This window comes from Festucalex cinctus, unplaced genomic scaffold (assembly GCF_051991245.1).
Source record: "Festucalex cinctus isolate MCC-2025b unplaced genomic scaffold, RoL_Fcin_1.0 HiC_scaffold_22, whole genome shotgun sequence".
Classification (NCBI taxonomy): Eukaryota; Metazoa; Chordata; class Actinopteri; order Syngnathiformes; family Syngnathidae; genus Festucalex; species Festucalex cinctus.
In genome coordinates, this window is record NW_027520269.1 from 1,014,812 (window position 1) to 1,158,990 (window position 144,179).

The window sequence follows — 144,179 nt, forward strand, 5'->3', positions numbered from 1 at the left end:
GCTTTAAATGCGTTTTTAGCGCATGATTGTACATTTGAGCTGAATGTGTCAAAATCTTAAAAATTAACAGGTGCCCAAGCAATTTCATGCTAGAATCATCATCCGGATGCCAAAATAAACTAAATACAGCAAAAGATTTGAGTGCACAACGTTTGGTTTAGGTTTGACAGCCATAATCACCTTTTTATTGCTTTAAATGCGTTTGTAGCGCATGATTGTACATTTGAGCTGAATGTGTCAAAATCTTAAAAATTAACAGGTGCCCAAGCAATTTCATGCTAGAATCATCATCCGGATGCCAAAATAAACTAAATACAGCAAAAGATTTGAGTGCACAACGTTTAGTTTAGATTTGACAGCCTTAATCAGCAATTGTGTACATTTGAGCTGAATGTGTCAAAATCTTAAAAATTAACAGGTGCCCAAGCAATTTCATGCTAGAATCAGCATCCGGATCCCAAATTAAACTAAATACAGCAAAAGATTTGAGTGCACAACGTTTGGTTTAGGTTTGACAGCCATAATCACCTTTTTATTGCTTTAAATGCGTTTTTAGCGCATGATTGTACATTTGAGCTGAATGTGTCAAAATCTTAAAAATTAACAGGTGCCCAAGCAATTTCATGCTAGAATCATCATCCGGATGCCAAAATAAACTAAATACAGCAAAAGATTTGTGCACAACGTTTGGTTTAGATTTGACAGCCATAATCAGCAATTGTGTACATTTGAGCTGAATGTGTCCAAATCTTAAAAATTAACAGGTGCCCAAGCAATTTCATGCTAGAATCATCATCCTGATGCCAATATAAACTAAATATAGCAAAAGATTTGAGTGCACAACGTTTGGTTTAGGTTTGACAGCCATAATCACCTTTTTATTGCTTTAAATGCGTTTGTAGCGCATGATTGTACATTTGAGCTGAATGTGTCAAAATCTTAAAAATTAACAGGTGCCCAAGCAATTTCATGCTAGAATCATCATCCGGATGCCAAAATAAACTAAATACAGCAAAAGATTTGAGTGCACAACGTTTGGTTTAGGTTTGACAGCCATAATCACCTTTTTATTGCTTTAAATGCGTTTGTAGCGCATGATTGTACATTTGAGCTGAATGTGTCAAAATCTTAAAAATTAACAGGTGCCCAAGCAATTTCATGCTAGAATCATCATCCGGATGCCAAAATAAACTAAATACAGCAAAAGATTTGAGTGCACAACGTTTGGTTTAGATTTGACAGCCATAATCAGCAATTGTGTACATTTGAGCTGACTGTGTCAAAATCTTAAAAATTAACAGGTGCCCAAGCAATTTCATGCTAGAATCATCATCCGGATGCCAAAATAAACTAAATACAGCAAAAGATTTGAGTGCACAACGTTTGGTTTAGGTTTGACAGCCATAATCACCTTTTTATTGCTTTAAATGCGTTTTTAGCGCATGATTGTACATTTGAGCTGAATGTGTCAAAATCTGAAAAATTAACAGGTGCCCAAGCAATTTCATGCTAGAATCATCATCCGGATGCCAAAATAAACTAAATACAGCAAAAGATTTGAGTGCACAACGTTTGGTTTAGATTTGACAGCCATAATCAGCAATTGTGTACATTTGAGCTGAATGTGTCAAAATCTTAAAATTTAACAGGTGCCCAAGCAATTTCATGCTAGAATCAGCATCCGGATCCCAAATTAAACTAAATACAGCAAAAGATTTGAGTGCACAACGTTTGGTTTAGGTTTGACAGCCATAATCACCTTTTTATTGCTTTAAATGCGTTTGTAGCGCATGATTGTACATTTGAGCTGAATGTGTCAAAATCTTAAAAATTAACAGGTGCCCAAGCAATTTCATGCTAGAATCATCATCCGGATGCCAAAATAAACTAAATACAGCAAAAGATTTGAGTGCACAAAGTTTGGTTTAGATTTGACAGCCATAATCAGCAATTGTGTACATTTGAGCTGAATGTGTCAAAATCTTAAAAATTAACAGGTGCCCAAGCAATTTCATGCTAGAATCATCATCCGGATGCCAAACTAAACTAAATACAGCAAAAGATTTGAGTGCACAACGTTTGGTTTAGGTTTGACAGCCATAATCACCTTTTTATTGCTTTAAATGCGTTTTTAGCGCATGATTGTACATTTGAGCTGAATGTGTCAAAATCTTAAAAATTAACAGGTGCCCAAGCAATTTCATGCTAGAATCATCATCCGGATTCCAAAATAAACTAAATACAGCAAAAGATTTGAGTGCACAACGTTTGGTTTAGGTTTGACAGCCATAATCACCTTTTTATTGCTTTAAATGCGTTTTTAGCGCATGATTGTACATTTGAGCTGAATGTGTCAAAATCTTAAAAATTAACAGGTGCCCAAGCAATTTCATGCTAGAATCATCATCCGGATGCCAAAATAAACTAAATACAGCAAAAGATTTGAGTGCACAACGTTTGGTTTAGGTTTGACAGCCATAATCACCTTTTTATTGCTTTAAATGCGTTTGTAGCGCATGATTGTACATTTGAGCTGAATGTGTCAAAATCTTAAAAATTAACAGGTGCCCAAGCAATTTCATGCTAGAATCATCATCCGGATGCCAAAATAAACTAAATACAGCAAAAGATTTGAGTGCACAACGTTTGGTTTAGATTTGACAGCCATAATCAGCAATTGTGTACATTTGAGCTGACTGTGTCAAAATCTTAAAAATTAACAGGTGCCCAAGCAATTTCATGCTAGAATCATCATCCGGATGCCAAAATAAACTAAATACAGCAAAAGATTTGAGTGCACAACGTTTGGTTTAGGTTTGACAGCCATAATCACCTTTTTATTGCTTTAAATGCGTTTTTAGCGCATGATTGTACATTTGAGCTGAATGTGTCAAAATCTGAAAAATTAACAGGTGCCCAAGCAATTTCATGCTAGAATCATCATCCGGATGCCAAAATAAACTAAATACAGCAAAAGATTTGAGTGCACAACGTTTGGTTTAGATTTGACAGCCATAATCAGCAATTGTGTACATTTGAGCTGAATGTGTCAAAATCTTAAAATTTAACAGGTGCCCAAGCAATTTCATGCTAGAATCAGCATCCGGATCCCAAATTAAACTAAATACAGCAAAAGATTTGAGTGCACAACGTTTGGTTTAGGTTTGACAGCCATAATCACCTTTTTATTGCTTTAAATGCGTTTGTAGCGCATGATTGTACATTTGAGCTGAATGTGTCAAAATCTTAAAAATTAACAGGTGCCCAAGCAATTTCATGCTAGAATCATCATCCGGATGCCAAAATAAACTAAATACAGCAAAAGATTTGAGTGCACAAAGTTTGGTTTAGATTTGACAGCCATAATCAGCAATTGTGTACATTTGAGCTGAATGTGTCAAAATCTTAAAAATTAACAGGTGCCCAAGCAATTTCATGCTAGAATCATCATCCGGATGCCAAACTAAACTAAATACAGCAAAAGATTTGAGTGCACAACGTTTGGTTTAGGTTTGACAGCCATAATCACCTTTTTATTGCTTTAAATGCGTTTTTAGCGCATGATTGTACATTTGAGCTGAATGTGTCAAAATCTTAAAAATTAACAGGTGCCCAAGCAATTTCATGCTAGAATCATCATCCGGATTCCAAAATAAACTAAATACAGCAAAAGATTTGAGTGCACAACGTTTGGTTTAGGTTTGACAGCCATAATCACCTTTTTATTGCTTTAAATGCGTTTTTAGCGCATGATTGTACATTTGAGCTGAATGTGTCAAAATCTTAAAAATTAACAGGTGCCCAAGCAATTTCATGCTAGAATCATCATCCGGATGCCAAAATAAACTAAATACAGCAAAAGATTTGAGTGCACAACGTTTGGTTTAGATTTGACAGCCATAATCAGCAATTGTGTACATTTGAGCTGAATGTGTCAAAATCTTAAAATTTAACAGGTGCCCAAGCAATTTCATGCTAGAATCAGCATCCGGATCCCAAATTAAACTAAATACAGCAAAAGATTTGAGTGCACAACGTTTGGTTTAGGTTTGACAGCCATAATCACCTTTTTATTGCTTTAAATGCGTTTTTAGCGCATGATTGTACATTTGAGCTGAATGTGTCAAAATCTTAAAAATTAACAGGTGCCCAAGCAATTTCATGCTAGAATCATCATCCGGATGCCAAAATAAACTAAATACAGCAAAAGATTTGAGTGCACAACGTTTGGTTTAGGTTTGACAGCCATAATCACCTTTTTATTGCTTTAAATGCGTTTTTAGCGCATGATTGTACATTTGAGCTGAATGTGTCAAAATCTTAAAAATTAACAGGTGCCCAAGCAATTTCATGCTAGAATCATCATCCGGATGCCAAAATAAACTAAATACAGCAAAAGATTTGAGTGCACAACGTTTAGTTTAGATTTGACAGCCTTAATCAGCAATTGTGTACATTTGAGCTGAATGTGTCAAAATCTTAAAAATTAACAGGTGCCCAAGCAATTTCATGCTAGAATCAGCATCCGGATCCCAAATTAAACTAAATACAGCAAAAGATTTGAGTGCACAACGTTTGGTTTAGGTTTGACAGCCATAATCACCTTTTTATTGCTTTAAATGCGTTTTTAGCGCATGATTGTACATTTGAGCTGAATGTGTCAAAATCTTAAAAATTAACAGGTGCCCAAGCAATTTCATGCTAGAATCATCATCCGGATGCCAAAATAAACTAAATACAGCAAAAGATTTGTGCACAACGTTTGGTTTAGATTTGACAGCCATAATCAGCAATTGTGTACATTTGAGCTGAATGTGTCCAAATCTTAAAAATTAACAGGTGGTCAAGCAATTTCATGCTAGAATCATCATCCGGATGCCAAAATAAACTAAATACAGCAAAAGATTTGAGTGCACAAAGTTTGGTTTAGATTTGACAGCCATAATCAGCAATTGTGTACATTTGAGCTGAATGTGTCAAAATCTTAAAAATTAACAGGTGCCCAAGCAATTTCATGCTAGAATCATCATCCGGATGCCAAAATAAACTAAATACAGCAAAAGATTTGAGTGCACAACGTTTGGTTTAGGTTTGACAGCCATAATCACCTTTTTATTGCTTTAAATGCGTTTTTAGCGCATGATTGTACATTTGAGCTGAATGTGTCAAAATCTTAAAAATTAACAGGTGCCCAAGCAATTTCATGCTAGAATCATCATCCGGATGCCAAAATAAACCAAATACAGCAAAAGATTTGAGTGCACAACGTTTGGTTTAGATTTGACAGCCATAATCAGCAATTGTGTACATTTGAGCTGAATGTGTCAAAATCTTAAAAATTAACAGGTGCCCAAGCAATTTCATGCTAGAATCATCATCCGGATGCCAAAATAAACTAAATACAGCAAAAGATTTGAGTGCACAACGTTTGGTTTAGGTTTGACAGCCATAATCACCTTTTTATTGCTTTAAATGCGTTTGTAGCGCATGATTGTACATTTGAGCTGAATGTGTCAAAATCTTAAAAATTAACAGGTGCCCAAGCAATTTCATGCTAGAATCATCATCCGGATGCCAAAATAAACTAAATACAGCAAAAGATTTGAGTGCACAAAGTTTGGTTTAGATTTGACAGCCATAATCAGCAATTGTGTACATTTGAGCTGAATGTGTCAAAATCTTAAAAATTAACAGGTGCCCAAGCAATTTCATGCTAGAATCATCATCCGGATGCCAAAATAAACTAAATACAGCAAAAGATTTGAGTGCACAACGTTTGGTTTAGGTTTGACAGCCATAATCACCTTTTTATTGCTTTAAATGCGTTTTTAGCGCATGATTGTACATTTGAGCTGAATGTGTCAAAATCTTAAAAATTAACAGGTGCCCAAGCAATTTCATGCTAGAATCATCATCCGGATTCCAAAATAAACTAAATACAGCAAAAGATTTGAGTGCACAACGTTTGGTTTAGGTTTGACAGCCATAATCACCTTTTTATTGCTTTAAATGCGTTTTTAGCGCATGATTGTACATTTGAGCTGAATGTGTCAAAATCTTAAAAATTAACAGGTGCCCAAGCAATTTCATGCTAGAATCATCATCCGGATGCCAAAATAAACTAAATACAGCAAAAGATTTGAGTGCACAACGTTTGGTTTAGATTTAACAGCCATAATCAGCAATTGTGTACATTTGAGCTGAATGTGTCAAAATCTTAAAAATTAACAGGTGCCCAAGCAATTTCATGCTAGAATCATCATCCGGATGCCAAAATAAACTAAATACAGCAAAAGATTTGAGTGCACAATGTTTGCTTTAGGTTTGACAGCCATAATCACCTTTTTATTGCTTTAAATGCGTTTTTAGCGCATGATTGTACATTTGAGCTGAATGTGTCAAAATCTTAAAAATTAACAGGTGCCCAAGCAATTTCATGCTAGAATCATCATCCGGATGCCAAAATAAACTAAATACAGCAAAAGATTTGAGTGCACAACGTTTAGTTTAGATTTGACAGCCTTAATCAGCAATTGTGTACATTTGAGCTGAATGTGTCAAAATCTTAAAAATTAACAGGTGCCCAAGCAATTTCATGCTAGAATCAGCATCCGGATCCCAAATTAAACTAAATACAGCAAAAGATTTGAGTGCACAACGTTTGGTTTAGGTTTGACAGCCATAATCACCTTTTTATTGCTTTAAATGCGTTTTTAGCGCATGATTGTACATTTGAGCTGAATGTGTCAAAATCTTAAAAATTAACAGGTGCCCAAGCAATTTCATGCTAGAATCATCATCCGGATGCCAAAATAAACTAAATACAGCAAAAGATTTGTGCACAACGTTTGGTTTAGATTTGACAGCCATAATCAGCAATTGTGTACATTTGAGCTGAATGTGTCCAAATCTTAAAAATTAACAGGTGCCCAAGCAATTTCATGCTAGAATCATCATCCTGATGCCAAAATAAACTAAATATAGCAAAAGATTTGAGTGCACAACGTTTGGTTTAGGTTTGACAGCCATAATCACCTTTTTATTGCTTTAAATGCGTTTGTAGCGCATGATTGTACATTTGAGCTGAATGTGTCAAAATCTTAAAAATTAACAGGTGCCCAAGCAATTTCATGCTAGAATCATCATCCGGATGCCAAAATAAACTAAATATAGCAAAAGATTTGAGTGCACAACGTTTGGTTTAGGTTTGACAGCCATAATCACCTTTTTATTGCTTTAAATGCGTTTGTTGCGCATGATTGTACATTTGAGCTGATTGTGTCAAAATCTTAAAAATGAACAGGTGCCCATGCAATTTCATGCTAGAATCATTATCCGGATGCCAAAATAAACTAAATACAGCAAAAGATTTGAGTGCACAACGTTTGGTTTAGATTTGACAGCCATAATCAGCAATTGTGTACATTTGAGCTGAATGTGTCAAAATCTTAAAAATTAACAGGTGCCCAAGCAATTTCATGCTAGAATCATCATCCGGATGCCAAAATAAACCAAATACAGCAAAAGATTTGAGTGCACAACGTTTGGTTTAGATTTGACAGCCATAATCAGCAATTGTGTACATTTGAGCTGAATGTGTCAAAATCTTAAAAATTAACAGGTGCCCAAGCAATTTCATGCTAGAATCATCATCCGGATGCCAAAATAAACTAAATACAGCAAAAGATTTGAGTGCACAACGTTTGGTTTAGGTTTGACAGCCATAATCACCTTTTTATTGCTTTAAATGCGTTTGTAGCGCATGATTGTACATTTGAGCTGAATGTGTCAAAATCTTAAAAATTAACAGGTGCCCAAGCAATTTCATGCTAGAATCATCATCCGGATGCCAAAATAAACTAAATACAGCAAAAGATTTGAGTGCACAACGTTTGGTTTAGATTTGACAGCCATAATCAGCAATTGTGTACATTTGAGCTGACTGTGTCAAAATCTTAAAAATTAACAGGTGCCCAAGCAATTTCATGCTAGAATCATCATCCGGATGCCAAAATAAACTAAATACAGCAAAAGATTTGAGTGCACAACGTTTGGTTTAGGTTTGACAGCCATAATCACCTTTTTATTGCTTTAAATGCGTTTTTAGCGCATGATTGTACATTTGAGCTGAATGTGTCAAAATCTGAAAAATTAACAGGTGCCCAAGCAATTTCATGCTAGAATCATCATCCGGATGCCAAAATAAACTAAATACAGCAAAAGATTTGAGTGCACAACGTTTGGTTTAGATTTGACAGCCATAATCAGCAATTGTGTACATTTGAGCTGAATGTGTCAAAATCTTAAAATTTAACAGGTGCCCAAGCAATTTCATGCTAGAATCAGCATCCGGATCCCAAATTAAACTAAATACAGCAAAAGATTTGAGTGCACAACGTTTGGTTTAGGTTTGACAGCCATAATCACCTTTTTATTGCTTTAAATGCGTTTGTAGCGCATGATTGTACATTTGAGCTGAATGTGTCAAAATCTTAAAAATTAACAGGTGCCCAAGCAATTTCATGCTAGAATCATCATCCGGATGCCAAAATAAACTAAATACAGCAAAAGATTTGAGTGCACAAAGTTTGGTTTAGATTTGACAGCCATAATCAGCAATTGTGTACATTTGAGCTGAATGTGTCAAAATCTTAAAAATTAACAGGTGCCCAAGCAATTTCATGCTAGAATCATCATCCGGATGCCAAAATAAACTAAATACAGCAAAAGATTTGAGTGCACAACGTTTGGTTTAGGTTTGACAGCCATAATCACCTTTTTATTGCTTTAAATGCGTTTTTAGCGCATGATTGTACATTTGAGCTGAATGTGTCAAAATCTTAAAAATTAACAGGTGCCCAAGCAATTTCATGCTAGAATCATCATCCGGATTCCAAAATAAACTAAATACAGCAAAAGATTTGAGTGCACAACGTTTGGTTTAGGTTTGACAGCCATAATCACCTTTTTATTGCTTTAAATGCGTTTTTAGCGCATGATTGTACATTTGAGCTGAATGTGTCAAAATCTTAAAAATTAACAGGTGCCCAAGCAATTTCATGCTAGAATCATCATCCGGATGCCAAAATAAACCAAATACAGCAAAAGATTTGAGTGCACAACGTTTGGTTTAGATTTGACAGCCATAATCAGCAATTGTGTACATTTGAGCTGAATGTGTCAAAATCTTAAAAATTAACAGGTGCCCAAGCAATTTCATGCTAGAATCATCATCCGGATGCCAAAATAAACTAAATACAGCAAAAGATTTGAGTGCACAACGTTTGGTTTAGGTTTGACAGCCATAATCACCTTTTTATTGCTTTAAATGCGTTTGTAGCGCATGATTGTACATTTGAGCTGAATGTGTCAAAATCTTAAAAATTAACAGGTGCCCAAGCAATTTCATGCTAGAATCATCATCCGGATGCCAAAATAAACTAAATACAGCAAAAGATTTGAGTGAACAACGTTTGGTTTAGATTTGACAGCCATAATCAGCAATTGTGTACATTTGAGCTGAATGTGTCAAAATCTTAAAAATTAACAGGTGCACAAGCAATTTCATGCTAGAATCATCATCCGGATGCCAAAATAAACTAAATACAGCAAAAGATTTGAGTGCACAACGTTTGGTTTAGGTTTGACAGCCATAATCACCTTTTTATTGCTTTAAATGCGTTTTTAGCGCATGATTGTACATTTGAGCTGAATGTGTCAAAATCTTAAAAATTAACAGGTGCCCAAGCAATTTCATGCTAGAATCATCATCCGGATTCCAAAATAAACTAAATACAGCAAAAGATTTGAGTGCACAACGTTTGGTTTAGGTTTGACAGCCATAATCACCTTTTTATTGCTTTAAATGCGTTTTTAGCGCATGATTGTACATTTGAGCTGAACGTGTCAAAATCTTAAAAATTAAAAGGTGCCCAAGCAATTTCATGCTAGAATCATCATCCGGATGCCAAAATAAACCAAATACAGCAAAAGATTTGAGTGCACAACGTTTGGTTTAGATTTGACAGCCATAATCAGCAATTGTGTACATTTGAGCTGAATGTGTCAAAATCTTAAAAATTAACAGGTGCCCAAGCAATTTCATGCTAGAATCATCATCCGGATTCCAAAATAAACTAAATACAGCAAAAGATTTGAGTGCACAACGTTTGGTTTAGGTTTGACAGCCATAATCACCGTTTTATTGCTTTAAATGCGTTTTTAGCGCATGATTGTACATTTGAGCTGAATGTGTCAAAATCTTAAAAATTAACAGGTGCCCAAGCAATTTCATGCTAGAATCATCATCCGGATGCCAAAATAAACCAAATACAGCAAAAGATTTGAGTGCACAACGTTTGGTTTAGATTTGACAGCCATAATCAACAATTGTGTACATTTGAGCTGAATGTGTCAAAATCTTAAAAATTAACAGGTGCCCAAGCAATTTCATGCTAGAATCATCATCCGGATGCCAAAATAAACTAAATACAGCAAAAGATTTGAGTGCACAACGTTTGGTTTAGGTTTGACAGCCATAATCACCTTTTTATTGCTTTAAATGCGTTTGTAGCGCATGATTGTACATTTGAGCTGAATGTGTCAAAATCTTAAAAATTAACAGGTGCCCAAGCAATTTCATGCTAGAATCATCATCCGGATGCCAAAATAAACTAAATACAGCAAAAGATTTGAGTGCACAACGTTTGGTTTAGATTTAACAGCCATAATCAGCAATTGTGTACATTTGAGCTGAATGTGTCAAAATCTTAAAAATTAACAGGTGCCCAAGCAATTTCATGCTAGAATCATCATCCGGATGCCAAAATAAACTAAATACAGCAAAAGATTTGAGTGAACAACGTTTGGTTTAGATTTGACAGCCATAATCAGCAATTGTGTACATTTGAGCTGAATGTGTCAAAATCTTAAAAATTAACAGGTGCACAAGCAATTTCATGCTAGAATCATCATCCGGATGCCAAAATAAACTAAATACAGCAAAAGATTTGAGTGCACAACGTTTGGTTTAGGTTTGACAGCCATAATCACCTTTTTATTGCTTTAAATGCGTTTTTAGCGCATGATTGTACATTTGAGCTGAATGTGTCAAAATCTTAAAAATTAACAGGTGCCCAAGCAATTTCATGCTAGAATCATCATCCGGATGCCAAAATAAACTAAATACAGCAAAAGATTTGAGTGCACAACGTTTGGTTTAGATTTAACAGCCATAATCAGCAATTGTGTACATTTGAGCTGAATGTGTCAAAATCTTAAAAATTAACAGGTGCCCAAGCAATTTCATGCTAGAATCATCATCCGGATGCCAAAATAAACTAAATACAGCAAAAGATTTGAGTGCACAATGTTTGCTTTAGGTTTGACAGCCATAATCACCTTTTTATTGCTTTAAATGCGTTTTTAGCGCATGATTGTACATTTGAGCTGAATGTGTCAAAATCTTAAAAATTAACAGGTGCCCAAGCAATTTCATGCTAGAATCATCATCCGGATGCCAAAATAAACTAAATACAGCAAAAGATTTGAGTGCACAACGTTTAGTTTAGATTTGACAGCCTTAATCAGCAATTGTGTACATTTGAGCTGAATGTGTCAAAATCTTAAAAATTAACAGGTGCCCAAGCAATTTCATGCTAGAATCAGCATCCGGATCCCAAATTAAACTAAATACAGCAAAAGATTTGAGTGCACAACGTTTGGTTTAGGTTTGACAGCCATAATCACCTTTTTATTGCTTTAAATGCGTTTTTAGCGCATGATTGTACATTTGAGCTGAATGTGTCAAAATCTTAAAAATTAACAGGTGCCCAAGCAATTTCATGCTAGAATCATCATCCGGATGCCAAAATAAACTAAATACAGCAAAAGATTTGTGCACAACGTTTGGTTTAGATTTGACAGCCATAATCAGCAATTGTGTACATTTGAGCTGAATGTGTCCAAATCTTAAAAATTAACAGGTGCCCAAGCAATTTCATGCTAGAATCATCATCCTGATGCCAAAATAAACTAAATATAGCAAAAGATTTGAGTGCACAACGTTTGGTTTAGGTTTGACAGCCATAATCACCTTTTTATTGCTTTAAATGCGTTTGTAGCGCATGATTGTACATTTGAGCTGAATGTGTCAAAATCTTAAAAATTAACAGGTGCCCAAGCAATTTCATGCTAGAATCATCATCCGGATGCCAAAATAAACTAAATATAGCAAAAGATTTGAGTGCACAACGTTTGGTTTAGGTTTGACAGCCATAATCACCTTTTTATTGCTTTAAATGCGTTTGTTGCGCATGATTGTACATTTGAGCTGAATGTGTCAAAATCTTAAAAATTAACAGGTGCCCAAGCAATTTCATGCTAGAATCATCATCCGGATGCCAAAATAAACCAAATACAGCAAAAGATTTGAGTGCACAACGTTTGGTTTAGATTTGACAGCCATAATCAGCAATTGTGTACATTTGAGCTGAATGTGTCAAAATCTTAAAAATTAACAGGTGCCCAAGCAATTTCATGCTAGAATCATCATCCGGATGCCAAAATAAACTAAATACAGCAAAAGATTTGAGTGCACAACGTTTGGTTTAGGTTTGACAGCCATAATCACCTTTTTATTGCTTTAAATGCGTTTGTAGCGCATGATTGTACATTTGAGCTGAATGTGTCAAAATCTTAAAAATTAACAGGTGCCCAAGCAATTTCATGCTAGAATCATCATCCGGATGCCAAAATAAACTAAATACAGCAAAAGATTTGAGTGCACAACGTTTGGTTTAGATTTGACAGCCATAATCAGCAATTGTGTACATTTGAGCTGACTGTGTCAAAATCTTAAAAATTAACAGGTGCCCAAGCAATTTCATGCTAGAATCATCATCCGGATGCCAAAATAAACTAAATACAGCAAAAGATTTGAGTGCACAACGTTTGGTTTAGGTTTGACAGCCATAATCACCTTTTTATTGCTTTAAATGCGTTTTTAGCGCATGATTGTACATTTGAGCTGAATGTGTCAAAATCTGAAAAATTAACAGGTGCCCAAGCAATTTCATGCTAGAATCATCATCCGGATGCCAAAATAAACTAAATACAGCAAAAGATTTGAGTGCACAACGTTTGGTTTAGATTTGACAGCCATAATCAGCAATTGTGTACATTTGAGCTGAATGTGTCAAAATCTTAAAATTTAACAGGTGCCCAAGCAATTTCATGCTAGAATCAGCATCCGGATCCCAAATTAAACTAAATACAGCAAAAGATTTGAGTGCACAACGTTTGGTTTAGGTTTGACAGCCATAATCACCTTTTTATTGCTTTAAATGCGTTTGTAGCGCATGATTGTACATTTGAGCTGAATGTGTCAAAATCTTAAAAATTAACAGGTGCCCAAGCAATTTCATGCTAGAATCATCATCCGGATGCCAAAATAAACTAAATACAGCAAAAGATTTGAGTGCACAAAGTTTGGTTTAGATTTGACAGCCATAATCAGCAATTGTGTACATTTGAGCTGAATGTGTCAAAATCTTAAAAATTAACAGGTGCCCAAGCAATTTCATGCTAGAATCATCATCCGGATGCCAAAATAAACTAAATACAGCAAAAGATTTGAGTGCACAACGTTTGGTTTAGGTTTGACAGCCATAATCACCTTTTTATTGCTTTAAATGCGTTTTTAGCGCATGATTGTACATTTGAGCTGAATGTGTCAAAATCTTAAAAATTAACAGGTGCCCAAGCAATTTCATGCTAGAATCATCATCCGGATTCCAAAATAAACTAAATACAGCAAAAGATTTGAGTGCACAACGTTTGGTTTAGGTTTGACAGCCATAATCACCTTTTTATTGCTTTAAATGCGTTTTTAGCGCATGATTGTACATTTGAGCTGAATGTGTCAAAATCTTAAAAATTAACAGGTGCCCAAGCAATTTCATGCTAGAATCATCATCCGGATGCCAAAATAAACTAAATACAGCAAAAGATTTGAGTGCACAACGTTTGGTTTAGATTTAACAGCCATAATCAGCAATTGTGTACATTTGAGCTGAATGTGTCAAAATCTTAAAAATTAACAGGTGCCCAAGCAATTTCATGCTAGAATCATCATCCGGATGCCAAAATAAACTAAATACAGCAAAAGATTTGAGTGAACAACGTTTGGTTTAGATTTGACAGCCATAATCAGCAATTGTGTACATTTGAGCTGAATGTGTCAAAATCTTAAAAATTAACAGGTGCACAAGCAATTTCATGCTAGAATCATCATCCGGATGCCAAAATAAACTAAATACAGCAAAAGATTTGAGTGCACAACGTTTGGTTTAGGTTTGACAGCCATAATCACCTTTTTATTGCTTTAAATGCGTTTGTAGCGCATGATTGTACATTTGAGCTGAATGTGTCAAAATCTTAAAAATTAACAGGTGCCCAAGCAATTTCATGCTAGAATCATCATCCGGATGCCAAAATAAACTAAATACAGCAAAAGATTTGAGTGCACAACGTTTGGTTTAGATTTGACAGCCATAATCAGCAATTGTGTACATTTGAGCTGAATGTGTCAAAATCTTAAAAATTAACAGGTGCCCAAGCAATTTCATGCTAGAATCATCATCCGGATGCCAAAATAAACTAAATACAGCAAAAGATTTGAGTGCACAACGTTTGGTTTAGGTTTGACAGCCATAATCACCTTTTTATTGCTTTAAATGCGTTTGTAGCGCATGATTGTACATTTGAGCTGAATGTGTCAAAATCTTAAAAATTAACAGGTGCCCAAGCAATTTCATGCTAGAATCATCATCCGGATGCCAAAATAAACTAAATACAGCAAAAGATTTGAGTGCACAACGTTTGGTTTAGATTTGACAGCCATAATCAGCAATTGTGTACATTTGAGCTGACTGTGTCAAAATCTTAAAAATTAACAGGTGCCCAAGCAATTTCATGCTAGAATCATCATCCGGATGCCAAAATAAACTAAATACAGCAAAAGATTTGAGTGCACAACGTTTGGTTTAGGTTTGACAGCCATAATCACCTTTTTATTGCTTTAAATGCGTTTTTAGCGCATGATTGTACATTTGAGCTGAATGTGTCAAAATCTGAAAAATTAACAGGTGCCCAAGCAATTTCATGCTAGAATCATCATCCGGATGCCAAAATAAACTAAATACAGCAAAAGATTTGAGTGCACAACGTTTGGTTTAGATTTGACAGCCATAATCAGCAATTGTGTACATTTGAGCTGAATGTGTCAAAATCTTAAAATTTAACAGGTGCCCAAGCAATTTCATGCTAGAATCAGCATCCGGATCCCAAATTAAACTAAATACAGCAAAAGATTTGAGTGCACAACGTTTGGTTTAGGTTTGACAGCCATAATCACCTTTTTATTGCTTTAAATGCGTTTGTAGCGCATGATTGTACATTTGAGCTGAATGTGTCAAAATCTTAAAAATTAACAGGTGCCCAAGCAATTTCATGCTAGAATCATCATCCGGATGCCAAAATAAACTAAATACAGCAAAAGATTTGAGTGCACAAAGTTTGGTTTAGATTTGACAGCCATAATCAGCAATTGTGTACATTTGAGCTGAATGTGTCAAAATCTTAAAAATTAACAGGTGCCCAAGCAATTTCATGCTAGAATCATCATCCGGATGCCAAAATAAACTAAATACAGCAAAAGATTTGAGTGCACAACGTTTGGTTTAGGTTTGACAGCCATAATCACCTTTTTATTGCTTTAAATGCGTTTTTAGCGCATGATTGTACATTTGAGCTGAATGTGTCAAAATCTTAAAAATTAACAGGTGCCCAAGCAATTTCATGCTAGAATCATCATCCGGATTCCAAAATAAACTAAATACAGCAAAAGATTTGAGTGCACAACGTTTGGTTTAGGTTTGACAGCCATAATCACCTTTTTATTGCTTTAAATGCGTTTTTAGCGCATGATTGTACATTTGAGCTGAATGTGTCAAAATCTTAAAAATTAACAGGTGCCCAAGCAATTTCATGCTAGAATCATCATCCGGATGCCAAAATAAACTAAATACAGCAAAAGATTTGAGTGCACAACGTTTGGTTTAGATTTAACAGCCATAATCAGCAATTGTGTACATTTGAGCTGAATGTGTCAAAATCTTAAAAATTAACAGGTGCCCAAGCAATTTCATGCTAGAATCATCATCCGGATGCCAAAATAAACTAAATACAGCAAAAGATTTGAGTGAACAACGTTTGGTTTAGATTTGACAGCCATAATCAGCAATTGTGTACATTTGAGCTGAATGTGTCAAAATCTTAAAAATTAACAGGTGCACAAGCAATTTCATGCTAGAATCATCATCCGGATGCCAAAATAAACTAAATACAGCAAAAGATTTGAGTGCACAACGTTTGGTTTAGATTTGACAGCCATAATCAGCAATTGTGTACATTTGAGCTGAATGTGTCAAAATCTTAAAAATTAACAGGTGCCCAAGCAATTTCATGCTAGAATCATCATCCGGATGCCAAAATAAACTAAATACAGCAAAAGATTTGAGTGCACAACGTTTGGTTTAGGTTTGACAGCCATAATCACCTTTTTATTGCTTTAAATGCGTTTGTAGCGCATGATTGTACATTTGAGCTGAATGTGTCAAAATCTTAAAAATTAACAGGTGCCCAAGCAATTTCATGCTAGAATCATCATCCGGATGCCAAAATAAACTAAATACAGCAAAAGATTTGAGTGCACAACGTTTGGTTTAGATTTGACAGCCATAATCAGCAATTGTGTACATTTGAGCTGACTGTGTCAAAATCTTAAAAATTAACAGGTGCCCAAGCAATTTCATGCTAGAATCATCATCCGGATGCCAAAATAAACTAAATACAGCAAAAGATTTGAGTGCACAACGTTTGGTTTAGGTTTGACAGCCATAATCACCTTTTTATTGCTTTAAATGCGTTTTTAGCGCATGATTGTACATTTGAGCTGAATGTGTCAAAATCTGAAAAATTAACAGGTGCCCAAGCAATTTCATGCTAGAATCATCATCCGGATGCCAAAATAAACTAAATACAGCAAAAGATTTGAGTGCACAACGTTTGGTTTAGATTTGACAGCCATAATCAGCAATTGTGTACATTTGAGCTGAATGTGTCAAAATCTTAAAATTTAACAGGTGCCCAAGCAATTTCATGCTAGAATCAGCATCCGGATCCCAAATTAAACTAAATACAGCAAAAGATTTGAGTGCACAACGTTTGGTTTAGGTTTGACAGCCATAATCACCTTTTTATTGCTTTAAATGCGTTTGTAGCGCATGATTGTACATTTGAGCTGAATGTGTCAAAATCTTAAAAATTAACAGGTGCCCAAGCAATTTCATGCTAGAATCATCATCCGGATGCCAAAATAAACTAAATACAGCAAAAGATTTGAGTGCACAAAGTTTGGTTTAGATTTGACAGCCATAATCAGCAATTGTGTACATTTGAGCTGAATGTGTCAAAATCTTAAAAATTAACAGGTGCCCAAGCAATTTCATGCTAGAATCATCATCCGGATGCCAAAATAAACTAAATACAGCAAAAGATTTGAGTGCACAACGTTTGGTTTAGGTTTGACAGCCATAATCACCTTTTTATTGCTTTAAATGCGTTTTTAGCGCATGATTGTACATTTGAGCTGAATGTGTCAAAATCTTAAAAATTAACAGGTGCCCAAGCAATTTCATGCTAGAATCATCATCCGGATTCCAAAATAAACTAAATACAGCAAAAGATTTGAGTGCACAACGTTTGGTTTAGGTTTGACAGCCATAATCACCTTTTTATTGCTTTAAATGCGTTTTTAGCGCATGATTGTACATTTGAGCTGAATGTGTCAAAATCTTAAAAATTAACAGGTGCCCAAGCAATTTCATGCTAGAATCATCATCCGGATGCCAAAATAAACTAAATACAGCAAAAGATTTGAGTGCACAACGTTTGGTTTAGATTTAACAGCCATAATCAGCAATTGTGTACATTTGAGCTGAATGTGTCAAAATCTTAAAAATTAACAGGTGCCCAAGCAATTTCATGCTAGAATCATCATCCGGATGCCAAAATAAACTAAATACAGCAAAAGATTTGAGTGAACAACGTTTGGTTTAGATTTGACAGCCATAATCAGCAATTGTGTACATTTGAGCTGAATGTGTCAAAATCTTAAAAATTAACAGGTGCACAAGCAATTTCATGCTAGAATCATCATCCGGATGCCAAAATAAACTAAATACAGCAAAAGATTTGAGTGCACAACGTTTGGTTTAGGTTTGACAGCCATAATCACCTTTTTATTGCTTTAAATGCGTTTGTAGCGCATGATTGTACATTTGAGCTGAATGTGTCAAAATCTTAAAAATTAACAGGTGCCCAAGCAATTTCATGCTAGAATCATCATCCGGATGCCAAAATAAACTAAATACAGCAAAAGATTTGAGTGCACAAAGTTTGGTTTAGATTTGACAGCCATAATCAGCAATTGTGTACATTTGAGCTGAATGTGTCAAAATCTTAAAAATTAACAGGTGCCCAAGCAATTTCATGCTAGAATCATCATCCGGATGCCAAAATAAACTAAATACAGCAAAAGATTTGAGTGCACAATGTTTGCTTTAGGTTTGACAGCCATAATCACCTTTTTATTGCTTTAAATGCGTTTTTAGCGCATGATTGTACATTTGAGCTGAATGTGTCAAAATCTTAAAAATTAACAGGTGCCCAAGCAATTTCATGCTAGAATCATCATCCGGATGCCAAAATAAACTAAATACAGCAAAAGATTTGAGTGCACAACGTTTAGTTTAGATTTGACAGCCTTAATCAGCAATTGTGTACATTTGAGCTGAATGTGTCAAAATCTTAAAAATTAACAGGTGCCCAAGCAATTTCATGCTAGAATCAGCATCCGGATCCCAAATTAAACTAAATACAGCAAAAGATTTGAGTGCACAACGTTTGGTTTAGGTTTGACAGCCATAATCACCTTTTTATTGCTTTAAATGCGTTTTTAGCGCATGATTGTACATTTGAGCTGAATGTGTCAAAATCTTAAAAATTAACAGGTGCCCAAGCAATTTCATGCTAGAATCATCATCCGGATGCCAAAATAAACTAAATACAGCAAAAGATTTGTGCACAACGTTTGGTTTAGATTTGACAGCCATAATCAGCAATTGTGTACATTTGAGCTGAATGTGTCCAAATCTTAAAAATTAACAGGTGCCCAAGCAATTTCATGCTAGAATCATCATCCTGATGCCAAAATAAACTAAATATAGCAAAAGATTTGAGTGCACAACGTTTGGTTTAGGTTTGACAGCCATAATCACCTTTTTATTGCTTTAAATGCGTTTGTAGCGCATGATTGTACATTTGAGCTGAATGTGTCAAAATCTTAAAAATTAACAGGTGCCCAAGCAATTTCATGCTAGAATCATCATCCGGATGCCAAAATAAACTAAATATAGCAAAAGATTTGAGTGCACAACGTTTGGTTTAGGTTTGACAGCCATAATCACCTTTTTATTGCTTTAAATGCGTTTGTTGCGCATGATTGTACATTTGAGCTGAATGTGTCAAAATCTTAAAAATGAACAGGTGCCCATGCAATTTCATGCTAGAATCATTATCCGGATGCCAAAATAAACTAAATACAGCAAAAGATTTGAGTGCACAACGTTTGGTTTAGATTTGACAGCCATAATCAGCAATTGTGTACATTTGAGCTGAATGTGTCAAAATCTTAAAAATTAACAGGTGCCCAAGCAATTTCATGCTAGAATCATCATCCGGATGCCAAAATAAACCAAATACAGCAAAAGATTTGAGTGCACAACGTTTGGTTTAGATTTGACAGCCATAATCAGCAATTGTGTACATTTGAGCTGAATGTGTCAAAATCTTAAAAATTAACAGGTGCCCAAGCAATTTCATGCTAGAATCATCATCCGGATGCCAAAATAAACTAAATACAGCAAAAGATTTGAGTGCACAACGTTTGGTTTAGGTTTGACAGCCATAATCACCTTTTTATTGCTTTAAATGCGTTTGTAGCGCATGATTGTACATTTGAGCTGAATGTGTCAAAATCTTAAAAATTAACAGGTGCCCAAGCAATTTCATGCTAGAATCATCATCCGGATGCCAAAATAAACTAAATACAGCAAAAGATTTGAGTGCACAACGTTTGGTTTAGATTTGACAGCCATAATAAGCAATTGTGTACATTTGAGCTGACTGTGTCAAAATCTTAAAAATTAACAGGTGCCCAAGCAATTTCATGCTAGAATCATCATCCGGATGCCAAAATAAACTAAATACAGCAAAAGATTTGAGTGCACAACGTTTGGTTTAGGTTTGACAGCCATAATCACCTTTTTATTGCTTTAAATGCGTTTTTAGCGCATGATTGTACATTTGAGCTGAATGTGTCAAAATCTGAAAAATTAACAGGTGCCCAAGCAATTTCATGCTAGAATCATCATCCGGATGCCAAAATAAACTAAATACAGCAAAAGATTTGAGTGCACAACGTTTGGTTTAGATTTGACAGCCATAATCAGCAATTGTGTACATTTGAGCTGAATGTGTCAAAATCTTAAAATTTAACAGGTGCCCAAGCAATTTCATGCTAGAATCAGCATCCGGATCCCAAATTAAACTAAATACAGCAAAAGATTTGAGTGCACAACGTTTGGTTTAGGTTTGACAGCCATAATCACCTTTTTATTGCTTTAAATGCGTTTGTAGCGCATGATTGTACATTTGAGCTGAATGTGTCAAAATCTTAAAAATTAACAGGTGCCCAAGCAATTTCATGCTAGAATCATCATCCGGATGCCAAAATAAACTAAATACAGCAAAAGATTTGAGTGCACAAAGTTTGGTTTAGATTTGACAGCCATAATCAGCAATTGTGTACATTTGAGCTGAATGTGTCAAAATCTTAAAAATTAACAGGTGCCCAAGCAATTTCATGCTAGAATCATCATCCGGATGCCAAAATAAACTAAATACAGCAAAAGATTTGAGTGCACAACGTTTGGTTTAGGTTTGACAGCCATAATCACCTTTTTATTGCTTTAAATGCGTTTTTAGCGCATGATTGTACATTTGAGCTGAATGTGTCAAAATCTTAAAAATTAACAGGTGCCCAAGCAATTTCATGCTAGAATCATCATCCGGATTCCAAAATAAACTAAATACAGCAAAAGATTTGAGTGCACAACGTTTGGTTTAGGTTTGACAGCCATAATCACCTTTTTATTGCTTTAAATGCGTTTTTAGCGCATGATTGTACATTTGAGCTGAATGTGTCAAAATCTTAAAAATTAACAGGTGCCCAAGCAATTTCATGCTAGAATCATCATCCGGATGCCAAAATAAACTAAATACAGCAAAAGATTTGAGTGCACAACGTTTGGTTTAGATTTAACAGCCATAATCAGCAATTGTGTACATTTGAGCTGAATGTGTCAAAATCTTAAAAATTAACAGGTGCCCAAGCAATTTCATGCTAGAATCATCATCCGGATGCCAAAATAAACTAAATACAGCAAAAGATTTGAGTGCACAATGTTTGCTTTAGGTTTGACAGCCATAATCACCTTTTTATTGCTTTAAATGCGTTTTTAGCGCATGATTGTACATTTGAGCTGAATGTGTCAAAATCTTAAAAATTAACAGGTGCCCAAGCAATTTCATGCTAGAATCATCATCCGGATGCCAAAATAAACTAAATACAGCAAAAGATTTGAGTGCACAACGTTTAGTTTAGATTTGACAGCCTTAATCAGCAATTGTGTACATTTGAGCTGAATGTGTCAAAATCTTAAAAATTAACAGGTGCCCAAGCAATTTCATGCTAGAATCATCATCCGGATTCCAAAATAAACTAAATACAGCAAAAGATTTGAGTGCACAACGTTTGGTTTAGGTTTGACAGCCATAATCACCTTTTTATTGCTTTAAATGCGTTTTTAGCGCATGATTGTACATTTGAGCTGAACGTGTCAAAATCTTAAAAATTAAAAGGTGCCCAAGCAATTTCATGCTAGAATCATCATCCGGATGCCAAAATAAACCAAATACAGCAAAAGATTTGAGTGCACAACGTTTGGTTTAGATTTGACAGCCATAATCAGCAATTGTGTACATTTGAGCTGAATGTGTCAAAATCTTAAAAATTAACAGGTGCCCAAGCAATTTCATGCTAGAATCATCATCCGGATTCCAAAATAAACTAAATACAGCAAAAGATTTGAGTGCACAACGTTTGGTTTAGGTTTGACAGCCATAATCACCGTTTTATTGCTTTAAATGCGTTTTTAGCGCATGATTGTACATTTGAGCTGAATGTGTCAAAATCTTAAAAATTAACAGGTGCCCAAGCAATTTCATGCTAGAATCATCATCCGGATGCCAAAATAAACCAAATACAGCAAAAGATTTGAGTGCACAACGTTTGGTTTAGATTTGACAGCCATAATCAACAATTGTGTACATTTGAGCTGAATGTGTCAAAATCTTAAAAATTAACAGGTGCCCAAGCAATTTCATGCTAGAATCATCATCCGGATGCCAAAATAAACTAAATACAGCAAAAGATTTGAGTGCACAACGTTTGGTTTAGGTTTGACAGCCATAATCACCTTTTTATTGCTTTAAATGCGTTTGTAGCGCATGATTGTACATTTGAGCTGAATGTGTCAAAATCTTAAAAATTAACAGGTGCCCAAGCAATTTCATGCTAGAATCATCATCCGGATGCCAAAATAAACTAAATACAGCAAAAGATTTGAGTGCACAACGTTTGGTTTAGATTTAACAGCCATAATCAGCAATTGTGTACATTTGAGCTGAATGTGTCAAAATCTTAAAAATTAACAGGTGCCCAAGCAATTTCATGCTAGAATCATCATCCGGATGCCAAAATAAACTAAATACAGCAAAAGATTTGAGTGAACAACGTTTGGTTTAGATTTGACAGCCATAATCAGCAATTGTGTACATTTGAGCTGAATGTGTCAAAATCTTAAAAATTAACAGGTGCACAAGCAATTTCATGCTAGAATCATCATCCGGATTCCAAAATAAACTAAATACAGCAAAAGATTTGAGTGCACAACGTTTGGTTTAGGTTTGACAGCCATAATCACCTTTTTATTGCTTTAAATGCGTTTTTAGCGCATGATTGTACATTTGAGCTGAATGTGTCAAAATCTTAAAAATTAACAGGTGCCCAAGCAATTTCATGCTAGAATCATCATCCGGATTCCAAAATAAACTAAATACAGCAAAAGATTTGAGTGCACAACGTTTGGTTTAGGTTTGACAGCCATAATCACCTTTTTATTGCTTTAAATGCGTTTTTAGCGCATGATTGTACATTTGAGCTGAATGTGTCAAAATCTTAAAAATTAACAGGTGCCCAAGCAATTTCATGCTAGAATCATCATCCGGATGCCAAAATAAACTAAATACAGCAAAAGATTTGAGTGCACAACGTTTGGTTTAGATTTAACAGCCATAATCAGCAATTGTGTACATTTGAGCTGAATGTGTCAAAATCTTAAAAATTAACAGGTGCCCAAGCAATTTCATGCTAGAATCATCATCCGGATGCCAAAATAAACTAAATACAGCAAAAGATTTGAGTGAACAACGTTTGGTTTAGATTTGACAGCCATAATCAGCAATTGTGTACATTTGAGCTGAATGTGTCAAAATCTTAAAAATTAACAGGTGCACAAGCAATTTCATGCTAGAATCATCATCCGGATGCCAAAATAAACTAAATACAGCAAAAGATTTGAGTGCACAACGTTTGGTTTAGGTTTGACAGCCATAATCACCTTTTTATTGCTTTAAATGCGTTTTTAGCGCATGATTGTACATTTGAGCTGAATGTGTCAAAATCTTAAAAATTAACAGGTGCCCAAGCAATTTCATGCTAGAATCATCATCCGGATGCCAAAATAAACTAAATACAGCAAAAGATTTGAGTGCACAACGTTTGGTTTAGATTTGACAGCCATAATCAGCAATTGTGTACATTTGAGCTGAATGTGTCAAAATCTTAAAAATTAACAGGTGCCCAAGCAATTTCATGCTAGAATCATCATCCGGATGCCAAAATAAACTAAATACAGCAAAAGATTTGAGTGCACAACGTTTGGTTTAGGTTTGACAGCCATAATCACCTTTTTATTGCTTTAAATGCGTTTGTAGCGCATGATTGTACATTTGAGCTGAATGTGTCAAAATCTTAAAAATTAACAGGTGCCCAAGCAATTTCATGCTAGAATCATCATCCGGATGCCAAAATAAACTAAATACAGCAAAAGATTTGAGTGCACAACGTTTGGTTTAGATTTGACAGCCATAATCAGCAATTGTGTACATTTGAGCTGACTGTGTCAAAATCTTAAAAATTAACAGGTGCCCAAGCAATTTCATGCTAGAATCATCATCCGGATGCCAAAATAAACTAAATACAGCAAAAGATTTGAGTGCACAACGTTTGGTTTAGGTTTGACAGCCATAATCACCTTTTTATTGCTTTAAATGCGTTTTTAGCGCATGATTGTACATTTGAGCTGAATGTGTCAAAATCTGAAAAATTAACAGGTGCCCAAGCAATTTCATGCTAGAATCATCATCCGGATGCCAAAATAAACTAAATACAGCAAAAGATTTGAGTGCACAACGTTTGGTTTAGATTTGACAGCCATAATCAGCAATTGTGTACATTTGAGCTGAATGTGTCAAAATCTTAAAATTTAACAGGTGCCCAAGCAATTTCATGCTAGAATCAGCATCCGGATCCCAAATTAAACTAAATACAGCAAAAGATTTGAGTGCACAACGTTTGGTTTAGGTTTGACAGCCATAATCACCTTTTTATTGCTTTAAATGCGTTTGTAGCGCATGATTGTACATTTGAGCTGAATGTGTCAAAATCTTAAAAATTAACAGGTGCCCAAGCAATTTCATGCTAGAATCATCATCCGGATGCCAAAATAAACTAAATACAGCAAAAGATTTGAGTGCACAAAGTTTGGTTTAGATTTGACAGCCATAATCAGCAATTGTGTACATTTGAGCTGAATGTGTCAAAATCTTAAAAATTAACAGGTGCCCAAGCAATTTCATGCTAGAATCATCATCCGGATGCCAAAATAAACTAAATACAGCAAAAGATTTGAGTGCACAACGTTTGGTTTAGGTTTGACAGCCATAATCACCTTTTTATTGCTTTAAATGCGTTTTTAGCGCATGATTGTACATTTGAGCTGAATGTGTCAAAATCTTAAAAATTAACAGGTGCCCAAGCAATTTCATGCTAGAATCATCATCCGGATTCCAAAATAAACTAAATACAGCAAAAGATTTGAGTGCACAACGTTTGGTTTAGGTTTGACAGCCATAATCACCTTTTTATTGCTTTAAATGCGTTTTTAGCGCATGATTGTACATTTGAGCTGAATGTGTCAAAATCTTAAAAATTAACAGGTGCCCAAGCAATTTCATGCTAGAATCATCATCCGGATGCCAAAATAAACTAAATACAGCAAAAGATTTGAGTGCACAACGTTTGGTTTAGATTTAACAGCCATAATCAGCAATTGTGTACATTTGAGCTGAATGTGTCAAAATCTTAAAAATTAACAGGTGCCCAAGCAATTTCATGCTAGAATCATCATCCGGATGCCAAAATAAACTAAATACAGCAAAAGATTTGAGTGAACAACGTTTGGTTTAGATTTGACAGCCATAATCAGCAATTGTGTACATTTGAGCTGAATGTGTCAAAATCTTAAAAATTAACAGGTGCACAAGCAATTTCATGCTAGAATCATCATCCGGATGCCAAAATAAACTAAATACAGCAAAAGATTTGAGTGCACAACGTTTGGTTTAGGTTTGACAGCCATAATCACCTTTTTATTGCTTTAAATGCGTTTTTAGCGCATGATTGTACATTTGAGCTGAATGTGTCAAAATCTTAAAAATTAACAGGTGCCCAAGCAATTTCATGCTAGAATCATCATCCGGATGCCAAAATAAACTAAATACAGCAAAAGATTTGAGTGCACAACGTTTGGTTTAGATTTAACAGCCATAATCAGCAATTGTGTACATTTGAGCTGAATGTGTCAAAATCTTAAAAATTAACAGGTGCCCAAGCAATTTCATGCTAGAATCATCATCCGGATGCCAAAATAAACTAAATACAGCAAAAGATTTGAGTGCACAATGTTTGCTTTAGGTTTGACAGCCATAATCACCTTTTTATTGCTTTAAATGCGTTTTTAGCGCATGATTGTACATTTGAGCTGAATGTGTCAAAATCTTAAAAATTAACAGGTGCCCAAGCAATTTCATGCTAGAATCATCATCCGGATGCCAAAATAAACTAAATACAGCAAAAGATTTGAGTGCACAACGTTTAGTTTAGATTTGACAGCCTTAATCAGCAATTGTGTACATTTGAGCTGAATGTGTCAAAATCTTAAAAATTAACAGGTGCCCAAGCAATTTCATGCTAGAATCAGCATCCGGATCCCAAATTAAACTAAATACAGCAAAAGATTTGAGTGCACAACGTTTGGTTTAGGTTTGACAGCCATAATCACCTTTTTATTGCTTTAAATGCGTTTTTAGCGCATGATTGTACATTTGAGCTGAATGTGTCAAAATCTTAAAAATTAACAGGTGCCCAAGCAATTTCATGCTAGAATCATCATCCGGATGCCAAAATAAACTAAATACAGCAAAAGATTTGTGCACAACGTTTGGTTTAGATTTGACAGCCATAATCAGCAATTGTGTACATTTGAGCTGAATGTGTCCAAATCTTAAAAATTAACAGGTGCCCAAGCAATTTCATGCTAGAATCATCATCCTGATGCCAAAATAAACTAAATATAGCAAAAGATTTGAGTGCACAACGTTTGGTTTAGGTTTGACAGCCATAATCACCTTTTTATTGCTTTAAATGCGTTTGTAGCGCATGATTGTACATTTGAGCTGAATGTGTCAAAATCTTAAAAATTAACAGGTGCCCAAGCAATTTCATGCTAGAATCATCATCCGGATGCCAAAATAAACTAAATATAGCAAAAGATTTGAGTGCACAACGTTTGGTTTAGGTTTGACAGCCATAATCACCTTTTTATTGCTTTAAATGCGTTTGTTGCGCATGATTGTACATTTGAGCTGAATGTGTCAAAATCTTAAAAATGAACAGGTGCCCATGCAATTTCATGCTAGAATCATTATCCGGATGCCAAAATAAACTAAATACAGCAAAAGATTTGAGTGCACAACGTTTGGTTTAGATTTGACAGCCATAATCAGCAATTGTGTACATTTGAGCTGAATGTGTCAAAATCTTAAAAATTAACAGGTGCCCAAGCAATTTCATGCTAGAATCATCATCCGGATGCCAAAATAAACCAAATACAGCAAAAGATTTGAGTGCACAACGTTTGGTTTAGATTTGACAGCCATAATCAGCAATTGTGTACATTTGAGCTGAATGTGTCAAAATCTTAAAAATTAACAGGTGCCCAAGCAATTTCATGCTAGAATCATCATCCGGATGCCAAAATAAACTAAATACAGCAAAAGATTTGAGTGCACAACGTTTGGTTTAGGTTTGACAGCCATAATCACCTTTTTATTGCTTTAAATGCGTTTGTAGCGCATGATTGTACATTTGAGCTGAATGTGTCAAAATCTTAAAAATTAACAGGTGCCCAAGCAATTTCATGCTAGAATCATCATCCGGATGCCAAAATAAACTAAATACAGCAAAAGATTTGAGTGCACAACGTTTGGTTTAGATTTGACAGCCATAATAAGCAATTGTGTACATTTGAGCTGACTGTGTCAAAATCTTAAAAATTAACAGGTGCCCAAGCAATTTCATGCTAGAATCATCATCCGGATGCCAAAATAAACTAAATACAGCAAAAGATTTGAGTGCACAACGTTTGGTTTAGGTTTGACAGCCATAATCACCTTTTTATTGCTTTAAATGCGTTTTTAGCGCATGATTGTACATTTGAGCTGAATGTGTCAAAATCTGAAAAATTAACAGGTGCCCAAGCAATTTCATGCTAGAATCATCATCCGGATGCCAAAATAAACTAAATACAGCAAAAGATTTGAGTGCACAACGTTTGGTTTAGATTTGACAGCCATAATCAGCAATTGTGTACATTTGAGCTGAATGTGTCAAAATCTTAAAATTTAACAGGTGCCCAAGCAATTTCATGCTAGAATCAGCATCCGGATCCCAAATTAAACTAAATACAGCAAAAGATTTGAGTGCACAACGTTTGGTTTAGGTTTGACAGCCATAATCACCTTTTTATTGCTTTAAATGCGTTTGTAGCGCATGATTGTACATTTGAGCTGAATGTGTCAAAATCTTAAAAATTAACAGGTGCCCAAGCAATTTCATGCTAGAATCATCATCCGGATGCCAAAATAAACTAAATACAGCAAAAGATTTGAGTGCACAAAGTTTGGTTTAGATTTGACAGCCATAATCAGCAATTGTGTACATTTGAGCTGAATGTGTCAAAATCTTAAAAATTAACAGGTGCCCAAGCAATTTCATGCTAGAATCATCATCCGGATGCCAAAATAAACTAAATACAGCAAAAGATTTGAGTGCACAACGTTTGGTTTAGGTTTGACAGCCATAATCACCTTTTTATTGCTTTAAATGCGTTTTTAGCGCATGATTGTACATTTGAGCTGAATGTGTCAAAATCTTAAAAATTAACAGGTGCCCAAGCAATTTCATGCTAGAATCATCATCCGGATTCCAAAATAAACTAAATACAGCAAAAGATTTGAGTGCACAACGTTTGGTTTAGGTTTGACAGCCATAATCACCTTTTTATTGCTTTAAATGCGTTTTTAGCGCATGATTGTACATTTGAGCTGAATGTGTCAAAATCTTAAAAATTAACAGGTGCCCAAGCAATTTCATGCTAGAATCATCATCCGGATGCCAAAATAAACTAAATACAGCAAAAGATTTGAGTGCACAACGTTTGGTTTAGATTTAACAGCCATAATCAGCAATTGTGTACATTTGAGCTGAATGTGTCAAAATCTTAAAAATTAACAGGTGCCCAAGCAATTTCATGCTAGAATCATCATCCGGATGCCAAAATAAACTAAATACAGCAAAAGATTTGAGTGCACAATGTTTGCTTTAGGTTTGACAGCCATAATCACCTTTTTATTGCTTTAAATGCGTTTTTAGCGCATGATTGTACATTTGAGCTGAATGTGTCAAAATCTTAAAAATTAACAGGTGCCCAAGCAATTTCATGCTAGAATCATCATCCGGATGCCAAAATAAACTAAATACAGCAAAAGATTTGAGTGCACAACGTTTAGTTTAGATTTGACAGCCTTAATCAGCAATTGTGTACATTTGAGCTGAATGTGTCAAAATCTTAAAAATTAACAGGTGCCCAAGCAATTTCATGCTAGAATCATCATCCGGATTCCAAAATAAACTAAATACAGCAAAAGATTTGAGTGCACAACGTTTGGTTTAGGTTTGACAGCCATAATCACCTTTTTATTGCTTTAAATGCGTTTTTAGCGCATGATTGTACATTTGAGCTGAACGTGTCAAAATCTTAAAAATTAAAAGGTGCCCAAGCAATTTCATGCTAGAATCATCATCCGGATGCCAAAATAAACCAAATACAGCAAAAGATTTGAGTGCACAACGTTTGGTTTAGATTTGACAGCCATAATCAGCAATTGTGTACATTTGAGCTGAATGTGTCAAAATCTTAAAAATTAACAGGTGCCCAAGCAATTTCATGCTAGAATCATCATCCGGATTCCAAAATAAACTAAATACAGCAAAAGATTTGAGTGCACAACGTTTGGTTTAGGTTTGACAGCCATAATCACCGTTTTATTGCTTTAAATGCGTTTTTAGCGCATGATTGTACATTTGAGCTGAATGTGTCAAAATCTTAAAAATTAACAGGTGCCCAAGCAATTTCATGCTAGAATCATCATCCGGATGCCAAAATAAACCAAATACAGCAAAAGATTTGAGTGCACAACGTTTGGTTTAGATTTGACAGCCATAATCAACAATTGTGTACATTTGAGCTGAATGTGTCAAAATCTTAAAAATTAACAGGTGCCCAAGCAATTTCATGCTAGAATCATCATCCGGATGCCAAAATAAACTAAATACAGCAAAAGATTTGAGTGCACAACGTTTGGTTTAGGTTTGACAGCCATAATCACCTTTTTATTGCTTTAAATGCGTTTGTAGCGCATGATTGTACATTTGAGCTGAATGTGTCAAAATCTTAAAAATTAACAGGTGCCCAAGCAATTTCATGCTAGAATCATCATCCGGATGCCAAAATAAACTAAATACAGCAAAAGATTTGAGTGCACAACGTTTGGTTTAGATTTAACAGCCATAATCAGCAATTGTGTACATTTGAGCTGAATGTGTCAAAATCTTAAAAATTAACAGGTGCCCAAGCAATTTCATGCTAGAATCATCATCCGGATGCCAAAATAAACTAAATACAGCAAAAGATTTGAGTGAACAACGTTTGGTTTAGATTTGACAGCCATAATCAGCAATTGTGTACATTTGAGCTGAATGTGTCAAAATCTTAAAAATTAACAGGTGCACAAGCAATTTCATGCTAGAATCATCATCCGGATGCCAAAATAAACTAAATACAGCAAAAGATTTGAGTGCACAACGTTTGGTTTAGGTTTGACAGCCATAATCACCTTTTTATTGCTTTAAATGCGTTTTTAGCGCATGATTGTACATTTGAGCTGAATGTGTCAAAATCTTAAAAATTAACAGGTGCCCAAGCAATTTCATGCTAGAATCATCATCCGGATGCCAAAATAAACTAAATACAGCAAAAGATTTGAGTGCACAACGTTTGGTTTAGATTTAACAGCCATAATCAGCAATTGTGTACATTTGAGCTGAATGTGTCAAAATCTTAAAAATTAACAGGTGCCCAAGCAATTTCATGCTAGAATCATCATCCGGATGCCAAAATAAACTAAATACAGCAAAAGATTTGAGTGCACAATGTTTGCTTTAGGTTTGACAGCCATAATCACCTTTTTATTGCTTTAAATGCGTTTGTAGCGCATGATTGTACATTTGAGCTGAATGTGTCAAAATCTTAAAAATTAACAGGTGCCCAAGCAATTTCATGCTAGAATCATCATCCGGATGCCAAAATAAACTAAATACAGCAAAAGATTTGAGTGCACAACGTTTGGTTTAGATTTAACAGCCATAATCAGCAATTGTGTACATTTGAGCTGAATGTGTCAAAATCTTAAAAATTAACAGGTGCCCAAGCAATTTCATGCTAGAATCATCATCCGGATGCCAAAATAAACTAAATACAGCAAAAGATTTGAGTGAACAACGTTTGGTTTAGATTTGACAGCCATAATCAGCAATTGTGTACATTTGAGCTGAATGTGTCAAAATCTTAAAAATTAACAGGTGCACAAGCAATTTCATGCTAGAATCATCATCCGGATGCCAAAATAAACTAAATACAGCAAAAGATTTGAGTGCACAACGTTTGGTTTAGGTTTGACAGCCATAATCACCTTTTTATTGCTTTAAATGCGTTTTTAGCGCATGATTGTACATTTGAGCTGAATGTGTCAAAATCTTAAAAATTAACAGGTGCCCAAGCAATTTCATGCTAGAATCATCATCCGGATGCCAAAATAAACTAAATACAGCAAAAGATTTGAGTGCACAACGTTTGGTTTAGATTTAACAGCCATAATCAGCAATTGTGTACATTTGAGCTGAATGTGTCAAAATCTTAAAAATTAACAGGTGCCCAAGCAATTTCATGCTAGAATCATCATCCGGATGCCAAAATAAACTAAATACAGCAAAAGATTTGAGTGCACAATGTTTGCTTTAGGTTTGACAGCCATAATCACCTTTTTATTGCTTTAAATGCGTTTTTAGCGCATGATTGTACATTTGAGCTGAATGTGTCAAAATCTTAAAAATTAACAGGTGCCCAAGCAATTTCATGCTAGAATCATCATCCGGATGCCAAAATAAACTAAATACAGCAAAAGATTTGAGTGCACAACGTTTAGTTTAGATTTGACAGCCTTAATCAGCAATTGTGTACATTTGAGCTGAATGTGTCAAAATCTTAAAAATTAACAGGTGCCCAAGCAATTTCATGCTAGAATCAGCATCCGGATCCCAAATTAAACTAAATACAGCAAAAGATTTGAGTGCACAACGTTTGGTTTAGGTTTGACAGCCATAATCACCTTTTTATTGCTTTAAATGCGTTTTTAGCGCATGATTGTACATTTGAGCTGAATGTGTCAAAATCTTAAAAATTAACAGGTGCCCAAGCAATTTCATGCTAGAATCATCATCCGGATGCCAAAATAAACTAAATACAGCAAAAGATTTGTGCACAACGTTTGGTTTAGATTTGACAGCCATAATCAGCAATTGTGTACATTTGAGCTGAATGTGTCCAAATCTTAAAAATTAACAGGTGCCCAAGCAATTTCATGCTAGAATCATCATCCTGATGCCAAAATAAACTAAATATAGCAAAAGATTTGAGTGCACAACGTTTGGTTTAGGTTTGACAGCCATAATCACCTTTTTATTGCTTTAAATGCGTTTGTAGCGCATGATTGTACATTTGAGCTGAATGTGTCAAAATCTTAAAAATTAACAGGTGCCCAAGCAATTTCATGCTAGAATCATCATCCGGATGCCAAAATAAACTAAATATAGCAAAAGATTTGAGTGCACAACGTTTGGTTTAGGTTTGACAGCCATAATCACCTTTTTATTGCTTTAAATGCGTTTGTTGCGCATGATTGTACATTTGAGCTGAATGTGTCAAAATCTTAAAAATTAACAGGTGCCCAAGCAATTTCATGCTAGAATCATCATCCGGATGCCAAAATAAACCAAATACAGCAAAAGATTTGAGTGCACAACGTTTGGTTTAGATTTGACAGCCATAATCAGCAATTGTGTACATTTGAGCTGAATGTGTCAAAATCTTAAAAATTAACAGGTGCCCAAGCAATTTCATGCTAGAATCATCATCCGGATGCCAAAATAAACTAAATACAGCAAAAGATTTGAGTGCACAACGTTTGGTTTAGGTTTGACAGCCATAATCACCTTTTTATTGCTTTAAATGCGTTTGTAGCGCATGATTGTACATTTGAGCTGAATGTGTCAAAATCTTAAAAATTAACAGGTGCCCAAGCAATTTCATGCTAGAATCATCATCCGGATGCCAAAATAAACTAAATACAGCAAAAGATTTGAGTGCACAACGTTTGGTTTAGATTTGACAGCCATAATCAGCAATTGTGTACATTTGAGCTGACTGTGTCAAAATCTTAAAAATTAACAGGTGCCCAAGCAATTTCATGCTAGAATCATCATCCGGATGCCAAAATAAACTAAATACAGCAAAAGATTTGAGTGCACAACGTTTGGTTTAGGTTTGACAGCCATAATCACCTTTTTATTGCTTTAAATGCGTTTTTAGCGCATGATTGTACATTTGAGCTGAATGTGTCAAAATCTGAAAAATTAACAGGTGCCCAAGCAATTTCATGCTAGAATCATCATCCGGATGCCAAAATAAACTAAATACAGCAAAAGATTTGAGTGCACAACGTTTGGTTTAGATTTGACAGCCATAATCAGCAATTGTGTACATTTGAGCTGAATGTGTCAAAATCTTAAAATTTAACAGGTGCCCAAGCAATTTCATGCTAGAATCAGCATCCGGATCCCAAATTAAACTAAATACAGCAAAAGATTTGAGTGCACAACGTTTGGTTTAGGTTTGACAGCCATAATCACCTTTTTATTGCTTTAAATGCGTTTGTAGCGCATGATTGTACATTTGAGCTGAATGTGTCAAAATCTTAAAAATTAACAGGTGCCCAAGCAATTTCATGCTAGAATCATCATCCGGATGCCAAAATAAACTAAATACAGCAAAAGATTTGAGTGCACAAAGTTTGGTTTAGATTTGACAGCCATAATCAGCAATTGTGTACATTTGAGCTGAATGTGTCAAAATCTTAAAAATTAACAGGTGCCCAAGCAATTTCATGCTAGAATCATCATCCGGATGCCAAAATAAACTAAATACAGCAAAAGATTTGAGTGCACAACGTTTGGTTTAGGTTTGACAGCCATAATCACCTTTTTATTGCTTTAAATGCGTTTTTAGCGCATGATTGTACATTTGAGCTGAATGTGTCAAAATCTTAAAAATTAACAGGTGCCCAAGCAATTTCATGCTAGAATCATCATCCGGATTCCAAAATAAACTAAATACAGCAAAAGATTTGAGTGCACAACGTTTGGTTTAGGTTTGACAGCCATAATCACCTTTTTATTGCTTTAAATGCGTTTTTAGCGCATGATTGTACATTTGAGCTGAATGTGTCAAAATCTTAAAAATTAACAGGTGCCCAAGCAATTTCATGCTAGAATCATCATCCGGATGCCAAAATAAACTAAATACAGCAAAAGATTTGAGTGCACAACGTTTGGTTTAGATTTAACAGCCATAATCAGCAATTGTGTACATTTGAGCTGAATGTGTCAAAATCTTAAAAATTAACAGGTGCCCAAGCAATTTCATGCTAGAATCATCATCCGGATGCCAAAATAAACTAAATACAGCAAAAGATTTGAGTGAACAACGTTTGGTTTAGATTTGACAGCCATAATCAGCAATTGTGTACATTTGAGCTGAATGTGTCAAAATCTTAAAAATTAACAGGTGCACAAGCAATTTCATGCTAGAATCATCATCCGGATGCCAAAATAAACTAAATACAGCAAAAGATTTGAGTGCACAACGTTTGGTTTAGGTTTGACAGCCATAATCACCTTTTTATTGCTTTAAATGCGTTTTTAGCGCATGATTGTACATTTGAGCTGAATGTGTCAAAATCTTAAAAATTAACAGGTGCCCAAGCAATTTCATGCTAGAATCATCATCCGGATGCCAAAATAAACTAAATACAGCAAAAGATTTGAGTGCACAACGTTTGGTTTAGATTTAACAGCCATAATCAGCAATTGTGTACATTTGAGCTGAATGTGTCAAAATCTTAAAAATTAACAGGTGCCCAAGCAATTTCATGCTAGAATCATCATCCGGATGCCAAAATAAACTAAATACAGCAAAAGATTTGAGTGCACAATGTTTGCTTTAGGTTTGACAGCCATAATCACCTTTTTATTGCTTTAAATGCGTTTTTAGCGCATGATTGTACATTTGAGCTGAATGTGTCAAAATCTTAAAAATTAACAGGTGCCCAAGCAATTTCATGCTAGAATCATCATCCGGATGCCAAAATAAACTAAATACAGCAAAAGATTTGAGTGCACAACGTTTAGTTTAGATTTGACAGCCTTAATCAGCAATTGTGTACATTTGAGCTGAATGTGTCAAAATCTTAAAAATTAACAGGTGCCCAAGCAATTTCATGCTAGAATCAGCATCCGGATCCCAAATTAAACTAAATACAGCAAAAGATTTGAGTGCACAACGTTTGGTTTAGGTTTGACAGCCATAATCACCTTTTTATTGCTTTAAATGCGTTTTTAGCGCATGATTGTACATTTGAGCTGAATGTGTCAAAATCTTAAAAATTAACAGGTGCCCAAGCAATTTCATGCTAGAATCATCATCCGGATGCCAAAATAAACTAAATACAGCAAAAGATTTGTGCACAACGTTTGGTTTAGATTTGACAGCCATAATCAGCAATTGTGTACATTTGAGCTGAATGTGTCCAAATCTTAAAAATTAACAGGTGCCCAAGCAATTTCATGCTAGAATCATCATCCTGATGCCAAAATAAACTAAATATAGCAAAAGATTTGAGTGCACAACGTTTGGTTTAGGTTTGACAGCCATAATCACCTTTTTATTGCTTTAAATGCGTTTGTAGCGCATGATTGTACATTTGAGCTGAATGTGTCAAAATCTTAAAAATTAACAGGTGCCCAAGCAATTTCATGCTAGAATCATCATCCGGATGCCAAAATAAACTAAATATAGCAAAAGATTTGAGTGCACAACGTTTGGTTTAGGTTTGACAGCCATAATCACCTTTTTATTGCTTTAAATGCGTTTGTTGCGCATGATTGTACATTTGAGCTGAATGTGTCAAAATCTTAAAAATGAACAGGTGCCCATGCAATTTCATGCTAGAATCATTATCCGGATGCCAAAATAAACTAAATACAGCAAAAGATTTGAGTGCACAACGTTTGGTTTAGATTTGACAGCCATAATCAGCAATTGTGTACATTTGAGCTGAATGTGTCAAAATCTTAAAAATTAACAGGTGCCCAAGCAATTTCATGCTAGAATCATCATCCGGATGCCAAATTAACCAAATACAGCAAAAGATTTGAGTGCACAACGTTTGGTTTAGATTTGACAGCCATAATCAGCAATTGTGTACATTTGAGCTGAATGTGTCAAAATCTTAAAAATTAACAGGTGCCCAAGCAATTTCATGCTAGAATCATCATCCGGATGCCAAAATAAACTAAATACAGCAAAAGATTTGAGTGCACAACGTTTGGTTTAGGTTTGACAGCCATAATCACCTTTTTATTGCTTTAAATGCGTTTGTAGCGCATGATTGTACATTTGAGCTGAATGTGTCAAAATCTTAAAAATTAACAGGTGCCCAAGCAATTTCATGCTAGAATCATCATCCGGATGCCAAAATAAACTAAATACAGCAAAAGATTTGAGTGCACAACGTTTGGTTTAGATTTGACAGCCATAATAAGCAATTGTGTACATTTGAGCTGACTGTGTCAAAATCTTAAAAATTAACAGGTGCCCAAGCAATTTCATGCTAGAATCATCATCCGGATGCCAAAATAAACTAAATACAGCAAAAGATTTGAGTGCACAACGTTTGGTTTAGGTTTGACAGCCATAATCACCTTTTTATTGCTTTAAATGCGTTTTTAGCGCATGATTGTACATTTGAGCTGAATGTGTCAAAATCTGAAAAATTAACAGGTGCCCAAGCAATTTCATGCTAGAATCATCATCCGGATGCCAAAATAAACTAAATACAGCAAAAGATTTGAGTGCACAACGTTTGGTTTAGATTTGACAGCCATAATCAGCAATTGTGTACATTTGAGCTGAATGTGTCAAAATCTTAAAATTTAACAGGTGCCCAAGCAATTTCATGCTAGAATCAGCATCCGGATCCCAAATTAAACTAAATACAGCAAAAGATTTGAGTGCACAACGTTTGGTTTAGGTTTGACAGCCATAATCACCTTTTTATTGCTTTAAATGCGTTTGTAGCGCATGATTGTACATTTGAGCTGAATGTGTCAAAATCTTAAAAATTAACAGGTGCCCAAGCAATTTCATGCTAGAATCATCATCCGGATGCCAAAATAAACTAAATACAGCAAAAGATTTGAGTGCACAAAGTTTGGTTTAGATTTGACAGCCATAATCAGCAATTGTGTACATTTGAGCTGAATGTGTCAAAATCTTAAAAATTAACAGGTGCCCAAGCAATTTCATGCTAGAATCATCATCCGGATGCCAAAATAAACTAAATACAGCAAAAGATTTGAGTGCACAACGTTTGGTTTAGGTTTGACAGCCATAATCACCTTTTTATTGCTTTAAATGCGTTTTTAGCGCATGATTGTACATTTGAGCTGAATGTGTCAAAATCTTAAAAATTAACAGGTGCCCAAGCAATTTCATGCTAGAATCATCATCCGGATGCCAAAATAAACTAAATACAGCAAAAGATTTGAGTGCACAACGTTTGGTTTAGATTTAACAGCCATAATCAGCAATTGTGTACATTTGAGCTGAATGTGTCAAAATCTTAAAAATTAACAGGTGCCCAAGCAATTTCATGCTAGAATCATCATCCGGATTCCAAAATAAACTAAATACAGCAAAAGATTTGAGTGCACAACGTTTGGTTTAGGTTTGACAGCCATAATCACCTTTTTATTGCTTTAAATGCGTTTTTAGCGCATGATTGTACATTTGAGCTGAATGTGTCAAAATCTTAAAAATTAACAGGTGCCCAAGCAATTTCATGCTAGAATCATCATCCGGATGCCAAAATAAACTAAATACAGCAAAAGATTTGAGTGCACAACGTTTGGTTTAGATTTAACAGCCATAATCAGCAATTGTGTACATTTGAGCTGAATGTGTCAAAATCTTAAAAATTAACAGGTGCCCAAGCAATTTCATGCTAGAATCATCATCCGGATGCCAAAATAAACTAAATACAGCAAAAGATTTGAGTGAACAACGTTTGGTTTAGATTTGACAGCCATAATCAGCAATTGTGTACATTTGAGCTGAATGTGTCAAAATCTTAAAAATTAACAGGTGCACAAGCAATTTCATGCTAGAATCATCATCCGGATGCCAAAATAAACTAAATACAGCAAAAGATTTGAGTGCACAACGTTTGGTTTAGGTTTGACAGCCATAATCACCTTTTTATTGCTTTAAATGCGTTTTTAGCGCATGATTGTACATTTGAGCTGAATGTGTCAAAATCTTAAAAATTAACAGGTGCCCAAGCAATTTCATGCTAGAATCATCATCCGGATGCCAAAATAAACTAAATACAGCAAAAGATTTGAGTGCACAACGTTTGGTTTAGATTTAACAGCCATAATCAGCAATTGTGTACATTTGAGCTGAATGTGTCAAAATCTTAAAAATTAACAGGTGCCCAAGCAATTTCATGCTAGAATCATCATCCGGATGCCAAAATAAACTAAATACAGCAAAAGATTTGAGTGCACAATGTTTGCTTTAGGTTTGACAGCCATAATCACCTTTTTATTGCTTTAAATGCGTTTTTAGCGCATGATTGTACATTTGAGCTGAATGTGTCAAAATCTTAAAAATTAACAGGTGCCCAAGCAATTTCATGCTAGAATCATCATCCGGATGCCAAAATAAACTAAATACAGCAAAAGATTTGAGTGCACAACGTTTAGTTTAGATTTGACAGCCTTAATCAGCAATTGTGTACATTTGAGCTGAATGTGTCAAAATCTTAAAAATTAACAGGTGCCCAAGCAATTTCATGCTAGAATCAGCATCCGGATCCCAAATTAAACTAAATACAGCAAAAGATTTGAGTGCACAACGTTTGGTTTAGGTTTGACAGCCATAATCACCTTTTTATTGCTTTAAATGCGTTTTTAGCGCATGATTGTACATTTGAGCTGAATGTGTCAAAATCTTAAAAATTAACAGGTGCCCAAGCAATTTCATGCTAGAATCATCATCCGGATGCCAAAATAAACTAAATACAGCAAAAGATTTGTGCACAACGTTTGGTTTAGATTTGACAGCCATAATCAGCAATTGTGTACATTTGAGCTGAATGTGTCCAAATCTTAAAAATTAACAGGTGCCCAAGCAATTTCATGCTAGAATCATCATCCTGATGCCAAAATAAACTAAATATAGCAAAAGATTTGAGTGCACAACGTTTGGTTTAGGTTTGACAGCCATAATCACCTTTTTATTGCTTTAAATGCGTTTGTAGCGCATGATTGTACATTTGAGCTGAATGTGTCAAAATCTTAAAAATTAACAGGTGCCCAAGCAATTTCATGCTAGAATCATCATCCGGATGCCAAAATAAACTAAATATAGCAAAAGATTTGAGTGCACAACGTTTGGTTTAGGTTTGACAGCCATAATCACCTTTTTATTGCTTTAAATGCGTTTGTTGCGCATGATTGTACATTTGAGCTGAATGTGTCAAAATCTTAAAAATTAACAGGTGCCCAAGCAATTTCATGCTAGAATCATCATCCGGATGCCAAAATAAACCAAATACAGCAAAAGATTTGAGTGCACAACGTTTGGTTTAGATTTGACAGCCATAATCAGCAATTGTGTACATTTGAGCTGAATGTGTCAAAATCTTAAAAATTAACAGGTGCCCAAGCAATTTCATGCTAGAATCATCATCCGGATGCCAAAATAAACTAAATACAGCAAAAGATTTGAGTGCACAACGTTTGGTTTAGGTTTGACAGCCATAATCACCTTTTTATTGCTTTAAATGCGTTTGTAGCGCATGATTGTACATTTGAGCTGAATGTGTCAAAATCTTAAAAATTAACAGGTGCCCAAGCAATTTCATGCTAGAATCATCATCCGGATGCCAAAATAAACTAAATACAGCAAAAGATTTGAGTGCACAACGTTTGGTTTAGATTTGACAGCCATAATCAGCAATTGTGTACATTTGAGCTGACTGTGTCAAAATCTTAAAAATTAACAGGTGCCCAAGCAATTTCATGCTAGAATCATCATCCGGATGCCAAAATAAACTAAATACAGCAAAAGATTTGAGTGCACAACGTTTGGTTTAGGTTTGACAGCCATAATCACCTTTTTATTGCTTTAAATGCGTTTTTAGCGCATGATTGTACATTTGAGCTGAATGTGTCAAAATCTGAAAAATTAACAGGTGCCCAAGCAATTTCATGCTAGAATCATCATCCGGATGCCAAAATAAACTAAATACAGCAAAAGATTTGAGTGCACAACGTTTGGTTTAGATTTGACAGCCATAATCAGCAATTGTGTACATTTGAGCTGAATGTGTCAAAATCTTAAAATTTAACAGGTGCCCAAGCAATTTCATGCTAGAATCAGCATCCGGATCCCAAATTAAACTAAATACAGCAAAAGATTTGAGTGCACAACGTTTGGTTTAGGTTTGACAGCCATAATCACCTTTTTATTGCTTTAAATGCGTTTGTAGCGCATGATTGTACATTTGAGCTGAATGTGTCAAAATCTTAAAAATTAACAGGTGCCCAAGCAATTTCATGCTAGAATCATCATCCGGATGCCAAAATAAACTAAATACAGCAAAAGATTTGAGTGCACAAAGTTTGGTTTAGATTTGACAGCCATAATCAGCAATTGTGTACATTTGAGCTGAATGTGTCAAAATCTTAAAAATTAACAGGTGCCCAAGCAATTTCATGCTAGAATCATCATCCGGATGCCAAAATAAACTAAATACAGCAAAAGATTTGAGTGCACAACGTTTGGTTTAGGTTTGACAGCCATAATCACCTTTTTATTGCTTTAAATGCGTTTTTAGCGCATGATTGTACATTTGAGCTGAATGTGTCAAAATCTTAAAAATTAACAGGTGCCCAAGCAATTTCATGCTAGAATCATCATCCGGATTCCAAAATAAACTAAATACAGCAAAAGATTTGAGTGCACAACGTTTGGTTTAGGTTTGACAGCCATAATCACCTTTTTATTGCTTTAAATGCGTTTTTAGCGCATGATTGTACATTTGAGCTGAATGTGTCAAAATCTTAAAAATTAACAGGTGCCCAAGCAATTTCATGCTAGAATCATCATCCGGATGCCAAAATAAACTAAATACAGCAAAAGATTTGAGTGCACAACGTTTGGTTTAGATTTAACAGCCATAATCAGCAATTGTGTACATTTGAGCTGAATGTGTCAAAATCTTAAAAATTAACAGGTGCCCAAGCAATTTCATGCTAGAATCATCATCCGGATGCCAAAATAAACTAAATACAGCAAAAGATTTGAGTGAACAACGTTTGGTTTAGATTTGACAGCCATAATCAGCAATTGTGTACATTTGAGCTGAATGTGTCAAAATCTTAAAAATTAACAGGTGCACAAGCAATTTCATGCTAGAATCATCATCCGGATGCCAAAATAAACTAAATACAGCAAAAGATTTGAGTGCACAACGTTTGGTTTAGGTTTGACAGCCATAATCACCTTTTTATTGCTTTAAATGCGTTTTTAGCGCATGATTGTACATTTGAGCTGAATGTGTCAAAATCTTAAAAATTAACAGGTGCCCAAGCAATTTCATGCTAGAATCATCATCCGGATGCCAAAATAAACTAAATACAGCAAAAGATTTGAGTGCACAACGTTTGGTTTAGATTTAACAGCCATAATCAGCAATTGTGTACATTTGAGCTGAATGTGTCAAAATCTTAAAAATTAACAGGTGCCCAAGCAATTTCATGCTAGAATCATCATCCGGATGCCAAAATAAACTAAATACAGCAAAAGATTTGAGTGCACAATGTTTGCTTTAGGTTTGACAGCCATAATCACCTTTTTATTGCTTTAAATGCGTTTTTAGCGCATGATTGTACATTTGAGCTGAATGTGTCAAAATCTTAAAAATTAACAGGTGCCCAAGCAATTTCATGCTAGAATCATCATCCGGATGCCAAAATAAACTAAATATAGCAAAAGATTTGAGTGCACAACGTTTGGTTTAGGTTTGACAGCCATAATCACCTTTTTATTGCTTTAAATGCGTTTGTTGCGCATGATTGTACATTTGAGCTGAATGTGTCAAAATCTTAAAAATTAACAGGTGCCCAAGCAATTTCATGCTAGAATCATCATCCGGATGCCAAAATAAACCAAATACAGCAAAAGATTTGAGTGCACAACGTTTGGTTTAGATTTGACAGCCATAATCAGCAATTGTGTACATTTGAGCTGAATGTGTCAAAATCTTAAAAATTAACAGGTGCCCAAGCAATTTCATGCTAGAATCATCATCCGGATGCCAAAATAAACTAAATACAGCAAAAGATTTGAGTGCACAACGTTTGGTTTAGGTTTGACAGCCATAATCACCTTTTTATTGCTTTAAATGCGTTTGTAGCGCATGATTGTACATTTGAGCTGAATGTGTCAAAATCTTAAAAATTAACAGGTGCCCAAGCAATTTCATGCTAGAATCATCATCCGGATGCCAAAATAAACTAAATACAGCAAAAGATTTGAGTGCACAACGTTTGGTTTAGATTTGACAGCCATAATCAGCAATTGTGTACATTTGAGCTGACTGTGTCAAAATCTTAAAAATTAACAGGTGCCCAAGCAATTTCATGCTAGAATCATCATCCGGATGCCAAAATAAACTAAATACAGCAAAAGATTTGAGTGCACAACGTTTGGTTTAGGTTTGACAGCCATAATCACCTTTTTATTGCTTTAAATGCGTTTTTAGCGCATGATTGTACATTTGAGCTGAATGTGTCAAAATCTGAAAAATTAACAGGTGCCCAAGCAATTTCATGCTAGAATCATCATCCGGATGCCAAAATAAACTAAATACAGCAAAAGATTTGAGTGCACAACGTTTGGTTTAGATTTGACAGCCATAATCAGCAATTGTGTACATTTGAGCTGAATGTGTCAAAATCTTAAAATTTAACAGGTGCCCAAGCAATTTCATGCTAGAATCAGCATCCGGATCCCAAATTAAACTAAATACAGCAAAAGATTTGAGTGCACAACGTTTGGTTTAGGTTTGACAGCCATAATCACCTTTTTATTGCTTTAAATGCGTTTGTAGCGCATGATTGTACATTTGAGCTGAATGTGTCAAAATCTTAAAAATTAACAGGTGCCCAAGCAATTTCATGCTAGAATCATCATCCGGATGCCAAAATAAACTAAATACAGCAAAAGATTTGAGTGCACAAAGTTTGGTTTAGATTTGACAGCCATAATCAGCAATTGTGTACATTTGAGCTGAATGTGTCAAAATCTTAAAAATTAACAGGTGCCCAAGCAATTTCATGCTAGAATCATCATCCGGATGCCAAAATAAACTAAATACAGCAAAAGATTTGAGTGCACAACGTTTGGTTTAGGTTTGACAGCCATAATCACCTTTTTATTGCTTTAAATGCGTTTTTAGCGCATGATTGTACATTTGAGCTGAATGTGTCAAAATCTTAAAAATTAACAGGTGCCCAAGCAATTTCATGCTAGAATCATCATCCGGATGCCAAAATAAACTAAATACAGCAAAAGATTTGAGTGCACAACGTTTGGTTTAGATTTAACAGCCATAATCAGCAATTGTGTACATTTGAGCTGAATGTGTCAAAATCTTAAAAATTAACAGGTGCCCAAGCAATTTCATGCTAGAATCATCATCCGGATGCCAAAATAAACTAAATACAGCAAAAGATTTGAGTGCACAACGTTTGGTTTAGGTTTGACAGCCATAATCACCTTTTTATTGCTTTAAATGCGTTTTTAGCGCATGATTGTACATTTGAGCTGAATGTGTCAAAATCTTAAAAATTAACAGGTGCCCAAGCAATTTCATGCTAGAATCATCATCCGGATGCCAAAATAAACTAAATACAGCAAAAGATTTGAGTGCACAACGTTTGGTTTAGATTTAACAGCCATAATCAGCAATTGTGTACATTTGAGCTGAATGTGTCAAAATCTTAAAAATTAACAGGTGCCCAAGCAATTTCATGCTAGAATCATCATCCGGATGCCAAAATAAACTAAATACAGCAAAAGATTTGAGTGAACAACGTTTGGTTTAGATTTGACAGCCATAATCAGCAATTGTGTACATTTGAGCTGAATGTGTCAAAATCTTAAAAATTAACAGGTGCACAAGCAATTTCATGCTAGAATCATCATCCGGATGCCAAAATAAACTAAATACAGCAAAAGATTTGAGTGCACAACGTTTGGTTTAGGTTTGACAGCCATAATCACCTTTTTATTGCTTTAAATGCGTTTTTAGCGCATGATTGTACATTTGAGCTGAATGTGTCAAAATCTTAAAAATTAACAGGTGCCCAAGCAATTTCATGCTAGAATCATCATCCGGATGCCAAAATAAACTAAATACAGCAAAAGATTTGAGTGCACAACGTTTGGTTTAGATTTAACAGCCATAATCAGCAATTGTGTACATTTGAGCTGAATGTGTCAAAATCTTAAAAATTAACAGGTGCCCAAGCAATTTCATGCTAGAATCATCATCCGGATGCCAAAATAAACTAAATACAGCAAAAGATTTGAGTGCACAATGTTTGCTTTAGGTTTGACAGCCATAATCACCTTTTTATTGCTTTAAATGCGTTTTTAGCGCATGATTGTACATTTGAGCTGAATGTGTCAAAATCTTAAAAATTAACAGGTGCCCAAGCAATTTCATGCTAGAATCATCATCCGGATGCCAAAATAAACTAAATACAGCAAAAGATTTGAGTGCACAACGTTTAGTTTAGATTTGACAGCCTTAATCAGCAATTGTGTACATTTGAGCTGAATGTGTCAAAATCTTAAAAATTAACAGGTGCCCAAGCAATTTCATGCTAGAATCAGCATCCGGATCCCAAATTAAACTAAATACAGCAAAAGATTTGAGTGCACAACGTTTGGTTTAGGTTTGACAGCCATAATCACCTTTTTATTGCTTTAAATGCGTTTTTAGCGCATGATTGTACATTTGAGCTGAATGTGTCAAAATCTTAAAAATTAACAGGTGCCCAAGCAATTTCATGCTAGAATCATCATCCGGATGCCAAAATAAACTAAATACAGCAAAAGATTTGTGCACAACGTTTGGTTTAGATTTGACAGCCATAATCAGCAATTGTGTACATTTGAGCTGAATGTGTCCAAATCTTAAAAATTAACAGGTGCCCAAGCAATTTCATGCTAGAATCATCATCCTGATGCCAAAATAAACTAAATATAGCAAAAGATTTGAGTGCACAACGTTTGGTTTAGGTTTGACAGCCATAATCACCTTTTTATTGCTTTAAATGCGTTTGTAGCGCATGATTGTACATTTGAGCTGAATGTGTCAAAATCTTAAAAATTAACAGGTGCCCAAGCAATTTCATGCTAGAATCATCATCCGGATGCCAAAATAAACTAAATATAGCAAAAGATTTGAGTGCACAACGTTTGGTTTAGGTTTGACAGCCATAATCACCTTTTTATTGCTTTAAATGCGTTTGTTGCGCATGATTGTACATTTGAGCTGAATGTGTCAAAATCTTAAAAATGAACAGGTGCCCATGCAATTTCATGCTAGAATCATTATCCGGATGCCAAAATAAACTAAATACAGCAAAAGATTTGAGTGCACAACGTTTGGTTTAGATTTGACAGCCATAATCAGCAATTGTGTACATTTGAGCTGAATGTGTCAAAATCTTAAAAATTAACAGGTGCCCAAGCAATTTCATGCTAGAATCATCATCCGGATGCCAAAATAAACCAAATACAGCAAAAGATTTGAGTGCACAACGTTTGGTTTAGATTTGACAGCCATAATCAGCAATTGTGTACATTTGAGCTGAATGTGTCAAAATCTTAAAAATTAACAGGTGCCCAAGCAATTTCATGCTAGAATCATCATCCGGATGCCAAAATAAACTAAATACAGCAAAAGATTTGAGTGCACAACGTTTGGTTTAGGTTTGACAGCCATAATCACCTTTTTATTGCTTTAAATGCGTTTGTAGCGCATGATTGTACATTTGAGCTGAATGTGTCAAAATCTTAAAAATTAACAGGTGCCCAAGCAATTTCATGCTAGAATCATCATCCGGATGCCAAAATAAACTAAATACAGCAAAAGATTTGAGTGCACAACGTTTGGTTTAGATTTGACAGCCATAATAAGCAATTGTGTACATTTGAGCTGACTGTGTCAAAATCTTAAAAATTAACAGGTGCCCAAGCAATTTCATGCTAGAATCATCATCCGGATGCCAAAATAAACTAAATACAGCAAAAGATTTGAGTGCACAACGTTTGGTTTAGGTTTGACAGCCATAATCACCTTTTTATTGCTTTAAATGCGTTTTTAGCGCATGATTGTACATTTGAGCTGAATGTGTCAAAATCTGAAAAATTAACAGGTGCCCAAGCAATTTCATGCTAGAATCATCATCCGGATGCCAAAATAAACTAAATACAGCAAAAGATTTGAGTGCACAACGTTTGGTTTAGATTTGACAGCCATAATCAGCAATTGTGTACATTTGAGCTGAATGTGTCAAAATCTTAAAATTTAACAGGTGCCCAAGCAATTTCATGCTAGAATCAGCATCCGGATCCCAAATTAAACTAAATACAGCAAAAGATTTGAGTGCACAACGTTTGGTTTAGGTTTGACAGCCATAATCACCTTTTTATTGCTTTAAATGCGTTTGTAGCGCATGATTGTACATTTGAGCTGAATGTGTCAAAATCTTAAAAATTAACAGGTGCCCAAGCAATTTCATGCTAGAATCATCATCCGGATGCCAAAATAAACTAAATACAGCAAAAGATTTGAGTGCACAAAGTTTGGTTTAGATTTGACAGCCATAATCAGCAATTGTGTACATTTGAGCTGAATGTGTCAAAATCTTAAAAATTAACAGGTGCCCAAGCAATTTCATGCTAGAATCATCATCCGGATGCCAAAATAAACTAAATACAGCAAAAGATTTGAGTGCACAACGTTTGGTTTAGGTTTGACAGCCATAATCACCTTTTTATTGCTTTAAATGCGTTTTTAGCGCATGATTGTACATTTGAGCTGAATGTGTCAAAATCTTAAAAATTAACAGGTGCCCAAGCAATTTCATGCTAGAATCATCATCCGGATGCCAAAATAAACTAAATACAGCAAAAGATTTGAGTGCACAACGTTTGGTTTAGATTTAACAGCCATAATCAGCAATTGTGTACATTTGAGCTGAATGTGTCAAAATCTTAAAAATTAACAGGTGCCCAAGCAATTTCATGCTAGAATCATCATCCGGATGCCAAAATAAACTAAATACAGCAAAAGATTTGAGTGCACAATGTTTGCTTTAGGTTTGACAGCCATAATCACCTTTTTATTGCTTTAAATGCGTTTTTAGCGCATGATTGTACATTTGAGCTGAATGTGTCAAAATCTTAAAAATTAACAGGTGCCCAAGCAATTTCATGCTAGAATCAACATCCGGATGCCAAAATAAACTAAATACAGCAAAAGATTTGAGTGCACAACGTTTAGTTTAGATTTGACAGCCTTAATCAGCAATTGTGTACATTTGAGCTGAATGTGTCAAAATCTTAAAAATTAACAGGTGCCCAAGCAATTTCATGCTAGAATCAGCATCCGGATCCCAAATTAAACTAAATACAGCAAAAGATTTGAGTGCACAACGTTTGGTTTAGGTTTGACAGCCATAATCACCTTTTTATTGCTTTAAATGCGTTTTTAGCGCATGATTGTACATTTGAGCTGAATGTGTCAAAATCTTAAAAATTAACAGGTGCCCAAGCAATTTCATGCTAGAATCATCATCCGGATGCCAAAATAAACTAAATACAGCAAAAGATTTGTGCACAACGTTTGGTTTAGATTTGACAGCCATAATCAGCAATTGTGTACATTTGAGCTGAATGTGTCCAAATCTTAAAAATTAACAGGTGCCCAAGCAATTTCATGCTAGAATCATCATCCTGATGCCAAAATAAACTAAATATAGCAAAAGATTTGAGTGCACAACGTTTGGTTTAGGTTTGACAGCCATAATCACCTTTTTATTGCTTTAAATGCGTTTGTAGCGCATGATTGTACATTTGAGCTGAATGTGTCAAAATCTTAAAAATTAACAGGTGCCCAAGCAATTTCATGCTAGAATCATCATCCGGATGCCAAAATAAACTAAATATAGCAAAAGATTTGAGTGCACAACGTTTGGTTTAGGTTTGACAGCCATAATCACCTTTTTATTGCTTTAAATGCGTTTGTTGCGCATGATTGTACATTTGAGCTGAATGTGTCAAAATCTTAAAAATGAACAGGTGCCCATGCAATTTCATGCTAGAATCATTATCCGGATGCCAAAATAAACTAAATACAGCAAAAGATTTGAGTGCACAACGTTTGGTTTAGATTTGACAGCCATAATCAGCAATTGTGTACATTTGAGCTGAATGTGTCAAAATCTTAAAAATTAACAGGTGCCCAAGCAATTTCATGCTAGAATCATCATCCGGATGCCAAAATAAACCAAATACAGCAAAAGATTTGAGTGCACAACGTTTGGTTTAGATTTGACAGCCATAATCAGCAATTGTGTACATTTGAGCTGAATGTGTCAAAATCTTAAAAATTAACAGGTGCCCAAGCAATTTCATGCTAGAATCATCATCCGGATGCCAAAATAAACTAAATACAGCAAAAGATTTGAGTGCACAACGTTTGGTTTAGGTTTGACAGCCATAATCACCTTTTTATTGCTTTAAATGCGTTTGTAGCGCATGATTGTACATTTGAGCTGAATGTGTCAAAATCTTAAAAATTAACAGGTGCCCAAGCAATTTCATGCTAGAATCATCATCCGGATGCCAAAATAAACTAAATACAGCAAAAGATTTGAGTGCACAACGTTTGGTTTAGATTTGACAGCCATAATAAGCAATTGTGTACATTTGAGCTGACTGTGTCAAAATCTTAAAAATTAACAGGTGCCCAAGCAATTTCATGCTAGAATCATCATCCGGATGCCAAAATAAACTAAATACAGCAAAAGATTTGAGTGCACAACGTTTGGTTTAGGTTTGACAGCCATAATCACCTTTTTATTGCTTTAAATGCGTTTTTAGCGCATGATTGTACATTTGAGCTGAATGTGTCAAAATCTGAAAAATTAACAGGTGCCCAAGCAATTTCATGCTAGAATCATCATCCGGATGCCAAAATAAACTAAATACAGCAAAAGATTTGAGTGCACAACGTTTGGTTTAGATTTGACAGCCATAATCAGCAATTGTGTACATTTGAGCTGAATGTGTCAAAATCTTAAAATTTAACAGGTGCCCAAGCAATTTCATGCTAGAATCAGCATCCGGATCCCAAATTAAACTAAATACAGCAAAAGATTTGAGTGCACAACGTTTGGTTTAGGTTTGACAGCCATAATCACCTTTTTATTGCTTTAAATGCGTTTGTAGCGCATGATTGTACATTTGAGCTGAATGTGTCAAAATCTTAAAAATTAACAGGTGCCCAAGCAATTTCATGCTAGAATCATCATCCGGATGCCAAAATAAACTAAATACAGCAAAAGATTTGAGTGCACAAAGTTTGGTTTAGATTTGACAGCCATAATCAGCAATTGTGTACATTTGAGCTGAATGTGTCAAAATCTTAAAAATTAACAGGTGCCCAAGCAATTTCATGCTAGAATCATCATCCGGATGCCAAAATAAACTAAATACAGCAAAAGATTTGAGTGCACAACGTTTGGTTTAGGTTTGACAGCCATAATCACCTTTTTATTGCTTTAAATGCGTTTGTAGCGCATGATTGTACATTTGAGCTGAATGTGTCAAAATCTTAAAAATTAACAGGTGCCCAAGCAATTTCATGCTAGAATCATCATCCGGATGCCAAAATAAACTAAATACAGCAAAAGATTTGAGTGCACAAAGTTTGGTTTAGATTTGACAGCCATAATCAGCAATTGTGTACATTTGAGCTGAATGTGTCAAAATCTTAAAAATTAACAGGTGCCCAAGCAATTTCATGCTAGAATCATCATCCGGATGCCAAAATAAACTAAATACAGCAAAAGATTTGAGTGCACAACGTTTGGTTTAGGTTTGACAGCCATAATCACCTTTTTATTGCTTTAAATGCGTTTTTAGCGCATGATTGTACATTTGAGCTGAATGTGTCAAAATCTTAAAAATTAACAGGTGCCCAAGCAATTTCATGCTAGAATCATCATCCGGATGCCAAAATAAACTAAATACAGCAAAAGATTTGAGTGCACAACGTTTGGTTTAGATTTAACAGCCATAATCAGCAATTGTGTACATTTGAGCTGAATGTGTCAAAATCTTAAAAATTAACAGGTGCCCAAGCAATTTCATGCTAGAATCATCATCCGGATTCCAAAATAAACTAAATACAGCAAAAGATTTGAGTGCACAACGTTTGGTTTAGGTTTGACAGCCATAATCACCTTTTTATTGCTTTAAATGCGTTTTTAGCGCATGATTGTACATTTGAGCTGAATGTGTCAAAATCTTAAAAATTAACAGGTGCCCAAGCAATTTCATGCTAGAATCATCATCCGGATGCCAAAATAAACTAAATACAGCAAAAGATTTGAGTGCACAACGTTTGGTTTAGATTTAACAGCCATAATCAGCAATTGTGTACATTTGAGCTGAATGTGTCAAAATCTTAAAAATTAACAGGTGCCCAAGCAATTTCATGCTAGAATCATCATCCGGATGCCAAAATAAACTAAATACAGCAAAAGATTTGAGTGAACAACGTTTGGTTTAGATTTGACAGCCATAATCAGCAATTGTGTACATTTGAGCTGAATGTGTCAAAATCTTAAAAATTAACAGGTGCACAAGCAATTTCATGCTAGAATCATCATCCGGATGCCAAAATAAACTAAATACAGCAAAAGATTTGAGTGCACAACGTTTGGTTTAGGTTTGACAGCCATAATCACCTTTTTATTGCTTTAAATGCGTTTTTAGCGCATGATTGTACATTTGAGCTGAATGTGTCAAAATCTTAAAAATTAACAGGTGCCCAAGCAATTTCATGCTAGAATCATCATCCGGATGCCAAAATAAACTAAATACAGCAAAAGATTTGAGTGCACAACGTTTGGTTTAGATTTAACAGCCATAATCAGCAATTGTGTACATTTGAGCTGAATGTGTCAAAATCTTAAAAATTAACAGGTGCCCAAGCAATTTCATGCTAGAATCATCATCCGGATGCCAAAATAAACTAAATACAGCAAAAGATTTGAGTGCACAATGTTTGCTTTAGGTTTGACAGCCATAATCACCTTTTTATTGCTTTAAATGCGTTTTTAGCGCATGATTGTACATTTGAGCTGAATGTGTCAAAATCTTAAAAATTAACAGGTGCCCAAGCAATTTCATGCTAGAATCATCATCCGGATGCCAAAATAAACTAAATACAGCAAAAGATTTGAGTGCACAACGTTTAGTTTAGATTTGACAGCCTTAATCAGCAATTGTGTACATTTGAGCTGAATGTGTCAAAATCTTAAAAATTAACAGGTGCCCAAGCAATTTCATGCTAGAATCAGCATCCGGATCCCAAATTAAACTAAATACAGCAAAAGATTTGAGTGCACAACGTTTGGTTTAGGTTTGACAGCCATAATCACCTTTTTATTGCTTTAAATGCGTTTTTAGCGCATGATTGTACATTTGAGCTGAATGTGTCAAAATCTTAAAAATTAACAGGTGCCCAAGCAATTTCATGCTAGAATCATCATCCGGATGCCAAAATAAACTAAATACAGCAAAAGATTTGTGCACAACGTTTGGTTTAGATTTGACAGCCATAATCAGCAATTGTGTACATTTGAGCTGAATGTGTCCAAATCTTAAAAATTAACAGGTGCCCAAGCAATTTCATGCTAGAATCATCATCCTGATGCCAAAATAAACTAAATATAGCAAAAGATTTGAGTGCACAACGTTTGGTTTAGGTTTGACAGCCATAATCACCTTTTTATTGCTTTAAATGCGTTTGTAGCGCATGATTGTACATTTGAGCTGAATGTGTCAAAATCTTAAAAATTAACAGGTGCCCAAGCAATTTCATGCTAGAATCATCATCCGGATGCCAAAATAAACTAAATATAGCAAAAGATTTGAGTGCACAACGTTTGGTTTAGGTTTGACAGCCATAATCACCTTTTTATTGCTTTAAATGCGTTTGTTGCGCATGATTGTACATTTGAGCTGAATGTGTCAAAATCTTAAAAATTAACAGGTGCCCAAGCAATTTCATGCTAGAATCATCATCCGGATGCCAAAATAAACCAAATACAGCAAAAGATTTGAGTGCACAACGTTTGGTTTAGATTTGACAGCCATAATCAGCAATTGTGTACATTTGAGCTGAATGTGTCAAAATCTTAAAAATTAACAGGTGCCCAAGCAATTTCATGCTAGAATCATCATCCGGATGCCAAAATAAACTAAATACAGCAAAAGATTTGAGTGCACAACGTTTGGTTTAGGTTTGACAGCCATAATCACCTTTTTATTGCTTTAAATGCGTTTGTAGCGCATGATTGTACATTTGAGCTGAATGTGTCAAAATCTTAAAAATTAACAGGTGCCCAAGCAATTTCATGCTAGAATCATCATCCGGATGCCAAAATAAACTAAATACAGCAAAAGATTTGAGTGCACAACGTTTGGTTTAGATTTGACAGCCATAATCAGCAATTGTGTACATTTGAGCTGACTGTGTCAAAATCTTAAAAATTAACAGGTGCCCAAGCAATTTCATGCTAGAATCATCATCCGGATGCCAAAATAAACTAAATACAGCAAAAGATTTGAGTGCACAACGTTTGGTTTAGGTTTGACAGCCATAATCACCTTTTTATTGCTTTAAATGCGTTTTTAGCGCATGATTGTACATTTGAGCTGAATGTGTCAAAATCTGAAAAATTAACAGGTGCCCAAGCAATTTCATGCTAGAATCATCATCCGGATGCCAAAATAAACTAAATACAGCAAAAGATTTGAGTGCACAACGTTTGGTTTAGATTTGACAGCCATAATCAGCAATTGTGTACATTTGAGCTGAATGTGTCAAAATCTTAAAATTTAACAGGTGCCCAAGCAATTTCATGCTAGAATCAGCATCCGGATCCCAAATTAAACTAAATACAGCAAAAGATTTGAGTGCACAACGTTTGGTTTAGGTTTGACAGCCATAATCACCTTTTTATTGCTTTAAATGCGTTTGTAGCGCATGATTGTACATTTGAGCTGAATGTGTCAAAATCTTAAAAATTAACAGGTGCCCAAGCAATTTCATGCTAGAATCATCATCCGGATGCCAAAATAAACTAAATACAGCAAAAGATTTGAGTGCACAAAGTTTGGTTTAGATTTGACAGCCATAATCAGCAATTGTGTACATTTGAGCTGAATGTGTCAAAATCTTAAAAATTAACAGGTGCCCAAGCAATTTCATGCTAGAATCATCATCCGGATCCCAAATTAAACTAAATACAGCAAAAGATTTGAGTGCACAACGTTTGGTTTAGGTTTGACAGCCATAATCACCTTTTTATTGCTTTAAATGCGTTTGTAGCGCATGATTGTACATTTGAGCTGAATGTGTCAAAATCTTAAAAATTAACAGGTGCCCAAGCAATTTCATGCTAGAATCATCATCCGGATGCCAAAATAAACTAAATACAGCAAAAGATTTGAGTGCACAACGTTTGGTTTAGGTTTGACAGCCATAATCACCTTTTTATTGCTTTAAATGCGTTTTTAGCGCATGATTGTACATTTGAGCTGAATGTGTCAAAATCTGAAAAATTAACAGGTGCCCAAGCAATTTCATGCTAGAATCATCATCCGGATGCCAAAATAAACTAAATACAGCAAAAGATTTGAGTGCACAACGTTTGGTTTAGATTTGACAGCCATAATCAGCAATTGTGTACATTTGAGCTGAATGTGTCAAAATCTTAAAATTTAACAGGTGCCCAAGCAATTTCATGCTAGAATCAGCATCCGGATCCCAAATTAAACTAAATACAGCAAAAGATTTGAGTGCACAACGTTTGGTTTAGGTTTGACAGCCATAATCACCTTTTTATTGCTTTAAATGCGTTTGTAGCGCATGATTGTACATTTGAGCTGAATGTGTCAAAATCTTAAAAATTAACAGGTGCCCAAGCAATTTCATGCTAGAATCATCATCCGGATGCCAAAATAAACTAAATACAGCAAAAGATTTGAGTGCACAAAGTTTGGTTTAGATTTGACAGCCATAATCAGCAATTGTGTACATTTGAGCTGAATGTGTCAAAATCTTAAAAATTAACAGGTGCCCAAGCAATTTCATGCTAGAATCATCATCCGGATGCCAAAATAAACTAAATACAGCAAAAGATTTGAGTGCACAACGTTTGGTTTAGGTTTGACAGCCATAATCACCTTTTTATTGCTTTAAATGCGTTTTTAGCGCATGATTGTACATTTGAGCTGAATGTGTCAAAATCTTAAAAATTAACAGGTGCCCAAGCAATTTCATGCTAGAATCATCATCCGGATTCCAAAATAAACTAAATACAGCAAAAGATTTGAGTGCACAACGTTTGGTTTAGGTTTGACAGCCATAATCACCTTTTTATTGCTTTAAATGCGTTTTTAGCGCATGATTGTACATTTGAGCTGAATGTGTCAAAATCTTAAAAATTAACAGGTGCCCAAGCAATTTCATGCTAGAATCATCATCCGGATGCCAAAATAAACTAAATACAGCAAAAGATTTGAGTGCACAACGTTTGGTTTAGATTTAACAGCCATAATCAGCAATTGTGTACATTTGAGCTGAATGTGTCAAAATCTTAAAAATTAACAGGTGCCCAAGCAATTTCATGCTAGAATCATCATCCGGATGCCAAAATAAACTAAATACAGCAAAAGATTTGAGTGAACAACGTTTGGTTTAGATTTGACAGCCATAATCAGCAATTGTGTACATTTGAGCTGAATGTGTCAAAATCTTAAAAATTAACAGGTGCACAAGCAATTTCATGCTAGAATCATCATCCGGATGCCAAAATAAACTAAATACAGCAAAAGATTTGAGTGCACAACGTTTGGTTTAGGTTTGACAGCCATAATCACCTTTTTATTGCTTTAAATGCGTTTTTAGCGCATGATTGTACATTTGAGCTGAATGTGTCAAAATCTTAAAAATTAACAGGTGCCCAAGCAATTTCATGCTAGAATCATCATCCGGATGCCAAAATAAACTAAATACAGCAAAAGATTTGAGTGCACAACGTTTGGTTTAGATTTAACAGCCATAATCAGCAATTGTGTACATTTGAGCTGAATGTGTCAAAATCTTAAAAATTAACAGGTGCCCAAGCAATTTCATGCTAGAATCATCATCCGGATGCCAAAATAAACTAAATACAGCAAAAGATTTGAGTGCACAATGTTTGCTTTAGGTTTGACAGCCATAATCACCTTTTTATTGCTTTAAATGCGTTTTTAGCGCATGATTGTACATTTGAGCTGAATGTGTCAAAATCTTAAAAATTAACAGGTGCCCAAGCAATTTCATGCTAGAATCATCATCCGGATGCCAAAATAAACTAAATATAGCAAAAGATTTGAGTGCACAACGTTTGGTTTAGGTTTGACAGCCATAATCACCTTTTTATTGCTTTAAATGCGTTTGTTGCGCATGATTGTACATTTGAGCTGAATGTGTCAAAATCTTAAAAATTAACAGGTGCCCAAGCAATTTCATGCTAGAATCATCATCCGGATGCCAAAATAAACCAAATACAGCAAAAGATTTGAGTGCACAACGTTTGGTTTAGATTTGACAGCCATAATCAGCAATTGTGTACATTTGAGCTGAATGTGTCAAAATCTTAAAAATTAACAGGTGCCCAAGCAATTTCATGCTAGAATCATCATCCGGATGCCAAAATAAACTAAATACAGCAAAAGATTTGAGTGCACAACGTTTGGTTTAGGTTTGACAGCCATAATCACCTTTTTATTGCTTTAAATGCGTTTGTAGCGCATGATTGTACATTTGAGCTGAATGTGTCAAAATCTTAAAAATTAACAGGTGCCCAAGCAATTTCATGCTAGAATCATCATCCGGATGCCAAAATAAACTAAATACAGCAAAAGATTTGAGTGCACAACGTTTGGTTTAGATTTGACAGCCATAATCAGCAATTGTGTACATTTGAGCTGACTGTGTCAAAATCTTAAAAATTAACAGGTGCCCAAGCAATTTCATGCTAGAATCATCATCCGGATGCCAAAATAAACTAAATACAGCAAAAGATTTGAGTGCACAACGTTTGGTTTAGGTTTGACAGCCATAATCACCTTTTTATTGCTTTAAATGCGTTTTTAGCGCATGATTGTACATTTGAGCTGAATGTGTCAAAATCTGAAAAATTAACAGGTGCCCAAGCAATTTCATGCTAGAATCATCATCCGGATGCCAAAATAAACTAAATACAGCAAAAGATTTGAGTGCACAACGTTTGGTTTAGATTTGACAGCCATAATCAGCAATTGTGTACATTTGAGCTGAATGTGTCAAAATCTTAAAATTTAACAGGTGCCCAAGCAATTTCATGCTAGAATCAGCATCCGGATCCCAAATTAAACTAAATACAGCAAAAGATTTGAGTGCACAACGTTTGGTTTAGGTTTGACAGCCATAATCACCTTTTTATTGCTTTAAATGCGTTTGTAGCGCATGATTGTACATTTGAGCTGAATGTGTCAAAATCTTAAAAATTAACAGGTGCCCAAGCAATTTCATGCTAGAATCATCATCCGGATGCCAAAATAAACTAAATACAGCAAAAGATTTGAGTGCACAAAGTTTGGTTTAGATTTGACAGCCATAATCAGCAATTGTGTACATTTGAGCTGAATGTGTCAAAATCTTAAAAATTAACAGGTGCCCAAGCAATTTCATGCTAGAATCATCATCCGGATGCCAAAATAAACTAAATACAGCAAAAGATTTGAGTGCACAACGTTTGGTTTAGGTTTGACAGCCATAATCACCTTTTTATTGCTTTAAATGCGTTTTTAGCGCATGATTGTACATTTGAGCTGAATGTGTCAAAATCTTAAAAATTAACAGGTGCCCAAGCAATTTCATGCTAGAATCATCATCCGGATGCCAAAATAAACTAAATACAGCAAAAGATTTGAGTGCACAACGTTTGGTTTAGATTTAACAGCCATAATCAGCAATTGTGTACATTTGAGCTGAATGTGTCAAAATCTTAAAAATTAACAGGTGCCCAAGCAATTTCATGCTAGAATCATCATCCGGATGCCAAAATAAACTAAATACAGCAAAAGATTTGAGTGCACAACGTTTGGTTTAGGTTTGACAGCCATAATCACCTTTTTATTGCTTTAAATGCGTTTTTAGCGCATGATTGTACATTTGAGCTGAATGTGTCAAAATCTTAAAAATTAACAGGTGCCCAAGCAATTTCATGCTAGAATCATCATCCGGATGCCAAAATAAACTAAATACAGCAAAAGATTTGAGTGCACAACGTTTGGTTTAGATTTAACAGCCATAATCAGCAATTGTGTACATTTGAGCTGAATGTGTCAAAATCTTAAAAATTAACAGGTGCCCAAGCAATTTCATGCTAGAATCATCATCCGGATGCCAAAATAAACTAAATACAGCAAAAGATTTGAGTGAACAACGTTTGGTTTAGATTTGACAGCCATAATCAGCAATTGTGTACATTTGAGCTGAATGTGTCAAAATCTTAAAAATTAACAGGTGCACAAGCAATTTCATGCTAGAATCATCATCCGGATGCCAAAATAAACTAAATACAGCAAAAGATTTGAGTGCACAACGTTTGGTTTAGGTTTGACAGCCATAATCACCTTTTTATTGCTTTAAATGCGTTTTTAGCGCATGATTGTACATTTGAGCTGAATGTGTCAAAATCTTAAAAATTAACAGGTGCCCAAGCAATTTCATGCTAGAATCATCATCCGGATGCCAAAATAAACTAAATACAGCAAAAGATTTGAGTGCACAACGTTTGGTTTAGATTTAACAGCCATAATCAGCAATTGTGTACATTTGAGCTGAATGTGTCAAAATCTTAAAAATTAACAGGTGCCCAAGCAATTTCATGCTAGAATCATCATCCGGATGCCAAAATAAACTAAATACAGCAAAAGATTTGAGTGCACAATGTTTGCTTTAGGTTTGACAGCCATAATCACCTTTTTATTGCTTTAAATGCGTTTTTAGCGCATGATTGTACATTTGAGCTGAATGTGTCAAAATCTTAAAAATTAACAGGTGCCCAAGCAATTTCATGCTAGAATCATCATCCGGATGCCAAAATAAACTAAATACAGCAAAAGATTTGAGTGCACAACGTTTAGTTTAGATTTGACAGCCTTAATCAGCAATTGTGTACATTTGAGCTGAATGTGTCAAAATCTTAAAAATTAACAGGTGCCCAAGCAATTTCATGCTAGAATCAGCATCCGGATCCCAAATTAAACTAAATACAGCAAAAGATTTGAGTGCACAACGTTTGGTTTAGGTTTGACAGCCATAATCACCTTTTTATTGCTTTAAATGCGTTTTTAGCGCATGATTGTACATTTGAGCTGAATGTGTCAAAATCTTAAAAATTAACAGGTGCCCAAGCAATTTCATGCTAGAATCATCATCCGGATGCCAAAATAAACTAAATACAGCAAAAGATTTGTGCACAACGTTTGGTTTAGATTTGACAGCCATAATCAGCAATTGTGTACATTTGAGCTGAATGTGTCCAAATCTTAAAAATTAACAGGTGCCCAAGCAATTTCATGCTAGAATCATCATCCTGATGCCAAAATAAACTAAATATAGCAAAAGATTTGAGTGCACAACGTTTGGTTTAGGTTTGACAGCCATAATCACCTTTTTATTGCTTTAAATGCGTTTGTAGCGCATGATTGTACATTTGAGCTGAATGTGTCAAAATCTTAAAAATTAACAGGTGCCCAAGCAATTTCATGCTAGAATCATCATCCGGATGCCAAAATAAACTAAATATAGCAAAAGATTTGAGTGCACAACGTTTGGTTTAGGTTTGACAGCCATAATCACCTTTTTATTGCTTTAAATGCGTTTGTTGCGCATGATTGTACATTTGAGCTGAATGTGTCAAAATCTTAAAAATGAACAGGTGCCCATGCAATTTCATGCTAGAATCATTATCCGGATGCCAAAATAAACTAAATACAGCAAAAGATTTGAGTGCACAACGTTTGGTTTAGATTTGACAGCCATAATCAGCAATTGTGTACATTTGAGCTGAATGTGTCAAAATCTTAAAAATTAACAGGTGCCCAAGCAATTTCATGCTAGAATCATCATCCGGATGCCAAAATAAACCAAATACAGCAAAAGATTTGAGTGCACAACGTTTGGTTTAGATTTGACAGCCATAATCAGCAATTGTGTACATTTGAGCTGAATGTGTCAAAATCTTAAAAATTAACAGGTGCCCAAGCAATTTCATGCTAGAATCATCATCCGGATGCCAAAATAAACTAAATACAGCAAAAGATTTGAGTGCACAACGTTTGGTTTAGGTTTGACAGCCATAATCACCTTTTTATTGCTTTAAATGCGTTTGTAGCGCATGATTGTACATTTGAGCTGAATGTGTCAAAATCTTAAAAATTAACAGGTGCCCAAGCAATTTCATGCTAGAATCATCATCCGGATGCCAAAATAAACTAAATACAGCAAAAGATTTGAGTGCACAACGTTTGGTTTAGATTTGACAGCCATAATAAGCAATTGTGTACATTTGAGCTGACTGTGTCAAAATCTTAAAAATTAACAGGTGCCCAAGCAATTTCATGCTAGAATCATCATCCGGATGCCAAAATAAACTAAATACAGCAAAAGATTTGAGTGCACAACGTTTGGTTTAGGTTTGACAGCCATAATCACCTTTTTATTGCTTTAAATGCGTTTTTAGCGCATGATTGTACATTTGAGCTGAATGTGTCAAAATCTGAAAAATTAACAGGTGCCCAAGCAATTTCATGCTAGAATCATCATCCGGATGCCAAAATAAACTAAATACAGCAAAAGATTTGAGTGCACAACGTTTGGTTTAGATTTGACAGCCATAATCAGCAATTGTGTACATTTGAGCTGAATGTGTCAAAATCTTAAAATTTAACAGGTGCCCAAGCAATTTCATGCTAGAATCAGCATCCGGATCCCAAATTAAACTAAATACAGCAAAAGATTTGAGTGCACAACGTTTGGTTTAGGTTTGACAGCCATAATCACCTTTTTATTGCTTTAAATGCGTTTGTAGCGCATGATTGTACATTTGAGCTGAATGTGTCAAAATCTTAAAAATTAACAGGTGCCCAAGCAATTTCATGCTAGAATCATCATCCGGATGCCAAAATAAACTAAATACAGCAAAAGATTTGAGTGCACAAAGTTTGGTTTAGATTTGACAGCCATAATCAGCAATTGTGTACATTTGAGCTGAATGTGTCAAAATCTTAAAAATTAACAGGTGCCCAAGCAATTTCATGCTAGAATCATCATCCGGATGCCAAAATAAACTAAATACAGCAAAAGATTTGAGTGCACAACGTTTGGTTTAGGTTTGACAGCCATAATCACCTTTTTATTGCTTTAAATGCGTTTTTAGCGCATGATTGTACATTTGAGCTGAATGTGTCAAAATCTTAAAAATTAACAGGTGCCCAAGCAATTTCATGCTAGAATCATCATCCGGATGCCAAAATAAACTAAATACAGCAAAAGATTTGAGTGCACAACGTTTGGTTTAGATTTAACAGCCATAATCAGCAATTGTGTACATTTGAGCTGAATGTGTCAAAATCTTAAAAATTAACAGGTGCCCAAGCAATTTCATGCTAGAATCATCATCCGGATGCCAAAATAAACTAAATACAGCAAAAGATTTGAGTGCACAATGTTTGCTTTAGGTTTGACAGCCATAATCACCTTTTTATTGCTTTAAATGCGTTTTTAGCGCATGATTGTACATTTGAGCTGAATGTGTCAAAATCTTAAAAATTAACAGGTGCCCAAGCAATTTCATGCTAGAATCAACATCCGGATGCCAAAATAAACTAAATACAGCAAAAGATTTGAGTGCACAACGTTTAGTTTAGATTTGACAGCCTTAATCAGCAATTGTGTACATTTGAGCTGAATGTGTCAAAATCTTAAAAATTAACAGGTGCCCAAGCAATTTCATGCTAGAATCAGCATCCGGATCCCAAATTAAACTAAATACAGCAAAAGATTTGAGTGCACAACGTTTGGTTTAGGTTTGACAGCCATAATCACCTTTTTATTGCTTTAAATGCGTTTTTAGCGCATGATTGTACATTTGAGCTGAATGTGTCAAAATCTTAAAAATTAACAGGTGCCCAAGCAATTTCATGCTAGAATCATCATCCGGATGCCAAAATAAACTAAATACAGCAAAAGATTTGTGCACAACGTTTGGTTTAGATTTGACAGCCATAATCAGCAATTGTGTACATTTGAGCTGAATGTGTCCAAATCTTAAAAATTAACAGGTGCCCAAGCAATTTCATGCTAGAATCATCATCCTGATGCCAAAATAAACTAAATATAGCAAAAGATTTGAGTGCACAACGTTTGGTTTAGGTTTGACAGCCATAATCACCTTTTTATTGCTTTAAATGCGTTTGTAGCGCATGATTGTACATTTGAGCTGAATGTGTCAAAATCTTAAAAATTAACAGGTGCCCAAGCAATTTCATGCTAGAATCATCATCCGGATGCCAAAATAAACTAAATATAGCAAAAGATTTGAGTGCACAACGTTTGGTTTAGGTTTGACAGCCATAATCACCTTTTTATTGCTTTAAATGCGTTTGTTGCGCATGATTGTACATTTGAGCTGAATGTGTCAAAATCTTAAAAATGAACAGGTGCCCATGCAATTTCATGCTAGAATCATTATCCGGATGCCAAAATAAACTAAATACAGCAAAAGATTTGAGTGCACAACGTTTGGTTTAGATTTGACAGCCATAATCAGCAATTGTGTACATTTGAGCTGAATGTGTCAAAATCTTAAAAATTAACAGGTGCCCAAGCAATTTCATGCTAGAATCATCATCCGGATGCCAAAATAAACCAAATACAGCAAAAGATTTGAGTGCACAACGTTTGGTTTAGATTTGACAGCCATAATCAGCAATTGTGTACATTTGAGCTGAATGTGTCAAAATCTTAAAAATTAACAGGTGCCCAAGCAATTTCATGCTAGAATCATCATCCGGATGCCAAAATAAACTAAATACAGCAAAAGATTTGAGTGCACAACGTTTGGTTTAGGTTTGACAGCCATAATCACCTTTTTATTGCTTTAAATGCGTTTGTAGCGCATGATTGTACATTTGAGCTGAATGTGTCAAAATCTTAAAAATTAACAGGTGCCCAAGCAATTTCATGCTAGAATCATCATCCGGATGCCAAAATAAACTAAATACAGCAAAAGATTTGAGTGCACAACGTTTGGTTTAGATTTGACAGCCATAATAAGCAATTGTGTACATTTGAGCTGACTGTGTCAAAATCTTAAAAATTAACAGGTGCCCAAGCAATTTCATGCTAGAATCATCATCCGGATGCCAAAATAAACTAAATACAGCAAAAGATTTGAGTGCACAACGTTTGGTTTAGGTTTGACAGCCATAATCACCTTTTTATTGCTTTAAATGCGTTTTTAGCGCATGATTGTACATTTGAGCTGAATGTGTCAAAATCTGAAAAATTAACAGGTGCCCAAGCAATTTCATGCTAGAATCATCATCCGGATGCCAAAATAAACTAAATACAGCAAAAGATTTGAGTGCACAACGTTTGGTTTAGATTTGACAGCCATAATCAGCAATTGTGTACATTTGAGCTGAATGTGTCAAAATCTTAAAATTTAACAGGTGCCCAAGCAATTTCATGCTAGAATCAGCATCCGGATCCCAAATTAAACTAAATACAGCAAAAGATTTGAGTGCACAACGTTTGGTTTAGGTTTGACAGCCATAATCACCTTTTTATTGCTTTAAATGCGTTTGTAGCGCATGATTGTACATTTGAGCTGAATGTGTCAAAATCTTAAAAATTAACAGGTGCCCAAGCAATTTCATGCTAGAATCATCATCCGGATGCCAAAATAAACTAAATACAGCAAAAGATTTGAGTGCACAAAGTTTGGTTTAGATTTGACAGCCATAATCAGCAATTGTGTACATTTGAGCTGAATGTGTCAAAATCTTAAAAATTAACAGGTGCCCAAGCAATTTCATGCTAGAATCATCATCCGGATGCCAAAATAAACTAAATACAGCAAAAGATTTGAGTGCACAACGTTTGGTTTAGGTTTGACAGCCATAATCACCTTTTTATTGCTTTAAATGCGTTTTTAGCGCATGATTGTACATTTGAGCTGAATGTGTCAAAATCTTAAAAATTAACAGGTGCCCAAGCAATTTCATGCTAGAATCAGCATCCGGATCCCAAATTAAACTAAATACAGCAAAAGATTTGAGTGCACAACGTTTGGTTTAGGTTTGACAGCCATAATCACCTTTTTATTGCTTTAAATGCGTTTTTAGCGCATGATTGTACATTTGAGCTGAATGTGTCAAAATCTTAAAAATTAACAGGTGCCCAAGCAATTTCATGCTAGAATCATCATCCGGATGCCAAAATAAACTAAATACAGCAAAAGATTTGTGCACAACGTTTGGTTTAGATTTGACAGCCATAATCAGCAATTGTGTACATTTGAGCTGAATGTGTCCAAATCTTAAAAATTAACAGGTGCCCAAGCAATTTCATGCTAGAATCATCATCCTGATGCCAATATAAACTAAATATAGCAAAAGATTTGAGTGCACAACGTTTGGTTTAGGTTTGACAGCCATAATCACCTTTTTATTGCTTTAAATGCGTTTGTAGCGCATGATTGTACATTTGAGCTGAATGTGTCAAAATCTTAAAAATTAACAGGTGCCCAAGCAATTTCATGCTAGAATCATCATCCGGATGCCAAAATAAACTAAATATAGCAAAAGATTTGAGTGCACAACGTTTGGTTTAGGTTTGACAGCCATAATCACCTTTTTATTGCTTTAAATGCGTTTGTTGCGCATGATTGTACATTTGAGCTGAATGTGTCAAAATCTTAAAAATGAACAGGTGCCCATGCAATTTCATGCTAGAATCATCATCCGGATGCCAAAATAAACTAAATACAGCAAAAGATTTGAGTGCACAACGTTTGGTTTAGATTTGACAGCCATAATCAGCAATTGTGTACATTTGAGCTGAATGTGTCAAAATCTTAAAAATTAACAGGTGCCCAAGCAATTTCATGCTAGAATCATCATCCGGATGCCAAAATAAACCAAATACAGCAAAAGATTTGAGTGCACAACGTTTGGTTTAGATTTGACAGCCATAATCAGCAATTGTGTACATTTGAGCTGAATGTGTCAAAATCTTAAAAATTAACAGGTGCACAAGCAATTTCATGCTAGAATCATCATCCGGATGCCAAAATAAACTAAATACAGCAAAAGATTTGAGTGCACAACGTTTGGTTTAGGTTTGACAGCCATAATCACCTTTTTATTGCTTTAAATGCGTTTTTAGCGCATGATTGTACATTTGAGCTGAATGTGTCAAAATCTTAAAAATTAACAGGTGCCCAAGCAATTTCATGCTAGAATCATCATCCGGATGCCAAAATAAACTAAATACAGCAAAAGATTTGAGTGCACAACGTTTGGTTTAGATTTAACAGCCATAATCAGCAATTGTGTACATTTGAGCTGAATGTGTCAAAATCTTAAAAATTAACAGGTGCCCAAGCAATTTCATGCTAGAATCATCATCCGGATGCCAAAATAAACTAAATACAGCAAAAGATTTGAGTGCACAATGTTTGCTTTAGGTTTGACAGCCATAATCACCTTTTTATTGCTTTAAATGCGTTTTTAGCGCATGATTGTACATTTGAGCTGAATGTGTCAAAATCTTAAAAATTAACAGGTGCCCAAGCAATTTCATGCTAGAATCATCATCCGGATGCCAAAATAAACTAAATACAGCAAAAGATTTGAGTGCACAACGTTTAGTTTAGATTTGACAGCCTTAATCAGCAATTGTGTACATTTGAGCTGAATGTGTCAAAATCTTAAAAATTAACAGGTGCCCAAGCAATTTCATGCTAGAATCAGCATCCGGATCCCAAATTAAACTAAATACAGCAAAAGATTTGAGTGCACAACGTTTGGTTTAGGTTTGACAGCCATAATCACCTTTTTATGGCTTTAAATGCGTTTTTAGCGCATGATTGTACATTTGAGCTGAATGTGTCAAAATCTTAAAAATTAACAGGTGCCCAAGCAATTTCATGCTAGAATCATCATCCGGATGCCAAAATAAACTAAATACAGCAAAAGATTTGTGCACAACGTTTGGTTTAGATTTGACAGCCATAATCAGCAATTGTGTACATTTGAGCTGAATGTGTCCAAATCTTAAAAATTAACAGGTGCCCAAGCAATTTCATGCTAGAATCATCATCCTGATGCCAAAATAAACTAAATATAGCAAAAGATTTGAGTGCACAACGTTTGGTTTAGGTTTGACAGCCATAATCACCTTTTTATTGCTTTAAATGCGTTTGTAGCGCATGATTGTACATTTGAGCTGAATGTGTCAAAATCTTAAAAATTAACAGGTGCCCAAGCAATTTCATGCTAGAATCATCATCCGGATGCCAAAATAAACTAAATATAGCACAAGATTTGAGTGCACAACGTTTGGTTTAGGTTTGACAGCCATAATCACCTTTTTATTGCTTTAAATGCGTTTGTTGCGCATGATTGTACATTTGAGCTGAATGTGTCAAAATCTTAAAAATGAACAGGTGCCCATGCAATTTCATGCTAGAATCATCATCCGGATGCCAAAATAAACTAAATACAGCAAAAGATTTGAGTGCACAACATTTGGTTTAGATTTGACAGCCATAATCAGTAATTGTGTACATTTGAGCTGAATGTGTCAAAATCTTAAAAATTAACAGGTGCCCAAGCAATTTCATGCTAGAATCATCATCCGGATGCCAAAATAAACCAAATACAGCAAAAGATTTGAGTGCACAACGTTTGGTTTAGATTTGACAGCCATAATCAGCAATTGTGTACATTTGAGCTGAATGTGTCAAAATCTTAAAAATTAACAGGTGCCCAAGCAATTTCATGCTAGAATCATCATCCGGATGCCAAAATAAACTAAATACAGCAAAAGATTTGAGTGCACAACGTTTGGTTTAGGTTTGACAGCCATAATCACCTTTTTATTGCTTTAAATGCGTTTGTAGCGCATGATTGTACATTTGAGCTGAATGTGTCAAAATCTTAAAAATTAACAGGTGCCCAAGCAATTTCATGCTAGAATCATCATCCGGATGCCAAAATAAACTAAATACAGCAAAAGATTTGAGTGCACAACGTTTGGTTTAGATTTGACAGCCATAATCAGCAATTGTGTACATTTGAGCTGACTGTGTCAAAATCTTAAAAATTAACAGGTGCCCAAGCAATTTCATGCTAGAATCATCATCCGGATGCCAAAATAAACTAAATACAGCAAAAGATTTGAGTGCACAACGTTTGGTTTAGGTTTGACAGCCATAATCACCTTTTTATTGCTTTAAATGCGTTTTTAGCGCATGATTGTACATTTGAGCTGAATGTGTCAAAATCTGAAAAATTAACAGGTGCCCAAGCAATTTCATGCTAGAATCATCATCCGGATGCCAAAATAAACTAAATACAGCAAAAGATTTGAGTGCACAACGTTTGGTTTAGATTTGACAGCCATAATCAGCAATTGTGTACATTTGAGCTGAATGTGTCAAAATCTTAAAATTTAACAGGTGCCCAAGCAATTTCATGCTAGAATCAGCATCCGGATCCCAAATTAAACTAAATACAGCAAAAGATTTGAGTGCACAACGTTTGGTTTAGGTTTGACAGCCATAATCACCTTTTTATTGCTTTAAATGCGTTTGTAGCGCATGATTGTACATTTGAGCTGAATGTGTCAAAATCTTAAAAATTAACAGGTGCCCAAGCAATTTCATGCTAGAATCATCATCCGGATGCCAAAATAAACTAAATACAGCAAAAGATTTGAGTGCACAAAGTTTGGTTTAGATTTGACAGCCATAATCAGCAATTGTGTACATTTGAGCTGAATGTGTCAAAATCTTAAAAATTAACAGGTGCCCAAGCAATTTCATGCTAGAATCATCATCCGGATGCCAAAATAAACTAAATACAGCAAAAGATTTGAGTGCACAACGTTTGGTTTAGGTTTGACAGCCATAATCACCTTTTTATTGCTTTAAATGCGTTTTTAGCGCATGATTGTACATTTGAGCTGAATGTGTCAAAATCTTAAAAATTAACAGGTGCCCAAGCAATTTCATGCTAGAATCATCATCCGGATTCCAAAATAAACTAAATACAGCAAAAGATTTGAGTGCACAACGTTTGGTTTAGGTTTGACAGCCATAATCACCTTTTTATTGCTTTAAATGCGTTTTTAGCGCATGATTGTACATTTGAGCTGAATGTGTCAAAATCTTAAAAATTAACAGGTGCCCAAGCAATTTCATGCTAGAATCATCATCCGGATGCCAAAATAAACTAAATACAGCAAAAGATTTGAGTGCACAACGTTTGGTTTAGATTTAACAGCCATAATCAGCAATTGTGTACATTGAGCTGAATGTGTCAAAATCTTAAAAATTAACAGGTGCCCAAGCAATTTCATGCTAGAATCATCATCCGGATGCCAAAATAAACTAAATACAGCAAAAGATTTGAGTGCACAATGTTTGCTTTAGGTTTGACAGCCATAATCACCTTTTTATTGCTTTAAATGCGTTTTTAGCGCATGATTGTACATTTGAGCTGAATGTGTCAAAATCTTAAAAATTAACAGGTGCCCAAGCAATTTCATGCTAGAATCATCATCCGGATGCCAAAATAAACTAAATACAGCAAAAGATTTGAGTGCACAACGTTTAGTTTAGATTTGACAGCCTTAATCAGCAATTGTGTACATTTGAGCTGAATGTGTCAAAATCTTAAAAATTAACAGGTGCCCAAGCAATTTCATGCTAGAATCAGCATCCGGATCCCAAATTAAACTAAATACAGCAAAAGATTTGAGTGCACAACGTTTGGTTTAGGTTTGACAGCCATAATCACCTTTTTATTGCTTTAAATGCGTTTTTAGCGCATGATTGTACATTTGAGCTGAATGTGTCAAAATCTTAAAAATTAACAGGTGCCCAAGCAATTTCATGCTAGAATCATCATCCGGATGCCAAAATAAACTAAATACAGCAAAAGATTTGTGCACAACGTTTGGTTTAGATTTGACAGCCATAATCAGCAATTGTGTACATTTGAGCTGAATGTGTCCAAATCTTAAAAATTAACAGGTGCCCAAGCAATTTCATGCTAGAATCATCATCCTGATGCCAATATAAACTAAATATAGCAAAAGATTTGAGTGCACAACGTTTGGTTTAGGTTTGACAGCCATAATCACCTTTTTATTGCTTTAAATGCGTTTGTAGCGCATGATTGTACATTTGAGCTGAATGTGTCAAAATCTTAAAAATTAACAGGTGCCCAAGCAATTTCATGCTAGAATCATCATCCGGATGCCAAAATAAACTAAATATAGCAAAAGATTTGAGTGCACAACGTTTGGTTTAGGTTTGACAGCCATAATCACCTTTTTATTGCTTTAAATGCGTTTGTTGCGCATGATTGTACATTTGAGCTGAATGTGTCAAAATCTTAAAAATGAACAGGTGCCCATGCAATTTCATGCTAGAATCATCATCCGGATGCCAAAATAAACTAAATACAGCAAAAGATTTGAGTGCACAACGTTTGGTTTAGATTTGACAGCCATAATCAGCAATTGTGTACATTTGAGCTGAATGTGTCAAAATCTTAAAAATTAACAGGTGCCCAAGCAATTTCATGCTAGAATCATCATCCGGATGCCAAAATAAACCAAATACAGCAAAAGATTTGAGTGCACAACGTTTGGTTTAGATTTGACAGCCATAATCAGCAATTGTGTACATTTGAGCTGAATGTGTCAAAATCTTAAAAATTAACAGGTGCCCAAGCAATTTCATGCAAGAATCATCATCTGGATGACAGAATAAACTAAATATAGCAAGAGATATGAGTGCACAACGTTTGGTTTAGGCTTGACAGCCTTTATCATCTTCTTATAGCTTCAAATGCGTTTTTAGCGCATAATATTACATTCGAGCTGATTGTGTAAAAATCTTAAAAAATAACAGGTGCCCAAACAATTTCATGCTAGAATCATCATCCGGATGCCAGAATAAACTAAATATAGCAAGAGATATGAGTGCACAACGTTTGCTTTAGGTTTGACAGCCTTTATCATCTTTGTATAGCTTCAAATGTGTTTTTAGCGCATGATTGTACATTTTAGCTGAATGTGTCAAAATCTTAAAAAATAACAGGTGCCCAAACTATTTCATTTTAGAATCATCATCTGGATGCCAGAATAAACTAAATATAGCAAGAGATATGAGTGCACAACGTTTGGTTTAGGTTTGACAGCCAAAATCATCTTTTTATAGCTTCAAATGCGTTTTTAGCACATAATTGTACATTTGAGCTGAATGTGTCAAAATCTTAAAAAATAATAGGTGCCCAAACTATTTCATTCTAGAATCATCATCTGGATGCCAGAATAAACTAAATATAGCAAGAGATATGAGTGTACAACGTTTGATTTAGGTTTGACAGCCATAATCATCTTTTTATAGCTTCAAATGCGTTTTTAGCGCATGATTGTACATTGGAGCTGAATGTGTCAAAATCTTAAGAAATAACAGGTGCCCAAACAATTTCATGCTAGAATCATCATCCGGATGCCAGAATAAACTAAATACAGCAAGAGATTTGAGTGCACAATGTTTGGTTTAGGTTTGACAGCCATAATCATCTTTTTATAGCTTCAAATGCGTTTTTAGCGCATGACTGTACATTGGAGCTGAATGTGTCAAAATCTTAAAAATTAACAGGTGCCCAAACAATTTCATGCTAGAATCATCATCTGGATGACAGAATAAACTAAATATAGCAAGAGATATGGGTGCACAACGTTTGGTTTAGGTTTGACAGCCTTTATCATCTTCTAATAGCTTCAAATGCGTTTTTAACGCATGATTGTACATTGGAGCTGAATGTGTCAAAATCTTAAAAATTGACAGGTGCCCAAACAATTTCATTCTAGAATCATCATCCGGATGACAGAATAAACTAAATATAGCAAGAGATATGAGTGCACAACGTTTGCTTTAGGTTTGACAGCCTTTATCATCTTTGTATAGCTTCAAATGCGTTTTTAGCGCATGATTGTACATTTGAGCTGAATGTGTCAAAATCTTAAAAAATAACAGGTGCCCAAACTATTTCATTTTAGAATCATCTGGATGCCAGAATAAACTAAATATAGCAAGAGATATGATTGCAAAACGTTTGGTTTAGGTTTGACAGCCAAAATCATCTTTTTATAGCTTCAAATGCGTTTTTAGCACATAATTGTACATTTGAGCTGAATGTGTCAAAATCTTAAAAAATAATAGGTGCCGAAACTATTTCATTCTAGAATCATCATCTGGATGCCAGAATAAACTAAATATAGCAAGAGATATGAGTGTACAACGTTTGATTTAGGTTTGACAGCCATAATCATCTTTTTATAGCTTCAAATGCGTTTTTAGCGCATGATTGTACATTGGAGCTGAATGTGTCAAAATCTTAAGAAATAACAGGTGCCCAAACAATTTCATGCTAGAATCATCATCCGGATGACAGAATCAACTAAATGCAGAAATAAATTTGAGTGCACAGCATTTGGTTTAGTTTTGACAGCCATAATCATCTTTTTATAGCTTCAAATGCGTTTTTAACACGATTGTACATTTGAGCTGAATGTGTCAAAATCTTAAAAAATAATAGGTGCCCAAACTATTTCATTCTAGAATCATCATCCGGATGCCAGAATAAACTAAATACAGCAAGAGATTTGAGTGCACAACGTTTGGTTTAGGTTTGACAGCCATAATCACCTTTTTATTGCTTTAAATGCGTTTTTAGCGCATGATTGTACATTTGAGCTGAATGTGTCAAAATCTTAAAAATTAACAGGTGCCCAAGCAATTTCATGCTAGAATCATCATCCGGATGCCAAAATAAACTAAATACAGCAAAAGATTTTAGTGCACAACGTTTGGTTTAGATTTGACAGCCATAATCAGCAATTGTGTACATTTGAGCTGAATGTGTCAAAATCTTAAAAATTAACAGGTGCCCAAGCAATTTCATGCTAGAATCATCATCCGGATGCCAAAATAAACTAAATACAGCAAAAGATTTGAGTGCACAACGTTTGGTTTAGGTTTGACAGCCATAATCACCTTTTTATTGCTTTAAATGCGTTTTTAGCGCATGATTGTACATTTGAGCTGAATGTGTCAAAATCTTAAAAATTAACAGGTGCCCAAGCAATTTCATGCTAGAATCATCATCCGGATGCCAAAATAAACTAAATACAGCAAAAGATTTGAGTGCACGAGTTTGGTTTAGATTTGACAGCCATAATCAGCAATTGTGTACATTTGAGCTGAATGTGTCAAAATCTTAAAAATTAACAGGTGCCCAAGCAATTTCATGCTAGAATCATCATCCGGATGCCAAAATAAACTAAATACAGCAAAAGATTTGAGTGCACAACGTTTGGTTTAGGTTTGACAGCCATAATCACCTTTTTATTGCTTTAAATGCGTTTGTAGCGCATGATTGTACATTTGAGCTGAATGTGTCAAAATCTTAAAAATTAACAGGTGCCCAAGCAATTTCATGCTAGAATCATCATCCGGATGCCAAAATAAACTAAATACAGCAAAAGATTTGAGTGCACAATGTTTGCTTTAGGTTTGACAGCCATAATCACCTTTTTATTGCTTTAAATGCGTTTGTAGCGCATGATTGTACATTTGAGCTGAATGTGTCAAAATCTTAAAAATTAACAGGTGCCCAAGCAATTTCATGCTAGAATCATCATCCGGATCCCAAATTAAACTAAATATAGCAAGAGATATGAGTGCACAACGTTAGGTTTAGGTTTGACAGCCATAATCAGCAATTGTGTACATTGGAGCTGAATGTGTCAAAATCTTAAGAATTAACAGGTGCCCAAACAATTTCATGCTAGAATCATCATCTGGATGACAGAATAAACTAAATATAGCAAGAGATATGAGTGCACAACGTTTGGTTTAGGCTTGACAGCCTTTATCATCTTCTTATAGCTTCAAATGCGTTTTTAGCGCATAATATTACATTTGAGCTGATTGTGTAAAAATCTTAAAAAATAACAGGTGCCCAAACAATTTCATGCTAGAATCATCATCCGGATGCCAGAATAAACTAAATATAGCAAGAGATATGAGTGCACAACGTTTGCTTTAGGTTTGATAGCCTTTATCATCTTTGTATAGCTTCAAATGTGTTTTTAGCGCATGATTGTACATTTTAGCTGAATGTGTCAAAATCTTAAAAAATAACAGGTGCCCGAACTATTTCATTTTAGAATCATCATCTGGATGCCAGAATAAACTAAATATAGCAAGAGATATGAGTGCACAACGTTTGGTTTAGGTTTGACAGCCAAAATCATCTTTTTATAGCTTCAAATGCGTTTTTAGCACATAATTGTACATTTGAGCTGAATGTGTCAAAATCTTAAAAAATAATAGGTGCCCAAACTATTTCATTCTAGAATCATCATCTGGATGCCAGAATAAACTAAATATAGCAAGAGATATGAGTGTACAACGTTTGATTTAGGTTTGACAGCCATAATCATCTTTTTATAGCTTCAAATGCGTTTTTAGCGCATGATTGTACATTGGAGCTGAATGTGTCAAAATCTTAAGAAATAACAGGTGCCCAAACAATTTTATGCTAGAATCATCATCCGGATGCCAGACTAAACTAAATATAGCAACAGATTTGAGTGCACAACGTATGGTTTAGGTTTGACAGCCATAAACATCTTTTTATTTCTTTAAATGCGTTTTTATCGTATGATTGCAGCTGAATGTGTCAAAATCTTAAAAATTAACAGGTGCCCAAGCAATTTCATGCTAGAATCATCATCCGGATGCCAAAATAAACTAAATACAGCAAAAGATTTGAGTGAACAACGTTTGGTTTAGATTTGACAGCCATATTCAGCAATTGTGTACATTTGAGCTGAATGTGTCAAAATCTTAAAAATTAACAGGTGCCCAAGCAATTTCATGCTAGAATCATCATCCGGATGCCAAAATAAACTAAATACAGCAAAAGATTTGAGTGCACAACTTTTGGTTTAGGTTTGACAGCCTAATCACCTTTTTATTGCTTTAAATGCGTTTTTAGCGCATGATTGTACATTTGAGCTGAATGTGTCAAAATCTTAAAAATTAACAGGTGCCCAAGCAATTTCATGCTAGAATCATCATCCGGATGCCAAAATAAACTAAATACAGCAAAAGATTTGAGTGAACAACGTTTGGTTTAGATTTGACAGCCATAATCACCTTTTTATTGCTTTAAATGCGTTTTTAGCGCATGATTGTACATTTGAGCTGAATGTGTCAAAATCTGAAAAATTAACAGGTGCCCAAGCAATTTCATGCTAGAATCATCATCCGGATGCCAAAATAAACTAAATACAGCAAAAGATTTGAGTGCACAACGTTTGGTTTAGATTTGACAGCCATAATCAGCAATTGTGTACATTTGAGCTGAATGTGTCAAAATCTTAAAATTTAACAGGTGCCCAAGCAATTTCATGCTAGAATCAGCATCCGGATCCCAAATTAAACTAAATACAGCAAAAGATTTGAGTGCACAACGTTTGGTTTAGGTTTGACAGCCATAATCACCTTTTTATTGCTTTAAATCCGTTTGTAGCGCATGATTGTACATTTGAGCTGAATGTGTCAAAATCTTAAAAATTAACAGGTGCCCAAGCAATTTCATGCTAGAATCATCATCCGGATGCCAAAATAAACTAAATACAGCAAAAGATTTGAGTGCACAAAGTTTGGTTTAGATTTGACAGCCATAATCAGCAATTGTGTACATTTGAGCTGAATGTGTCAAAATCTTAAAAATTAACAGGTGCCCAAGCAATTTCATGCTAGAATCATCATCCGGATGCCAAAATAAACTAAATACAGCAAAAGATTTGAGTGCACAACGTTTGGTTTAGGTTTGACAGCCATAATCACCTTTTTATTGCTTTAAATGCGTTTTTAGCGCATGATTGTACATTTGAGCTGAATGTGTCAAAATCTTAAAAATTAACAGGTGCCCAAGCAATTTCATGCTAGAATCATCATCCAGATTCCAAAATAAACTAAATACAGCAAAAGATTTGAGTGCACAACGTTTGGTTTAGGTTTGACAGCCATAATCACCTTTTTATTGCTTTAAATGCGTTTTTAGCGCATGATTGTACATTTGAGCTGAATGTGTCAAAATCTTAAAAATTAACAGGTGCCCAAGCAATTTCATGCTAGAATCATCATCCGGATGCCAAAATAAACTAAATACAGCAAAAGATTTGAGTGCACAACGTTTGGTTTAGATTTAACAGCCATAATCAGCAATTGTGTACATTGAGCTGAATGTGTCAAAATCTTAAAAATTAACAGGTGCCCAAGCAATTTCATGCTAGAATCATCATCCGGATGCCAAAATAAACTAAATACAGCAAAAGATTTGAGTGCACAATGTTTGCTTTAGGTTTGACAGCCATAATCACCTTTTTATTGCTTTAAATGCGTTTTTAGCGCATGATTGTACATTTGAGCTGAATGTGTCAAAATCTTAAAAATTAACAGGTGCCCAAGCAATTTCATGCTAGAATCATCATCCGGATGCCAAAATAAACTAAATACAGCAAAAGATTTGAGTGCACAACGTTTAGTTTAGATTTGACAGCCTTAATCAGCAATTGTGTACATTTGAGCTGAATGTGTCAAAATCTTAAAAATTAACAGGTGCCCAAGCAATTTCATGCTAGAATCAGCATCCGGATCCCAAATTAAACTAAATACAGCAAAAGATTTGAGTGCACAACGTTTGGTTTAGGTTTGACAGCCATAATCACCTTTTTATTGCTTTAAATGCGTTTTTAGCGCATGATTGTACATTTGAGCTGAATGTGTCAAAATCTTAAAAATTAACAGGTGCCCAAGCAATTTCATGCTAGAATCATCATCCGGATGCCAAAATAAACTAAATACAGCAAAAGATTTGTGCACAACGTTTGGTTTAGATTTGACAGCCATAATCAGCAATTGTGTACATTTGAGCTGAATGTGTCCAAATCTTAAAAATTAACAGGTGCCCAAGCAATTTCATGCTAGAATCATCATCCTGATGCCAATATAAACTAAATATAGCAAAAGATTTGAGTGCACAACGTTTGGTTTAGGTTTGACAGCCATAATCACCTTTTTATTGCTTTAAATGCGTTTGTAGCGCATGATTGTACATTTGAGCTGAATGTGTCAAAATCTTAAAAATTAACAGGTGCCCAAGCAATTTCATGCTAGAATCATCATCCGGATGCCAAAATAAACTAAATATAGCAAAAGATTTGAGTGCACAACGTTTGGTTTAGGTTTGACAGCCATAATCACCTTTTTATTGCTTTAAATGCGTTTGTTGCGCATGATTGTACATTTGAGCTGAATGTGTCAAAATCTTAAAAATGAACAGGTGCCCATGCAATTTCATGCTAGAATCATCATCCGGATGCCAAAATAAACTAAATACAGCAAAAGATTTGAGTGCACAACGTTTGGTTTAGATTTGACAGCCATAATCAGCAATTGTGTACATTTGAGCTGAATGTGTCAAAATCTTAAAAATTAACAGGTGCCCAAGCAATTTCATGCTAGAATCATCATCCGGATGCCAAAATAAACCAAATACAGCAAAAGATTTGAGTGCACAACGTTTGGTTTAGATTTGACAGCCATAATCAGCAATTGTGTACATTTGAGCTGAATGTGTCAAAATCTTAAAAATTAACAGGTGCCCAAGCAATTTCATGCAAGAATCATCATCTGGATGACAGAATAAACTAAATATAGCAAGAGATATGAGTGCACAACGTTTGGTTTAGGCTTGACAGCCTTTATCATCTTCTTATAGCTTCAAATGCGTTTTTAGCGCATAATATTACATTCGAGCTGATTGTGTAAAAATCTTAAAAAATAACAGGTGCCCAAACAATTTCATGCTAGAATCATCATCCGGATGCCAGAATAAACTAAATATAGCAAGAGATATGAGTGCACAACGTTTGCTTTAGGTTTGACAGCCTTTATCATCTTTGTATAGCTTCAAATGTGTTTTTAGCGCATGATTGTACATTTTAGCTGAATGTGTCAAAATCTTAAAAAATAACAGGTGCCCAAACTATTTCATTTTAGAATCATCATCTGGATGCCAGAATAAACTAAATATAGCAAGAGATATGAGTGCACAACGTTTGGTTTAGGTTTGACAGCCAAAATCATCTTTTTATAGCTTCAAATGCGTTTTTAGCACATAATTGTACATTTGAGCTGAATGTGTCAAAATCTTAAAAAATAATAGGTGCCCAAACTATTTCATTCTAGAATCATCATCTGGATGCCAGAATAAACTAAATATAGCAAGAGATATGAGTGTACAACGTTTGATTTAGGTTTGACAGCCATAATCATCTTTTTATAGCTTCAAATGCGTTTTTAGCGCATGATTGTACATTGGAGCTGAATGTGTCAAAATCTTAAGAAATAACAGGTGCCCAAACAATTTCATGCTAGAATCATCATCCGGATGCCAGAATAAACTAAATACAGCAAGAGATTTGAGTGCACAATGTTTGGTTTAGGTTTGACAGCCATAATCATCTTTTTATAGCTTCAAATGCGTTTTTAGCGCATGACTGTACATTGGAGCTGAATGTGTCAAAATCTTAAAAATTAACAGGTGCCCAAACAATTTCATGCTAGAATCATCATCTGGATGACAGAATAAACTAAATATAGCAAGAGATATGGGTGCACAACGTTTGGTTTAGGTTTGACAGCCTTTATCATCTTCTAATAGCTTCAAATGCGTTTTTAACGCATGATTGTACATTGGAGCTGAATGTGTCAAAATCTTAAAAATTGACAGGTGCCCAAACAATTTCATTCTAGAATCATCATCCGGATGACAGAATAAACTAAATATAGCAAGAGATATGAGTGCACAACGTTTGCTTTAGGTTTGACAGCCTTTATCATCTTTGTATAGCTTCAAATGCGTTTTTAGCGCATGATTGTACATTTGAGCTGAATGTGTCAAAATCTTAAAAAATAACAGGTGCCCAAACTATTTCATTTTAGAATCATCTGGATGCCAGAATAAACTAAATATAGCAAGAGATATGATTGCAAAACGTTTGGTTTAGGTTTGACAGCCAAAATCATCTTTTTATAGCTTCAAATGCATTTTTAGCACATAATTGTACATTTGAGCTGAATGTGTCAAAATCTTAAAAAATAATAGGTGCCGAAACTATTTCATTCTAGAATCATCATCTGGATGCCAGAATAAACTAAATATAGCAAGAGATATGAGTGTACAACGTTTGATTTAGGTTTGACAGCCATAATCATCTTTTTATAGCTTCAAATGCGTTTTTAGCGCATGATTGTACATTGGAGCTGAATGTGTCAAAATCTTAAGAAATAACAGGTGCCCAAACAATTTCATGCTAGAATCATCATCCGGATGACAGAATCAACTAAATGCAGAAATAAATTTGAGTGCACAGCATTTGGTTTAGTTTTGACAGCCATAATCATCTTTTTATAGCTTCAAATGCGTTTTTAACACGATTGTACATTTGAGCTGAATGTGTCAAAATCTTAAAAAATAATAGGTGCCCAAACTATTTCATTCTAGAATCATCATCCGGATGCCAGAATAAACTAAATACAGCAAGAGATTTGAGTGCACAACGTTTGGTTTAGGTTTGACAGCCATAATCACCTTTTTATTGCTTTAAATGCGTTTTTAGCGCATGATTGTACATTTGAGCTGAATGTGTCAAAATCTTAAAAATTAACAGGTGCCCAAGCAATTTCATGCTAGAATCATCATCCGGATGCCAAAATAAACTAAATACAGCAAAAGATTTTAGTGCACAACGTTTGGTTTAGATTTGACAGCCATAATCAGCAATTGTGTACATTTGAGCTGAATGTGTCAAAATCTTAAAAATTAACAGGTGCCCAAGCAATTTCATGCTAGAATCATCATCCGGATGCCAAAATAAACTAAATACAGCAAAAGATTTGAGTGCACAACGTTTGGTTTAGGTTTGACAGCCATAATCACCTTTTTATTGCTTTAAATGCGTTTTTAGCGCATGATTGTACATTTGAGCTGAATGTGTCAAAATCTTAAAAATTAACAGGTGCCCAAGCAATTTCATGCTAGAATCATCATCCGGATGCCAAAATAAACTAAATACAGCAAAAGATTTGAGTGCACGAGTTTGGTTTAGATTTGACAGCCATAATCAGCAATTGTGTACATTTGAGTTGAATGTGTCAAAATCTTAAAAATTAACAGGTGCCCAAGCAATTTCATGCTAGAATCATCATCCGGATGCCAAAATAAACTAAATACAGCAAAAGATTTGAGTGCACAACGTTTGGTTTAGATTTGACAGCCATAATCAGCAATTGTGTACATTTGAGCTGAATGTGTCAAAATCTTAAAAATTAACAGGTGCCCAAGCAATTTCATGCTAGAATCATCATCCGGATGCCAAAATAAACTAAATACAGCAAAAGATTTGTGCACAACGTTTGGTTTAGATTTGACAGCCATAATCAGCAATTGTGTACATTTGAGCTGAATGTGTCCAAATCTTAAAAATTAACAGGTGCCCAAGCAATTTCATGCTAGAATCATCATCCTGATGCCAATATAAACTAAATATAGCAAAAGATTTGAGTGCACAACGTTTGGTTTAGGTTTGACAGCCATAATCACCTTTTTATTGCTTTAAATGCGTTTGTAGCGCATGATTGTACATTTGAGCTGAATGTGTCAAAATCTTAAAAATTAACAGGTGCCCAAGCAATTTCATGCTAGAATCATCATCCGGATGCCAAAATAAACTAAATATAGCAAAAGATTTGAGTGCACAACGTTTGGTTTAGGTTTGACAGCCATAATCACCTTTTTATTGCTTTAAATGCGTTTGTTGCGCATGATTGTACATTTGAGCTGAATGTGTCAAAATCTTAAAAATGAACAGGTGCCCATGCAATTTCATGCTAGAATCATCATCCGGATGCCAAAATAAACTAAATACAGCAAAAGATTTGAGTGCACAACGTTTGGTTTAGATTTGACAGCCATAATCAGCAATTGTGTACATTTGAGCTGAATGTGTCAAAATCTTAAAAATTAACAGGTGCCCAAGCAATTTCATGCTAGAATCATCATCCGGATGCCAAAATAAACCAAATACAGCAAAAGATTTGAGTGCACAACGTTTGGTTTAGATTTGACAGCCATAATCAGCAATTGTGTACATTTGAGCTGAATGTGTCAAAATCTTAAAAATTAACAGGTGCCCAAGCAATTTCATGCAAGAATCATCATCTGGATGACAGAATAAACTAAATATAGCAAGAGATATGAGTGCACAACGTTTGGTTTAGGCTTGACAGCCTTTATCATCTTCTTATAGCTTCAAATGCGTTTTTAGCGCATAATATTACATTCGAGCTGATTGTGTAAAAATCTTAAAAAATAACAGGTGCCCAAACAATTTCATGCTAGAATCATCATCCGGATGCCAGAATAAACTAAATATAGCAAGAGATATGAGTGCACAACGTTTGCTTTAGGTTTGACAGCCTTTATCATCTTTGTATAGCTTCAAATGTGTTTTTAGCGCATGATTGTACATTTTAGCTGAATGTGTCAAAATCTTACAAATTAACAGGTGCCCAAGCAATTTCATGCTAGAATCATCATCCGGATGCCAAAATAAACTAAATACAGCAAAAGATTTGAGTGAACAACGTTTGGTTTAGATTTGACAGCCATAATCAGCAATTGTGTACATTTGAGCTGAATGTGTCAAAATCTTAAAAATTAACAGGTGCCCAAGCAATTTCATGCTAGAATCATCATCCGGATGCCAAAATAAAATAAATACAGCAAAAGATTTGAGTGCACAACGTTTGGTTTAGATTTGACAGCCATAATCAGCAATTGTGTACATTTGAGCTGAATGTGTCAAAATCTTAAAAATTAACAGGTGCCCAAGCAATTTCATGCTAGAATCATCATCCGGATGCCAAAATAAACTAAATACAGCAAAAGATTTGTGCACAACGTTTGGTTTAGATTTGACAGCCATAATCAGCAATTGTGTACATTTGAGCTGAATGTGTCCAAATCTTAAAAATTAACAGGTGCCCAAGCAATTTCATGCTAGAATCATCATCCTGATGCCAATATAAACTAAATATAGCAAAAGATTTGAGTGCACAACGTTTGGTTTAGGTTTGACAGCCATAATCACCTTTTTATTGCTTTAAATGCGTTTGTAGCGCATGATTGTACATTTGAGCTGAATGTGTCAAAATCTTAAAAATTAACAGGTGCCCAAGCAATTTCATGCTAGAATCATCATCCGGATGCCAAAATAAACTAAATATAGCAAAAGATTTGAGTGCACAACGTTTGGTTTAGGTTTGACAGCCATAATCACCTTTTTATTGCTTTAAATGCGTTTGTTGCGCATGATTGTACATTTGAGCTGAATGTGTCAAAATCTTAAAAATGAACAGGTGCCCATGCAATTTCATGCTAGAATCATCATCCGGATGCCAAAATAAACTAAATACAGCAAAAGATTTGAGTGCACAACGTTTGGTTTAGATTTGACAGCCATAATCAGCAATTGTGTACATTTGAGCTGAATGTGTCAAAATCTTAAAAATTAACAGGTGCCCAAGCAATTTCATGCTAGAATCATCATCCGGATGCCAAAATAAACCAAATACAGCAAAAGATTTGAGTGCACAACGTTTGGTTTAGATTTGACAGCCATAATCAGCAATTGTGTACATTTGAGCTGAATGTGTCAAAATCTTAAAAATTAACAGGTGCCCAAGCAATTTCATGCAAGAATCATCATCTGGATGACAGAATAAACTAAATATAGCAAGAGATATGAGTGCACAACGTTTGGTTTAGGCTTGACAGCCTTTATCATCTTCTTATAGCTTCAAATGCGTTTTTAGCGCATAATATTACATTCGAGCTGATTGTGTAAAAATCTTAAAAAATAACAGGTGCCCAAACAATTTCATGCTAGAATCATCATCCGGATGCCAGAATAAACTAAATATAGCAAGAGATATGAGTGCACAACGTTTGCTTTAGGTTTGACAGCCTTTATCATCTTTGTATAGCTTCAAATGTGTTTTTAGCGCATGATTGTACATTTTAGCTGAATGTGTCAAAATCTTAAAAAATAACAGGTGCCCAAACTATTTCATTTTAGAATCATCATCTGGATGCCAGAATAAACTAAATATAGCAAGAGATATGAGTGCACAACGTTTGGTTTAGGTTTGACAGCCAAAATCATCTTTTTATAGCTTCAAATGCGTTTTTAGCACATAATTGTACATTTGAGCTGAATGTGTCAAAATCTTAAAAAATAATAGGTGCCCAAACTATTTCATTCTAGAATCATCATCTGGATGCCAGAATAAACTAAATATAGCAAGAGATATGAGTGTACAACGTTTGATTTAGGTTTGACAGCCATAATCATCTTTTTATAGCTTCAAATGCGTTTTTAGCGCATGATTGTACATTGGAGCTGAATGTGTCAAAATCTTAAGAAATAACAGGTGCCCAAACAATTTCATGCTAGAATCATCATCCGGATGCCAGAATAAACTAAATACAGCAAGAGATTTGAGTGCACAATGTTTGGTTTAGGTTTGACAGCCATAATCATCTTTTTATAGCTTCAAATGCGTTTTTAGCGCATGACTGTACATTGGAGCTGAATGTGTCAAAATCTTAAAAATTAACAGGTGCCCAAACAATTTCATGCTAGAATCATCATCTGGATGACAGAATAAACTAAATATAGCAAGAGATATGGGTGCACAACGTTTGGTTTAGGTTTGACAGCCTTTATCATCTTCTAATAGCTTCAAATGCGTTTTTAACGCATGATTGTACATTGGAGCTGAATGTGTCAAAATCTTAAAAATTGACAGGTGCCCAAACAATTTCATTCTAGAATCATCATCCGGATGACAGAATAAACTAAATATAGCAAGAGATATGAGTGCACAACGTTTGCTTTAGGTTTGACAGCCTTTATCATCTTTGTATAGCTTCAAATGCGTTTTTAGCGCATGATTGTACATTTGAGCTGAATGTGTCAAAATCTTAAAAAATAACAGGTGCCCAAACTATTTCATTTTAGAATCATCTGGATGCCAGAATAAACTAAATATAGCAAGAGATATGATTGCAAAACGTTTGGTTTAGGTTTGACAGCCAAAATCATCTTTTTATAGCTTCAAATGCATTTTTAGCACATAATTGTACATTTGAGCTGAATGTGTCAAAATCTTAAAAAATAATAGGTGCCGAAACTATTTCATTCTAGAATCATCATCTGGATGCCAGAATAAACTAAATATAGCAAGAGATATGAGTGTACAACGTTTGATTTAGGTTTTACAGCCATAATCATCTTTTTATAGCTTCAAATGCGTTTTTAGCGCATGATTGTACATTGGAGCTGAATGTGTCAAAATCTTAAGAAATAACAGGTGCCCAAACAATTTCATGCTAGAATCATCATCCGGATGACAGAATCAACTAAATGCAGAAATAAATTTGAGTGCACAGCATTTGGTTTAGTTTTGACAGCCATAATCATCTTTTTATAGCTTCAAATGCGTTTTTAACACGATTGTACATTTGAGCTGAATGTGTCAAAATCTTAAAAAATAATAGGTGCCCAAACTATTTCATTCTAGAATCATCACCGGATGCCAGAATAAACTAAATACAGCAAGAGATTTGAGTGCACAACGTTTGGTTTAGGTTTGACAGCCATAATCACCTTTTTATTGCTTTAAATGCGTTTTTAGCGCATGATTGTACATTTGAGCTGAATGTGTCAAAATCTTAAAAATTAACAGGTGCCCAAGCAATTTCATGCTAGAATCATCATCCGGATGCCAAAATAAACTAAATACAGCAAAAGATTTTAGTGCACAACGTTTGGTTTAGATTTGACAGCCATAATCAGCAATTGTGTACATTTGAGCTGAATGTGTCAAAATCTTAAAAATTAACAGGTGCCCAAGCAATTTCATGCTAGAATCATCATCCGGATGCCAAAATAAACTAAATACAGCAAAAGATTTGAGTGCACAACGTTTGGTTTAGGTTTGACAGCCATAATCACCTTTTTATTGCTTTAAATGCGTTTTTAGCGCATGATTGTACATTTGAGCTGAATGTGTCAAAATCTTAAAAATTAACAGGTGCCCAAGCAATTTCATGCTAGAATCATCATCCGGATGCCAAAATAAACTAAATACAGCAAAAGATTTGAGTGCACGAGTTTGGTTTAGATTTGACAGCCATAATCAGCAATTGTGTACATTTGAGCTGAATGTGTCAAAATCTTAAAAATTAACAGGTGCCCAAGCAATTTCATGCTAGAATCATCATCCGGATGCCAAAATAAACTAAATACAGCAAAAGATTTGAGTGCACAACGTTTGGTTTAGGTTTGACAGCCATAATCACCTTTTTATTGCTTTAAATGCGTTTGTAGCGCATGATTGTACATTTGAGCTGAATGTGTCAAAATCTTAAAAATTAACAGGTGCCCAAGCAATTTCATGCTAGAATCATCATCCGGATCCCAAATTAAACTAAATATAGCAAGAGATATGAGTGCACAACGTTAGGTTTAGGTTTGACAGCCATAATCAGCAATTGTGTACATTTGAGCTGAATGTGTCCAAATCTTAAAAATTAACAGGTGCCCAAGCAATTTCATGCTAGAATCATCATCCGGATGCCAAAATAAACTAAATACAGCAAAAGATTTGAGTGCACAATGTTTGCTTTAGGTTTGACAGCCATAATCACCTTTTTATTGCTTTAAATGCGTTTTTAGCGCATGATTGTACATTTGAGCTGAATGTGTCAAAATCTTAAAAATTAACAGGTGCCCAAGCAATTTCATGCTAGAATCATCATCCGGATGCCAAAATAAACTAAATACAGCAAAAGATTTGAGTGCACAACGTTTAGTTTAGATTTGACAGCCTTAATCAGCAATTGTGTACATTTGAGCTGAATGTGTCAAAATCTTAAAAATTAACAGGTGCCCAAGCAATTTCATGCTAGAATCAGCATCCGGATCCCAAATTAAACTAAATACAGCAAAAGATTTGAGTGCACAACGTTTGGTTTAGGTTTGACAGCCATAATCACCTTTTTATTGCTTTAAATGCGTTTTTAGCGCATGATTGTACATTTGAGCTGAATGTGTCAAAATCTTAAAAATTAACAGGTGCCCAAGCAATTTCATGCTAGAATCATCATCCGGATGCCAAAATAAACTAAATACAGCAAAAGATTTGTGCACAACGTTTGGTTTAGATTTGACAGCCATAATCAGCAATTGTGTACATTTGAGCTGAATGTGTCCAAATCTTAAAAATTAACAGGTGCCCAAGCAATTTCATGCTAGAATCATCATCCTGATGCCAATATAAACTAAATATAGCAAAAGATTTGAGTGCACAACGTTTGGTTTAGGTTTGACAGCCATAATCACCTTTTTATTGCTTTAAATGCGTTTGTAGCGCATGATTGTACATTTGAGCTGAATGTGTCAAAATCTTAAAAATTAACAGGTGCCCAAGCAATTTCATGCTAGAATCATCATCCGGATGCCAAAATAAACTAAATATAGCAAAAGATTTGAGTGCACAACGTTTGGTTTAGGTTTGACAGCCATAATCACCTTTTTATTGCTTTAAATGCGTTTGTTGCGCATGATTGTACATTTGAGCTGAATGTGTCAAAATCTTAAAAATGAACAGGTGCCCATGCAATTTCATGCTAGAATCATCATCCGGATGCCAAAATAAACTAAATACAGCAAAAGATTTGAGTGCACAACGTTTGGTTTAGATTTGACAGCCATAATCAGCAATTGTGTACATTTGAGCTGAATGTGTCAAAATCTTAAAAATTAACAGGTGCCCAAGCAATTTCATGCTAGAATCATCATCCGGATGCCAAAATAAACCAAATACAGCAAAAGATTTGAGTGCACAACGTTTGGTTTAGATTTGACAGCCATAATCAGCAATTGTGTACATTTGAGCTGAATGTGTCAAAATCTTAAAAATTAACAGGTGCCCAAGCAATTTCATGCAAGAATCATCATCTGGATGACAGAATAAACTAAATATAGCAAGAGATATGAGTGCACAACGTTTGGTTTAGGCTTGACAGCCTTTATCATCTTCTTATAGCTTCAAATGCGTTTTTAGCGCATAATATTACATTCGAGCTGATTGTGTAAAAATCTTAAAAAATAACAGGTGCCCAAACAATTTCATGCTAGAATCATCATCCGGATGCCAGAATAAACTAAATATAGCAAGAGATATGAGTGCACAACGTTTGCTTTAGGTTTGACAGCCTTTATCATCTTTGTATAGCTTCAAATGTGTTTTTAGCGCATGATTGTACATTTTAGCTGAATGTGTCAAAATCTTAAAAAATAACAGGTGCCCAAACTATTTCATTTTAGAATCATCATCTGGATGCCAGAATAAACTAAATATAGCAAGAGATATGAGTGCACAACGTTTGGTTTAGGTTTGACAGCCAAAATCATCTTTTTATAGCTTCAAATGCGTTTTTAGCACATAATTGTACATTTGAGCTGAATGTGTCAAAATCTTAAAAAATAATAGGTGCCCAAACTATTTCATTCTAGAATCATCATCTGGATGCCAGAATAAACTAAATATAGCAAGAGATATGAGTGTACAACGTTTGATTTAGGTTTGACAGCCATAATCATCTTTTTATAGCTTCAAATGCGTTTTTAGCGCATGATTGTACATTGGAGCTGAATGTGTCAAAATCTTAAGAAATAACAGGTGCCCAAACAATTTCATGCTAGAATCATCATCCGGATGCCAGAATAAACTAAATACAGCAAGAGATTTGAGTGCACAATGTTTGGTTTAGGTTTGACAGCCATAATCATCTTTTTATAGCTTCAAATGCGTTTTTAGCGCATGACTGTACATTGGAGCTGAATGTGTCAAAATCTTAAAAATTAACAGGTGCCCAAACAATTTCATGCTAGAATCATCATCTGGATGACAGAATAAACTAAATATAGCAAGAGATATGGGTGCACAACGTTTGGTTTAGGTTTGACAGCCTTTATCATCTTCTAATAGCTTCAAATGCGTTTTTAACGCATGATTGTACATTGGAGCTGAATGTGTCAAAATCTTAAAAATTGACAGGTGCCCAAACAATTTCATTCTAGAATCATCATCCGGATGACAGAATAAACTAAATATAGCAAGAGATATGAGTGCACAACGTTTGCTTTAGGTTTGACAGCCTTTATCATCTTTGTATAGCTTCAAATGCGTTTTTAGCGCATGATTGTACATTTGAGCTGAATGTGTCAAAATCTTAAAAAATAACAGGTGCCCAAACTATTTCATTTTAGAATCATCTGGATGCCAGAATAAACTAAATATAGCAAGAGATATGATTGCAAAACGTTTGGTTTAGGTTTGACAGCCAAAATCATCTTTTTATAGCTTCAAATGCATTTTTAGCACATAATTGTACATTTGAGCTGAATGTGTCAAAATCTTAAAAAATAATAGGTGCCGAAACTATTTCATTCTAGAATCATCATCTGGATGCCAGAATAAACTAAATATAGCAAGAGATATGAGTGTACAACGTTTGATTTAGGTTTGACAGCCATAATCATCTTTTTATAGCTTCAAATGCGTTTTTAGCGCATGATTGTACATTGGAGCTGAATGTGTCAAAATCTTAAGAAATAACAGGTGCCCAAACAATTTCATGCTAGAATCATCATCCGGATGACAGAATCAACTAAATGCAGAAATAAATTTGAGTGCACAGCATTTGGTTTAGTTTTGACAGCCATAATCATCTTTTTATAGCTTCAAATGCGTTTTTAACACGATTGTACATTTGAGCTGAATGTGTCAAAATCTTAAAAAATAATAGGTGCCCAAACTATTTCATTCTAGAATCATCATCCGGATGCCAGAATAAACTAAATACAGCAAGAGATTTGAGTGCACAACGTTTGGTTTAGGTTTGACAGCCATAATCACCTTTTTATTGCTTTAAATGCGTTTTTAGCGCATGATTGTACATTTGAGCTGAATGTGTCAAAATCTTAAAAATTAACAGGTGCCCAAGCAATTTCATGCTAGAATCATCATCCGGATGCCAAAATAAACTAAATACAGCAAAAGATTTTAGTGCACAACGTTTGGTTTAGATTTGACAGCCGTAATCAGCAATTGTGTACATTTGAGCTGAATGTGTCAAAATCTTAAAAATTAACAGGTGCCCAAGCAATTTCATGCTAGAATCATCATCCGGATGCCAAAATAAACTAAATACAGCAAAAGATTTGAGTGCACAACGTTTGGTTTAGGTTTGACAGCCATAATCACCTTTTTATTGCTTTAAATGCGTTTTTAGCGCATGATTGTACATTTGAGCTGAATGTGTCAAAATCTTAAAAATTAACAGGTGCCCAAGCAATTTCATGCTAGAATCATCATCCGGATGCCAAAATAAACTAAATACAGCAAAAGATTTGAGTGCACGAGTTTGGTTTAGATTTGACAGCCATAATCAGCAATTGTGTACATTTGAGCTGAATGTGTCAAAATCTTAAAAATTAACAGGTGCCCAAGCAATTTCATGCTAGAATCATCATCCGGATGCCAAAATAAACTAAATACAGCAAAAGATTTGAGTGCACAACGTTTGGTTTAGATTTGACAGCCATAATCAGCAATTGTGTACATTTGAGCTGAATGTGTCAAAATCTTAAAAATTAACAGGTGCCCAAGCAATTTCATGCTAGAATCATCATCCGGATGCCAAAATAAACTAAATACAGCAAAAGATTTGTGCACAACGTTTGGTTTAGATTTGACAGCCATAATCAGCAATTGTGTACATTTGAGCTGAATGTGTCCAAATCTTAAAAATTAACAGGTGCCCAAGCAATTTCATGCTAGAATCATCATCCTGATGCCAATATAAACTAAATATAGCAAAAGATTTGAGTGCACAACGTTTGGTTTAGGTTTGACAGCCATAATCACCTTTTTATTGCTTTAAATGCGTTTGTAGCGCATGATTGTACATTTGAGCTGAATGTGTCAAAATCTTAAAAATTAACAGGTGCCCAAGCAATTTCATGCTAGAATCATCATCCGGATGCCAAAATAAACTAAATATAGCAAAAGATTTGAGTGCACAACGTTTGGTTTAGGTTTGACAGCCATAATCACCTTTTTATTGCTTTAAATGCGTTTGTTGCGCATGATTGTACATTTGAGCTGAATGTGTCAAAATCTTAAAAATGAACAGGTGCCCATGCAATTTCATGCTAGAATCATCATCCGGATGCCAAAATAAACTAAATACAGCAAAAGATTTGAGTGCACAACGTTTGGTTTAGATTTGACAGCCATAATCAGCAATTGTGTACATTTGAGCTGAATGTGTCAAAATCTTAAAAATTAACAGGTGCCCAAGCAATTTCATGCTAGAATCATCATCCGGATGCCAAAATAAACCAAATACAGCAAAAGATTTGAGTGCACAACGTTTGGTTTAGATTTGACAGCCATAATCAGCAATTGTGTACATTTGAGCTGAATGTGTCAAAATCTTAAAAATTAACAGGTGCCCAAGCAATTTCATGCAAGAATCATCATCTGGATGACAGAATAAACTAAATATAGCAAGAGATATGAGTGCACAACGTTTGGTTTAGGCTTGACAGCCTTTATCATCTTCTTATAGCTTCAAATGCGTTTTTAGCGCATAATATTACATTCGAGCTGATTGTGTAAAAATCTTAAAAAATAACAGGTGCCCAAACAATTTCATGCTAGAATCATCATCCGGATGCCAGAATAAACTAAATATAGCAAGAGATATGAGTGCACAACGTTTGCTTTAGGTTTGACAGCCTTTATCATCTTTGTATAGCTTCAAATGTGTTTTTAGCGCATGATTGTACATTTTAGCTGAATGTGTCAAAATCTTACAAATTAACAGGTGCCCAAGCAATTTCATGCTAGAATCATCATCCGGATGCCAAAATAAACTAAATACAGCAAAAGATTTGAGTGAACAACGTTTGGTTTAGATTTGACAGCCATAATCAGCAATTGTGTACATTTGAGCTGAATGTGTCAAAATCTTAAAAATTAACAGGTGCCCAAGCAATTTCATGCTAGAATCATCATCCGGATGCCAAAATAAAATAAATACAGCAAAAGATTTGAGTGCACAACGTTTGGTTTAGATTTGACAGCCATAATCAGCAATTGTGTACATTTGAGCTGAATGTGTCAAAATCTTAAAAATTAACAGGTGCCCAAGCAATTTCATGCTAGAATCATCATCCGGATGCCAAAATAAACTAAATACAGCAAAAGATTTGTGCACAACGTTTGGTTTAGATTTGACAGCCATAATCAGCAATTGTGTACATTTGAGCTGAATGTGTCCAAATCTTAAAAATTAACAGGTGCCCAAGCAATTTCATGCTAGAATCATCATCCTGATGCCAATATAAACTAAATATAGCAAAAGATTTGAGTGCACAACGTTTGGTTTAGGTTTGACAGCCATAATCACCTTTTTATTGCTTTAAATGCGTTTGTAGCGCATGATTGTACATTTGAGCTGAATGTGTCAAAATCTTAAAAATTAACAGGTGCCCAAGCAATTTCATGCTAGAATCATCATCCGGATGCCAAAATAAACTAAATATAGCAAAAGATTTGAGTGCACAACGTTTGGTTTAGGTTTGACAGCCATAATCACCTTTTTATTGCTTTAAATGCGTTTGTTGCGCATGATTGTACATTTGAGCTGAATGTGTCAAAATCTTAAAAATGAACAGGTGCCCATGCAATTTCATGCTAGAATCATCATCCGGATGCCAAAATAAACTAAATACAGCAAAAGATTTGAGTGCACAACGTTTGGTTTAGATTTGACAGCCATAATCAGCAATTGTGTACATTTGAGCTGAATGTGTCAAAATCTTAAAAATTAACAGGTGCCCAAGCAATTTCATGCTAGAATCATCATCCGGATGCCAAAATAAACCAAATACAGCAAAAGATTTGAGTGCACAACGTTTGGTTTAGATTTGACAGCCATAATCAGCAATTGTGTACATTTGAGCTGAATGTGTCAAAATCTTAAAAATTAACAGGTGCCCAAGCAATTTCATGCAAGAATCATCATCTGGATGACAGAATAAACTAAATATAGCAAGAGATATGAGTGCACAACGTTTGGTTTAGGCTTGACAGCCTTTATCATCTTCTTATAGCTTCAAATGCGTTTTTAGCGCATAATATTACATTCGAGCTGATTGTGTAAAAATCTTAAAAAATAACAGGTGCCCAAACAATTTCATGCTAGAATCATCATCCGGATGCCAGAATAAACTAAATATAGCAAGAGATATGAGTGCACAACGTTTGCTTTAGGTTTGACAGCCTTTATCATCTTTGTATAGCTTCAAATGTGTTTTTAGCGCATGATTGTACATTTTAGCTGAATGTGTCAAAATCTTAAAAAATAACAGGTGCCCAAACTATTTCATTTTAGAATCATCATCTGGATGCCAGAATAAACTAAATATAGCAAGAGATATGAGTGCACAACGTTTGGTTTAGGTTTGACAGCCAAAATCATCTTTTTATAGCTTCAAATGCGTTTTTAGCACATAATTGTACATTTGAGCTGAATGTGTCAAAATCTTAAAAAATAATAGGTGCCCAAACTATTTCATTCTAGAATCATCATCTGGATGCCAGAATAAACTAAATATAGCAAGAGATATGAGTGTACAACGTTTGATTTAGGTTTGACAGCCATAATCATCTTTTTATAGCTTCAAATGCGTTTTTAGCGCATGATTGTACATTGGAGCTGAATGTGTCAAAATCTTAAGAAATAACAGGTGCCCAAACAATTTCATGCTAGAATCATCATCCGGATGCCAGAATAAACTAAATACAGCAAGAGATTTGAGTGCACAATGTTTGGTTTAGGTTTGACAGCCATAATCATCTTTTTATAGCTTCAAATGCGTTTTTAGCGCATGACTGTACATTGGAGCTGAATGTGTCAAAATCTTAAAAATTAACAGGTGCCCAAACAATTTCATGCTAGAATCATCATCTGGATGACAGAATAAACTAAATATAGCAAGAGATATGGGTGCACAACGTTTGGTTTAGGTTTGACAGCCTTTATCATCTTCTAATAGCTTCAAATGCGTTTTTAACGCATGATTGTACATTGGAGCTGAATGTGTCAAAATCTTAAAAATTGACAGGTGCCCAAACAATTTCATTCTAGAATCATCATCCGGATGACAGAATAAACTAAATATAGCAAGAGATATGAGTGCACAACGTTTGCTTTAGGTTTGACAGCCTTTATCATCTTTGTATAGCTTCAAATGCGTTTTTAGCGCATGATTGTACATTTGAGCTGAATGTGTCAAAATCTTAAAAAATAACAGGTGCCCAAACTATTTCATTTTAGAATCATCTGGATGCCAGAATAAACTAAATATAGCAAGAGATATGATTGCAAAACGTTTGGTTTAGGTTTGACAGCCAAAATCATCTTTTTATAGCTTCAAATGCATTTTTAGCACATAATTGTACATTTGAGCTGAATGTGTCAAAATCTTAAAAAATAATAGGTGCCGAAACTATTTCATTCTAGAATCATCATCTGGATGCCAGAATAAACTAAATATAGCAAGAGATATGAGTGTACAACGTTTGATTTAGGTTTTACAGCCATAATCATCTTTTTATAGCTTCAAATGCGTTTTTAGCGCATGATTGTACATTGGAGCTGAATGTGTCAAAATCTTAAGAAATAACAGGTGCCCAAACAATTTCATGCTAGAATCATCATCCGGATGACAGAATCAACTAAATGCAGAAATAAATTTGAGTGCACAGCATTTGGTTTAGTTTTGACAGCCATAATCATCTTTTTATAGCTTCAAATGCGTTTTTAACACGATTGTACATTTGAGCTGAATGTGTCAAAATCTTAAAAAATAATAGGTGCCCAAACTATTTCATTCTAGAATCATCACCGGATGCCAGAATAAACTAAATACAGCAAGAGATTTGAGTGCACAACGTTTGGTTTAGGTTTGACAGCCATAATCACCTTTTTATTGCTTTAAATGCGTTTTTAGCGCATGATTGTACATTTGAGCTGAATGTGTCAAAATCTTAAAAATTAACAGGTGCCCAAGCAATTTCATGCTAGAATCATCATCCGGATGCCAAAATAAACTAAATACAGCAAAAGATTTTAGTGCACAACGTTTGGTTTAGATTTGACAGCCATAATCAGCAATTGTGTACATTTGAGCTGAATGTGTCAAAATCTTAAAAATTAACAGGTGCCCAAGCAATTTCATGCTAGAATCATCATCCGGATGCCAAAATAAACTAAATACAGCAAAAGATTTGAGTGCACAACGTTTGGTTTAGGTTTGACAGCCATAATCACCTTTTTATTGCTTTAAATGCGTTTTTAGCGCATGATTGTACATTTGAGCTGAATGTGTCAAAATCTTAAAAATTAACAGGTGCCCAAGCAATTTCATGCTAGAATCATCATCCGGATGCCAAAATAAACTAAATACAGCAAAAGATTTGAGTGCACGAGTTTGGTTTAGATTTGACAGCCATAATCAGCAATTGTGTACATTTGAGCTGAATGTGTCAAAATCTTAAAAATTAACAGGTGCCCAAGCAATTTCATGCTAGAATCATCATCCGGATGCCAAAATAAACTAAATACAGCAAAAGATTTGAGTGCACAACGTTTGGTTTAGGTTTGACAGCCATAATCACCTTTTTATTGCTTTAAATGCGTTTGTAGCGCATGATTGTACATTTGAGCTGAATGTGTCAAAATCTTAAAAATTAACAGGTGCCCAAGCAATTTCATGCTAGAATCATCATCCGGATCCCAAATTAAACTAAATATAGCAAGAGATATGAGTGCACAACGTTAGGTTTAGGTTTGACAGCCATAATCAGCAATTGTGTACATTGGAGCTGAATGTGTCAAAATCTTAAGAATTAACAGGTGCCCAAACAATTTCATGCTAGAATCATCATCTGGATGACAGAATAAACTAAATATAGCAAGAGATATGAGTGCACAACGTTTGGTTTAGGCTTGACAGCCTTTATCATCTTCTTATAGCTTCAAATGCGTTTTTAGCGCATAATATTACATTTGAGCTGATTGTGTAAAAATCTTAAAAAATAACAGGTGCCCAAACAATTTCATGCTAGAATCATCATCCGGATGCCAGAATAAACTAAATATAGCAAGAGATATGAGTGCACAACGTTTGCTTTAGGTTTGATAGCCTTTATCATCTTTGTATAGCTTCAAATGTGTTTTTAGCGCATGATTGTACATTTTAGCTGAATGTGTCAAAATCTTAAAAAATAACAGGTGCCCAAACTATTTCATTTTAGAATCATCATCTGGATGCCAGAATAAACTAAATATAGCAAGAGATATGAGTGCACAACGTTTGGTTTAGGTTTGACAGCCAAAATCATCTTTTTATAGCTTCAAATGCGTTTTTAGCACATAATTGTACATTTGAGCTGAATGTGTCAAAATCTTAAGAAATAACAGGTGCCCAAACAATTTTATGCTAGAATCATCATCCGGATGCCAGACTAAACTAAATATAGCAACAGATTTGAGTGCACAACGTATGGTTTAGGTTTGACAGCCATAAACATCTTTTTATTTCTTTAAATGCGTTTTTATCGTATGATTGCAGCTGAATGTGTCAAAATCTTAAAAATTAACAGGTGCCCAAGCAATTTCATGCTAGAATCATCATCCGGATGCCAAAATAAACTAAATACAGCAAAAGATTTGAGTGAACAACGTTTGGTTTAGATTTGACAGCCATAATCAGCAATTGTGTACATTTGAGCTGAATGTGTCAAAATCTTAAAAAATTAACAGGTGCACAAGCAATTTCATGCTAGAATCATCATCCGGATGCCAAAATAAACTAAATACAGCAAAAGATTTGAGTGCACAACGTTTGGTTTAGGTTTGACAGCCATAATCACCTTTTTATTGCTTTAAATGCGTTTTTAGCGCATGATTGTACATTTGAGCTGAATGTGTCAAAATCTTAAAAATTAACAGGTGCCCAAGCAATTTCATGCTAGAATCATCATCCGGATGCCAAAATAAACTAAATACAGCAAAAGATTTGAGTGCACAACGTTTGGTTTAGATTTGACAGCCATAATCAGCAATTGTGTACATTTGAGCTGAATGTGTCAAAATCTTAAAAATTAACAGGTGCCCAAGCAATTTCATGCTAGAATCATCATCCGGATGCCAAAATAAACTAAATACAGCAAAAGATTTGAGTGCACAACGTTTGGTTTAGGTTTGACAGCCATAATCACCTTTTTATTGCTTTAAATGCGTTTGTAGCGCATGATTGTACATTTGAGCTGAATGTGTCAAAATCTTAAAAATTAACAGGTGCCCAAGCAATTTCATGCTAGAATCATCATCCGGATCCCAAATTAAACTAAATATAGCAAGAGATATGAGTGCACAACGTTAGGTTTAGGTTTGACAGCCATAATCAGCAATTGTGTACATTGGAGCTGAATGTGTCAAAATCTTAAGAATTAACAGGTGCCCAAACAATTTCATGCTAGAATCATCATCTGGATGACAGAATAAACTAAATATAGCAAGAGATATGAGTGCACAACGTTTGGTTTAGGCTTGACAGCCTTTATCATCTTCTTATAGCTTCAAATGCGTTTTTAGCGCATAATATTACATTTGAGCTGATTGTGTAAAAATCTTAAAAAATAACAGGTGCCCAAACAATTTCATGCTAGAATCATCATCCGGATGCCAGAATAAACTAAATATAGCAAGAGATATGAGTGCACAACGTTTGCTTTAGGTTTGATAGCCTTTATCATCTTTGTATAGCTTCAAATGTGTTTTTAGCGCATGATTGTACATTTTAGCTGAATGTGTCAAAATCTTAAAAAATAACAGGTGCCCAAACTATTTCATTTTAGAATCATCATCTGGATGCCAGAATAAACTAAATATAGCAAGAGATATGAGTGCACAACGTTTGGTTTAGGTTTGACAGCCAAAATCATCTTTTTATAGCTTCAAATGCGTTTTTAGCACATAATTGTACATTTGAGCTGAATGTATCAAAATCTTAAAAAATAATAGGTGCCCAAACTATTTCATTCTAGAATCATCATCTGGATGCCAGAATAAACTAAATATAGCAAGAGATATGAGTGTACAACGTTTGATTTAGGTTTGACAGCCATAATCATCTTTTTATAGCTTCAAATGCGTTTTTAGCGCATGATTGTACATTGGAGCTGAATGTGTCAAAATCTTAAGAAATAACAGGTGCCCAAACAATTTTATGCTAGAATCATCATCCGGATGCCAGACTAAACTAAATATAGCAACAGATTTGAGTGCACAACGTATGGTTTAGGTTTGACAGCCATAAACATCTTTTTATTTCTTTAAATGCGTTTTTATCGTATGATTGCAGCTGAATGTGTCAAAATCTTAAAAATTAACAGGTGCCCAAGCAATTTCATGCTAGAATCATCATCCGGATGCCAAAATAAACTAAATACAGCAAAAGATTTGAGTGAACAACGTTTGGTTTAGATTTGACAGCCATAATCAGCAATTGTGTACATTTGAGCTGAATGTGTCAAAATCTTAAAAATTAACAGGTGCCCAAGCAATTTCATGCTAGAATCATCATCCGGATGCCAAAATAAACTAAATACAGCAAAAGATTTGAGTGCACAACGTTTGGTTTAGGTTTGACAGCCTAATCACCTTTTTATTGCTTTAAATGCGTTTTTAGCGCATGATTGTACATTTGAGCTGAATGTGTCAAAATCTTAAAAATTAAAAGGTGCCCAAGCAATTTCATGCTAGAATCATCATCCGGATGCCAAAATAAACTAAATACAGCAAAAGATTTGAGTGAACAACGTTTGGTTTAGATTTGACAGCCATAATCAGCAATTGTGTACATTTGAGCTGAATGTGTCAAAATCTTAAAAATTAACAGGTGCACAAGCAATTTCATGCTAGAATCATCATCCGGATGCCAAAATAAACTAAATACAGCAAAAGATTTGAGTGCACAACGTTTGGTTTAGGTTTGACAGCCATAATCACCTTTTTATTGCTTTAAATGCGTTTTTAGCGCATGATTGTACATTTGAGCTGAATGTGTCAAAATCTTAAAAATTAACAGGTGCCCAAGCAATTTCATGCTAGAATCATCATCCGGATGCCAAAATAAACTAAATACAGCAAAAGATTTGAGTGCACAACGTTTGGTTTAGATTTGACAGCCATAATCAGCAATTGTGTACATTTGAGCTGAATGTGTCAAAATCTTAAAAATTAACAGGTGCCCAAGCAATTTCATGCTAGAATCATCATCCGGATGCCAAAATAAACTAAATACAGCAAAAGATTTGAGTGCACAACGTTTGGTTTAGGTTTGACAGCCATAATCACCTTTTTATTGCTTTAAATGCGTTTTTAGCGCATGATTGTACATTTGAGCTGAATGTGTCAAAATCTTAAAAATGAACAGGTGCCCAAGCAATTTCATGCTAGAATCATCATCCGGATGCCAAAATAAACTAAATACAGCAAAAGATTTGAGTGCACGAGTTTGGTTTAGATTTGACAGCCATAATCAGCAATTGTGTACATTTGAGCTGAATGTGTCAAAATCTTAAAAATTAACAGGTGCCCAAGCAATTTCATGCTAGAATCATCATCCGGATGCCAAAATTAACTAAATACAGCAAAAGATTTGAGTGCACAACGTTTGGTTTAGGTTTGACAGCCATAATCACCTTTTTATTGCTTTAAATGCGTTTGTAGCGCATGATTGTACATTTGAGCTGAATGTGTCAAAATCTTAAAAATTAACAGGTGCCCAAGCAATTTCATGCTAGAATCATCATCCGGATCCCAAATTAAACTAAATATAGCAAGAGATATGAGTGCACAACGTTAGGTTTAGGTTTGACAGCCATAATCAGCAATTGTGTACATTGGAGCTGAATGTGTCAAAATCTTAAGAATTAACAGGTGCCCAAACAATTTCATGCTAGAATCATCATCTGGATGACAGAATAAACTAAATATAGCAAGAGATATGAGTGCACAACGTTTGGTTTAGGCTTGACAGCCTTTATCATCTTCTTATAGCTTCAAATGCGTTTTTAGCGCATAATATTACATTTGAGCTGATTGTGTAAAAATCTTAAAAAATAACTGGTGCCCAAACAATTTCATGCTAGAATCATCATCCGGATGCCAGAATAAACTAAATATAGCAAGAGATATGAGTGCACAACGTTTGCTTTAGGTTTGACAGCCTTTATCATCTTTGTATAGCTTCAAATGTGTTTTTAGCGCATGATTGTACATTTTAGCTGAATGTGTCAAAATCTTAAAAAATAACAGGTGCCCAAACTATTTCATTTTAGAATCATCATCTGGATGCCAGAATAAACTAAATATAGCAAGAGATATGAGTGCACAACGTTTGGTTTAGGTTTGACAGCCAAAATCATCTTTTTATAGCTTCAAATGCGTTTTTAGCACATAATTGTACATTTGAGCTGAATGTGTCAAAATCTTAAAAAATAATAGGTGCCGAAACTATTTCATTCTAGAATCATCATCTGGATGCCAGAATAAACTAAATATAGCAAGAGATATGAGTGTACAACGTTTGATTTAGGTTTGACAGCCATAATCATCTTTTTATAGCTTCAAATGCGTTTTTAGCGCATGATTGTACATTGGAGCTGAATGTGTCAAAATCTTAAGAAATAACAGGTGCCCAAACAATTTTATGCTAGAATCATCATCCGGATGCCAGACTAAACTAAATATAGCAACAGATTTGAGTGCACAACGTATGGTTTAGGTTTGACAGCCATAAACATCTTTTTATTTCTTTAAATGCGTTTTTATCGTATGATTGCAGCTGAATGTGTCAAAATCTTAAAAATTAACAGGTGCCCAAGCAATTTCATGCTAGAATCATCATCCGGATGCCAAAATAAACTAAATACAGCAAAAGATTTGAGTGAACAACGTTTGGTTTAGATTTGACAGCCATAATCAGCAATTGTGTACATTTGAGCTGAATGTGTCAAAATCTTAAAAATTAACAGGTGCCCAAGCAATTTCATGCTAGAATCATCATCCGGATGCCAAAATAAAATAAATACAGCAAAAGATTTGAGTGCACAACCTTTGGTTTAGGTTTGACAGCCTAATCACCTTTTTATTGCTTTAAATGCGTTTTTAGCGCATGATTGTACATTTGAGCTGAATGTGTCAAAATCTTAAAAATTAACAGGTGCCCAAGCAATTTCATGCTAGAATCATCATCCGGATGCCAAAATAAACTAAATACAGCAAAAGATTTGAGTGAACAACGTTTGGTTTAGATTTGACAGCCATAATCAGCAATTGTGTACATTTGAGCTGAATGTGTCAAAATCTTAAAAATTAACAGGTGCACAAGCAATTTCATGCTAGAATCATCATCCGGATGCCAAAATAAACTAAATACAGCAAAAGATTTGAGTGCACAACGTTTGGTTTAGGTTTGACAGCCATAATCACCTTTTTATTGCTTTAAATGCGTTTTTAGCGCATGATTGTACATTTGAGCTGAATGTGTCAAAATCTTAAAAATTAACAGGTGCCCAAGCAATTTCATGCTAGAATCATCATCCGGATGCCAAAATAATCTAAATATAGCAAAAGATTTGAGTGCACAACGTTTGGTTTAGGTTTGACAGCCATAATCACCTTTTCATTGCTTTAAATGCGTTTGTAGCGCATGATTGTACATTTGAGCTGAATGTGTCAAAATCTTAAAAATTATCAGGTGCCCAAGCAATTTCATGCTAGAATCATCATCCGGATGCCAAAATAAACTAAATACAGCAAAGGATTTGAGTGCACAACGTTTGGTTTAGATTTGACAGCCATAATCAGCAATTGTGTACATTTGAGCTGAATGTGTAAAAATCTTAAAAATTAACAGGTGCCCAAGCAATTTCATGCTAGAATCATCATCCGGATGCCAAAATAAACTAAATACAGCAAAAGATTTGAGTGCACAACGTTTGGTTTAGGTTTGACAGCCATAATCACCTTTTTATTGCTTTAAATGCGTTTTTAGCGCATGATTGTACATTTGAGCTGAATGTGTCAAAATCTTAAAAATTAACAGGTGCCCAAGCAATTTCATGCTAGAATCATCATCCGGATGCCAAAATAAACTAAATATAGCAAAAGATTTGAGTGCACAACTGTTGGTTTAGGTTTGACAGCCATAATAATCTTTTTATTGCTTTAAATGCGATTTTAGCGCATGATTGTACATTTGAACTGAATGTGTCAAAATCTTAAAAATTAACAGGTGCCCAAGCAATTTCATGCTAGAATCATCATCCGGATGCCAAAATAAACTAAATACAGCAAAAGATTTGAGTGCACAACGTTTGCTTTAGATTTGACAGCCAAAATCAGCAATTGTGTACATTTGAGCTGAATGTGTCCAAATCTTAAAAATTAACGGGTGCCCAAGCAATTTCATGCTTGAATCATCATCCGGATGCCAAAATAAACTAAATACAGCAAAAGATTTGAGTGCACAACGTTTGGTTTAGGTTTGACAGCCATAATCAGCAATTGTGTACATTGGAGCTGAATGTGTCAAAATCTTAAGAATTAACAGGTGCCCAAACAATTTCATGCTAGAATCATCATCTGGATGACAGAATAAACTAAATATAGCAAGAGATATGAGTGCACAACGTTTGGTTTAGGCTTGACAGCCTTTATCATCTTCTTATAGCTTCAAATGCGTTTTTAGCGCATAATATTACATTTGAGCTGATTGTGTAAAAATCTTAAAAAATAACAGGTGCCCAAACAATTTCATGCTAGAATCATCATCCGGATGCCAGAATAAACTAAATACAGCAAGAGATTTGAGTGCACGTTTGTTTTAGGTTTGACAGCCATAATCATCTTTTTATAGTTTCAAATGCGTTTTTAGCGCATGATTGTACATTGGAGCTGAATGTGTCAAAATCTTAAAAATTAACAGGTGCCCAAACAATTTCATGCTAGAATCATCATCCGGATGACAGAATAAACTAAATATAGCAAGAGATATGAGTGCACAACGTTTGGTTTAGGTAGCCTTTATCGTCTTTTTATAGCTTCAAATGCGTTTTTAGCGCATGATTGTACATTTGAGCTGATTGTGTCAAAATCTTAAAAAAGAACAGGTGCCCAAACAATTTCATGCTAGAATCATCATCTGGATGCCAGAATAAACTAAATACAGCAAGAGATTTGAGTGCACAACGTTTGGTTTAGGTTTGACAGCCATAATCATCTTTTTATAGCTTCAAATGCGTTTTTAGTGCATGATTGTACATTGGAGCTGAATGTGTCAAAATCTTAAAAATTAACAGGTGCCCAAACAATTTCATGCTAGAATCATCATCCGGATGACAGAATAAACTAAATATAGCAAGAGATATGAGAGCACAACGTTTGGTTTAGGTTTGACAGCCATAATCATCTTTATATAGCTTCAAATGCGTTTTTAGCGCATGATTGTACATTGGAGCTGAATGTGTCAAAATCTTAAAAATTAACAGGTTCCCAAACAATTTCATGCTAGAATCATCATCCGGATGCCAGAATAAACCAAATATAGCAAGAGATATGAGTGCACAACATTTGGTTTAGGTTTGACAGCCATAATCAGCAATTGTGTACATTTGAGCTGAATGTGTCAAAATCTTAAGAAATAACAGGTGCCCAAACAATTTCATGCTAGAATCATCATCCGGATGACAGAATCAACTAAATGCAGAAAGAAATTTGAGTGCACAACATTTGGTTTAGTTTTGAGAGCCATAATCGTCTTTTTATAGCTTCAAATGCGTTTTTAACACGATTGTACATTTGAGCTGAATGTGTCAAAATCTTAAAAAATAATAGGTGCCCAAACTATTTCATTCTAGAATCATCATCTGGATGCCAGAATAAACTAAATATAGCAAGAGATATGAGTGTACAACGTTTGATTTAGGTTTGACAGCCATAATCATCTTTTTATAGCTTCAAATGCGTTTTTAGCGCATGACTGTACATTGGAGCTGAATGTGTCAAAATCTTAAAAATTAACAGGTGCCCAAACAATTTCATGCTAGAATCATCATCTGGATGTCAGAATAAACTAAATATAGCAAGAGATATGGGTGCACAACGTTTGGTTTAGGTTTGACAGCCTTTATCATCTTCTAATAGCTTCAAATGCGTTTTTAACGCATGATTGTACATTGGAGCTGAATGTGTCAAAATCTTAAAAATTGACAGTGCCCAAACAATTTCATTCTAGAATCATCATCCGGATGACAGAATAAACTAAATATAGCAAGAGATATGAGTGCACAACGTTTGCTTTAGGTTTGACAGCATTTATCATCTTTGTATAGCTTCAAATGCGTTTTTAGCGCATGATTGTACATTTGAGCTGAATGTGTCAAAATCTTAAAAAATAACAGGTGCCCAAACTATTTCATTTTAGAATCATCATCTGGATGCCAGAATAAACTAAATATAGCAAGAGATATGATTGCAAAACGTTTGGTTTAGGTTTGACAGCCAAAATCATCTTTTTATAGCTTCAAATGCGTTTTTAGCACATAATTGTACATTTGAGCTGAATGTGTCAAAATCTTAAAAAATAATAGGTGCCCAAACTATTTCATTCTAGAATCATCATCTGGATGCCAGAATAAACTAAATATAGCAAGAGATATGAGTGTACAACGTTTGATTTAGGTTTGACAGCCATAATCATCTTTTTATAGCTTCAAATGCGTTTTTAGCGCATGATTGTACATTGGAGCTGAATGTGTCAAAATCTTAAGAAATAACAGGTGCCCAAACAATTTCATGCTAGAATCATCAGCCGGATGACAGAATCAACTAAATGCAGAAATAAATTTGAGTGCACAACATTTGGTTTAGTTTTGACAGCCATAATCATCTTTTTATAGCTTCAAATGCGTTTTTAACACGATTGTACATTTGAGCTGAATGTGTCAAAATCTTAAGAAATGACAGGTGCCCAAACAATTTCATGCTAGAATCATCATCCGGATGCCAGAATAAACTAAATACAGCAAGAGATTTGAGTGCACAACGTTTGGTTTAGGTTTGACAGCCATAATCACCTTTTTATTGCTTTAAATGCGTTTTTAGCGCATGATTGTACATTTGAGCTGAATGTGTCAAAATCTTAAAAATTAACAGGTGCCCAAGCAATTTCATGCTAGAATCATCATCCGGATACCAAAATAAACTAAATACAGCAAAAGATTTGAGTGCACAACGTTTGGTTTAGATTTGACAGCCATAATCAGCAATTGTGTACATTTGAGCTGAATGTGTCAAAATCTTAAAAATTAACAGGTGCCCAAGCAATTTCATGCTAGAATCATCATCCGGATGCGAAAATAAACTAAATACAGCAAAAGATTTGAGTGCACAACGTTTGGTTTAGGTTTGACAGCCATAATCACCTTTTTATTGCTTTAAATGCGTTTTTAGCGCATGATTGTACATTTGAGCTGAATGTGTCAAAATCTTAAAAATGAACAGGTGCCCAAGCAATTTCATGCTAGAATCATCATCCGGATGCCAAAATAAACTAAATACAGCAAAAGATTTGAGTGCACGACGTTTGGTTTAGATTTGACAGCCATAATCAGCAATTGTGTACATTTGAGCTGAATATGTCAAAATCTTAAAAATTAACAGGTGCCCAAGCAATTTCATGCTAGAATCATCATCCGGATGCCAAAATAAACTAAATACAGCAAAAGATTTGAGTGCACAACGTTTGGTTTAGGTTTGACAGCCATAATCACCTTTTTATTGCTTTAAATGCGTTTGTAGCGCATGATTGTACATTTGAGCTGAATGTGTCAAAATCTTAAAAATTAACAGGTGCCCAAGCAATTTCATGCTAGAATCATCATCCGGATCCCAAATTAAACTAAATATAGCAAGAGATATGAGTGCACAACGTTAGGTTTAGGTTTGACAGCCATAATCAGCAATTGTGTACATTGGAGCTGAATGTGTCAAAATCTTAAGAATTAACAGGTGCCCAAACAATTTCATGCTAGAATCATCATCTGGATGACAGAATAAACTAAATATAGCAAGAGATATGAGTGCACAACGTTTGCTTTAGGTTTGACAGCCTTTATCATCTTTGTATAGCTTCAAATGTGTTTTTAGCGCATGATTGTACATTTTAGCTGAATGTGTCAAAATCTTAAAAAATAACAGGTGCCCAAACTATTTCATTTTAGAATCATCATCTGGATGCCAGAATAAACTAAATATAGCAAGAGATATGAGTGCACAACGTTTGGTTTAGGTTTGACAGCCAAAATCATCTTTTTATAGCTTCAAATGCGTTTTTAGCACATAATTGTACATTTGAGCTGAATGTGTCAAAATCTTAAAAAATAATACGTGCCCAAACTATTTCATTCTAGAATCATCATCTGGATGCCAGAATAAACTAAATATAGCAAGAGATATGAGTGTACAACGTTTGATTTAGGTTTGACAGCCATAATCATCTTTTTATAGCTTCAAATGCGTTTTTAGCGCATGATTGTACATTGGAGCTGAATGTGTCAAAATCTTAAGAAATAACAGGTGCCCAAACAATTTCATGCTAGAATCATCATCCGGATGCCAGAATAAACTAAATACAGCAAGAGATTTGAGTGCACAATGTTTGGTTTAGGTTTGACAGCCAAAATCATCTTTTTATAGCTTCAAATGCGTTTTTAGCGCATGACTGTACATTGGAGCTGAATGTGTCAAAATCTTAAAAATTAACAGGTGCCCAAACAATTTCATGCTAGAATCATCATCTGGATGACAGAATAAACTAAATATAGCAAGAGATATGGGTGCACAACGTTTGGTTTAGGTTTGACAGCCTTTATCATCTTCTAATAGCTTCAAATGCGTTTTTAACGCATGATTGTACATTGGAGCTGAATGTGTCAAAATCTTAAAAATTGACAGGTGCCCAAACAATTTCATTCTAGAATCATCATCCGGATGACAGAATAAACTAAATATAGCAAGAGATATGAGTGCACAACGTTTGCTTTAGGTTTGACAGCCTTTATCATCTTTGTATAGCTTCAAATGCGTTTTTAGCGCATGATTGTACATTTGAGCTGAATGTGTCAAAATCTTAAAAAATAACAGGTGCCCAAACTATTTCATTTTAGAATCATCATCTGGATGCCAGAATAAACTAAATATAGCAAGAGATATGATTGCAAAACGTTTGGTTTAGGTTTGACAGCCAAAATCATCTTTTTATAGCTTCAAATGCGTTTTTAGCACATAATTGTTCATTTGAGCTGAATGTGTCAAAATCTTAAAAAATAATAGGTGCCCAAACTATTTCATTCTAGAATCATCATCTGGATGCCAGAATAAACTAAATATAGCAAGAGATATGAGTGTACAACGTTTGATTTAGGTTTGACAGCCATAATCATCTTTTTATAGCTTCAAATGCGTTTTTAGCGCATGATTGTACATTGGAGCTGAATGTGTCAAAATCTTAAGAAATAACAGGTGCCCAAACAATTTCATGCTAGAATCATCATCCGGATGACAGAATCAACTAAATGCAGAAAGAAATTTGAGTGCACAACATTTGGTTTAGTTTTGACAGCCATAATCATCTTTTTATAGCTTCAAATGCGTTTTTAACACGATTGTACATTTGAGCTGAATGTGTCAAAATCTTAAGAAATGACAGGTGCCCAAACAATTTCATGCTAGAATCATCATCCGGATGCCAGAATAAACTAAATACAGCAAGAGATTTGAGTGCACAACGTTTGGTTTAGGTTTGACAGCCATAATCACCTTTTTATTGCTTTAAATGCGTTTTTAGCGCATGATTGTACATTTGAGCTGAATGTGTCAAAATCTTAAAAATTAACAGGTGCCCAAGCAATTTCATGCTAGAATCATCATCCGGATGCCAAAATAAACTAAATACAGCAAAAGATTTGAGTGCACAACGTTTGGTTTAGGTTTGACAGCCACAATCACCTTTTTATTGCTTTAAATGCGTTTTTAGCGCATGATTGTACATTTGAGCTGAATGTGTCAAAATCTTAAAAATGAACAGGTGCCCAAGCAATTTCATGCTAGAATCATCATCCGGATGCCAAAATAAACTAAATACAGCAAAAGATTTGAGTGCACGAGTTTGGTTTAGATTTGACAGCCATAATCAGCAATTGTGTACATTGGAGCTGAATGTGTCAAAATCTTAAGAATTAACAGGTGCCCAAACAATTTCATGCTAGAATCATCATCTGGATGACAGAATAAACTAAATATAGCAAGAGATATGAGTGCACAACGTTTGGTTTAGGCTTGACAGCCTTTATCATCTTCTTATAGCTTCAAATGCGTTTTTAACACGATTGTACATTTGAGCTGAATGTGTCAAAATCTTAAGAAATAACAGGTGCCCAAACAATTTTATGCTAGAATCCTCATCCGGATGCCAGACTAAACTAAATATAGCAACAGATTTGAGTGCACAACGTATGGTTTAGGTTTGACAGCCATAAACATCTTTTTATTTCTTTAAATGCGTTTTTATCGTATGATTGCAGCTGAATGTGTCAAAATCTTACAAATTAACAGGTGCCCAAGCAATTTCATGCTAGAATCATCATCCGGATGCCAAAATAAACTAAATACAGCAAAAGATTTGAGTGAACAACGTTTGGTTTAGATTTGACAGCCATAATCAGCAATTGTGTACATTTGAGCTGAATGTGTCAAAATCTTAAAAATTAACAGGTGCCCAAGCAATTTCATGCTAGAATCATCATCCGGATGCCAAAATAAAATAAATACAGCAAAAGATTTGAGTGCACAACGTTTGGTTTAGGTTTGACAGCCTAATCACCTTTTTATTGCTTTAAATGCGTTTTTAGCGCATGATTGTACATTTGAGCTGAATGTGTCAAAATCTTAAAAATTAACAGGTGCCCAAGCAATTTCATGCTAGAATCATCATCCGGATGCCAAAATAAACTAAATACAGCAAAAGATTTGAGTGAACAACGTTTGGTTTAGATTTGACAGCCATAATCAGCAATTGTGTACATTTGAGCTGAATGTGTCAAAATCTTAAAAATTAACAGGTGCACAAGCAATTTCATGCTAGAATCATCATCCGGATGCCAAAATAAACTAAATACAGCAAAAGATTTGAGTGCACAACGTTTGGTTTAGGTTTGACAGCCATAATCACCTTTTTATTGCTTTAAATGCGTTTTTAGCGCATGATTGTACATTTGAGCTGAATGTGTCAAAATCTTAAAAATTAACAGGTGCCCAAGCAATTTCATGCTAGAATCATCATCCGGATGCCAAAATAAACTAAATATAGCAAAAGATTTGAGTGCACAACGTTTGGTTTAGGTTTGACAGCCATAATCACCTTTTCATTGCTTTAAATGCGTTTGTAGCGCATGATTGTACATTTGAGCTGAATGTGTCAAAATCTTAAAAATTAACAGGTGCCCAAGCAATTTCATGCTAGAATCATCATCCGGATGCCAAAATAAACTAAATACAGCAAAGGATTTGAGTGCACAACGTTTGGTTTAGATTTGACAGCCATAATCAGCAATTGTGTACATTTGAGCTGAATGTGTCAAAATCTTAAAAATTAACAGGTGCCCAAGCAATTTCATGCTAGAATCATCATCCGGATGGCAAAATAAACTAAATACAGCAAAAGATTTGAGTGCACAACGTTTGGTTTAGGTTTGACAGCCATAATCACCTTTTTATTGCTTTAAATGCGTTTTTAGCGCATGATTGTACATTTGAGCTGAATGTGTCAAAATCTTAAAAATTAACAGGTGCCCAAGCAATTTCATGCTAGAATCATCATCCGGATGCCAAAATAAACTAAATATAGCAAAAGATTTGAGTGCACAACTGTTGGTTTAGGTTTGACAGCCATAATAATCTTTTTATTGCTTTAAATGCGATTTTAGCGCATGATTGTACATTTGAGCTGAATGTGTCAAAATCTTAAAAATTAACAGGTGCCCAAGCAATTTCATGCTAGAATCATCATCCGGATGCCAAAATAAACTAAATACAGCAAAAGATTTGAGTGCACAACGTTTGCTTTAGATTTGACAGCCAAAATCAGCAATTGTGTACATTTGAGCTGAATGTGTCCAAATCTTAAAAATTAACGGGTGCCCAAGCAATTTCATGCTTGAATCATCATCCGGATGCCAAAATAAACTAAATACAGCAAAAGATTTGAGTGCACAACGTTTGGTTTAGTAACAGACTATGATCTACAAAAAAGTCTGTTGGTGCCATATGCTAAACCCAACAGGAAGTCCGCCAGAGGCGGGGCATCAAATTTTGAGTTTCAAAATTCTTACTTAACGAAGCATTCCCGGTTGTACGTTTTACCTCGAGTGACCAAAATTTGAAGACATATGTAACAGCCCTCAAGGTACAAAAAAACTCTTTTTGAACCATATGCTAAACCTAACAGGAATTTTGATTTACTTTGGAACGTGTTGCCATTTTTTTGGCCATTTCATTGGGGTCCTATTTTAACGAACTCCTCCTACAGAGTTTATCCGATCATCTTCAAACTTGGTGTGATTCATCTTAAGATGTTGAAGATAAAAAGTTATTGAAAGCTTTTTATTTCGCCGCACGCTGTTGTCGTGGCATGCACTTGTTTGCAAAGGAAAAAAATCCTTCTTAATGAAGCATTCCCAGTTGTACAAAGCAGCTAGAGCTAAGAAAATTTGTAGACATATGTAACAGCCCACGATGTACAAAAAAGTCTCTTGCTGCTTTGTGCTAAACCCAACAGGAAGTCCCGCAGGGGCCGGGCATCACATTTTGAGCTAAAAAACTCCTCTTTAACGAAGCATTCCCGGTTGTACGTTTCACCTAGCGCTATGATAATTTGGAGGCATACATAAGAGCCCACAATGTACAAAAAAGTCTCTTAGAACCATATGCTAAACCAAACAGGAAGTCCGGCATTTTGATTTACGCCTTTTTTAGGGGTCACATTTTAACGAACTCCTACGAAATTTATCCGACTGTCTTCCAACTTGGTGTGTTTAATCTTAAGATGTTTAAGATGCAAAGTTATCGAAAAAAAAATTTATTTTGTCGCAAGCCGTTGCCATAGCGATGCATTATTTGCCAAGTAACATGCTTTTTTTTTTTTGTCTAAACGAACGAAAACTCATGAAACTTTACACACACATCAGACTTGTCATAAACATGAATATTTTAGAGATTTCTTGTGCAATTTGCAATAAATGGCTCAATAGCGCCCTATAGACATTTTTATGAAGCTTTTGGAAATGTATGATTCAGCTAGATTTGTAAAAATTGGGATACCTATCAGCCTAAGACTGACAAAAAAGTTTCCAAAGCCATATGCTAAACCAAACAAGAAGTCTGCCATTTTGATTTAATTTGCTATTTGTAGCCATTTTTTGGGGCCTTTTATAGGCCTCATATTTTCTACAAAACTTATCAGATTGTCTTCATTCTTTGGCGTGTTTCATCTGAAGATATTTAAGATGAAAAGTTATTGAAATAGTTTGTCACGCCTTTGCTCTAGCGATGCATTGTTTGCAAAGAAAAATGCTTTTTTTTTTTGAAAGTCTAAACATGAGCGAAAACTCAAAAATTGCACGCAGATCAGACCTCTCAAGAACATGAATATTTTAGAGATTTGTTGTGCAATTTGTAATAAATGGCTCAATAGCGCCCTCTAGACATTTTTTATGAAGTATTTCCGATTATATGATTCAGCTAGATGTGTGAATATTTGGAGGCACACCTATCAGTCTAATACCTACAAAAATTATTCTATAGCCATGTGCCAAACCATTTTGATTTTATTTTGTTAATTGTGCATCATTTTTGGCCTTTCCATGAAACTTTGCAAGCACAAAGCATGGCAAAAACATTTACAATTTAGACGGTTTCCTATGAAACAGTACCCCAACATGTCAGTACCCCGACGTGCAAGTACCCCAACGTGGCCCAGGTTGCGAGGGCCCTTTATAGCTGCTCGCAGCTCTAGTTATTATTCTTCTTATTATTATTCTTCTCCGCAAACAATCGCATTTTTGAGACACTAAACGTGACCGAAAACTCACCAAACTTTACACGCACATCAGGCCTGGCGAAAAATTTGATATTTTAAAGTCGCCATACATGATAACAGAAAAATGGCTCCTTAGCGCCCCCTACATAGGTTAAACGGATCCCTGTCCCGCTACGATTGTCCGACGGCTATGAAAATTGTGTGGTACCTGTAGCACATCCCAATGAACAAAAACCTCTTTAAAGTGTGTACCCTAAAATAGACAGAAAGTGAGGTATGAGTATTTAAATGTCCAATTTTTGCCAATTTTTGCACATTTACAGGGGTCATACTTTTGCCCGCTTCTCGTACACGGTTAACCCGATTGATTTCAAACTTGGGATGTAACATCTCAACACCTGGGACAACATCATTGTGAAAAATGAAAAGTTTTTGATATACTATATGACGGCGGCGGCGCATCAAATTTAGAGTTTAAAAATTCTTACTTCACGAAGCATTGCCGGTTGTACGTTTAATCTAGAGCTACGAAAATTGGTACACATATGTAACAGGCTATGACCTACAAAAAACTCTTTTTGAACCATATGCTAAACCTAACAGGAAGTCCACCATTTTGATTTATTTTGGAACGTGTTGCCATTTTTTTGGCCATTTCATTGGGGTCTTATTTTAACGAACTCCTCCTACAGTGTTTATCCGATCATCTTCAAACTTGGTGTGATTCATCTTAAGATGTTGAAGATGAAAAGTTATTGAAAGCTTTGTATTTCGTCGCACGCTGTTGTCATGGCATGCACTGTTTTTAAAGGAAAAAAAATATCCTTAAAGAAGCATTCCCATTTGTACGAAGCAGCTAGAGCTACGAAAATTTGTAGACATATATAACAGCCCAAGATGTACAAAAAAGTCTCTTGGTGCCCTGTGCTAAACCCAACAGGAAGTCCCCCAGGGGCCGGGCATCACATTTTGAGCTAAAAAAAAAACCTCTTTAACAAAGCATACCCGGCTGTACGTTTCACATAGAGTTACCAACATTTGTAGAGGTATATAACACCCCTCGAGGTACAAAAAACTCTTTTTGAACCATATGCTAAACCTAACAGGACGTCCGCCATTTTGATTTACTTTGGAATGTGTTGCCATTTTTTTTGGCCATTTCATAGGGGTCATATTTTAACAAACTCCTCCTACAGAGTTTATCCGATCATCTTCAAACTTGGTGTGATTCATCTTAAGATGTTGAAAATGAAAAGTTATTGAAAGTTTTTTATTTCGTCACACGCTGTTGTCGTGGCATGCACTTTTTGCAAAGGAAAAAAATCCTTCTTAATGAAGCATTCCCAGTTGTACGAAGCAGCTAGAGCGACGAAAATTTGTAGACATATGTAACAGCCCAGGATGTACAAAAAAGTCTCTTGGTGCCATGTGCTAAACCCAACAGGAAGTCCCCCAGGGGCCGAGCATCACATTTTGAGCTAAAAAACTCCTCTTTAACGAAGCATTCCCGGTTGTACGTTTCACCTAGCGCTATGATAATTTGCAGGCATACATAAGAGCCCATGATGTACAAAAAAGTCTCTTGGAACCATGTGCTAAACCAATCAGGAAGTCTGCCATTTTGATTTATGATGGGATTTGTTGCCATTTTTTGTGGCCTTTTTCAGAGGTCATATTTTAACGAACCCCTCCTACAAAATTTATCCGACTGTCTTCAAACTTGGTGTGTTTCATCTTAAGATGTGTAAGATGCAAAGTAATCGAAAGTTTTTTATTTTGTACCACGCTGTTGCCATAGCAATGCATTGTTTGTCAAGTGCTGCTTTTTTTTTTTTTTTTTATACACATGAAAACTCATGAAACTTTGCAAACACATCAGACTTGTCATGAACATGAATTTTCAGAGATTTATTGTGCAATTTGCAATAAATAGCGCCCTCTAGACATTTTTATGAAGCATTTCCGATTGTATGATTATGCTAGACCTACAAAAAAGTATTATGTAGCCATTTGCCAAACCAAAGAGGAAGTCCACTATTTTGATTTTATTTTGGGAATTATACATCATTTTTGGCCTCTTTCATTAAACTTTGCACAAACAAGGCATGGAAAAAAATAACATTTTAAATGGTCCTTGTTCCATGTAACAGTACCCCAACGTGCCAGTACCCTGACGTGCAAGTAACCCAACGTTGTGCTCAATAGCGCCCTCTATGCATTTTTATGGAGCATTTCCAATTGTATGATTCAAGCGATACACAACTAAAGATGACTTGACCTAGATTTGTGAAAACTGGGAGGCATACCTATTAGCTTAAGACCTACAAAAAGTATTCTGTAGCCGTATGCTAAACCTAAAAGGAAGTCCGCCATTTTGAATTTATTTTGGGAATTGCACACCATCTTTGGCCTTTTGCACTCACAAAGCTTGTCAAAAACATTTTAGATGGTCCTTGTCCGATTTGACAGTACCCCAACGTGCCAGTACCCCGACGTGCAAGTACCCCAACGTGACCCAGGTTGCGAGGGCCCTTTATAGCTGCTCGCAGCTCTAGTTAGGGCCCGAGCAGCGGCGGCGGCGGTGCCGCTGCGAGGCCCTATTGTTTTTGTAGGAATTCTTATTATTATTAGGGCCCGAGCAGCGCCGGCGGCGGTGCCGGCGGTGCCGCTGCGAGGCCCTATTGTTTTTGTAGGAATTCTTCTTCTTATTAGGGCCCGAGCAGCGACCGCTGCGAGGTCCCTATTGTTCCTGAAGGAATTCTTATTATTAGGGCCCGAGCAGCGACCGCTGCGAGGTCCCTATTGTTTTTCGTTCGAATTATTATTATTATTAGGGCCCGAGCAGCGACCGCTGCGAGGTCCCTATTGTTTTTGTAAAAATTATTAGGGCCCGAGCAGCGACCGCTGCGAGGTCCCTATTGTTCCTGAAGGAATTCTTATTAGGGCCCGAGCAGCGACCGCTGCGAGGTCCCTATTGTTCCTGAAGGAATTATTATTAGGGCCCGAGCAGCGACCGCTGCGAGGTCCCTATTGTTTTTCAAGGAATTCTTATTATTCTTCTTTTTATTTTTTGTTATTATTCTTTTCCGCAAACAATCACATTTTTGAGACACTAAACGTGAACGAAAACTCACCAAACTTTACACACACGTCAGGCCTGGCGAAAAATTTGATATTTTAAAGTCGCCATAGGTGATAACAGAAAAATGGCTCCATAGCGCCACCTACATAGGTTTAACAGATCCCTGGCCCGCTACGATTATCCGACGGCTATGAAAATTGTGTGGCACCTGTAGCACATCCAGATGAACAAAAACCTCTTTGATGTGTGTACCCTAAAATAGACAGGAAGTGAGATATGAGTATTTAAATGTCCAATTTTGGCCAATTTTTGCACATTTACAGGGGTCATACTTTTGCCTGCTTCTCCTACACGGTTAATCCAATTGACTTCAAACTTGGGATGTACCATCTCAAGACCTGGGACAACACCATGGTAAAAAATCTAAAGTTTTCGACATACTATATGACGGCGGTGGGGCATCAAATTTAGAGTTTCAAAACTCTTACTAAACGTAGTATTGCCGGTTGTATGTTTAACCTAGAGCTACGAAAATTGGTACACATATGTAACAGACTATGACCTACAAAAAAGTCTGTTGGTGCCATATGCTAAACCCAACAGGAAGTCCGCCAGAGGCGGGGCATCAAATTTTGAGTTTCAAAATTCTTACTTAATGAAGCATTCCCGGCTGTACGTTTCACCTAGAGTTACCAAAATTTAAAGACATATGTAACAGCCCTCAAGGTACAAAAAACTCTTTTTGAACCATATGCTAAACCTAACAGAAAGTCCACCATTTTGATTTACTTTGGAACGTGTTCCCATTTTTTTGGCCATTTCATAGGGGTCCTATTTTAACGAACTCCTCTTACAGAGTTTATCCGATCATCTTCAAACTTGGTGTGATTCATCTTAAGATGTTGAAGATGAAAAGTTATTGAAAGCTTTTTATTTCGCTGCACGCTGTTGTCGTGGCATGCACTTGTTTGCAAAGGAAAAAAATTCTTCTTAATGAAGAATTCTCAGTTGTACGAAGCAGCTAGAGCTACGAAAATTTGTAGACATATGTAACAGCCCACGATGTACAAAAAAAGTCTCTTGCTGCTTTGTGCTAAACCCAACAGGAAGTCCCGCAAGGGCCGGGCATCACTTTTTGAGCTAAAAAACTCCTCTTTAACGAAGCATTCCCGGTTGTACCTTTCACCTAGCGCTATGATAATTTGGAGGCATACATAAGAGCCCACGATGTACAAAAAAAGTCTTTTAGAACCATATGCTAAGCCAAATAGGAAGTCCGGCATTTTGATTTACTTTGCTATTTGTAGCCATTTTTTGGGGGCCTTTTATAGGCCTCATATTTTCTACAAAACTTATCAGATTGTCTTCATTCTTTGGCATGTTTCATCTGAAGTATTGCCGGCTGTACGTTTAATCTAGAGCTACGAAAATTGGTACACATATGTAACAGACTATGATCTACAAAAAAGCCTGTTGGTGCCATATGCTAAACCTAACAGGAAGTCCGCCAGAGGCAGGGCATCAAATTTTGCATTTCAAAATTTTTACTTAATGAAGCATTTCCGGCTGTACGTTTCACCTAGAGTGACCAAAATTTGAAGACATATGTAACAGCCCTCGAGGTACAAAAAACTCTTTTTGAACCATATGCTAAACCTAACAGGAAGTCTGCCATTTTGATTTACTTTGGAACATGTTGCCATTTTTTTGGCCATTTCATAGGGGTCTTATTTTAACGAACTCCTCCTACAGAGTTTATCCGATCATCTTCAAACTTGGTGTGATTCATCTTAAGATGTTGACGATGAAAAGTTATTGAAAGCTTTTTATTTCGTCGCACGCTGTTGTCGTGGCATGCACTTTTTGCAAAGGAAAAAAATCCTTCTTAATGAAGCATTCCCAGTTGTACGAAGCAGCTAGAGCGACGAAAAATTGTAGACATATGTAACAGCCCAGGATGTACAAAAAAAGTCTCTTGGTGCCATGTGCTAAACCCAACAGGAAGTCCCTCAGGGGCCGGGCATCACATTTTGAGCTAAAAAACTCCTCTTTAACGAAGCATTCCCGGTTGTACGTTTCACCTAGCGCTATGATAATTTGCAGGCATACATAAGAGCCCATGATGTACAAAAAAGTCTCTTGGAACCATGTGCTAAACCAAACAGGAAGTCTGCCATTTTGATTTATGATGGGATTTGTTGCCATTTTTTGTGGCCTTTTTCAGGGGTCATATTTTAACGAACCCCTCCTACAAAATTTATCCGACTGTCTTCAAACTTGGTGTGTTTCATCTTAAGATGTTTAAGATGCAAAGTAATCGAAAGTTTTTTATTTTGTAACACGCTGTTGCCATAGCAATGCATTGTTTGTCAAGTGCTGTTTTTTTTTTTTTTTATACACATGAAAACTCATGAAACTTTGCAAACACATCAGACTTGTCATGAACAGGAATTTTCAGAGATTTATTGTGCAATTTGCAATAAATAGCGCCCTCTAGACATTTTTATGAAGCATTTCCGATTGTATGATTATGCTAGACCTACAAAAAAGTATTATGTAGCCATTTGCCAAACCAAAGAGGAAGTCCGCTATTTTGATTTTTTTTGGGAATTATACATCATTTTTGGCCTTTTTCATTAAACTTTGCACAGACAAGGCATGGAAAAAACTAACATTTTAAATGGTCCTTGTTCCATGTAACAGTACCCCAACGTGCCAGTACCCTGACGTGCAAGTAACCCAACGTTGTGCTCAATAGCGCCCTCTATGCATTTTTATGGAGCATTTCCAATTGTATGATTCAAGCGATACACAACTAAAGATGACTTGACCTAGATTTGTGAAAACTGGGAGGCATACCTATTAGCTTAAGACCTACAAAAAGTATTCTGTAGCCGTATGCTAAACCTAAAAGGAAGTCCGCCATTTTGAATTTATTTTGGGAATTGCGCACCATATTTTGCGTTTTGATTAAACTTTGCACACACAAGGCTTGTCAAAAACATTTTAGATGGTGCTTGTCCTATTTGACAGTACCCCAACGTGCCAGTACCCCGACGTGCAAGTACCCCAACGTGGCCCGGGTTGCGAGGGCCCTTTATAGCTGCTCGCAGCTCTAGTTAGGGCCCGAGCAGCGGCGGCGGCGGTGCCGCTGCGAGGCCCTATTGTTTTTGTAGGAATTCTTCTTATTATTCTTCTTTTTCTTCTCCGCAAACAATCGCATTTTTGAGACACTAAACGTGAACGAAAACTCACCAAACTTTACACGCACATCAGGCCTGGCGAAAAATTTGATATTTTAAAGTCGCCATACATGATAACAGAAAAATGGCTCCTTAGCGCCCCCTACATAGGTTAAACGGATCCCTGTCCCGCTACGATTGTCCGACGGCTATGAAAATTGTGTGGCACCTGTAGCACATCCCAATGAACAAAAACCTCTTTGAAGTGTGTACCCTAAAATAGTCAGAAAGTGAGGTATGAGTATTTAAATGTCCATTTTTTGCCAATTTTTGCACATTTACAGGGGTCATACTTTTGCCCGCTTCTCCTACACGGTTAACCCGATTGACTTCAAACTTGGGATGTACCATCTCAACACCTGGGACAACATCATTGTGAAAAATGAAAAGTTTTTGATATACTATATGACGGTGGCGGCGCATCAAATTTAGAGTTTAAAAATTCTTACTTCACGAAGCATTGCCGGTTGTACGTTTAATCTAGAGCTACGAAAATTGGTACACATATGTAACAAGCTATGACCTACAAAAAACTCTTTTTGAACCATATGCTAAACCTAACAGGAAGTCCACCATTTTGATTTATTTTGGAACGTGTTGCCATTTTTTTGGCCATTTCATTGGGGTCTTATTTTAACAAACTCCTCCTACAGTGTTTATCCGATCATCTTCAAACTTGGTGTGATTCATCTTAAGATGTTGAAGATGAAAAGTTATTGAAAGCTTTGTATTTCGTCGCACACTGTTGTCATGGCATGCACTGTTTTTAAAGGAAAAAAAATATCCTTAAAGAAGCATTCCCATTTGTACGAAGCAGCTTGAGCTACGAAAATTTGTAGACATATGTAACAGCCCAAGATGTACAAAAAAGTCTCTTGGTGCCCTGTGCTAAACCCAACAGGAAGTCCCCCAGGGGCCGGGCATCACATTTTGAGCTAAAAAACTCCTCTTTAACAAAGCATACCCGGCTGTACGTTTCACATAGAGTTACCAAAATTTGTAGAGGTATATAACAGCCCTCGAGGTACAAAAAACTCTTTTTGAACCATATGCTAAACCTAACAGGACGTCCGCCATTTTGATTTACTTTGGAATGTGTTGCCATTTTTTTTGGCCATTTCATAGGGGTCATATTTTAACAAACTCCTCCTACAGAGTTTATCCGATCATCTTCAAACTTGGTGTGATTCATCTTAAGATGTTGAAAATGAAAAGTGATTGAAAGTTTTTTATTTCGTCACACGCTGTTGTCGTGGCATGCACTTTTTGCAAAGGAAAAAAAATCTTATTAATGAAGCATTCCCAGTTGTACGAAGCAGCTAGAGCGACGAAAAATTGTAGACATATGTAAAAGTCCAGGATGTACAAAAAAGTCTCTTGGTGCCATGTGCTTAACCTAACAGGAAGTCCCCCAGGGGCCGGGCATCACATTTTGAGCTAAAAAACTCCTCTTTAACGAAGCATTCCCGGTTGTACGTTTCACCTAGCGCTATGATAATTTGCAGGCATACATAAGAGCCCACGATGTACAAAAAAGTCTCTTGGAACCATGTGCTAAACCAAACAGGAAGTCTGCCATTTTGATTTATGATGGGATTTGTTGCCATTTTTTGTGGCCTTTTTCATGGGTCATATTTTAACGAACCCCTCCTACAAAATTTATCCGACTGTCTTCAAACTTGGTGTGTTTCATCTTAAGATGTTTAAGATGCAAAGTAATCGAAAGTTTTTTATTTTGTAACACGCTGTTGCCATAGCAATTTTTCATTGTTTTTCATTGTTTGTCAAGTGCTGCTTTTTTTTTTTTTTTATACACATGAAAACTCATGAAACTTTGCAAACACATCAGACTTGTCATGAACATGAATTTTTCAGAGATTTATTGTGCAATTTGCAATAAATAGCGCCCTCTAGACATTTTTATGAAGCATTTCCGATTGTATGATTATGCTAGACCTACAAAAAAGTATTATGTAGCCATTTGCCAAACCAAAGAGGAAGTCCGCTATTTTGATTTTATTTTGGGAATTATACATCATTTTTGGCCTTTTTCATTAAACTTTGCACAGACAAGGCATGGAAAAAACTAACATTTTAAATGGTCCTTGTTCCAGGTAACAGTACCCCAACGTGCCAGTACCCTGACGTGCAAGTAACCCAACGTTGTGCTCATTAGCGCCCTCTATGCATTTTTATGGAGCATTTCCAATTGTATGATTCAATCGATACACAACTAAAGATGACTTGACCTAGATTTGTGAAAACTGGGAGGCATACCTATTAGCTTAAGACCTACAAAAAGTATTCTGTAGCCGTATGCTAAACCTAAAAGGAAGTCCACCATTTTGAATTTATTTTGGGAATTGCACACCATATTTTGTGTTTTGATTCAACTTTGCACACACAAGGCTTGTCAAAAACATTTTAGATGGTCCTTGTCCTATTTGACAGTACCCCAACGTGCCAGTACCCCGACGTGCAAGTACCCCAACGTGGCCCGGGTTGCGAGGGCCCTTTATAGCTGCTCGCAGCTCTAGTTCTTCTTCTTTTTCTTTGTTATTATTCTTTTCCGCAAACAACCACATTTTTGAGGCACTAAACATGAACGAAAACTCACCAAACTTTACACGCAGATCGGGCCTGGCGAAAAATTTGATATTTTAAAGTCGCCATACATGATAACAGAAAAATGGCTCTGTAGCGCCACCTACATAGGTTTAACGGATCCCTGTCCCGCTACGATTGTCCTATGGCTACGAAAATTGTGTGGCACCTGTAGCACATCCAGATGAACAAAAACCTCTTTGATATGTGTACCCTAAAATAGACAGGAAGTGAGGTATGAGTATTTGAATGTCCAATTTTGGCCCATTTTTGCACATTTACAGGGGTCATACTTTTGCCCGCTTCTCCTACACGGTTAACCCGATTGACTTCAAACTTGGGATGTACCATCTCAAGACCTCGGACAACACCATGGTAAAAAATCTAAAGTTTTTGACATACTATATGACGGTGGCGGGGCATCAAATTTACAGTTTCAAAATTCTTACTTAACGAAGCATTGCCGGTGGTACGTTTAACCTAGAGCTATGAAAATTGGTACACATATGTAACAGACTATAATCTACAAAAAAGCCTGTTGGTGCCATATGCTAAACCTAACAGGAAGTCCGCCAGAGGCGAGGCATCAAATTTTGTGTTTCAAAATTCTTATTTAATGAAGCATTCCCGGCTGTACATTTCACCTAGAGTTACCAACATTTGAAGACATATGTAACAGCCCTCAAGGTAAAAAAAACTCTTTTTGAACCATATGCTAAACCTAACAGGGCGTCCGCCATTTTGATTTACTTTGGAATGTGTTGCCATTTTTTGGGCCATTTCATAGGGGTCTTATTTTAACGAACTCCTCCTACAGAGTTTATCCGATCATCTTCAAACTTGGTGTGACTCATCTTAAGATGTTGACGATGAAAAGTTATTGAAAGCTTTTTATTTTGTCGCACGCTGCTGCTATAGCGATGCATTGTTTGCCAAGTAAAGTGCTGCTTTGTTTTTTTATCTATACATGTGTGAAAACTCATGAAACTTTGCAAACACATCAGACTTGTCATGAACATGAATTTTTAGAGATTTATTGTGCAATTTGCAATAAATAGCGCCCTCTAGACATTTTTATGAAGTATTTCCGATTGTATGATTCTGCTAGATTTGTGAAAATTAGGACAGACCCCTATCAGCCTAAAACCTACAAAAAAGTATTATGTAGCCATTTGCCAAACCAAAGAGGAAGTCCGCTATTTTGATTTTATTTTGGGAATTATACATCATTTTTGGCCTCTTTCATTAAACTTTGCACAGACAAGGCATGGAAAAAACTAACATTTTAAATGGTCCTTCTTCCATGTAACAGTACCCCAACGTGCCAGTACCCTGACGTGCGAGTAACCCAACGTTGTGCTCAATAGCGCCCTCTATGCATTTTTATGGAGCATTTCCAATTGTATGATTCAAGCGATACACAACTAAAGATGACTTGACCTAGATTTGTGAAAACTGGGAGGCATACCTATTAGCTTAAGACCTACAAAAAGTATTCTGTAGCCGTATGCTAAACCTAAAAGGAAGTCCGCCATTTTGAATTTATTTTGGGAATTGCACACCATCTTTGGCCTTTTGCACTCACAAAGCTTGTCAAAAACATTTTAGATGGTCCTTGTCCGATTTGACAGTACCCCAACGTGCCAGTACCCCGACGTGCAAGTACCCCAACGTGGCCCAGGTTGCGAGGGCCCTTTATAGCTGCTCGCAGCTCTAGTTATTATTATTATTATTAGGGCCCGAGCAGCGGCGGCGGCGGTGCCGCTGCGAGGCCCTATTGTTTTTGTAGGAATTCTTCTTATTCTTCTTCTTTTTCTTCTCCGCAAACATTCGCATTTTTGAGACACTAAACGTGAACGAAAACTCACCAAACTTTACACGCACATCAGGCCTGGCGAAAAATTTGATATTTTAAAGTCGCCATACATGATAACAGAAAAATGGCTCTGTAGCGCCACCTACATAGGTTTAACGGATCCCTGTCCCGCTACGATTGTCCTACGGCTACGAAAATTGTGTGGCACCTGTAGCACATCCAGATGAACAAAAACCTCTTTGATAGTTGTACCCTAAAATAGACAGGAAGTGAGGTATGATCATTTGAATGTCCAATTTTGGCCCATTTTTGCACATTTACAGGGGTCATACTTTTGCCCACTTCTCCTACACGGTTAACCCAATTGAGTTCAAACTTGGGATGTACCATCTCAACACCTGGGACAACACCATGGTAAAAAATCTAAAGTTTTTGACATACTATATGACGGCGGCGGGGCATCAAATTTAGAGTTTCAAAATTCTTACTTAACATAGTGTTGCCGGTTGTACGTTTAACCTAGAGCTACGAAAATTGGTACACATATGTAACAGACTATGATCTACAAAAAAGTCTTTGGTGCCATATGCTAAACCCAACAGGAAGTCCGCCAGAGGCGGGGCATCTAATTTTGCGTTTCAAAATTCTTAATTAAAGAAGCATTCCCGGCTGTACGTTTCACCTAGAGTTACCAAAATTTGAAGACATATGTAACAGCCCTCAAGGTACAAAAAACTCTTTTTGAACCATGTGCTAAACCTAACAGAAAGTCCACCATTTTGATTTACTTTGGAACGTGTTGCCATTTTTTTGGCCATTTCATAGGGGTCTTATTTTAACGAACTCCTCCTACAGAGTTTATCCCATCATCTTCAAACTTGGTGTGAATCATCTTAAGATGTTGAAGATGAAAAGTTATTGAAAGCTTTTTATTTCGTCGCACGCTGTTGCCGTGGCATGCACTTGTTTGCCTAAGAAAAAAAATTCTTCTTAATGAAGAATTCCCAGTTGTACGAAGCAGCTAGGGCTACGAAAATTTGTAGACATATGTAACAGCCCACAATGTACAAAAAAGTCTCTTGGTGCTATGTGCTAAACCCAACAGGAAGTCCCCCAGGGGCCGGGCATCACATTTTGAGCTAAAAAACTCCTCTTTAACGAAGCATTCCCGGTTGTACGTTTAATCGAGAGCTACGAAGATTGGTACACATATGTAACAGACTATGATCTACAAAAAAGCCTGTTGGTGCCATATGCTAAACCTAACAGGAAGTCCGCCAGAGGCGAGGCATCAAATTTTGTGTTTCAAAATTCTTACTTAATGAAGCATTCCCGGCTGTACATTTCACCTAGAGTTACCAAAATTTGAAGACATATGTAACAGCCCTCAAAGTACAAAAAACTCTTTTTGAATCATATGCTAAACCGAACAGGAAGCCCGCCATTTTGATTTACTTTGGAACGTGTTGCCATTTTTTGGGCCATTTCATAGGGGTCTTATTTTAACGAACTCCTCCTACAGAGTTTATCCGATCATCTCCAAACTTGGTGTGATTCATCTTAAGATGTTGATGATGAAAAGTTATCGAAAGTTATTTATTTTGTCGCACGCCGTTGTCATGGCGATGCATTGTTTGCCAAGTAAAATGCTGCTTTTTTTTGGTCTAAACGTGCAAAAACTCATGAAACTTTACACACACATCAGGCTTGTCATAAGCATGAATATTTTAGAGATTTCTTATTCAATTTGCAATAAATGGTTCAATAGCCCCCTCTATACATTTTTATGAAGCTTTTGCAAATGTTTTGTATTTTATGATTCAGCTAGATTTGTAAAAATTGGGATACCTATCAGCCTAAGACTTACAAAAAGGTTTCTAAAGCCATATGCTGAATCAAACAGGAAGTCTGCCATTTTTTGGGGCCTTTTATAGGGGTCATATTTTCAACAGAACTTATCAGATCGTCTTCATTCTTTGGCGTGTTTCATCTTAAGTATTTCAGATGAAAAGTTATTGAATTTTTTTATTTTGTCACACGCCTTTGCTGTAGCCATGCATTGTTTGTGAAGAAAAATGCTTTTTTGAGAGTCTAAATATGGGCGAAAACTCACAAAACTTTGCACACACACCAGACCTGTCTGGAACATGAATATTTTATTCAGAGATTTGTTGTGCAATTTGTAATAAATTGCTCAATAGCGCCCTCTAGACATTTTTGTGAAGTCTTTCCGATTATATGATTCAGCTAGATGTGTCAATATTGGCAGGCATGCCTAATATATTCAAAAAGTATTCTATATTGCCATGTGACAATCCATTTTGATTTTATTTTGTTAATTGTGCATCATTTTTGGCCTTTCCATGAAACTTTACAAACACAAAGCATGGCAAAAACGTTTAAAATTTAGATGGTTTCCTATTTGACAGTACCCCAACATGCCAGGACCCCGACGTGCAAATACCCCAACGTGGCCCGGGTTGCGAGGGCCCTTTATAGCTGCTCGCAGCTCTAGTTATTCTTCTTCTTTTTATTTGTTATTATTCTTTTCCGCAAACAATCACATTTTTGAGACACTAAACGTGAACGAAAACTCACCAAACTTTACACACACGTCAGGACTGGCGAAAAATTTTATATTTTAAAGTCGCCATAGGTGATAACAGAAAAATGGCTCCATAGCGCCACCTACATAGGTTAAACAGATCCCTGGCCCGCTACGATTGTCCGACGGCTATGAAAATTGTGTGGCACCTGTAGCACATCCAGATGAACAAAAACCTCTTTGATGTGTGTACCCTAAAATAGACAGGAAGTGAGATATGAGTATTTAAATGTCCAATTTTGGCCAATTTTTGCACATTTACAGGGGTCATACTTTTGCCTGCTTCTCCTACACGGGTAATCCAATTGACTTCAAACTTGGGATGTACCATCTCAAGACCTGGGACAACACCATGGTAAAAAATCTAAAGTTTTCGACATACTATATGACGGCGGTGGGGCATCAAATTTAGAGTTTCAAAACTCTTACTAAACGTAGTATTGCCGGTTGTATGTTTAATCTAGAGCTACGAAAATTGGTACACATATGTAACAGACTATGACCTACAAAAAAGTCTGTTGGTGCCATATGCTAAACCCAACAGGAAGTCCGCCAGAGGCGGGGCATCAAATTTTGAGTTTCAAAATTCTTACTTAATGAAGCATTCCCGGCTGTACGTTTCACCTAGAGTTACCAAAATTTAAAGACATATGTAACAGCCCTCAAGGTACAAAAAACTCTTTTTGAACCATATGCTAAACCTAACAGAAAGTCCACCATTTTGATTTACTTTGGAACGTGTTCCCATTTTTTTGGCCATTTCATAGGGGTCCTATTTTAACGAACTCCTCTTACAGAGTTTATCCGATCATCTTCAAACTTGGTGTGATTCATCTTAAGATGTTGAAGATGAAAAGTTATTGAAAGCTTTTTATTTCGCTGCACGCTGTTGTCGTGGCATGCACTTGTTTGCAAAGGAAAAAAATTCTTCTTAATGAAGAATTCTCAGTTGTACGAAGCAGCTAGAGCTACGAAAATTTGTAGACATATGTAACAGCCCACGATGTACAAAAAAGTCTCTTGCTGCTTTGTGCTAAACCCAACAGGAAGTCCCGCAAGGGCCGGGCATCACTTTTTGAGCTAAAAAACTCCTCTTTAACGAAGCATTCCCGGTTGTACCTTTCACCTAGCGCAATGATAATTTGGAGGCATACATAAGAGCCCACGATGTACAAAAAAGTCTTTTAGAACCATATGCTAAGCCAAACAGGAAGTCCGGCATTTTGATTTACTTTGCTATTTGTAGCCATTTTTTGGGGGCCTTTTATAGGCCTCATATTTTCTACAAAACTTATCAGATTGTCTTCATTCTTTGGCATGTTTCATCTGAAGTATTGCCGGTTATACGTTTAATCTAGAGCTACGAAAATTGGTACACATATGTAACAGACTATGATCTACAAAAAAGCCTGTTGGTGCCATATGCTAAACCTAACAGGAAGTCCGCCAGATGCAGGGCATCAAATTTTGCATTTCTAAATTTTTACTTAATGAAGCATTTCCGGCTGTACGTTTCACCTAGAGTGACCAAAATTTGAAGACATATGTAACAGCCCTCGAGGTACAAAAAACTCTTTTTGAACCATATGCTAAACCTAACAGGAAGTCTGCCATTTTGATTTACTTTGGAACATGTTGCCATTTTTTTGGCCATTTCATAGGGGTCTTATTTTAACGAACTCCTCCTACAGAGTTTATCCGATCATCTTCAAACTTGGTGTGATTCATCTTAAGATGTTGACGATGAAAAGTTATTGAAAGCTTTTTATTTCGTCGCACGCTGTTGTCGTGGCATGCACTGTTGGCAAAGGAAAAAAAAATCCTTCTTAATGCAGCGTTCCCAGTTGGACGAAGCAGCTCGAGCTACAAAAATTTGTAGACATATGTACACATTTGTCCACATATATATATTTACATATGCATGTAAAAAAATTATGTCAGGCTAAACTAAATGGTTGATTAGGCCCCACACATTTTCACCTTACCATACCCGGCCCTCTTTGCAAAAGGTTTGAACACTCCTGGCCTAAACCTAGGTGTATACTCAAACTATGCACGCACATAAAGCCTGGAACAAAATGTGTAATTTAGAGGGTTCTTGTTTTGTTTTTTGTATTCCTTATATTTCATGTCATTATACTTGACACACTATTTTTACTACTCACTGAATCAGTTATAAGAACATTTAATTGATACAATCCAATCACATCCTAGAGAATTGAAAACACATTCAATCATGAGGTTGTTAAGACACATTTACTTCTGTAGCACTTAACCACAAACAAGTTGCGACATCCCCTGATCTAACCCTCCAACCGGGCAAGGAAAAACTTTCAGGGGTCATATTTTAACGAACCCCTCCTACAAAATTTATCCGACTGTCTTCAAACTTGGTGTGTTTCATCTTAAGATGTTTAAGATGCAAAGTAATCGAAAGTTTTTTATTTTGTAACACGCTGTTGCCATAGCAATGCATTGTTTGTCAAGTGCTGCTTTTTTTTTTTTTATACACATGAAAACTCATGAAACTTTGCAAACACATCAGACTTGTCATGAACATGAATTTTCAGAGATTTATTGTGCAATTTGCAATAAATAGCGCCCTCTAGACATTTTTATGAAGCATTTCCGATTGTATGATTATGCTAGACCTACAAAAAAGTATTATGTAGCCATTTGCCAAACCAAAGAGGAAGTCCGCTATTTTGATTTTATTTTGGGAATTATACATAATTTTTGGCCTTCTTCATTAAACTTTGCACAGACAAGGCATGGAAAAAACTAACATTTTAAATGGTCCTTGTTCCATGTAACAGTACCCCAACGTGCCAGTACCCCGACGTGCAAGTAACCCAACGTTGTGCTCAATAGCGCCCTCTATGCATTTTTATGGAGCATTTCCAATTGTATGATTCAAGCGATACACAACTAAAGATGACTTGACCTAGATTTGTGAAAACTGGGAGGCATACCTATTAGCTTAAGACCTACAAAAAGTATTCTGTAGCCGTATGCTAAACCTAAAAGGAAGTCCGCCATTTTGAATTTATTTTGGGAATTGCGCACCATATTTTGCGTTTTGATTAAACTTTGCACACACAAGGCTTGTCAAAAACATTTTAGATGGTCCTTGTCCTATTTGACAGTACCCCAACGTGCCAGTACCCCGACGTGCAAGTACCCCAACGTGGCACGCCTTTGCTGTAGCGATGCATTGTTTGCAAATAATTTTTTTTTTTATATGATTCAGCAAGATGTGTGAATATTGGGAGGCATACCTATCAGCCGAATACCTTGACAAAGCATTCCATAGCAATGTGAACAAACACAAAAAGCATGGCAAAACATTTACAATTTAGACGGTTTCTTATGAAACAGTACCCTAACGTGCCAGTACCCCGACGTGCAAATACCCCAACGTGGCACGGGTTGCGAGGGCCCTTTATAGCTGCTCGCAGCTCTAGTTATTATTCTTTTTCTTTGTTATTATTCTTTTCCGCAAACAACCACATTTTTGAGGCACTAAACATGAACGAAAACTCACCAAACTTTACACGCAGATCGGGCCTGGCGAAAAATTTGATATTTTAAAGTCGCCATACATGATAACAGAAAAATGGCTCTGTAGCGCCACCTACATAGGTTTAACGGATCCCTGTCCCGCTACGATTATCCTATGGCTACGAAAATTGTGTGGCACCCGTAGCACATCCAGATGAACAAAAACCTCTTTGATATGTGTACCCTAAAATAGACAGGAAGTGAGGTATGAGTATTTGAATGTCCAATTTTGGCCCATTTTTGCACATTTACAGGGGTCATACTTTTGCCCGCTTCTCCTACACGGTTAACCCGATTGACTTCAAACTTGGGCTGTACCATCTCAACACCTGGGACAACATCATGGTAAAAAATCAAAAGTTTTTGACATACTAGATGACGGTGGCGGGGCATCAAATTTACAGTTTCAAAATTCTTACTTCACGAAGCATTGCCGGTTGTACGTTTAATCTAGAGCTACGAAAATTGGTACACATATGTAACAGGCTATGACCTACAAAAAACTCTTTTTGAACCATATGCTAAACCTAACAGGAAGTCCACCATTTTGATTTATTTTGGAACGTGTTGCCATTTTTTTGGCCATTTCATTGGGGTCTTATTTTAACGAACTCCTCCTACAGTGTTTATCCGATCATCTTCAAACTTGGTGTGATTCATCTTAAGATGTTGAAGATGAAAAGTTATTGAAAGCTTTGTATTTCGTCGCACGCTGTTGGCATGGCATGCACTGTTTTTAAAGGAAAAAAAATATCCTTAAAGAAGCATTCCCATTTGTACGAAGCAGCTAGAGCTACGAAAATTTGTAGACATATGTAACAGCCCAAGATGTACAAAAATGTCTCTTGGTGCCCTGTGCTAAACCCAACAGGAAGTCCCCCAGGGGCCGGGCATCACATTTTGAGCTAAAAAACTCCTCTTTAACAAAGCATACCCGGCTGTACGTTTCACCTAGAGTTACCAACATTTGTAGAGGTATATAACAGCCCTCGAGGTACAAAAAACTCTTTTTGAACCATATGCTAAACCTAACAGGGCGTCCGCCATTTTGATTTACTTTGGAATGTGTTGCCATTTTTTTTGGCCATTTCATAGGGGTCATATTTTAACAAACTCCTCCTACAGAGTTTATCCGATCATCTTCAAACTTGGTGTGATTCATCTTAAGATGTTGAAAATGAAAAGTTATTGAAAGTTTTTAATTTCATCACACGCTGTTGTCGTGGCATGCACTTTTTGCAAAGGAAAAAAATCCTTCTTAATGAAGCATTCCCAGTTGTACGAAGCAGCTAGAGCGACGAAAAATTGTAGACATATGTAACAGCCCAGGATGTACAAAAAAAGTCTCTTGGTGCCATGTGCTAAACCCAACAGGAAGTCCCCCAGGGGCCGGGCATCACATTTTGAGCTAAAAAACTCCTCTTTAACGAAGCATTCCCGGTTGTACGTTTCACCTAGCGCTATGATAATTTGCAGGCATACATAAGAGCCCATGATGTACAAAAAAAAGTCTCTTGGAACCATGTGCTAAACCAAACAGGAAGTCTGCCATTTTGAGTTATGATGGGATTTGTTGCCATTTTTTGTGGCCTTTTTCAGGGGTCATATTTTAACGAACCCCTCCTACAAAATTTATCCGACTGTCTTCAAACTTGGTGTGTTTCATCTTAAGATGTTTAAGATGCAAAGTAATCGAAAGTTTTTTATTTTGTAACACGCTGTTGCCATAGCAATGCATTGTTTGTCAAGTGCTGCTTTTTTTTTTTTATACACATGAAAACTCATGAAACTTTGCAAACACATCAGACTTGTCATGAACATGAATTTTCAGAGATTTATTGTGCAATTTGCAATAAATAGCGCCCTCTAGACATTTTTACAAAGCATTTCCGATTGTATGATTATGCTAGACCTACAAAAAAGTATTATGTAGCCATTTGCCAAACCAAAGAGGAAGACCGCTATTTTGATTTTATTTTGGGAATTATACATCATCTTTGGCCTTTTTCATGAAACTTTGCACAGACAAGGCATGGAAAAAACTAACATTTTAAATGGTCCTTGTTCCATGTAACAGTTGTCAAGTGCTGCTTTTTTTTTTTTTTTATACACATGAAAACTCATGAAACTTTGCAAACACATCAGACTTGTCATGAACATGAATTTTTAGAGATTTATTGTGCAATTTGCAATAAATAGCGCCCTCTAGACATTTTTATGAAGCATTTCCGATTGTATGATTATGCTAGACCTACAAAAAAGTATTAGGTAGCCATTTGCCAAACCAAAGAGGAAGTCCGCTATTTTGATTTTATTTTGGGAATTATACATCATTTTTGGCCTTTCTCATTAAACTTTGCACAGACAAGCCATGGAAAAAACTAACATTTTAAATGGTCCTTGTTCCATGTAACAGTACCCCAACGTGCCAGTACCCTGACGTGCAAGTAGCCCAACGTTGTGCTCAATAGCGCCCTCTATGCATTTTTATGGAGCATTTCCAATTGTATGATTCAAGCAATACACAACTAAAGATGACTTGACCAAGATTTATGAAAACTGGGAGGCATACCTATTAGCTTAAGACCTACAAAAGGTATTCTGTAGCCGTATGCTAAACCTAAAAGGAAGTCCACCATTTTGAATTTATTTTGGGAATTGCACACCATATTTTGCGTTTTGATTAAACTTTGCACACACAAGGCTTGTCAAAAACATTTTAGATGGTCTTGTCCTATTTGACAGTACCCCAACGTGCCAGTACCCCGACGTGCAAGTACCCCAACGTGGCCCGGGTTGCGAGGGCCCTTTATAGCTGCTCGCAGCTCTAGTTAGGGCCCGAGCAGCGGCGGCGGCGGTGCCGCTGCGAGGCCCTATTGTTTTTGTAGGAATTCTTATTATTATTATTATTATTATTATTATTATTATTATTATTATTATTCTCCGCAAACGATCACATTTTTGAGACGCTAAACGTGACCGAAAACTCACCAAACTTTACACGCACATCAGGCCTGGCGAAAAATTTGATATTTTAAAGTCGCCATACATGATAACAGAAAAATGGCTCCTTAGCGCCCCCTACATAGGTTAAACGGATCCCTGTCCCGCTACGATTGTCCGACGGCTATGAAAATTGTGTGGCACCTGTAGCACATCCCAATGAACAAAAACCTCTTTGAAGTGTGTACCCTAAAATAGACAGAAAGTGAGGTATGAGTATTTAAATGTCCATTTTTTGCCAATTTTTGCACATTTACAGGGGTCATACTTTTGCCCGCTTCTCCTACACGGTTAACCCGATTGACTTCAAACTTGGGATGGACCATCTCAACACCTGGGACAACATCATTGTGAAAAATGAAAAGTTTTTGATATAATATATGACGGCGGCGGCGCATCAAATTTAGAGTTTAAAAATTCTTACTTCACGAGGCATTGCCGGTTGTACGTTTAATCTAGAGCTACGAAAATTGGTACACATATGTAACAGACTATGACCTACAAAAAACTCTTTTTGAACCATATGCTAAACCTAACAGGAAGTCCACCATTTTGATTTATTTTGGAACGTGTTGCCATTTTTTGGGCCATTTCATTGGGGCCTTATTTTAACGAACTCCTCCTACAGTGTTTATCCGATCATCTTCAAACTTGGTGTGATTCATCTTAAGATGTTGAAGATGAAAAGTTATTGAAAGCTTTGTATTTCGTCGGACGCTGTTGTCATGGCATGCACTGTTTGCAAAGGAAAAAAAATATCCTTAAAGAAGCATTGCCAGTTGTACAAAGCAGCTAGAGCGACGAAAAATTGTAGATATATGTAACAGCCCAGGATGTACAAAAAAGTCTCTTGGTGCTATGTGCTAAACGCAACAGGAAGTCCCCCAGGGGCCGGGCATCACATTTTGAGCTAAAAAAACTCCTCTTTAACGAAGCATTCTCGGTTGTACGTTTCACCTAGCGCTATGATAATTTGCAGGCATACATAAGAGCCCACGTACAAAAAAGTCTCTTGGAACCATGTGCTAAACCAAACAGGAAGTCCGCCATTTTGATTTATGATGGGATTTGTTGCCATTTTTTGTGGCCTTTTTCAGGGGTCATATTTTAACGAACCCCTCCTACAAAACTTATCCGACTGTCTTCAAACTTGGTATGTTTCATCTTAAGATGTTTAAGATGCAAAGTAATCGAAAGTTTTTTATTTTGTCACACGCTGTTGACATAGCAATGCATCGAATTGCACACCATATTTTGCGTTTTGATTAAACAGACAAAGCATTCCCGGTTGTACGTTTCACCTAAAGCTATGATAATTTGCAGGCAAACATAAGAGCTCAGGATGTACAAAAAAAGTCTCTTGGAGCCATATGCTAAACCAATCAGGAAGTCCACCATTTTGATTTACGTTTGGATTTGTAGCCATTTTTTGTGGCCTTTTTTAGGGGTCATATTTTAACGAACTCCTCCTACAAAATTTATCCGACTGTCTTTAAACTTGGTGTGCTTCATCTTAAGATGTTTAAGATGCAAAGTTATCGAAAGTTATTTATTTTGTCGCACGCCGTTGTCATGGCGATGCATTGTTTGCCAAGTAAAATGCTGCTTTTTTGTTTTGGTCTAAACATGTGCAAAAACTCATGAAAATTTACACACACATCAGGCTTGTCATCAGCATGAATATTTTAGAGATTTCTTATTCAATTTGCAATAAATGGTTCAATAGCGCCCTCTAGACATTTTTATGAAGCTTTTGCAAATGTTTTGTGTTTTATGATTCAGCTAGATTTGTAAAAATTGGGATACCTATCAGCCTAAGACTTACAAAAAGGTTTCTAAAGCCATATGCTGAATCAAAAAGGAAGTCTGCCATTTTGATTTACTTTGGTATTTGTAGCCATTTTTTGGGGCCTTTTATAGGGGTCATATTTTCAACAGAACTTATCAGATCGTCTTCATTCTTTGGCGTGTTTCATCTTAAGATATTTAAGATGAAAAGTTATTGAATTTTTTTATTTTGTCACACTCCTTTGCTGTAGCCATGCATTGTTTGTGAAGAAAAATGCTTTTTTGAGAGTCTAAATATGGGTGAAAACTCACAAAACTTTGCACACACACCAGACCTGTCTGGAACATGAATATTTTATTTAGAGATTTGTTGTGCAATTTGTAATAAATGGCTCAATAGCGCCCTCTAGACATTTTTATGAAGTCTTTCCGATTATATGATTCAGCTAGATGTGTGAATATTGGCAGGCATGCCGAATATATTCAAAAAGTATTCTATATAGCCATGTGCCAATCCATTTTGATTTTATTTTGTTAATTGTGCATCGTTTTTGGCCTTTCCATGAAACTTTAAAAACACAAAGCATGGCAAAAACGTTTACAATTTAGATGGTTTCCTATTTGACAGTACCCCAACATGCCAGTACCCCGACGTGCAAATACCCCAACGTGGCCCGGGTTGCGAGGGCCCTTTATAGCTGCTCGCAGCTCTAGTTATTATTCTTCTTCTTCTTTTTCTTTGTTATTATTCTTTTCCGCAAACAATCGCATTTTTGAGACGCTAAACGTGAACGAAAACTCACCAAACTTTACACGCACATCAGGCCTGGCGAAAAATTTGATATTTTAAAGTCGCCATACATGATAACAGAAAAATGGCTCCATAGCGCCACCTACATAGGTTAAACGGATCCCTGTCCCGCTACGATTGTCCTATGGCGACGAAAATTGTGTGGCACCCGTAGCACATCCAGATGAACAAAAACCTCTTTGATGTGTGTACCCTAAAATAGACAGAAAGTGAGGTATGATCATCTGAATGTCCAATTTTGGCCCAGTTTTGCACATTTACAGGGGTCATACTTTTGCCCGCTTCTCCTACACGGTTAAGCCGATTGACTTCAAACTTGGGATGGATCATCTCAACACCTGGGACAACATCACATTTTGGCCCATTTCGTAGGCGTCTTATTTTAACGAACTCCTCCTACAGAGTTTATCCGATCATCTTCAAACTTGGTGTGACTCATCTTAAGATGTTGAGGATGAAAAGTTATTGAAAGCTCTTTATTTCGTCGCACGCTGTTGTCGTGGCATGCACTTTTTGCAAAGGAAAAAAATCCTTCTTAATGAAGCATTCCCAGTTGTACGAAGTAGCTAGAGCTACAAAAATTTGTAGACATATGTAACAGCCCACAATGTACAAAAAAAGTCTCTTGGTGCCATGTGCTAAACCCAACAGGAAGTCCCCCAGGGGCCGGGCATCACATTTTGAGCTAGAAAACTCCTCTTTAACGAAGCATTCCCGGTTGTACGTTTCACCTAGCGCGATGATAATTTGCAGGCATACATAAGAGCCCACGATGTACAAAAAAGTCTCTTGGAACCATGTGCTAAACCAAACAGGAAGTCCGCCATTTTGATTTACGATGGGATTTGTTGCCATTTTTTGTGGCCTTTTTCAGGGGTCATATTTTAACGAACTCCTCGTACAAAGTTCATCCGACCGTCTTCAAACTTGGTGTGTTTCATCTTAAGATGTTTAAGATGCAAAGTTATCGAAAGTTTTTTATTTTGTCGCACGCTGCTGCTATAGCGATGCATTGTTTGCCAAGTAAAGTGCTGCTTTGTTTTTTTATCTATACATGTGTGAAAACTCATGAAACTTGGCAAACACATCAGACTTGTCATGAACATGAATTTTTAGAGATTTATTGTGCAATTTGCAATAAATAGCGCCCTCTAGACATTTTTATGAAGTATTTCCGATTGTATGATTCTGCTAGATTTGTGAAAATTAGGACAGACCCCTATCAGCCTAATACCTACTATTATGTATTATGTAGCCATTTGCCAAACCAAAGAGGAAGTCCGCTATTTTGATTTTATTTTGGGAATTATACATAATTTTTGGCCTCTTTCATTAAACTTTGCACAAACAAGGCATGGAAAAAACTAACATTTTAAATGGTCCTTGTTCCATGTAACAGTACCCCAACGTGCCAGTACCCTGACGTGCAAGTAACCCAACGTTGTGCTCAATAGCGCCCTCTATGCATTTTTATGGAGCATTTCCAATTGTATTATTCAAGCGATACACAACTAAAGATGACTTGACCTAGATTTGTGAAAACTGGGAGGCATACCTATTAGCTTTAGACCTACAAAAAGTATTCTGTAGCCGTATGCTAAACCTAAAAGGAAGTCCGCCATTTTGAATTTATTTTGGGAATTGCACACCATCTTTGGCCTTTTGCACTCACAAAGCTTGTCAAAAACATTTTAGATGGTCCTTGTCCGATTTGACAGTACCCCAACGTGCCAGTACCCCGACGTGCAAGTACCCCAACGTGACCCAGGTTGCGAGGGCCCTTTATAGCTGCTCGCAGCTCTAGTTCTTATTATTATTATTCTCCGCAAACAATCGCATTTTTGAGACACTAAACGTGACCAAAAACTCACCAAACTTTACACGCACATCAGGCCTGGCGAAAAATTTGATATTTTAAAGTCGCCATACATGATAACAGAAAAATGGTTCCTTAGCGCCCCCTACATAGGTTAAACGGATCCCTGTCCCGCTACGATTGTCCGACGGCTATGAAAATTGTGTGGCACCTGTAGCACATCCCAATGAACAAAAACCTCTTTGAAGTGTGTACCCTAAAATAGACAGAAAGTGAGGTATGAGTATTTAAATGTCCAATTTTTGCCAATTTTTGCACATTTACAGGGGTCATACTTTTGCCCGCTTCTCCTACACGGTTAACCCGATTGACTTCAAACTTGGGATGTACCATCTCAACACCTGGGACAACATCATTGTGAAAAATGAAAAGTTTTTGATATACTATATGACGGCGGCGGCGCATCAAATTTAGAGTTTAAAAATTCTTACTTCACGAAGCATTGCCGGTTGTACGTTTAATCTAGAGCTAAAAAAATTGGTACACATATGTAACAGGCTATGACCTACAAAAAACTCTTTTTGAACCATATGCTAAACCTAACAGGAAGTCCACCATTTTGATTTATTTTGGAACGTGTTGCCATTTTTTTGGCCATTTCATTGGGGTCTTATTTTAACGAACTCCTCCTACAGTGTTTATCCGATCATCTTCAAACTTGGTGTGATTCATCTTAAGATGTTGAAGATGAAAAGTTATTGAAAGCTTTGTATTTCGTCGCACGCTGTTGTCATGGCATGCACTGTTTTTAAAGGAAAAAAATATATCCTTCAAGAAGCATTCCCATTTGTACGAAGCAGCTAGAGCTATGAAAATTTGTAGACATATGTAACAGCCCAAGATGTACAAAAAAGTCTCTTGGTGCCCTGTGCTAAACCCAACAGGAAGTCCCCCAGGGGCCGGGCATCACATTTTGAGCTAAAAAACTCCTCTTTAACAAAGCATACCCGGCTGTACGTTTCACATAGAGTTACCAACATTTGTAGAGGTGTATAACAGCCCTCGAGGTACAAAAAACTCTTTTTGAACCATATGCTAAACCTAACATGACGTCCGCTATTTTGATTTACTTTGGAATGTGTTGCCATTTTTTTTGGCCATTTCATAGGGGTCATATTTTAACAAACTCCTCCTACAGAGTTTATCCGATCATCTTCAAACTTGGTGTGATTCATCTTAAGATGTTGAAAATGAAAAGTTATTGAAAGTTTTTTATTTCGTCACACGCTGTTGTCGTGGCATGCACTTTTTGCAAAGGAAAAAAAATCCTTCTTAATGAAGCATTCCCAGTTGTACGAAGCAGCTAGAGCGACGAAAAATTGTAGACATATGTAACAGCCCAGGATGTACAAAAAAGTCTCTTGGTGCCATGTGCTAAACCCAACAGGAAGTCCCCCAGGGGCCGGGCATCACATTTTGAGCTAAAAAACTCCTCTTTAACGAAGCATTCCCGGTTGTACGTTTCACCTAGCGCTATGATAATTTGCAGGCATACATAAGAGCCCGTGATGTACAAAAAAAGTCTCTTGGAACCATGTGCTAAACAAAACAGGAAGTCTGCCATTTTGATTTATGATGGGATTTGTTGCCATTTTTTGTGGCCTTTTTCAGGGGTCATATTTTAACGAACCCCTCCTACAAAATTTATCCGACTGTCTTCAAACTTGGTGTGTTTCATCTTAAGATGTTTAAGATGCAAAGTAATCGAAAGTTTTTTATTTTGTAACACGCTGTTGCCATAGCAATGCATTGTTTGTCAAGTGCTGCTTTTTTTTTTTTATACACATGAAAACTCATGAAACTTTGCAAACACATCAGACTTGTCATGAACATGAATTTTCAGAGATTTATTGTGCAATTTGCAATAAATAGCGCCCTCTAGACATTTTTATGAAGCATTTCCGATTGTATGATTATGCTAGACCTACAAAAAAGTATTATGTAGCCATTTGCCAAACCAAAGAGGAAGTCCGCTATTTTGATTTTATTTTGGGAAATATACATCATTTTTGGCCTTTTTCATTAAACTTTGCACAGAAAAGGCATGGAAAAAACTAACATTTTAAATGGTCCTTGTTCCATGTAACAGTTGTCAAGTGCTGCTTTTTTTTTTTTTTTTATACACATGAAAACTCATGAAACTTTGCAAACACATCAGACTTGTCATGAACATGAATTTTCAGAGATTTATTGTGCAATTTGCAATAAATAGCGCCCTCTAGGCATTTTTATGAAGCATTTCCGATTGTATGATTATGCTAGACCTACAAAAAAGTATTATGTAGCCATTTGCCAAACCAAAGAGGAAGTCCGCTATTTTGATTTTATTTTGGGAACTATACATCATTTTTGGCCTTTTTCATTAAACTTTGCACAGACAAGGCATGGAAAAAACTAACATTTTAAATGGTCCTTGTTCCATGTAACAGTACCCCAACGTGCCAGTACCCTGACGTGCAAGTAACCCAACGTTGTGCTCAATAGCGCCCTCTATGCATTTTTATGGAGCATTTCCAATTGTATGATTCAAGCGATACACAACTAAAGATGACTTGACCTAGATTTGTGAAAACTGGGAGGCATACCTATTAGCTTAAGACCTACAAAAAGTATTCTGTAGCCGTATGCTAAACCTAAAAGGAAGTCCGCCATTTTGAATTTATTTTGGGAATTGCGCACCATATTTTGCGTTTTGATTAAACTTTGCACACACAAGGCTTGTCAAAAACATTTTAGATGGTCCTTGTCCTATTTTACAGTACCCCAACGTGCCAGTACCCCGACGTGCAAGTACCCCAACGTGGCCCGGGTTGCGAGGGCCCTTTATAGCTGCTCGCAGCTCTAGTTATTCTTCTTCTTCTTTTTCTTTGTTATTATTCTTTTCCGCAAACAATCACATTTTTGAGGCACTAAACATGAACGAAAACTCACCAAACTTTACACGCAGATCGGGCCTGGCGAAAAATTTGATATTTTAAAGTCGCCATACATGATAACAGAAAAATGGCTCTGTAGCGCCACCTACATAGGTTTAACGGATCCCTGTCCCGCTACGATTATCCTATGGCTACGAAAATTGTGTGGCACCTGTAGCACATCCAGATGAACAAAAACCTCTTTGATTTGTGTACCCTAAAATAGACAGGAAGTGAGGTATGAGTATTTGAATGTACAATTTTGGCCCATTTTTGCACATTTACAGGGGTCATACTTTTGCCCGCTTCTCCTACACGGTTAACCCGATTGACTTCAAACTTGGGCTGTACCATCTCAACACCTGGGACAACATCATGGTAAAAAATCAAAAGTTTTTGACATACTATATGACGGTGGCGGGGCATCAAATTTACAGTTTAAAAATTCTTACTTAACAAAGCATTGCCGGTGGTACGTTTAATTGAGAGTCACGAAAATTGGTACACATATGTAACAGACTATGATCTACAAAAAAGCCTGTTGGTGCCATATGCTAAACCTAACAGGAAGTCCGCCAGAGGCGAGGCATCAAATTTTGTGTATCAAAATTCTTATTTAATGAAGCATTCCCGGCTGTACATTTCACCTAGAGTTACCAACATTTGAAGACATATGTAACAGCCCTCAAGGTACAAAAAACTCTTTTTGAACCATATGCTAAACCGAACAGGAAGTCCGCCATTTTGATTTACTTTGGAACGTGTTGCCATTTTTTGGGCCATTTCATAGGGGGCTTATTTTAACGAACTCCTCCTACAGAGTTTATCCGATCATCTCCAAACTTGGTGTGATTCATCTTAAAATGTTGAAGATGAAAAGTTATTGAAAGCTTTTTATTTCGTCGCACGCTGTTGCCGTGGCATGCACAGTTTGCAAAGGAAAAAATTCCCTCTTAATGAAGCATTCCCAGTTGTACGAAGCAGCTAGAGCTACGAAAATTTGGAGACAAATTTAACAGCCCACGATGTACAAAAAAGTCTCTTGGTGCCATGTGCTAAACCCAACAGGAAGTCCCGTAGGGGCCGGTCATCACATTTTGAGGTAAAAAACTCCTCTTTAACGAAGCATTCCCGGTTGTACGTTCACCTAGCGCTATGATAATTTAGAGGCATACATAAGAGCCCACGATGTACAAAAAAGTCTCTTGGAACCATCTGCTAAACCAAACAGGAAGTCCGCCATTTTGATTTACGTTGGGATTTGTAGCCATTTTTTGTGGCCTTTTTTAGGGGTCATATTTTAACGAACTCCTCCTACAAAATTTATCCGACTGTCTTCAAACTTGGTGTGCTTCATCTTAAGATGTTTAAGATACAAAGTTATCGAAAGTTATTTATTTTGTCGCACGCCGTTTCATGGCGATGCATTGTTTGCCAAGTAAAATGCTGCTTTTTTTTTTTGGTCTAAACATGTGCAAAAACTCATGAAACTTTACACACACATCAGGCTTGTCATAAGCATGAATATTTTAGAGATTTCTTATTAAATTTGCAATAAATGCTTCAATAGCGCCCTCTAGACATTTTTATGAAGTCTTTCCGATTATATGATTCAGCTAGATGTGTGAATATTGGCAGGCATGCCTAATATATTCAAAAAGTATTCTATATAGCCATGTGCCAATCCATTTTGATTTTATTTTGTTAATTGTGCATCATTTTTGGCCTTTCCATGAAACTTTACAAACACAAAGCATGGCAAAAACGTTTAAAATTTAGATGGTTTCCTATTTGACAGTACCCCAACATGCCAGTACCCCGACGTGCAAATACCCCAACGTGGCCCGGGTTGCGAGGGCCCTTTATAGCTGCTCGCAGCTCTAGTTCTTCTTCTTTTTCTTTGTTATTATTCTTTTCCGCAAACAACCACATTTTTGAGGCACTAAACATGAACGAAAACTCACCAAACTTTACACGCAGATCGGGCCTGGCGAAAAATTTGATATTTTAAAGTCGCCATACATGATAACAGAAAAATGGCTCTGTAGCGCCACCTACATAGGTTTAACGGATCCCTGTCCCGCTACGATTGTCCTATGGCTACGAAAATTGTGTGGCACCTGTAGCACCTCCAGATGAACAAAAACCTCTTTGATATGTGTACCCTAAAATAGACAGGAAGTGAGGTATGAGTATTTGAATGTCCAATTTTGGCCCATTTTTGCACATTTACAGGGGTCATACTTTTGCCCGCTTCTCCTACACGGTTAACCCGATTGACTTCAAACTTGGGCTGTACCATCTCAACACCTGGGACAACATCATGGTAAAAAATCTAAAGTTTTTGACATACTATATGACGGTGGCGGGGCATCAAATTTACAGTTTCAAAATTCTTACTTAACAAAGCATTGCCGGTGGTACGTTTAATTGAGAGCCACGAAAATTGGTACACATATGTAACAGACTATGATCTACAAAAAAGCCTGTTGGTGCCATATGCTAAACCTAACAGGAAGTCCGCCAGAGGCGAGGCATCAAATTTTGTGTTTCAAAATTCTTATTTAATGAAGCATTCCCGACTGTACATTTCAACTAGAGTTACCAACATTTGAAGACATATGTAACAGCCCTCAAGGTACAAAAAACTCTTTTTGAACCATATGCTAAACCGAACAGGAAGTCCGCCATTTTGATTTACTTTGGAACGTGTTGCCATTTTTTGGGCCATTTCATAGGGGTCTTATTTTAACGAACTCCTCCTACAGAGTTTATCCGATCATCTCCAAACTTGGTGTGATTCATCTTAAAATGTTGAAGATGAAAAGTTATTGAAAGCTTTTTATTTCGTCGCACGCTGTTGCCGTGGCATGCACAGTTTGCAAAGGAAAAAATTCCCTCTTAATGAAGCATTCCCAGTTGTACGAAGCAGCTAGAGCTACGAAAATTTGGAGACAAATTTAACAGCCCACGATGTACAAAAAAGTCTCTTGGTGCCATGTGCTAAACCCAACAGGAAGTCCCGTAGGGACCGGTCATCACATTTTGAGGAAAAAACTCCTCTTTAACGAAGCATTCCAGGTTGTACGTTTCACCTAGCGCTATGATAATTTAGAGGCATACATAAGAGCCCACGATGTACAAAAAAGTCTCTTGGAACCATCTGCTAAACCAAACAGGAAGTCCGCCATTTTGATTTACGTTGGGATTTGTAGCCATTTTTTGTGGCCTTTTTTAGGGGTCATATTTTAACGAACTCCTCCTACAAAATTTATCCGACTGTCTTCAAACTTGGTGTGCTTCATCTTAAGATGTTTAAGATACAAAGTTATCGAAAGTTATTTATTTTGTCGCACGCCGTTTCATGGCGATGCATTGTTTGCCAAGTAAAATCCTGCTTTTTTTTTTTTTTGGTCTAAACATGTGCAAAAACTCATGAAACTTTACACACACATCAGGCTTGTCATAAGCATGAATATTTTAGAGATTTCTTATTAAATTTGCAATAAATGCTTCAATAGCGCCCTCTAGACATTTTTATGAAGTCTTTCCGATTATATGATTGGGCTAGATGTGTGAATATTGGCAGGCATGCCTAATATATTCAAAAAGTATTCTATATAGCCATGTGCCAATCCATTTTGATTTTATTTTGTTAATTGTGCATCATTTTTGGCCTTTCCATGAAACTTTACAAACACAAAGCATGGCAAAAACGTTTAAAATTTAGATGGTTTCCTATTTGACAGTACCCCAACATGCCAGTACCCCGACGTGCAAATACCCCAACGTGGCCCGGATTGCGAGGGCCCTTTATAGCTGCTCGCAGCTCTAGTTCTTCTTTTTATTAGGGCCCGAGCAGCGACCGCTGCGAGGTCCCTATTGTTTTTCAAGGAATTCTTATTATTCTTCTTTTTATTAGGGCCCGAGCAGCGGCGGCGGCGGTGCCGCTGCGAGGCCCTATTGTTTTTGTAGGAATTCTTATTATTATTATTATTATTATTATTATTATTATTATTATTATTCTCCGCAAACGATCACATTTTTGAGACACTAAACGTGACCGAAAACTCACCAAATTTTACACGCACATCAGGCCTGGCGAAAAATTTGATATTTTAAAGTCGCCATACATGATAACAGAAAAATGGCTCCTTAGCGCCCCCTACATAGGTTAAACGGATCCCTGTCCCGCTACGATTGTCCGATGGCTATGAAAATTGTGTGGCACCTGTAGCACATCCCAATGAACAAAAACCTCTTTGAAGTGTGTACCCTAAAATAGACAGAAAGTGAGGTATGAGTATTTAAATGTCCAATTTTTGCCAATTTTTGCACATTTACAGGGGTCATACTTTTGCCCGCTTCTCCTACACGGTTAACCCGATTGACTTCAAACTTGGGATGGACCATCTCAACACCTGGGACAACATCATTGTGAAAAATGAAAAGTTTTTGATATAATATATGACGGCGGCGGCGCATCAAATTTAGAGTTTAAAAATTCTTACTTCACGAGGCATTGCCGGTTGTACGTTTAATCTAGAGCTATGAAAATTGGTACACATATGTAACAGACTATGACCTACAAAAAACTCTTTTTGAACCATATGCTAAACCTAACAGGAAGTCCACCATTTTGATTTATTTTGGAACGTGTTGCCATTTTTTTGGCCATTTCATTGGGGCCTTATTTTAACGAACTCCTCCTACAGTGTTTATCCGATCATCTTCAAACTTGGTGTGATTCATCTTAAGATGTTGAAGATGAAACGTTATTGAAAGCTTTGTATTTCGTCGGACGCTGTTGTCATGGCATACACTGTTTGCAAAGGAAAAAAAATATCCTTAAAGAAGCATTGCCAGTTGTACGAAGCAGCTAGAGCTACGAAAATTTGTAGACATATGTAACAGCCCAAGATGTACAAAAAAGTCTCTTGGTGCCCTGTGCTAAACCCAACAGGAAGTCCCCCAGGGGCCGGGCATCACATTTTGAGCTAAAAAAACTCCTCTTTAACAAAGCATACCCGGCTGTACGTTTCACCTAGAGTTACCAAAATTTGTAGAGGTATATAACAGCCCTCGAGGTACAAAAAACTCTTTTTGAACCATATGCTAAACCTAACAGGACGTCCGCCATTTTGATTTACTTTGGAATGTGTTGCCATTTTTTTTGGCCATTTCATAGGGGTCATATTTTAACAAACTCCTCCTACAGAGTTTATCCGATCATCTTCAAACTTGGTGTGATTCATCTTAAGATGTTGAAAATGAAAAGTTATTGAAAGTTTTTTATTTCGTCACACGCTGTTATCGTGGCATGCACTTTTTGCAAAGGAAAAAAATCCTTCTTAATGAAGCATTCCCAGTTGTACGAAGCAGCTAGAGCGACGAAAAATTGTAGACATATGTAACAGCCCAGGATGTACAAAAATGTCTCTTGGTGCCATGTGCTAAACGCAACAGGAAGTCCCCCAGGGGCCGGGCATCACATTTTGAGCTAAAAAAACTCCTCTTTAACGAAGCATTCTCGGTTGTACGTTTCACCTAGCGCTATGATAATTTGCAGGCATACATAAGAGCCCACGATGTACAAAAAAAGTCTCTTGGAACCATGTGCTAAACCAAACAGGAAGTCCGCCATTTTGATTTATGATGGGATTTGTTGCCATTTTTTGTGGCCTTTTTCAGGGGTCATATTTTAACGAACCCCTCCTACAAAATTTATCCGACTGTCTTCAAACTTGGTATGTTTCATCTTAAGATGTTTAAGATGCAAAGTAATCGAAAGTTTTTTATTTTGTCACACGCTGTTGACATAGCAATGCATCGAATTGCACACCATATTTTGCTTTTTGATTAAACAGACAAAGCATTCCCGGTTGTACGTTTCACCTAAAGCTATGATAATTTGCAGGCAAACATAAGAGCTCAGGATGTACAAAAAAAGTCTCTTGGAGCCATATGCTAAACCAATCAGGAAGTCCACCATTTTGATTTACGTTGGGATTTGTAGCCATTTTTTGTGGCCTTTTTTAGGGGTCATATTTTAACGAACTCCTCCTACAAAA